Source organism: Onychostoma macrolepis, chromosome 08 (genome assembly GCF_012432095.1).
Source record: "Onychostoma macrolepis isolate SWU-2019 chromosome 08, ASM1243209v1, whole genome shotgun sequence".
Classification (NCBI taxonomy): domain Eukaryota; kingdom Metazoa; phylum Chordata; class Actinopteri; order Cypriniformes; family Cyprinidae; genus Onychostoma; species Onychostoma macrolepis.
In genome coordinates, this window is record NC_081162.1 from 1,291,985 (window position 1) to 1,413,292 (window position 121,308).

Consider the following 121,308-nt stretch of genomic DNA (forward strand, 5'->3'; position numbering starts at 1 on the left):
TGAACACTTTTTGAACATTTTTTGGCTCCAATTTGTTTATGTATTAAAATGGACCACATTTTCATCCAAACGAATTTATTAAAGGGACACTTTATTTGATTAACTTTCCAATATATTTAAATCAAAATATTGACAATGCTTGCATTAAATCATTTTTTCCATGTATCTGTCATAGTAGTGAAAAGGACAAGTTAGATACAGGTGTTTTTTAAAATCCTCTTTTATTTTTTCCTGATTGTATTGAAGAGTCATTATTACTTTCATCACACAACATGACGTTACATCAAGCCTACTACAGGTATACACTGAAACAAACACAAAGTTTACAATGGATATATGGATATGCTCTCACAACAGTGAATGTAACATTAATTGTGTTTTTCGAACACCTTCAAACTGTTGTCTTTTGTTTTCTTCTTCTTCTTTTTTTTCTTTTTTTTTCTTTTTTTCTAAAGTACATTTGTCAATTTAAATTTCCCCGCCCACAAATTATATGGAAGCCATATTCTCTTTTTAAAGAGTCTTTTATCTGCATTAACAATCACAACAAGTATAGACCATAGACCAAAAATGTGTCTCAATACATTTTTTTACATTTCAAACAGTCCACATGAGCCAACCACATACACAGTGTGATTTATTTGAATATTTATGTGTTTATTTGGTTTCTGTTTATGTCGTGATGCTCTTTTTTAGATGTCATTTACACAAAACAACAGGTCATTTTACACCTTGCTCTGAATGTTTCGTGTGCAGAAGTATAGTACAATTTACATGTTTTACAGATATATTCATGTCCTTTTAACTGTGAAAATGGTTGCCAGTGCAACTGAGCAGCAAAGGGGGGGCCCGTGCAATTATCAGTTTATTTTAAAACAAATTTAGCTGATTGTTTCCTTTTTGACAGAGTGACAGCAGTCATTTTTCCTCTGTCATTTCTTTCTTTGTGCCACATACTTACTCTTACAAGAGTAACTGTTTTCTAATCCAGTAAAAAGGATCACAATGCATGAATGAGTGAATAACTAAATAGCATAGATAATGGCAGGTGATCTGGTTTCCCTGACATACATCACAGTCAACAGCCCTAATGAATCACAAACTTAGGGTGTTAGAATGAATGGCTTTCTTAGTATTGTAATTAAGCCCTTATAGCGATGCATATATCTCCCCTTGGTGCGTTAACTCTATGCTTTCCTGAGGTGAATAGGATCAAACACACACACACGGAAAAAAAATAATAATAATCTCTGAGACGCAAGACAGAATGATAGCTAATATAGTTCATATTGCAGGCAGTACAAACAGACTCCTCGATTTGTTTTCCGTTGAGTGTTTTAGGTGGTCTATAGGTGCTATGCATTGCTACATTGCTATATAACTGATCGTTTACACTCTCTTATATGCCATCCCATATACATTCTAATCCATTTACATAATATAGTGCTATTTATTTTATTTGTTTAATAAAATATGATTTATTCAATTTTGGTATAGTTATTTAAAACTATTATTTGAAAAAATAAATATATCCGAATATATATAAACCAATATAATTTGTGACATAACTATAGGCCGTGTCGTTGGGTTTCCTCTCAATCACACAGATATTACAGTGTGTGGTAATGCAGTGAGGGGTTCAAAAGGGGTTCCCAAAGTCTTCAAACTGTACGATAACTCAAGATTTCCCACGGCCTGTGGAAGGGCAACCACAGAGGAGTCTAATTTAAGACCAGATAAATGGGCAACCCTTCAAACACTGCAACAAACAAAACTGTTTTGTTTAATATTTCTCAATATAACCTCCTTATATATATATTTTTCTTGACATATTTGTAGTATGCTTTAGATTTGTAATTTCCTTTAAGAATTGCACCAATAGGCAACTAAGCATCATGAAGGATGGTGACCCCATCATATGCCGTTCATCTAGCAGCAACCATCCATGGATAGTGAGAAATGATTGGCGTTTATGTTAATCGCTATGGCTAATTGGCTCCATTTCAAAACAGTGCCACAAAATGGGAAACATGCCACAAATATGGGAAACAAAATTTCCATTCAGATTTATATTATTTATATTACAGTTTCTCTTATACAAACAAATCAGCCCCCAAGTAACATTTTTGAAACTACTATCTAGTTATTCTTGGATTTAGTTTTTATTTTGTTTCAATACTCTGACAACCATTTTTCTCAGCTGAGAAAATCATTGCATAGAAGGTCTGAAAATAAAAGTCCTCTGACCAAACATTTCTTTTCCTGTTGTTGATCAGATTTTTTTTTTTTTTCTTTTTTGAATGATAACAAATGTAGATGCATACATACACACGTCCAAAATCATTCACACATACCATTAGAACATATAGCAATATCAAGATTTTTTTTTTTTTTTCTTCAGAACATGCAATCTCTACTTGCTTAAAAGTTCCAACATTCCACTAAGCAGCTCCATTATTTCTCAGACTAGCTTTGTGTTTTTCTTAATTATTATAGTAATTTAATAAAAAATCTTTTAAAACAAATCATGGCTTTGACACCTAATGTGTTATTATAAGAGACTGGGCATCACTTTTTAATGACTTAATAGACAGTGATCCTGAACCTTACAGATATATTACAGGTTTACAGACAGATATCACTCTTCTGACCACTACTGTAAAAACATCTAACAATTGTGCTCTTTACGGACTGACCACCATCCACTATTGCTTTTGATCTTTTTTTAAACTGTCAAACATAAAATTCAACCAAAATATATATATATATATATTAAAAAAGGCTGTAAACAAGTGACAGAGTAACAATGGATTTAAAACAGTAATAAACAAACAAAGGAACTCAATACAATAAATAAAAATTAAAAAACCCAATTGAATTAAAAAATATAAATAAACTTCAGTCTATTTTTTTCTATATACAAACAATGTGGAAAAAAAATAATATTGTGAATAGAAAAATATGTTAAACACTCTACAAACATAGCAAGGCGACAATAGAACAACAAAACAAAAAGATAATGCACAAGATTCCAACTGGCCAATACCGTACAATGGTTGTAAAAACACCCCATCTGCAGCCTGAGGACAATTTCTTAATACTTTGGAAAGGACAATGAATAAAAAAGACCTGATTGGTCAGAACCTGACATTGTTTTCCAAGCGATTTCTTATGTGATGATCTGAGTCTTATGTTTGGGCTTGTTCTAGAATTTCTTTCGTCCTCTTCTTCATATTCTCTCTGCTCGAGTATAAATGCACAAATCCTCTTTGTCAATCTCTCATTGATATCGTGAACAGTGTAAGGTCTTGGATTACATGCATTCCTAGTCCACTTTACACTTTTATAGCACATAGCAAGAGAAAGAAGAAAAAAGACAAAAACAAACAAACAGGATTTTTTTTTTTCATTCTGGAATGTTGAGTTAAAGGACTTAGCATAGAGATGTGTGTTATAGTTCCCATGTTCATGATTTTCTTTGTTTTTTTATCTCTTTTAGGAAAAACCTATGAAGTTTTTCTAAGTGTCCTAACATTGCTATTTCTTCCATTCCTGAGAGGGGAGTGAAAAGCATTTCCCAAGTAGAGAAACACGGAATCACACTTCTCCGTAAGTCACTCGCTGTGCTGCTCTAATGAGAACATGTTAGCTTGTTTTCAGAATAATGCACACACAGATTTCAAGATTTCCTGTAGGCATTATCAAGTTACACTGATTGACCTGTTTAGTTTGTTGATATTGTGCGACTGGAGTCATCGCTCTCCGCTGCCTTCACTGTGTTCTGTTGGCCAGGAGGAGGAGGTTTTTTGGAGCTATCATGCTCAAAGTTGGCTGTTAATATCTTTGGCCATGCTGTTCGGTTAGAACACAGATACAGAATTCCCAAATAATCTGTGAAGAACAATATGGGATACAAAGAAGGCATTACAATCCAATGAAAGACATTTTTTCAAGGTGAAGTGTGTAATATCTGTTCCATAAACAAATGGAATGACAAAAAATAATGACTATTTTCAAACCTAACATTTTTTACCATCTGACCCACCCAGTGTACAGTGAACATACTTTTCAGGGGTCAACATAAGGATGACTTACTGTGTATTAGACTGGGATAATTGCTGGGAAAATTGCACACTTCACCCTTAAATGTTGCATTACAGACAGTTTATTGGTGGCTTCTATGTTCTGAACATGGACCCAAGGGTCAGTCTGCTGTTGATCTATAGTTTATGTGAAGCATAAAGAGCCATTTTTGAGACATTGAGTCATTTGTAACAATGCAAGAAGTGATGTAACAAAGTTAAGAAGAGTTCAATTTTATTGCAACCCATACTGAATGTTTTAGCTCACGAGTTGTATCCTGTCAGGTCCTGTAGTAGAATGCTAGCAAGATGTTAAGTTAATGTTTCTGTCAGTAGCTGCATTTCCATTACCTTTCAAATTGCGCAAATTGAAAATGCGAATTGAAAATACACCCAGTGGAAATACGTCAATTTATATCACAAAAAAGATTTTACGCTCGCATGAGGTGGTTTTTCAGGCAATTAGAAAAAGGGATGTTTCACAAAACTGCAATGGAAACAGGTTTTTTTTTTTTTTCAAATACAGGTTACCTGGCGTACGTAAAAGTCACAAAAGTCACTCCAAGAAACACCTCATATGTGGCCGCTCTCAAGTGTAAGGGGTATTCCTTGCCAATAATGCTTGGATGGATAATCCCTTATTTACACTGCGCAACGGCTCCGACACAGCCACACCGCGGCACATTTCAGAGGCGTCCCAGAAGCGGCTCTCCACTTTTTCGCTAAAGATACACGCCTACGTCTCCTTCGTTTAAAAATAATGGCTAGTGCGGTGGCTACAATATACAGTACGAAAACCTACCAACATCCGTCGCCATGACTTATTGTGAGAGGAAATGATTACATTTTAGTTGCATAACATCGGTTAATGGAAATGGCGTTATTTCGCAGTAGGTTTTTTAATTAACATTTATAAAATATCGCAAAAGTTTTGAGCAAATCTGTAATGGAAACACACTGCTTGATACGATTTGTCTATGTCAAATACATGGCAAAGGTGTTGAAAACAAAAGCAACAGTTCCCATTTAAATTTTTACAATATAATATATTTCTTACATGCAATTTTTTGCTGTTTTTTTCATGTACTTTCATACAATACTCTATAATTTCAGGCATTAAGCAACTTCAACATTGCCGCCACATTAATCTGTTAAATGATATTATTCATTAATGCTATACAATGCTACAAAGGAGCTACCATAATCGTTTAATAATAACAGGATAATTACTTTTTTGGCAGTTCAATAACGATTCAAATAAGGAAGACCAAGGTTTGTTGTAATAAGGGTAAGTTTTAACTTAATAGTAAGTTTAACCAATTAAAAATTGGCCAGAAGCAAGAAATCCCTATCATTAATGATCACCGCACTCCTGAGCTGACAGTAGAAGTTGTATTTCTCCGTAGGAAACTATAAAAGATTTACAGGTCAAAAAAAAAAAAAACCTTTCAAATTTTGGCATAGGAAAAAAAAATGTTGCGGATAGATATGAAGAAGAACACTCCTAGGTCTGCACTAATAGTTGTTTCTCATTGTAAATAAACACAACACATGTTCACAAATTTCAAAGCTTAGTATTCAAACATATTTTCTAGCAGGGATGGTTGACCAGTTTTTTCCATTGACTAGTGTAGGAAACAATAGCTTTCTCGTGCTCTCTCTGCTCAGATACAGTGAATTTTATGGATGCCCAAGAACCACCTCTGCTACGTTGGCCTACAAACACAGTTCAGGACATTCAGGCCTTATTAGCAATTCCCTTTTCCTCCGACCAATTGGAATGTGAATGAGGGAATGTGAGTGTGTGCCTGCCTGCCTCTCCCTTGACCAGGTGCGAACCGGCATTCAGTTGTTCCAGTGAAGAACTGGATGCTTAGTCTTTGGTTACAAATGAGCAGGACCATTGTGGCCTTGAATGACACATTATCATCACGTCCCCAGTCTCACCATTCTCAGCTCTCAACTCTGCGGCTAATCAGCATCAGCCCATTCATGGGAAGTCATACATAGCTATATCCATGTGAATAAAGCATGTATTTTAAAGTCGAAGGACAGTGTGAAAAAGTTTGAGTGTAAGTGCATAAGTTGCTTGATTCAGTCTCGCTGCCAACCCCTGGATTAAGACTCATTTTTATATTTCAGAATTTTAAATTATAAAGTTACTTACTGTCTGGCTTTCAGAGCGAACAGTGTTGTCGCCTTTGATTTATGACCCAGACCTAAAGTCCTGTGATTCCAGTCCTGGTTGGCTTTAAAACATAGACACACACACACACACACACACACACACACACACAAACAATACAAATTCAATTGTTGTAAATGTTATAAAAAACTGCAATATCGACAACAATAATGAATACTTTGTAGTAATAGGGGAGTTTGTTTTCATGATATAAAATTACTCATAATGTCATGTATGTTTTTGTTTATCTTTCATAGGTTCACTTCAAAGCTGTGTCAGTAGCTGGTGTGACGATTGGCTGAAGCCCGTATACAATCACACCAATTTATTGGCAGATATTGCTAGAAACTGTCTCTTCTCCATGTTGCTTGCTCTGCAGCTGCTGAGGCACAGGATGGGCTGGCATTTCAACCTGAAGCTATGGAGCGCAAGCCTTCGGTTTTCTCTCTCTTGCTTTCTCCTGACTGCATGCTTAATATGTCTCAGTGGAGTTTGCATATGAGGATTTGTGTCCGAGTTCATAAACTCGTAAAGTGATCTCAATTAGAATGTGCTATCTACCACCACATCTGACTTTGAGGAGTTTAGGCCGCCCTTTGCCCTTCTTTAGCTTATACAGAGCTTTTGCATGTAATTTCTCATGCTGTAGACAGGCTTAAACTGGATTGGGATGAGTCTGTCCAGCCAGGGGCTCACTCCAAGTTGGATGAGCAGTTGTTAGCAGGCACGCATTTGCTCAGCAAGCCGCTGCCGCAATTATAGGATCCATTGTGAGATCTCAGGGTCCTGGAACCAGGCCTTCCCTGCACGGATTACTAATTCGATTGCCTCTGTTTTCACAGCCATTTTTAAGATGGCTGAACAGGGGTATTCAGAGATGCTGGCAATGGAAGAGACATTAGTGGCTCATGTCTCAGCATTGTCAGCCCTCTAAAGGAAATTGAGGCCTAATATACTATTCAAACCCTGTAGGACTACGTCTCCTTTGATCGGCAAGTCCTGTATAGCTGCTGGCCGAACAAGTGTGCCGCTGCACACCATGACATTCTTGAAGGGGTCTCAGCTGAAGGTCCTTAAGGAGATGGAAGATGGTGACTGCTTGTCCCCTGAGGCAATCAAATCAATCAAGGCAATCTGAGAAATCACTTTGTGATACTAAGCACACGGCTCATGCTATTGGTCTTTCGATGGTGGGTTTGGACTGAATGCTATCTCTGGCTAAGGATAAAAACATCCTGCAAGATGCTTTGATTTTGGAGATGCTTCCTGCTAGATGCTTTGATATTTTACTTGGGACATCTCTACGGCACTGGAGCCTTTGACTGGACCTCCTTTTGAGACTCTAGAATGAGTCTTGGATCAGCTTTTGACTCTCAAGACAGTTCTCGTGCTGATCCTTACTTCTCTTAAGAGAACTAGTGAAATGCAAGCTTTAACAGTGAGCCCTTTATGTTAGGATTTAGCTCCTGGTCTAGTTAACGCCTAACTGAGGCCAAAACTTGCCAACCTTATTAAGGTGTTTTCTTCTTCGCTTTGCTGGCAGGCTGTTGTTTTACAGTCTTTCACTCCTCCTACTTTTGAGTTGCAGGAGAAGGTGAGGTCGCACAGACTTTGTCTTTGAGGGTTTGAGCTTTGAGGATTTGTGTTGACCGTACAAGCCCGTGGCATAAATCTGGATAGTTGTTCGCCTGCTTCAGTAGCCGTAGCAAAGGTTTTGCTCCATGAAGTGTTCATGCACACTCTACTAAGAGTATTGCTTCTTTACAAGCTTTGGCTTGTAACTATCTTTGGAAGATATCTGTGTGTGGCAGGCTGGGCACATTTTATCACACTTTTATTAGCATTCCCATAGCATTAACTACTGATGCAGCATCAAAGGGAATCTATGAAAGTCAATATCTTATATGTATGTGTTACAGTACTTATGTAACATTGATTCCCTGAGTAGAGAACATGATGCTACACAGCCAGCCATGCTCATCTCAGCGATGCTTCAGTGCTATGTGCCAATAAACTGGTGCGATTTAAAGGCACAATATGTAAGTTTTCGCCGCTAGAGGGCGCATATTCAAAACAAACAGAGAAACGAAGGCGTAGATTGATGACGCCGTGATTGCGTGTGGAATCATGGGAGTTGTTGTCTTCATCCCCACAGCCGATGCAATCATGTCCATGGATGAGCTAATGTATTAAAGACTTAAGGTCACTGTAGTATGAAGCAGGGTGGGGCTGAAAGTCATGGATGCGAAACGAGGACACTGGAGCGATTGCTAATGAAGGACAAGCGCGATTCACGGCTCGAAAGCAGCGGAGCTTTTATTATGCCACAGTCAACCGCTTCCGCTTCGTCCAGTCATGCATATGTGAGGTAAAACAGCGCTGTTTTATCATACTGGATACATTTGAGTGTGTTGAAAGTTCTGTTATAATGCTATAATGCTAGTGCGTTCGTCACCTGTCTAATAAAATGCATAACATATAAAAGTGTCTTTGGGGCAGGGCCGACGCCAGGGCACCTCAGTCGGGGGGGCATTTAAATTTCTAGGGGGGGCACAAATCACGTTGACGGGGGCGATTGGTTTAATGCAATCTGTAATCGCGTGCAGTTTTTTCCGATTTCACTTTCACTTTCGAGCACGTTCAGCAAGGAGGGTAAAGGATGAAAAGGCACAGTGAGTCGGGAGGGCACGGCCCACGAATGCCCCCCCTTGACGCCGGCCCTGGAACAATGTAGAACAATCAAATTTGTGTGTAAATTCACTTTATTATCGTTTTAATTTTATAAACATGACACAATACGCTATAGCATTAATATAACATGAAAAGAGTTTGTAACCCTATTAAAGCAAGGGATGAAATACAGTGAATGAGTCTGGTAAATGTGAATTAGCCAACCTGGTCTCATAAAAATACGTACCTCTGCGCACTTTTTGTTTTACGTACCTTGCTGCACGTTTCGCCACAGTTTCAAATAGAAATGTCCACTGAGTGGCGCTAAAACACAGGTTCAATATGTGAACCCTGGCACATTTTTATTACATAGATATTGGTACGTATTTCTGTTTTTTTATTACGTTACTTCAGATACGTATTGCGGCGGTTCAGAATTCAAATATCCGGGGACTAAAGGTTAATGCTCTATCGTGTTGGAAATATGCCCTACACCAAATCCAACCCTAAACCTACCCCGATAGTGTTAACAAATGCAAAACTGATATAAAATCGTATTAGCTGATGCAACTGTGCCATTTGAACTTCCTTTTACGCAGATTTTAACTGTTTTGTCGAATCGTAGTTACACGGGATTCGAACCGGTGCTTCTTACTTCTGAAGTCCGTCTCCGTACTCTGTGAGCTACCGAATAAACTTATCATCTATGAAAACCCATAGATATGAAGCTGGATGTGTGCGATGCTAACGTTCAAAAGCATCATTTTTCAAATCTCCCAGCATATATTAATATTGTTTTGAAGTCATAGCATGATATTCTTCAAGTAACTGTGCGAAAATTATACTTTATTAATCGCAACTCTGTAAATTTGTGTGAAAGTGTGCATTTATTTTGGAAACTGCAGTGATATGTACTGCTATTGGTACTCGATAATACGTGATATTGGTACGCCATGAGACCAGGTAGGAATTAGCTGTCATTATCAGAACTCGTGCAACCAGCCACACTGGAGAAACTGCGATATGACCGTAACCCGCGTCTGCTCACGAATCACTCTTGTGGTGTAGGCTACCACAAGAGCGATTCGCGAGCCTATGTATAGCCTATGATATGCTATACTGCTTCAAGTCAGACGCTGATTGATCTGCTCAAATTGAACACATTATGCGCTCTGCAGATGGTGCACCCATGCTCCTCCAATTAATTATCCATCAACGGTTTAAATTAGTAAGTTTCGTTAAGAAAACTGAGGGGGCACAATTTCTTTCTTTTGAATATAAAGCAAAATATATAACACTGTTCTGGTGGTTTTTGGATATTTTAATCCAAAAATCTTCCAGATTGTGTCTTTAATACAGGTCTCAGTCAATCATCACACCAGAGGATGTGCACCTAATGTCAGCTGCTGACACAGGGAAGTAAAGTTACATATGTAACCAAGAGGTTACCAATTTAACCAAACCATCCAACTCTAATATGCTATATGAAATTTTGTCATATACTTACTAGAAAAACCAGACAGCTTCTCTCCCTCTCACTTTCTTTCTTGAGTTGTCTTCTCTTTAAATTAAAACATAATAGGGAAACTTCATAGGTTTTTCCAGTGCAAAAACATCCTCTGTCATTTTAGACACCCTAAAATAACATGGAAACAATAAGAATAATCACTGTGAAGCTAAAAATATGCCACCTTGATACAATGCACTCTACTCAGTCAGCTGCTCTCTTGCTCTTTCTTTCACTCTCTCTCTATTTCTCTCTCTGACACACACACATATGCACACAGGAGTTAATTTTTTGGTAAATTGTTTTAAAGCATGTTTATTTATTACAGTTACAACATGACCAATGGTAAGTGTCCAATAACTGAAAAGCAACTGCACCTACCTTTAATTGTACTACCTCACCACAAGGAGGTGAACTTTTTGCCAAATCCAGAGATGGCTGTGCAAATCACAAAGTAAAAGAGAAAATAGTGAGAATAACATTGGTTATAAAAAGCATTTGTTTTTGTAAGAAAAAAATAATAATTAAGAAAAGAACAATAGTTAATATTGATCCATGTCATAAGCACACTCAAATAAAATCAATAGCACCCTCAGTTAAAGCTGAAATGACATTTCATTGCAGATTTGGCAAAAGATCCAGTGTGTTATGGTTTGTGCTCTGGAGATTTGTTTCTATTTCAACGTGTTTGTGCAGCATTGAGCAGTGTAGCCAAGTTTTTATTCAGGTGTTGTGTTCAGTACGAATCATGTCATTATAACAAAGTTTAAGCATGGTGTAAATAAGAGATTCGTTGTGCAGCATAGACAATGTCATTGATTATAAAGTAACTTTGTGAGATCTAAGATGAACTAAGATGAATGACAGCCTTTTAGTGATTATGAAGGGAGCGCTCTTTGCGCCACAGCTATAGACAGCATATATATATATATATATATATATATATATATATATATATACACACACACAAGTATGTATATGTATACTGTGTATATATATATATATATATATATATATATATATATATATATATATATATATGTCTTATTTTTGTATTTGTATTTGCAATCAAGTCATGGGCAATGCAGCCTGTGTGTAGCACTTGATTTCTTTGTTCAAATATATATATATTAGCACCCTTACTAATTTAAGAAGCACCCTCAGTGATTTGACTATGGAGCCGGGCCTGACCCATGTACTATTTAAACTAGTCTGTTAATAATAACTGACCAAAATGCTAGTTATACCTTGAAAACTCTATGCTCACCTTCTCCTAATTTGCCAGCTTGCTCTGCAGCTCCTCCAGGCAAAATTTTAGACAGCACACTCTCTCCATCTACACCCGGCTGACCTGCAGCTGCACTGCCAATTCCACCAGGCCTTGCAGCTGCTTTTGAGCCTAGAGAATTATGGAGAAGAGATTTAGGTTTACAAATGGAAGCACTGTCAACAGATACATTTATCCCTCTTCAATTAGGTATATAGATAGCATGGCAAATTTGGATATTAATACAAGAAAATACCGATCAGGCAGTGGCCACTTATTAATGCTAAAGGCAGCGTACAGAGCACATTTGTGACCCTGGATGACAAAACCAGTCTTAAGTAAATAAGCTTTCTATTGATGTATGGTTTGTTGGACAATATTTGGCCGAGATACAACTATTTGAAAATCTGGAATCTGAGGGTGCAAAAAAATCTAAATATTGAGAAAATCACCTTTAAAGTTGTCCAAATGAAGTTCTTAGCAATGCATATTACTAATCAAAAATTAAGTTTTGATGCATGTACGGTAAGAAATTTACAAAATATCTTCATGGAACATGATCTTTACTTAATATCCTAATGATTTTTGGCATAAAAGAAAAATCGATAATTTTGACCATACAATGTATTTTTGACTAGCGCTACAAATATACCCCAGCGACTTAAGACTGGTTTTGTGGTCCAGGGTCACATTTTACACGGCAAAATTCCACAGCCAAAAAAAGGTGGGACTGGATGTGAGTCGTGAGGCCTTTTTCTGCAACACTTTATATTCTTGAACAGTGCCAGTGCTGTAATAAAGAAGTGACTGAGTAGACACCACGTGAAGGATTGCCTCATTCATTGTGAATGTTTAGTGCAACTGTAATGAAGCACCGCCTAACTGCCAATTTAAGAAACTTCTATTGGTCAGCACTGCAAGGTCAAAGTTCACCAAACCTGAACCCAAATATGTAAAGAGGAATTTCTCCGCCACCAGAAGTCAATTAGGTGAGCTTCATCATCATGAGGATTTTTACTGACATGACTTTATTGATGACATTTTGCCATTCAAAGAATTTAATTTATGCACAACCATTTTTGCAAATGTTTCCTTTCATGCATATATGCTTTTTATTGCTCTTACTAAATATCAAAACTTTCAAGTATAATTAGACTTGGACTTAGCTTTCTAAAGCATATTATTTTCTTCTAAGTTTATAATGTCATTATATGTCATTGTCATTATGTCATGATCTTGCTGGTACTTACATTCTGTGCCAAAACTCTGTTCACTAGTTTTTTAATAATTAATTTGGTGTTCAATTTGTAGGAGCTTTTCATTGTGAATGTCTATATTATCTATCAGTGGCATAAGCACAATATTATTTTTGGCCGGACCTGAGCAAAAGTGAATGGGCACTTTCACTCCAATAGCCAACATATTCTTATAGTGAAAAACAAACTGACTTAATATTCCAGCCATTTCAATCTTCTGTTCTCTTTGTTTAAAAACAGAATTCATAGTAAAACACATACAGCAAAATCTACCACTGTATATGCTTTTTTATGCTGTAGTTACTTACAAAATGTGTGAGTGACAGTACAGACGCCCTAAAAAGCCATGCATTGCTATTTTTTCCCCTTGTTTTCTTGTGATCTCAACATAAAGTAGATGTTTTCTTGGCATAAAGTCACCCAACAGCAATGTGAAAGACCAGTGGAGAGCATGCCAAGATGCATGAAAGCTGTGATTGAAAATCTGGGTTATTCCACCAAATATTGATTTCAGAACTCTTCTTAAGTTAAAACATTAGTATTGTGTTGTTTAATAAATATGAACATGAACTTGCTTTCTTTGCAATATTTGAGGTCTAAAAATACAGCATATTTTTTAATTATTTTGAACAGTTGTCATTTTCTGCAAATAAATGCTCTAAATGACAATATGTTTATTTGTTAGTTTAGTTTCTAGAATTAAACAAAAATGTTCATTTTATTCAAACACATACCTATATATAGTAAAACTAGAGAAACTGATCATTTTGCAGTGGTCTCTTAATTTTTTTTCCATAGCTGTATATAAATCCTGTAGCAGATGTAGACAAGTTGAGCTGGGGAAGGTGGAAGGCTTAAGAGGAGCTCTGATAGCGTGCTGCATGACCATCTTATAACAAACATTAAACCAGACTATTTAAATGAGCAAGCAAGCTCATTCGCTGCCAGATCAACAGAGGCCAGCAGCTAGTAAATTATATGATTGCTAGTAGATTGCATGTAGCCATCTTGTTGCACGACTAAACTACATAAGTGGCATTTTTTCTTATAGGTCTCTTTGTCATTGAAGTTTTAGAAATGATCATACTTGTTTATTCCTGGTGTTTAGTGAGCGCCATTAATGAGCACCACGTCAAATATTTGGTACAATTACCACAATCTAAAGCCCTCTTTAACACATGTTTCTGACCCATTTGCAAAGGTTAGATATTTTTCCAATTCTAATCCCCAAAACCCCAGCACAATACAACCATGAAGTGTATACATAATGTGTTAGATTTCAGAAGCAAAAAAATCTTACTGTCCTTTGATTGTGCTTTGAGTACATCTAGGCCATGTTGAAGTCGTTTAAGCACAATTACCTATTCCGGTAAGTGGAGGTTGGGCTGTTTTGGCAGGTTGGCTGGGGACTGCTTTTGCTCCAATAGCAGTGGCAGGGGTGGGCTCTGGTTTAGTCTATTGGAGACAAGAGACACATGGTCATAAATCACACTTACTGTATTCATATCTTAAAACTGTTTCTTATATTTTGAGTTAGTTTATTTAAAGTGATAGTTCACCCAAAAATGAAAATTCTGTCATTAATTACTCACTCTCATGTCATCCCAAACCTGTAAAACCTTTTTTCATTTATCGGAACACAAATTAAGATATTTTTGATGAAATCTATGAAATCCGATTGCTTTCTGACCCTCCATAGACAGCAAGGGTCCTACCACATTTACAGTACGTGCAGATCAAAGCACACGGATACATCGTGGTACTCTCCAAAATTGTGCTAGGGTGATGCAGAGGAGAAAAATTCTTGAATAAACTTGTTAATTTAGTTTTTTGTGCGCACAAAAAGTATTCTTGTAGCCTCATAAAATTACGCTTGAATTTATACTTATGTTTCAGTGAGAAGTATGAGTGTGACTTATAAATGAGGAGCACCATAGGGTTAAATACATAAATACATGCAATAGTCAAGTCAAGTCACCTTTATTTATATAGCGCTTTTACAATACAGATTGTGTCAAAGCACTTAACAGTATCAGATTGGAAGATAGAGTGTCAGTAATGTATAATGATAAGATTAAACACGCAATTTTCAGTTAAAGGCATTTCATTATTGAATTCAGAGATGTCATTGTCTAGCTCAGTTTAGTTTAAATAGTATCTGTGCAATCAAATTGGCGATAATCGCTAGAAATTAAGTGTCCCCAACTGAGCAAGCCAGAGGCGACATATATATCAAGTCATATATCAATCAATAAAGTCAAGACCAATCACATTTCAATAAGATCACAAGAAATGAGACCAATCACAATTCAGTATGCAAAACATAATGTTGGCTTCATTGTGAATGCTGCACATTCTATCAATGCACATCATTGGGAGATTTCCTAACTTTAATGTTAAATTTCCCAGCTAAACCGGAAATAATCTACAAAGCAAGTTTTAATGGCATTAATTGCAGAAATGTTATACTTCATAAAAACAAAGCCAAACCAGAATATTTGAGGATCATCAATACAATGTTCCTTGCAAGACCTGTACTAAACCAGGTGCACAAATGGATGGAAAGAATAAGGTTTCTCTCATCTGGCCACAGTGATCTGAGTCTTCAAATGCTTTACACTGGCTCCTAATGAACCCTAAATCTCTGAAAAGCTATGTTACTTACCAAAATGGCTCAACCTGACTAACTATAAACTTACGAAATGCAGAGATAAGGTTTAAATATTTAAATTGAAGGGTATGTATGAAACAGATCAAATTTTTATATATTCTACAAGATTAAATATTAAATACTTTAAAAGTCTGTGACACTTTCCAGCAAGCTTTAATAAATCTCAACCACAATGTTCATGCTCAGGAACATCTAGAATAGGAGAATCCACTTTTAAGAAAAGATTTGGCTTTCAATTAAATCACTTTACATCTTTAAATATTTACTTACTACAGCTGGGGATGTCTGTGCTGCTGAGGTGGGTTGTCGAGATGTTGGACCAGTCTGGCCAGGTTTAGCTTGCAGTTGCTGGGCTTGTACTAATTGTGGTTGTGTTGTGCCTGTGGCAGATGTCTGAGAGCCTGGCCTGGCAGATGATGTCTGTGCCTGCTGCTGAAGCTGTGTTCGCTGACCTTGCTGCCCATCAACAGGTGGCTGAGAGACAGCTTGCCTGCTTGAGCTTGAAGTTCCACTTGGTCCCTTCTGTCCAGGCCCAAGAGATCCTGGCTGTCTGGATGATGAGGGGTGGTCCTGTTGCTTCCTGCTGGAGGACCCTTGATGGTGGGAGGATTGTTTTCCAGAACGGGAGCTATGGTGGTGGCCTGAGGTGTCACGGGAATAATCTGATGAGTGGTAGCCCTGAGAACGAGATTCTCCCCTCCTCCCTGAAGATGACAAGGAGCGGGAGTCATGTCGCATAGATGGATCCTTTGAGGAACGTGATGATCGAGAGGAACGAGGCTCATCCGAGTGGCGTGAGGATTGCCTACCGGAACTTCCACTGCTGTGATGGCGGTGCTCTCTAGAGGAAATGTGGCGGGTGTGACCATAATCATCTTGTGGCCAAAGATCTTCTGGTGGCTCATCATAATCATGATATGTATGCTTGACATGGCCTCGCCTCCCAGAATGACCACTACTGCCATAGTGACGGGATCCACGAACATCACGAGGTTTCTCAAACCAGTCTGTCTCCTCTTGACCAAGATGGTATGCTTTGGAAACCAAAAGCAGATCACAATCAATCTCCATGTCTGATGGCGAAAGAGGATTGCACACTGAGACCATGCAAAAGAAAAAGAAGAACAAAAATAGACAAACTTAAAGAAAAGGCATGCAATGCATTCAAACTCAGTATTCAGCATATAAAAATGACCTCAAATAAGATTTTTTTTCATTAAAGGTTTGGAAGTCAAAACTATTCAATATCATACACTCAGTACACACACAAATGAAGCACCTTGGGGGAAAAAAAGAGTGGGTAAAAAATAAAGAGACCACACAACAACTCATGCAGTTTTTGGAACTGATCACAACATTGAGAGTCAGATTTATTGAAAGTTGCATGTTGCCTGAAGACAAAACATGGGCATGCACTTGGTTTTCATTTCTTTACTTCAGCTATTCACTTTCTTTCTCTGGGTGGGTGGGGGATGTTTAAAGTGGGCAGTAACGCTGGCATTCAGCTCCCAATTACCTTCGCTGTCAGAAACAGCACAATGCATATCGTCAACTATATACATATCATCTGGTTTGTAGACATGGGTCCGGGGCAGGTCTCGAATATGGTCCTGCACATCAGGTAGAGAGTGACTTGAACCATATGAATTTGATGGATAGCCGAAAGCCCTCCCAACACCCATGAGCTTCGTCATGAGGTGGGAGTTCTCCTTTTCTGAATACTGAGAATGCAAAGCAGGGCGCACACTTTGGCCATAGTTGCTGCGGTATGACCGGTCTATACGGTCCTGTTCATATGACCTGCTTCTGTAGGCCCTCTCGCAGGGAGAGATTTTGTCCATGCCATAACCAGCTGAACGTGACCTGCCATAGCCATAGAGATGTTCATCATTATAGTAGCCCCGTTGTGGACTGGAAGTACTCCGTAGTCCATAGATGCCATCCTGAAGTTTATGGTAATGGGAACCTGAGCCATAACCACTGGTTGTAGAGGTGCTCATGGTGTAAGAGGCCATATCAGCCTCCACATCATGAGCCTCCTCAATTGGGGAAAACTTGGATATCTTCTGCTCAATGCCTTGTTTACGATGTTTGCTCCTCCTGGAGGACATGACGGCTGAAGGGCACAGGTTCTTTGAAGAGTGCCTCTGGGCTGCCCATGTAGGTGTTGAGTGACTGCAGTCATCATAGTAATATGATGATCCCCCACCCATGCTACTGCTTCCCACTACCCGGCCATGCGTATGTGCCCCTTGTGCTTGGTAGTTGCAGGTGCTCTTACCCCTGCCATGATGCTGGTCGTACAGATCTGCATCACGTTCATCCTCTGGTCTGCCAAAGGAGCTCCCCACTCGAGTGTGAAGTCCGTCACTCCCGTACCGTCCATGACCCTCATTGCGATGTGAGTCTAAACTAGTGCCCATGCCTTCCTTGGTGAGTTCACATATGTCATCAATCATGACATAGTTCCTTGGGACATTCTGCTCGAGGCTGGATGATCCATATAGGCCTTCACTGGTGTACATAGATGGGCTTTCCATTGAGTGTATATGGTCAGATAGTGTTGTCTGCCCATATGTATTTGTAACAGTGGTATTATATTGCCCATAGGAACTAGCTGTAGTTACTGTATATCCATAAGTATTTGCAATAGTTGTTGTGTACTGCCCATAATTACTGGATGAGATTGTTGTGTATGGCACATAACCAGAGCCTGCAGAGGTTGTTAAAGACCCACCATATGTATTTGATAAAGATGAGGAGTAGGGGCCATAAGTGCTTGCCATAGTTGTACTGTATTGGCCATAAGATGGACCCAAACCAGACTGGCTGTAAGTGATATCTTGGGCAGTGGTTGTTACTACAACTGTAGGATTGCTTATAACCTCATAATTTGTGGGCATCTTGTGTTCAAGGTCAGCAAGCGATGTCTGTCGTGGCTTTTGGTGAAAAGTGAGAGTGTCTGTCTGTGGCTGATAAGTGCTTGCTTGACTGATCGGATAGGGGGGTGCCTGGCTTGGGTATGGTGTACTGTGGGTTGGATAAGGGACTGGACCAGTAGGTGGTAGGGTAGGCTGAAACCCTGGTTGGCTTGGCTGTGCTGGAGGTAGCACTGAAGTGTCTGCTGGATACGGAGGCTGGTTCTGTGGGAAGACTTGGGAAGGAAATGTCCCTTGGACCTGATAAGATAGGGTTGGATAAGTCTGCAAGGGGGTGGGTTGGGGGAGAGCTTGAGCTTGGGTTACTGATGGATAGGGAGGTTGGTTGAAACCTGTGCTCTGCAGAGTAGAGGCCTGTGGGGTAGGTGCCGTTTGGAGACTTTGGGGGTACTGGTACGACATAAAAGATGATGTGGGGGGAAACTGGGCAGCAGTATTTAGCTCACAGGTAAACTGGCTGAGTGGTGCCGTGCTAGGTCTTGTCATTAGCCCATTGCTCTCAAAGGATGTGGCCGCAGCTGTCAGGCGAAGATTGTTGAGCTCAGAGTCTGACATATAGTCTCGTGAATCACCCATGCAGCGCAGGTATGCTAGCTCCCTCCTGTCTCTTTCCTTTGCCAATGTTTCTTTTCGCTGTGTGATACCCAACTCCAGGTATCTAAGCTTGGCATCAATTTCCTTTTCCTCCTCCTCCAACTCAGCCTGCTGCTTACGTAGCTTTGTAGATTCCTGTTCAACAGCCTTCAGCTCATGGGTCAAGTCCTTAAGTAGACTGGCCTTTGCAGCTAAACGAGAACCCCCTTTCAGAGATTGCAGAGAGGGCACAAACATGTGGGATAGGTTAGGGGTGACCATAGGCAGGTGAGTCTCCTCTGGTGGGGGGCTGGGCAAGGTCCTCTTCACCTTCCTTAGGAGGGAGCTCTGCTGCAGGGCTGCCAGCTGCGGAGACACAGGGTCCAGGACCATGAAATACAGAGGACAACACAATGTTATATATTAGAGTTCCACAAATAACTACTAGCATTGCTCAGACTATTGGTTTATTGTTATAGAAAACTGAAAGGGCATGCATTTATAAAGATTCTTATCTAAATCGATGTAATTCTGACCAAGCATATTATCTTGCCTTGATGCCCCTATATATGACAAGTCAATACAATTTCTCTCAAAACAAGAGGAAACCATCTGTGACACAAGCAGACAAAAAGTAAGTTTATTCCTCACAAGACATGTGAAAACATTTTGAATGTACTTTGTGAATACTGTACATCATCAAAACAATCAACAACACAAATTAATTTGAAACAAGGGAATAAAAGGATATACAAACTCGCCATTTCTTAGCATCTCAGGCTTGCAAACACAGACAGAATACTTCATATCACATTGCAACCGCATAGTCAAGAAATAATTCAACTGTCTGTATATGCAATACTGCAGGCATCTTCAAATCTGGCCCACTCCTGCAGAGTTTAGCTCTAACCCTAATCAAACACATCTGAGCATGCTAATCAGAGTCTTCAAGATCATTAGAAAATCACAGGTAGGTGAGTTTGATCAGGGTTGGAGCTAAACTTTGCAGGAGTGGGACAGATTTGAGGATGACAACACAACACCACCTGAGTCATACTGTTCTAATCCAAGTCATACTGTTCTAACAAGCTCATATTGTCCTTTGTAGCAAGCTAGCGCAAGTTTAAAATCAAAGATACTGAATTACACATACCTGACTCTGAAGGGCTTGCTGTTGATAAAGTGAAATCCGAGCCTTGGTATTTTCATCTGTAGTTGGGCTGAGAGGCTTAGGGTCTGACATAGATCTCTGAATATTCTTCATTGGGCGGGGAAGGGCCTGATGTCTCTGTGATGGCTCAGCAATACAGGACTTCTGCTGCGGGGTGACATGTGCTTTATTCAGCCTCTCACTAGAAGAGAATGATGTTTCTATGATGCGTTGTGGAGAAGAAAGAGGAGAAACAGGAGAATACAGCACCTGTGGAGATTTCGGTTGTTGCCGGATCAAGCTGGACAGAGACTCATTATGCAGGTGATGCTGCTGGTAGCCAAACTCCAAAGGATCAGGTCTCCGCCTCCCAAACTTCACAGCACTCTGTTGACCTGTAGAGAGTGGATCTGCAGAACCAACTAACTGGGCACTGGTGGGACTGACAGTGGTAGCAATGCTAATCTGTGGAATAACTATGCTTTGAGACTGTGTCTCAGGGTCAGTTTGGCAAGCTAAGCTTTGACCCTTCTGTGTTCTCTCAGGACCAGAAATATAGTGGACAATTTCAACCTTGTTTGGGTCTGGCATGGTGACATGTATGCTTGGAGATACTCTAACCAGCTGCTCTGTCTCAGTTTGGCAAGAACAGTCTCGAATTGTCTGGATGGCAATGCTGGAAGATGCTGTTTTAGCAGCTGAAGTGGTAAAAGGAGGTGCTTCAGATTTATGGTCTACACCAGATTCACTAGAATGTCTTGCATAACGGGAACGTCTACGTCTAACTGGCTGCTCCCACTCTGCCTTTTCTTCATCATCGTCTGTCTGAACACTGCAGTCCACACTGCGCCTAGTCCGCCGTCTTCTTGATACCAGGTACCTCTCCTCTCCATCTTCATCATCAGTTTGCACACTGCAGTCTACAAGCCTTTGGGGCAAGGAAAACATTGTCATTTCTCCATCATTTCCATCTTGCAGTCGAGGCATTGATCTTTGTTTACGCATGGACCTGATTTCTGTCTGATCTTCACTATTTCTCAAGCATATCTCTGATGTAGAATTTGGTAGTGATCTTAAGAAAACCTGAACATCACTATACAACATATCAGAGGCCAATTCCTGTGGCTGAATTATTCTGCCAGATTGATCACTGAGGATTTGAGTATTTGCACCGGCTGCAGCAATAGCTGTGGCAGTCTTTTGTCTCTTTTGTTCTTCAAGCTGCTGCTGTAACTGTTGTTGCAAAGATTGTATCTGGTCAAGCTGCTGTTTTTGTTGAACTAGTTGCTCTCTCTGTAGGACCAACTGGCTTTCTCTCTCAGCTTGTTGTTGCTGCAAAACTTGTTGCTTTATAGTCTGCAATTCCTGAATTTCTCGGTGCACTAGCATCTGCTCTTTTTCTCTATGCCTCTGCAGTTCTGCACGCTCCCGCTCAAGCTCATCCTGAAGCCTTAGCTGTCGCAATTTTTCCAGTTCTACTCTTTCTCTCTCAAGCTGCAAATGCTGTTCCTGATGTTGATGCAGTCTTTCCTCTGTTTCTTTTTCTTGGTTTGGAGCAATACTTCTGATAGCAGCAGCAGCGGTTCTACCTCCTTGAGATGATGGGGGTGGTTGTGATTTGGAAGCAATAGGATGACCCTGCACTGGTAGTTGGTGTTGTATAGAAGGCTGGGCAGTGGACTTGGTCTGAAGGTGGGGCTGAGATAGATTTATTGGTTGCAACTGGATATCAGGTTGGCTCATTGCCATGGCCATTGGTGTTGAAATAGGTGCTGATGTGATAGGACCAGCAGGTACAGAAGAAGGCTGAATTGGTTGTGTTACTGTTCCAGCTACTGTTAGGCTTACTGGAGACTTACCAAGGTACAATGGAGCATCTTGGACTGTTGTGAGAGCTGGAGACTCAGAAACTTTTGTAGATGTTGTAAGAGGGAGAGGATTAGGTGTAGAACATCGGAAAGGTGCCTGCCCAGTCCTTGGAGCTAGTGGCAGTCTAGTTAGGCTTGCCAAGGGTATTGGTGTCATATTTGGTGTAGGATAAGGTCTATATACCCCTCTTAATAAAGGTCGTAGCACAGGTGCAGGCTGGGTAGTAATTGGAACTGTTGATGCAATTGGTGTGTTTATAGTTGAATAGATCATGCCGTCAGCTGATCTAATAGCTGATGGATACATAGCTCGGAGACTGGCTTGTCTTGCATTGATTAGATCAGTTAGCGTTTGACTGTGGGAAAGAGGCTTTCCATCTGGGCTGTACTTGAAACCAGGTCTGTGACTTTGGGGCAGACTAATTCTACTAGGTGGAACACTACTTCTTCCAGTGCCCAGCTGTAGTATGTCAGGGTTACTACTATATCTATCTATGGAGTTAAGGGCTGCACACATGCGACTTATCTCCCTGGCAGTTGTAGCACTGTATTGGGCAAGATTAGATTCTGCAAAATCACCTGAGAAATATCCATAATCTGAGCTGATGTTGGTCAGGGAGCTGTACCTTCTAATTGGAAGATCTGCAACATCACCCTGACGAAGATCTGTGTAGGAGCCATACTGAAGCCCCATTCCAAGATACCCTCCATCATAGCCATCCCTTACTGTGTCTGTGAATAATTCCCCAGAGGCATGAAAATGGGGATCAAGATTTGCTGAATATGATGACAACCCTGCCTCTGAAAGGTTTGTTTCAGACATTGATGGTTGTAGTCGTCCAGGGAGAGGCAATGTGTATGATTTAATTGTGTAATCTTGGTATGTCTGGCCATCTTGCTGTAAACCATGTTGTTGATAGAGCTGTGGTAGTGAGGAAGGTGCTCTTGATGATGGCTTAGAAGTCTCATCTGTGACTGGTTTCTGGGAGAATGGACCACCCACACAGCTGCCACCAAAGGGCAAGTTATATACCATATCACAACAAGTTACTTGATTTTCAGATTTTATTTGCCCTGTTAAATTCATTGCATCCTGGCCTTCCTCTGATTTGATTAGTTGTGTTATAGTGGCTCCTTGTGCAGTGCCATCTATCTGGACCATCATCACTTGAGGCTTGACGTTTGTTAGATTCATGATACTTGTCTCTGCTTGCTTTCCCCTTAACTCAAGTGGGCCTCCAACACTATAAACCTCAGATGTCATACCCGGCGAGATGACATTAACCTCTGTGGCAGTGCTTTTCTGAGTGACAAGCATATCCTTTTTGAATAGAGGTAGTTGGCTAGACATGTTCAACTTTGCAAAAGAGGCAGCTTGTTGTTGTTGAAGCTCATGATGTTGTTGAAGCTGCTGCTCAAGAAGTTGTTGTTGCTCTTGAAGCTTCTGCTGCTGTTTAAGTAACTGCTGCTGCTGGATACTCAGGTCTTCCAGCTTAGCATCGATCTTTGGTATGGATGGATCAACTGGTGGTGGCTTATTTGGTGCCAGGCAAACTACTGTTCCCATGTCTTTGCCCAAATCAAATCTGTTTTCAAGAGGATCACAATACAGCACAGGGTGCTTAGGCTGGGACATGAACATAGATGCAGCTACAGTAACACTGACAGTTGTTGCTGTTGATGTCACAACATGCAGCTGCTCCTGTGTATTCAGGTTCATTATTAAGGGCTGAATAGTTGTAGATTGACGAATGGGGCTTCCTTCAACAGACCCAGAATATTTTCGAGATTCTGTGGCTAAGGAAGTCAAGTCCATTCCTTGGTCAGTCATAATAATTGGTGTTGGCTTTATTCCAGTTCGTAGATCTACTACACTTCCACTCTGAAACCGTTGTCCTTGCTCAATTCTTGAAGTACCAGGAACTGTCGAAATCCGACAAAGTGATATGTTTTCCATTGACAGTGATCCACGTGTATACATGCTAGCAGTGGTGACCATGCTAGTTCCGACACTAACTTTTTCAGCTCTATAGTTCTTGTAGAAACCATGTTGGGGTGATAATTGATGTGGTGGAGTATCAGGAGGGCTGACAGGAGGTGAGTAGGCATCAAATGTTGATTGGCGGCTAAATCTTGTTGGAGAAGACAAAGGAGATGTTGCTGTGTTAACTGTAACTGGCTTTGGTGGACTAGTGGGCTCAAGCTCCTCTGTTCTAACAATAAAATAGGTATCTTGAGAAGTCTGCTGTCTGAAAAGGCTGGGTGAAACAACCCCATGTGAAGTCTGAGTGCCCTGTGCCATAACCGAAGAGGCGTGAGAAGCATTCCCTGAAGAAGCTAACATTGAAGGGCTAACTGTTTGAGTTGAAAGCTCAGCTGTTCTCCTAGAAAAAGATCTTGTTGGACTATGAAGAGGAGATGAAGTGGGAGAATGAGGTGGACTCCTTTCATGGTAAGTATAACACCTAATTGAACTTGGGCCAGATTCAATTATAGTTTCTGATGATGTTGAAATATCCCTCATTTGGACTCCTTTGCTGATTGCCATTTTCCTTGCAGCATTTTCTCTTTGGTTATAAGCTTGAGTGATTGCAGCTATTTTATGAGACACATTTGAAACACCAGCGGTGGTTGTGGTAGTTTGTCGACCATATAAGTTAGGTTGTGTGGTGGATACTGTTTGACTGGCACTAGTTTGAGAGACAGTGACAGTATCCCTGGCATACACTCCATAAGCAGCAATAGTTGTGGCAGCAACTGTTGGTGTAATACCATTTTTACCAGTTTGATTTCTAAGTCTATCTTTGGGCCCATCTTTTGAAAAATGTTGGGTTACTCTGACATCAGGTATCCGTCCTCCTGTCCCAGTTTCAGAAAATGATACTGGTGCTGAGAGCTGGGTGGGACTTGTGCCAGGAGTCAGTAAAGCGTTGCTTTGTTCCAGCAACTTAGCAAAGGCTGAGCCTGTATCTAGTAACTGCTTTTCTGAATAGGACACATCCATCTCCATTTGGTCATCAAGCTGTTTTGAAATGTTTTGTGAGGTCTGGCGGATCTCTTCATAGATGTCAACTGTCTCCTCATTCTCATAGTGGAGATCATCTTGATCAGGATAATCATATTCATCCTCAATATCTTGTCTATTTCTAATGTCTGACTCTTGATAGGTGGTTGTGCTGTACTGTTGTAAAATCAGACCTGAGCCTGATTGCTGCTGTGTCTGCTGCTTTTGTTGTTTCTGCAACATCTCTGCTTTCCTCATCATTTCTTCATATACTTCTTCTGCACTTTTTAATTGTTTGCCACTAGAGGACGTTGTTATAGCAGCTGTAGATGATGTAGTTTGTGGTTTTTCAGTAGGAGAATAAAGTGACATAAAGGTTGGTAGGTTGTACTCACTACCAGATTTGTACAGCTTTGATGAAATTTCATAGCCCTCAGCATCTGAGTCAGCTGAAGGAGAGTATTCTGAGCAAGAGGACCGGTGGAGTTCCTCCATCTCGGCTGCCTGTCTTAGCTCCTCTGTTGGAGAAGCATCCTCTATGGGGGATAGATTGCTTGGGGGAGTCTTGGATCGTTCTCTGCGCCTTTGTGCTCTTAGCTCTTCTTTGTCACGTTTCGTTTTCCGGACAGTGCTTCGGATTCTCTGCTGCTCCACTTCTCTCATCTTTTCCTGCTCCCTTAGAAGTTCTTCTTCTTCCCTCAATTCGTCTTCTTCTGAGGAATCCTCAATAGTGGGAAGGAGAGGGCCATGGGAGCGATGTCTGGCCTTCCTCTGCTGCTTTGCCTCCTCCAGCCGCTGCCTCCGACTAGGACTACTGTCACTGTCATCTTCCATAGATGATATGGAAGTAGGGGATATCCCTGAAGTATAGCTAGAGGTGGTTGGTGGGAGGGTGGAGGAATATTCTCCTCTTGACCGTTCTTCTGGAGAACCAGTGAGGCTTTCCATCTCCAACTCAGGCTCTCGGTCGAGACTCAGGTCGTTGTCATTGTTTAACTCCATGTCTCGACTATAACTGTTAGTGTTGTTCAATTCTATGGTCTTAAATCTGCGTAAGCCTCCTTGCGAGGCCATGAGGTCCTCTTCAGCTGATCCTTTGTATACATCACTAGTTGTTTTACTATCCTCCTCAAAGCTACTAGAGTGATAAGTGAGACGGCGCTTTTCTTTTCCTGAATCACTGCTGTGCTTTTGAGCCTTTTTAGCTTTTTGTAGCCATAGCCTTCATCATCATCATCATCCTCTTCTTCCATTTCCTCTTCTTCATCCTCATTCTCCTCATCAGCACTCATCTCCATAATTTGCCTTCTCATATATTCCTCATCAGTAATCTCTTCAGGTTCTAAATTTCTTTTTTTATGGCCACTGTTGTCCCCTAAAGCAGCAATTGCTCTAAGCTCTTCCTCAGTTGGATCTTCCTCCTCTTCTATGATGCCTTCAAAGTCCTCATCTGAGTCATATTCCTCTGGACTTATTGATATTGAGCGAGACTGATGTTTCCTGATATCACCGTGTTGCTGTTTTCCATGCTTCTTGTCCTGTGCTCTTTCCCCTTCAGATGAAAATTTTGACTCTAGAAGGGGTCGCATGGAGCTCTCCAGCTTAATCAGCTCAGATGGACTTGGTGGTGTATGGTGCCCAATCAGACCTCTCTCGCTCATTTTTAGCTCTTCCTCCTGGATAAGGCCAGTAATTTCACTATGTGAACTGGAGATTCCATCAGAGGAATAGCCAGTATCACTCAAACTCTGTGGACTTCGTGATAGATCATGATTGCTGTTTGTCTTGCTGTTTTCCTAGGAGACCAAAAAACACATAATACAAAAGATACACTTAGACAGTTCACACCATAAAATCAAGCACAAACAGCTGACTAAATTTTTAAAACTACATCTTCTTCCTTGGGATGGGTGATAATCAGTTAGTGCATTGAGCCCTCTCTTTATTAATGAAAAAAAAAAAACTGGTTTATTGAAAACCTGATAATACTATGCAACAAGCATTGAAAATAGATGCATGTTCACTTTGGCCTCTTTGTGAAAGCTATTTTAATTTTTAAAATGTAAAGTTTAAGATTAACAATTTATCAAAAACATTTTTGAACCCCTTATATAAATTTATAATTTGCAAAATGATGGGTAAATTACTATGACCCGATGGCTTACCTCATAGTATTTGGTAATACTCTGTAATTCTTTCCTTTCATCTTTAGAAGGTGTCTGTATTGACTCTGTTGTTCCTCTCTTTTGAGTTGGTTTATTGTCTCTATCGCCAGGGTCAAGCAATTTATCTAGTCTGGGTGCAGTTTCCTTCCTCTCCTGTTCACCAGCAAATGCAGTAGTGGTAGACACAGGAGGTGTTGTAGCTGTAGCAGGCTGTGTAAAAGATTTTATATCACTTGCTGGTCTGGCTATGGGGGAAGAGAAACCACTCTGTTGAGAAACAGGAGGTTTCTGCTGTGATGACATTGTCTGAAGCCCTTGCTGCTGTTTGCTGGAAAGTTGTTGATGCCGAGGTGAACCCGTTGGTTGACGGCTGGGTGATGAAGGTAGAACTGGAAGAGGGTCAAGTCCACCAGACATCAGTCTCTGAGTCTGACAGTTTAGACAGAGCCATTCTTTCTTCTGCAAGACAACAGAGAAGTTCAAATTCAATACTTAAGTGCTTTGAGTGCCTAGAAAAGCACTATATAAATGTAATGAATAATTATTATAATTATTATTAATACTTAGAAATCATTGTGTGTGTGTGTGTGCGCACATTTTTGTGAAAAGTCAGGACATAGATTTGTATAATGACAAAGGTATGGCAGGTATTACAAGGTGAAGGTGACATCTCAGGACATTGACCCATGTCCCCACTTTTCAAAACGCTTATAAATCATACAGAGTGAGGTTTTTTGGGGGAAAGTTGAAATGCACAGTCTCCTGTAAGGGGTAGGTTTAGGTGTAGGATTGGTGTAGGACAATAGGACATACAGTAAGTACAGTATAAAAACCATTACGCCTATGGGATGTCCCCACTTTTCACAAAAACGAACATGTGTGTGTGTGTGTGTGTGTGTGTGTGTACACACACAAAGTAACAAATATAAAAAAAATAAAAAAAACATTAATCGGGGCCCCAACACAAAGGTAAGCTTATTGCTAACTCCCATTAAAATAGTAGGTAGTACAATTTGACAACGAAAAATGCTTCCTATCAAATTATGGTTTATTAACATCTACACCTACCACAAACAAATTTAATATTGCAATGCATTTTAACTTTGGTTATAGTTATTTATAAAAAAAAATTTAATAAAAAAATATATATAGTGCATTACAGCACACATTATGTATACCTTTATAATGCATTATACGTAAGTAAAGTGTTACTAAAAATTACTACAAAGAGATTCAGCAAATACAACCAGTTTAACAATTACTTGTTACAGAGTGTTACAAATGCAGTGTTGCTAAAATATATCCAGACATTACATTTAGGAACTACATTTATTTATTATTATTAGGTACTTACAAAAGTAGGGAATAACAACCAATGAAGAGAAACAAATATGAATGCACACAAGATCATAATTTGAAAATCCATTCATTTGACAACTACCATTTCTATCCCTGATTTTCTCCATCCATCCATCCCTCCACTGTTCTCTCATCTGCAGTTTTAGAATGACAAGTTAGTTACTCGTCTTTTTTCCCTTTGTATTTATCCAGATAAATTAGTGTCATTGTTCTTAAAAAATATGCAATGTTTGTTGCTGTCATTTTCAGCACAATCTTTGCACATACACTGAACATTAATGAAAAAAATCACTGTACCAAAATCAGAAGGAATTTCACTGGGACAGAGGCAGTGAAATCAGCTTGGATGTGACCTATCGCACCCCCAATCATACACGCGCACAAACACACACACACGCACAGGTGTAGCTTAAATGGGTGAATGCCCCCTTCAATACAAGTCTGATTTAGTCAGAATCTATTGTATGTAATAAATGTAAAAAAATAAATAAAAAAGCTGCTTATTAATAATAATAAGTTAATAATAAAATAAGTGTATATGAACTGATTGTACAAATTAGCATTCTGAATGTCACCCTGGGTAGCTGCCTAGATGTCTAAATCCAGCATTGCACACACATGCACATACTGTTAGGTCTGATATCCACATCCTTTCACTTGCTCATATGGACACATGATAGGTCATCTAGACAAACTGATTATGGCCGGGCTCTCTCACATCATAACACAAGAGCATGACACATGCATTATCAATAGCAGCTTGTAAAGCTGCAGTGCTTTGGAAAGTGCTTCAAAATCAGAGAACAACAGCCATGCATAAGTCTGGGCCTCTCTTTGTGAACACAGAACACATCACCTATGATTCCCACCACACACATTACTGCCAGCAGAAAAGGAAAAGCTGCTTTCTGCCAAAAAAAGAGGTGGAATGAAATGCATTTATGATTTTTTTTAATTTCTTTTTTTTCTGAAATGAATTTGGTTGGCACTTAGAATTACAAAAAAAAAAAACATCAAAATGAAAAAACAAGCATTTAAGTGAGAGAAACAAGGATTTAAGTTAGATTTAAGACAGGAAATTGGTTCTTCTCAGAGAGAAGAAAAAAAGGAATAGGAATAGTCCATTACATTCAGTATAGTAAGAACTGTGCAGCTCCTTACCTCCACCAGATGTGGTGTGGGATTGAAACCACAAAGATTGCACACCTCTGTATGACACTGGGTGCAAGACCTGTAGTTTGGTGGTTCTGTTGTTCCAACATTGAACGCAGTCTTACATAGTGGGCAGGTAACGTCTGGTTTCTGATTAACTGGCTGAGGTGGAGGCTGCTTTAGTGGGGACTGCTGCTGCTGCGGTGTTGTTTGATGGTGTGCCGGCGACTGCTGTTGTTTCAGCCCTTTTTGATGGTGCACTGGTGACTGCTGCTGCAGAGGCTGTTTTTGGAGAGGGGCTCCAGGACCTTTGGGTAATGTCACTCCGCCTGGGCCTGTTTTGGCACTGCTGGGTGGCCCTGCTGTAGTTTTAGCATTAGCTCCAGCATTAGCATCACTAAAGATCACCTTTGTCCCCTGGGCACTCTGGTTACGGGCAGGCGAGGGGTGCGGTGAGGATCCAGGAAGAGGATCAACAGAAATAAGGGTGGTTGCCTGATTTAGAAGAGATGCCCCAAAACCAAACAGCTTAGTTAAACCATCTTGAGGAGCCTCGTGGGATGTTGGGTGATGAGCCGGGGAGCTTCCAGCACTTCGGGTCTTATCGGGTTGACCTCCAAACCGTACTGGAGTGCTGCGCCCCAGATCAGACTGTGATTGTGCCTTTGCTAAGCCAGGTAAAGGCACTGCCCCTGGATGAGGAATCCGGCCTGTCTGGGCCACCCTTTCGGGACTTTTTGGTCCCAATACCTCGCCTCGCTGTCTCTGGGTATCCTTGAACCCTGACTGGGAACCTGATTGTGTATGTACTGCTTGTGGTTGTTCTTTCTGTGTCTGGAGACCAGTTTGTGGCCCACTGTGAAGTCCACTCTGGTTAGGTCCAGTAGGACCCATCTGTCTCTGGAAAGCTTGGGTTTGAGGCTGAGGCTGAGGCTGAGGCTGAATTTTCGTCTGTGTCTGTATTTGGGTTTGCATCTGTGGCGTGGTTTGAGCTGAGGGTTGTGTCTTGGGTATGGGGTCAGCCTTAGGTTGATGAGAAGGAGAATGTATCTGCTGCTGACTCTTGGAACGTGGTGTAGTCATGTCCATTCCCAAAGCCCGCTGCATCTGGCAGTTTAAACAGAGCCACTCATTGACCTGTTGAAGACACACATATTAGTGCATTACTCAGCAACAGATATACACTCAATTTAAACGCTTGGAATCACTTTTTATTTCCAAATGGTTTTTGAAAAATAAAATTGACCAAGGACACATTAAATGTCTAAGAATTACAGTGAATACACAATGTTAAAATTTACTTCTACTACTTCGATTTCAAATAAATACTGCATTTTTTACTACCTTCTCACTGTGCAGACCTTTTGCATTATAGCAGTGAATTTAGTTGGATATTCAGGTGAAGTTTCATCTAATGCTTCCTGCGGCATCTCCCACAGGTATGATTGACTTGCAGGGCTTTGACTTATGATGATCAAACATCTCATCACCTCAAACTCTGATTTATCCATTTATATCATTCACCATCTAATATTTAAGTTCTTTTGCATATTGTATATATTTTAGTGTCAATGACAATGATTTGAATGAAAAACATAATAAAGGAGGATGCCACAGAAAACACACATGCTAAACTAAAAGATTATTAGAAGATAATCTTGATAAACTAAAACATATTCAATAAGAATAAACAAGTATATAGTAGGAATCGCAAATTATTTAAAATTCTTACCCCTGCAAGGTGTGGGTTGGGGTTGAAGCCGCACTGGTTGCACACTGTAGTGTGGCACTGTGTACACTTGTTGAAGTTTGGTGACCCATCAACATTAGTCAGCTCTGTAGTATTGCAAACTGGACAGAGTTTACTGCTAGGCATCGGTGCAATCTGGGGTACCGAGTATGGTGAAGTTGGAGCACTGGCTCTATCGGGAGACACTGATGGTGAGCGGCCTGTTCGACCACTGCTGCTGCTAAAGTCCACCTGGAGGTTGCGTCTGGAGGCATGTTGTCCAGGGCTTTGGGTGGGTCCCATGCCCCCTGATGAACTTTGAATTTGAGATTGATGTGTAGAAGAAGTCTGGGAATGTCTAGGTCCATCATGGACTAGCTTTTTGTAAGGGTTTCCACTTGCTTGAATGCCGCCCATGCCAAAGTCACCACCTGGCCCTCGATCACTACCGGTTCCATAGCCTAGTTTTGGGCTTGATGGTGGGCCTCCCCCTCCAGCCAGCCTGAATAAAGCAAAAAGAGCAGGATAGAATGAGAACGTCTGATTATTCTTTTGCAGAACCTTTACGTTTTTAACTAGCCTGCTCTTAACATGTCACTCATTTAAGTATCGTTTGGGGTGGGGCATGGCATTAAAAACCTCAGTTCAGTTATCAATATACATTACACTTACACTGAATCATTTAACAGACACTTTTATCTAATCCAGTGTACAAATAAAGGACACCACAAGTAATTTATCATACAGTTTATCATAGAGGTACCAACAATATTCACAGTACCACAATACCAAGTTTCAGGAACAAGGCAGTATTTCAAAAGCTAGAGCAGAGCATAACTTCAGGATGATTTTAAACTGGATGAGTATTTTTGAACATTTTGAACATTTTTGGCCAGCGTACTTGATCATTTAATTTGCTATTAAAGGGGTCATATAACGATGCTAAAATAGCATTATTTTGTGTATCTGGTGTAATGCAATGTATTTACGCGGTTTAAGGTTCAAAAAACACATTTTCTGCATACCGTACATTATTGTTACTCCTCTCTGCCCCTCCTTTCTGAAACGCGTTGACTTTTACAAAGCTCATCATTCTGAAAAGCATGGTGTGCTCTGATTGGCCAGCTATCCAGTGAGTTGTGATTGGCCAAATACCTCGAGTGTATGATGGAAATGTTATGCCCCTTACCATATTTGGAAACACACAGCGTCTCCATGACATAGCGGTGGCAGCAACAATACTACAGCGAGAATAAAAGTTACCCCTTCTTTCTCTGTGTAAACATTTGGGTGGTGTTATTCAAATCTTCCCATACAGTGACGTAGATATGTGGGGGCATGTTTAAATGAGGCATTTTAGGAAGGTTTTATACAGAATATCTCTTTGGGTTTGAGACTTCAGTCTTTACAAATTACGGATCTTATATATACACTCCAAAGACAAAGGAAAACTTGAAATCGCGTCATATGACCCCTTTAAGACCAGAGATCCCAAGAGAAAAAATAACAGTCATGAATATCAAAAAGAAGAAACTAAATCAAATAGACAAATATAAAGAAACTGTAATATATACACAAAAATACAGTCCAATTATTACATTATAACCTTATTGCTAACAAAACACAAACTCACACACTCACTCTTGCATATGTGGTTTACGGGGACTCTCCATAGGCAAAATGGTTTTTATACTAAACAAACTGTATTTTCTGTTCCCTTTACAGTAACCCTACACCTAAACCTACCCCTTACAGAAACCTACTGGCATTTTTTTTACAGAAACAGAAATATGCACACAAATATGCACAGTGTAAGGCACACAAGTGTTGAAAGTTTTGTTGTGGGAGCACGACGAAGAGTGTAACCAAGGTGGAGCCGATGGGTCAACAGGTCTAGATGGACTCATGAGTCCCCGGTAAAGCATGGGATCTATGCACCAAGAGCAAGAGCCAGCAGAAGGGGAAAAACCAAGGAGTTGGACAGAAAAAGTGAGGACAAAGGAGCCTGGAGGCTGGATGGAACTGGTGGAGAAGAAGCCAGGAAGCTGGGTGGAACCAGAGTGCTTGGAGCCCAAGAAGGCCAAGGAGGGAGCCAAGGCCCAAGTCACAAAAGATGTGACAGTCAGCCTGACAGCAGATATGTGGACCTCAGTTATAATAAATGCATATCTTAGGTTCACATGCCACTCTTTAAATGAGGGGTCACTTAATACTGTGGTTTTAGGATTGCAGAAACTTTCCCAAGTCCACACTGCTGAAAATTTGCCAGCAGTTAAGTTTGTTATCATGGAGGAATGGGGAAGTAGGCACAAAGTAACATGTCTAGTTACATATGGTGCAGCCAATATAGTGGCCTGTGCCAGGGAGTTCAATGTAAAAACTCCATCTGTATTGCATATGTGCTCAATTTGATGGTCAAAAAGGCACTAGACCAGACTCCTGGACTTACAGACCTGAGAACAAAGACAAAGTTTTCTCATTTCTCATTTCATTAATAAAAACTTGACATGAAAAGAAAAAGTCTAGAAATGCCCCAGAAAGTACTTCACTGAGTTGAATATCTCCGGACCGGAACCCTGGTTGTCATGACAGTCAGAATGACAGTTGGCAGATGAATTATAAAATGAAACATTTGCAGTAAAAGCTTAAATTTTTTTATGCATGATTTGGCCTGAGTGTTTGTTGCATTTACGCCATTCTGACCGGCAGGCATCATCAGTGTGTGGTGTTTCGAGCACTTCAAAACTGAATCATTTAGTGAAGCAATTGATTCAGTTGATTCAAAGCTTTAAAATGTTTGTTTCTCCCAACACTAGTCTAAAGAACTCTGTTTCCCTCTGTTCAATAAAAACATTAATGCACTCTCAGTGGTTTAAAAAAATGCCTTCACCTCAAAAATAATTTTTCGTCTTGCATAACATGATGAAATCGGAAGAGCTCAACAGCAAATAATTTTCAGCTAATTACTTTTTGCAAATTGGAATGTGTGCAAAGGATTGTGGGTGATTAAAGGATGTGAAGGATACATCTGATGCATTCTTCAAAACAAAGACTGCCTACAAAGAATCCTTGAAATTGAGACGAACTTCAATGGAGTTTGATGATGTCGAAGCCTAGTTATGCAGCCTTGCTAGGATGCATCCTTCTGTTTGAGAAGCACCCTATATGCTAATGTATCAAGCCTTTGTGAACCATGTAGCACAATTTTCATGAAACTTCATCTCGCCACCACTATTGATGAGTCAGGCAAGGAGACCGAAGTGAATCCAAGAATATCCAAGAAGATAATGCAACATGGAGGAATGCAAGAGAAAACACAACAGGTTCATATATTTGTAAAGACAACAGCCGACAAATAAAGATTAAAATGCAGGGGTGTATATACACCAGAGACGACATGCCCATTCAAACGTGCCCCCTCAGATTTTTGAGCCAAGTGGACTTTGAATGCAGCTGCACATTGTAACCAATCACACACAATTCTGTTGAGCTTTTAAATGCAATGACCAATCAGAGGCACTCAGATGAGTCGTTGCTGAAATGCCGGTGTTTTGTTCATTCGCTCGCTGAAGGAATTCGGCTCTCTGACAATTCTAGGTAGTAGGATATTCATTTCACAGTGTAAACAGCTTCAGTGATTGTAATTTTTGAGAGTGCTTAAAATGTTCTTTGATGATGTAAATGTTCTTTGCTTTCTTTCTGTACAATGAAAGTGTTATAATAAGTAAATAACAATGTTTAAATTTAAATTCACATTAAATACAAAGTCAGTCGTATTAAAAATATTTTATGGCATGACACCCATATCTGGCACTTAAGTAAAAAGTCCGGGTTTTATGCGTAGTTAATAGATTACACTATTAGGCTACTTTGTCCATCGCCCGTTATAAATCAACTATCTATAAAGGTGCAAAATGCATTTACTTACACATATTTGAGAATCAAGATATTTAATGATAACAAGTTTGGGAATATTACGAATAAAAAGGAAAAAATAAAGTTAGACTTAGAGTGTATTTGAGTATATTACAATATTTGCTGTGAAAGTACTGGTAAAAAACAAATAGTCATGATTACCTCTTACACACTATCATTCTTCTGTGTACGGACACAGGTTGACTCCCTTATCTTAAGCTGGGCATACACTGTGCGATATCCCACCACATTATTACACCACTACCACCAGTCTGAACAACTGATTGACATGAGGTTGTGCATTCTGAGATGCTCTTCTGAAAATCTTGGTTGTAACGAGTGGTTATTTGAGTAACTGATGCCTTTCTATCAGCTCGAACCAGTCTGGCCATTCTCCTCTGACCTCCAGCATTAACAAGGCATGTTCACCCACAGAACTGCTGCTCATTGGATATTTTCTCTTTTTGGACCATTTTTTGTAAATCCTAGAGATGTCATGTAATGTGCAAAAATGTGAAAATCCCATTACATCAGCAGTTTCTCAAATACCCAGAGCAGCCTGTCTGGCACCAACAACCATGTGACGTTCAAAGTCACTTAAATCACCTTTCTTCCCCATTCTGATGCTTGGTTTGAACCAAGCCTGGGCCCAACCCTCTAGTGTGTTTCATGTGAGAATACTTTCTCAACAGCCATTTATAAGCATTTCATTTATAGCACACAATTAAGCTAAACTTTTAAAAACTCACAGTGTACACTATAGTCTCCGGAGTCACAGTGTCCTGGACACCAAAATTTAAACAAGCCAGAAGAGCTGAATCGGGATGAACCTCATTGCTTATGTTGCAGGAGTTAAGTGGTATGGGTAGGTTTAAGGGTGGATTAAGATCTAAGGGATGGGTCAACAGTGTAATTATAAATGTAATTACAGAAATTAATTACAGATGTAATTACATAAAGGTATTATTAACAATATAAGTACAATGTAAGAACATGTATGTACACAATAAGTGCATTGTATCAAATGATTAATTTAAATGTATGTACATAGTAGTTAAGGCCACTTAATATAAAGTGGGACCATACAAAGTAATAAGATCCTGACGGATGAGTGCTGATCTTCCAGTTGTGTGCTTCTATTCTATGGTGAATTGTAAATGCAAGACCTGTCAATCTGAGTAATCAATTTAATAAAAGAGTGCTCCCCAGTTTGTCTTCACTCATCGTCCCTATGCATTATATCAACCCACCATATCTAATGGTGCTTTTCCATTGCATGGTACGGCGCGGTACGGTTCAGTACGGCTCACTTTTGGGGGGTTTTCCACTGGTACCACCTCGGCCGAGGTTCCTAGCGAACCGTGTATCGTTACCAAAACGTGATGTGTAAACTCTGCTGATCACTGATTGGCCGGAGAAAATCGTCACTGCCTGCATCATTGAACTTGCGGCACGAGACACAACAGACCCGCTAGATTTTTTCTCTGCTCAGCTGGTATGTGCTGTATTGCAGTAGAAACCCAGTAATCCTCAGTATTCATGGCCTGTATGTCTTATTTCAGAGTTTGCATGGTAAAATATATTCAGCATATACAGATATGTAGGCCAAAAAAATAGTTTCCTTTTTATTTTTGATTAATAACTGGACTTTTATTTTGCACTAATGTTCATTTAGTGTTGTTATGCTAACAAAGACAGCTGGGGAAATGTTTGAACCTTACCTTCATACCAGAATGTTCAGGAAAGTTCAAAAGCACTTGTTTTGTCCTGCTTTTTTCTTTCCAAGGCAGGTGTCTGTTAGGAGTTGGGACTTCAGTTTGGTCTTTTTCTGTTTCATCTATCTGTTCTTGTTTTCCCTTATTTGGTTTTGTTCCGGTTTTCTTCATTAGTTCTTTATTAGTTAATTAAGGTTAAGTCGGTTCACCTGTGTTTTGTCATTATCTCGTTTACTCCCTAGTTTAAGTTTGCTTCATAAGAATTCAGTTCGGTGACCATGTTCGTCGAGTCTTAAAGTTGTACTGATGTTGTTTACTTAGTTACTATTAAAGAACCTGATTGCACTGAATGCTTCGTTACCCTGTACTCCTTGGGGACAATTCGTAACAGTGTCCATGAGTGGATGTATTTGCCATAGCAAGATAAATGTTGTGCTTCCATTTTTTTTTTCTTCTTCTAAAGATTTCTGAAACAAAACCACCAGCATTTGCATCTACTAAAAGGGAGAGAAAAACACTAAAGGTCACAATGTGTATTTGTTTGCTTTTTCATTTTAATATTTGTTTTTGTTGTATGTTGTTTTTTTGGGGGGAGGTGGGTTACAGTTTATTTTTTCCCCTCTCTCTTTTTGTTCATATAGCCTTCTGTTACATAGAAATAACATGTTGCCTGTGACAAATATTTGGTTGAAAATAAAGATTGAATATTTAAAAAACAAAAAAGCGAGAGTGTGATGGAGCGACACGGAATTGAAAAGTTTTTCAGGAGTCACGGCAGTAGAGGCGGCGCAACTATAACGACACGTGAATAATCCCGCCCACTCTAAAGCAGTACTAAACTGCAGTGGAAACGCAAACCGAACTGAACTGAACTGAACTGAACTGAGCCGTGCCCAGACGAGTCGTACCACACAGTGGAAAGCGCCATAAGATCCCGTTTCTATTGGTTGAACTTCCCAACGTTTTCAAAAGACATTTGAAAACAATGCATCATTGTGACACGATCAGATCCCGGATGTCCTATAGCTTTAGCAAAGCAGCATGTAATGCCACTCTATGAGAATTATTTCAAGATTTATGGATTGTGTTATGCTGTGTTTGGGCTTGAATAAAGAATACTTGCTCTAAATAAATGTGATCTACTATGGTTTACTAATGTTTAGTAAACTTACAAACCAAAAGGTAGCCCAAAAACCGCGCGTGTATACTGTTCACATGTACTGAGTATTGTTTGGTCTCTATTTGAAACAATTATGCTTGTTGCACACAGAACTTCATTTTATTTCAGTTTTTTTTAACAACAGCGAAGAAGTTCACTGTTTTTGCTATTACTCCACCCCCTTTGCTTCTGTCGGCTGAGGTAGCACTCTCTTATCCTAATTTTACAGTTTTTCAAGTTACAAAACACATACACAGCACTTCCATGGTTCATCATCACAGCCCAGGTTTTTTTTTTTTTTTTTTTTAACAGACCCTTAACCCAAAATAATAGATTGGGACCTGTGACACAGCTGACCATTTAAAATATGGGTCCTTTGTTTTGGGTAGACTAGAGAAGACCTCTACCTGGAGGGCCACAGTCTGCAGAATTTACCTTGAATTTGGATTAAATGTACCTGATAATCAAGCCCTTCATGATTATTTGAAAACTACAGGTATGTTATTTTTTGGAGCAGGGTTGAAACCAAACTCTGCACAACCATGGTGCTACAGCAGCTGAGTTTGGCACCCCTACCCTATGGCCTTGATCAGATTTATTTACAACTTTTCTCCATATTAATTATTTAGAGTATGGTGAGGGGTTGGGGTAAGTTAAGTATGATCTGCTGTGATGTCACAATCGTGTTGCAGTGTTATGTGTGGAGCTGCTTGAAGTGTACAGTACATACGTGCTGTGTCTCGTTTCAAAGGTTGCGCCCTGCAGAGGTTGAAACTGTCAGCCGTTTGTGTCATTTAGAAAAGTAATCATTGCATTGTAAAGTAAGAATGAAATTACAGTATGAGGAATAACAGTCAATTTTATAATGGTTACTTTTCTCAAATGAGACAATCTCGATGTATGCGGCCAACAAATGCAACCTCTTAAAGGCCGCAACCTTTCAAAGTGGAGTGCACTTCAAAATGGCTGGGAAGAGCTTAGGAAACTTGGCAAGTGCACATTTAGAAGCAATGTGGAATGTACCTTGGTACTTCTTGAGTCACCCTTGAATATAAACAGTCTTTGCTGAGCAAACAGCTTCTACCCAGCTAACGTAAGATGGACCAGACACATAATGACAGACACATCATTGAAGGGGCATTTAGTAGTTCTTCAGCTTTAGTACTGATACAACAATGGCATTACAATAGTGCTGCACTGCCATGGATCAACATGGCTATCTCTGAGTTTTATGTAAATTACATTGATACAAGTGAGTTGAGACACTGATACATTATGGTATGCACAGTAATTAATTCCATTTCTTATCCAGCTAAAAAATATGTAAGTTCCTCTAAAAAGATAAATAAAATAAAATAAAATAAAATAAAATGAGGCATTTTCTCTGTCATTAATTTTTTTCCACCTTGTATGTTGTACTGATGTTCACTCTCATTTTTATGTATTTACCTTTCTGTCCTTTGATTCTTTTCTCAGTAGCATTGCTAGGTTTTCTGGGCCCCATGTACAGAACAGAAGTGAGTGTGTTTCATTGTCTAATTTTCAGTTTTCACATCACCAAACAACACTACAATATAGATGTCAATGAGAGTGAGAATTATTTCCAACGTTTATTAAAATAGCGAGACATGTCATCTTGTTCATCATGGTGAAATACAATGAGGAGCGAGCTGCACCAAACATAAACATAAACAGTTTTTATTCATGTGAATTTACACTATTAAGATGACTCTACACAAAAACTCTTATCTCTTATCTTATCTCAAGCTACTGAATACACCTTTAAGATTTTAACCACATTGTAGTTAAAAACACTTAATGAGTATATGACTCATATGTGACCCTGGAGCACAAAAGCAGTCATAAGTAGCAATAGCCAACAATGAGTTGGGTCAAAATTATAGATTTTTCTTTTATGCCAAAAATCATTAGGATATTAAGTAAAGATCATGTTCCATTAAGATATATATATTTTTTTTCCTACCGTAAATACATCAAAACTTAATTTTTGATTAGTAATATGCATTTCTAAGAACTTAATTTGGACAATTTTAAAGGTGATTTTCTCAATATTTAGATTTTTTTGCACCCTCAGATTCCAGATTTTCAAATAGTTGTATCTCGGCAAAATATTGTCCTATCCTAAAACAAACCATACATCAATGGATCAGTTGATGCCGAGTTCACACTGCATGATTTTCAAAGTCGTCGGATCACCGTTGTTTTCACACTGCACGACTATCTGGGGTAGCATTCAGCTGCTGCTGTGTTCACATTGCACGATGAATCGGCAACAGGAGGTTACACATTGCATGACTTTACAATAGGAAGAATCGCCAACAACTCTGTCTGGTCCGCAAACTACAGCCAAACACGCATGAGAAAAATGCAATAAATATTTTGTCCTATATTGAAGAATATTATTTTCAGGAAAAATCATTTTATGTTTAATTATATACAGTATATATATATATATATATATATATATATACACGTATATTTCTTCATGTATCTGTTCTGTATATTCTAATGCAAAACTGTACTGATATTGCCACATTGTTTGTACATGGCTAATTGCTTAATAAAAAATAAAAACCACAAAAAAGGTCCTCCCCGAACTTCCCACAGCCCTGTATCTTGTTCTCTCATTGGCTGTAGGTCATCGCCCATGTATTTTTCAGTTAGAACTCATTTCACACAGCAGGATTTTGATTTTCTCAGATCATGTCTTTGATCATTTACACTGCGTGACTCTCACTCATGCAAAATTTGCCTCTGATTTTGGGCATTTGTCGGCGATTTCGCAAAACCTGTCGGCGAGTGATAATCAGGGCTAAAATCATGCAGTGTGAACTTTGCATGAGTTGAGAAAATCTTAAATCTCCTAAGCATTAAAATGACGGCATAGATTTGGTCTCTGTGAATACAATTAGAGACAATGGTAACTTTAGCTACATTAGCCGTGCAACGTACTGATAAGCACATTCACACACTGAACTGCAAACATGCATAGTATTGACCCTTGTTTACAAAGCAGTCTGATGTCTGATTTTTTTTCCGGCATATTTTTTTTTCCCGGCATAAATGTAACTGCCACAAGTAAATGAACATTCTCATGCTCATTCTTACAGCCAAAAACAGAACATTTTGATCTGATGATATCTCAGATCATTATCTAGTCTTGTGTAAACTCCATATAGCTAAAACTGATGTTTGTACTGGATATTGTATACAGACCACCAGGACACCATACAGACTTTATTAAAGAATTTGCTGATTTTCTATCAGAGTTAGTGCTGGCTACAGATAAAGTCTTAATTGTTGGTGATTTTAATATCCATATCCATATTTAATATCTCAGATCATTATCTAGTCTTGTGTAACTCCATATAACTAAAACTGTAAATTCTACTCTTTGTTACAAGTATGGTAGAACCATCACTTCTACAACAAAAGACTGCTTTGTAAATAATCTTCCTGATTTATCTCAATTCCTCAGCATATCCAATAGCTCAGAACAACTTGATGATGTAACAGAAACTATGGACTCTCTCTTTTCTAGCACTTTAGATACGGTTGCTCCTTTATGCTTAAGGAAGATTAAGGAAAAGAGTCCAACACCGTGGTACAATGAGCACACTCGCGCCCTAAAGAGAGCAGTCCGGAAAATGGAGCGCAGCTGGAGGAAAACAAAACTAGAGGTATTTCGTATTGCTTGGCGGGAAAGTACCCTATCCTACAGAAAAGCATTAAAAACTGCTAGATCTGATTAATTTCGTCTCTTTTAGAAGAAAACAAACATAACCCCAAGTATTTATTCAATATAGTGGCTAAAGTAACAAAAAGTAAAGCATCAGCATCTGTTGACATTTCCCAAAAGCACAGCAGTAATAACTTTATGAACTATTTTACTTCCAAGATCGATACTATAAGAGATAAAATTGTAACCATGCAGCCGTTAGACCATTTCATAGTACTGAGACTGCTCTCATTAGAGTTACAAATAACCTGCTCTTATCATCTGATCGTGGTTGTATCTCTCTATTAGTGCTACTGGATCTTAGCGCTGCGTTCGACACTATCGACCACAACATTCTTTTGAATAGACTAGAAAACTTTGTTGGCATTAGTGGAAGTGCATTAGCATGGTTCAAATCGTACTTATCTGACCGCCATCAATTTGTAGCAGTGAATGAAGAGGTATCATATCGATCACAAGTGCAGTATGGAGTACCTCAAGGCTTAGTACTAGGGCCGTTACTTTTCACGCTTTACATGTTACCCTTGGGAGATATTATCAGGAAACACGGTGTTAGCTTTCACTCTTATGCTGATGATACTCTATATTTCTCTATATTATCCTCTATATATAGCTCTATATTTCTTCGCAGCCCAGCAAAACACACCAAATTGAGAAACTAACGGAATGCATAGTCAATATAAAAAACTGGATGACGAGTAATTTCTTACTGCTAAATTCTGAAAAAAACAGAGGTGTTAATTATCGGACCTAAAACCCCCACATGTAATAACTTAGAACACTGTCTAACACTTGATGGCTGTTCTGTAAATTCTTCGTCATCAGTTAACCTAAGTGTGCTATTTGATAGCAATCTTTCCTTTGCCAGCCACGTTTTTAGCATTTGTAAAACTGCATTTTTTCATCTTAAAAATATATCTAAATTGAGACCTATGCTATCAAAGTCAAATGCAGAAATGTTAATTCATGCATTTATGACCTCAAGGTTAGATTATTGTAATGCTTTATTGGGTGGTTGTTCTGCACAGAACAAGATATCGTCTTTTAAAATTCTGGCAGTTTAATGCCAACAAAAGCAGCTCGTAGGGACTACAACGAGTTACCTCCTGGGTTTGTGACGTCACAAACCCAGATAAACCCCGCCCCCCCGGGAACATGCAACGAAAGGGATGAGGCCATGTTGTGCTGCTTTACAGTAGAGAAGAGGAAGAGTTGTTGCCATGCCATCAAAACTAGGGGTGCACAAAAAAAATCTATTCATATATGAATTCCGATTCTGTCTTCTAACGATTCTAATGGATTCACAAGTTTCAATCAATGTTCTAAAGCAGCGGTTCTTAATCCTGTTCCTCGCATCACCTGCTCTGCACACTCTCTGCATCGCTCTCTCTCTCTCTCGCTCTCTCCTGATCATCATCTCGTCAGCTCCAATCAACTGTTCCAATTTTACACTTTATGTGTATAGACAGACAGATCATTTTCACATAGCTATGAGAAGCATTAAACATGGACCCACATGCGGTTGCCATGCTGTATTAAAGCTTTAATCAGGATAAAACTGTATACAAAAAGCTAACATAAGCAGTAGCATTTACAAATAACAGCCTTAACATACTCATAAGTATGAGACAACAGCCTTAACACAGTCAGCACTTGATCCTATGCAGTTTGCGTACAGATCAGGTAGAGGAGTGGAAGATGCCACTTGTACCTTACTAAATATGACTCTAAAACATTTGGAAGGTAAAAATAATTATGTACGTTTGCTTTTTATAGATTTTTTTTCTGCTTTTAATTGTGTTCAACCCCATATTCTGGTGAAGAAACTTGTTGAAAATTTTAATTTAGACTTAAATATTGTGTGTTGGTTGTTGGATTTTTTAACTAGCAGATCCCAAAGAGTACGTGTTAATGGGATGTCTTCTAATGTATTGTTGTCTTCTACTGGTACCCCACAGGGTTGTGTTTTGTCCCCTCTCTTGTTTTCTTTATATACTGATGACTGTCAGAGTGTTTTTGAGGGGAGACACATTATTAAATTTGCAGATGATTCTGTGATTGTGTCTCTCCTCACTGGGTCAGATGGGAGTCATGGTCCAGTGGTAGATCATTTTATTCAATGGTGTGATGCCTCATTTTTAAACATCAATGCTTCTAAAACAAAAGAGATGTTCATTGACTTCCATAAGAAGAATATTGTACCTGTGCTGCCTGCTGTCATTAAGGGGCATCAGGTAGAATTGGTCAAGGAGTACAAATACTTAGGCAATGTGTTTGATGATAAACTAAAATTTGAGGCAAACACTGATATGATTAGAGGGAAAGCTCTTCAACATATGTATTTTTTGAAGAAACTTAAAACTTTTCATGTGGATGTTTCTTTTATGAAGATGTTTTATACTTGTTTTATTGAATCTATTGTAAACTTTTCTGTTATTTGTTGGTATGGCAATCTGAATGTAAAGAGTAGGGGAAAGTCGAACAGTGTAGTTAAAATATGCAGTAAGATAGTGGGGACTGATTTAAGGACTATCGCACAAATTTATGAACATAAGGTGACTAAGAAGTGCCAGTTAGTCCTGTCTGATGTCACCCATCCATTGTGTTATGAATTCCAACTGCTTCCTTCTGGTCGAAGATTTAAACTCCCTTTGTGCAAATCAAACAGATACAGGAATTCTTTTGTACCTGCAGCAATTAGGTTTTTAAATTATTTATTATAAATGTGTGTTTTTATGTGTGTTGTGTGGCTGCTGTATGTGTATGTATACTGCTGTCTACATAAAGAATTGCCTTTTTAAGGACAATAAAGTTAACCTACCTACCTAACAACAGACAAAAAACATACCATTAAGAGCCATGCTTGAACAGGTTCTGCACAATCCTCTTCACTAATATCCTCTGCACCTCAATCGGGCTCAAATTGATGAGCAATATTGACGATGCCATTGTTCACAAAACAACCGGCGCTCATGCCGCTGAAGTGAGGGGCGGGATGTTTAGACGCGCACTAGAGGCGGTTTAGCGAATCACAACACACTGGACCAGCTAACCAATCTCATCAGCGCGTTTATAGGAGAAGGGACAGAGCGGTGTAGAATAAAGGTAAATTATGTGAAAAAATAATGTGGTTTTATTTTAACGAAGCATTAATACATTTTAGACTGCACCCCATAAACACAATCAAGCCTAGAAAAAAACAGTCAACCACCCCTTTAATTGACACACAAACACACACAGAGATCGTAGATTGTGCTGTGCAAACACAGAAACATTCAGGAGCTCAGAAACTTGTTGTCGACACTGCCCTACGACTTTTATTAATCGATACTAAATCGCTACATTCTCAGCAACGAGGGGGTAAAATTGCTGTTTCTGAAGTAAACTCACAGCTTTATGGTTTGTAAAAAGAGACACAGATGCAGGTTATTCACGTATGCAACTTTAATTTCTCTCTCTCAAAATATATTATTTATATATATTATACATATTTGAGAAAAAATTTGAGTAGTTTGCATCACTGGATATAGCTATTGGTCCACTGTTGGCACGTGTTCCATTGGTTGCCAACCCCTGGTGTGCATGATATGTTAGCCTTGTCTGTGCAAAATACCACTTTTTATGTGCTTTTATCGATTGGTATCAATGGTTGTGTCCACCTTGGTTTTCCAACTTGTGTGCTGGAACACGGTCAAGTCAGTTGTGACGTAATTTCCAGCACCAAAATCTGACTTACAAGGCAAATAGAACACAGCGTTAGCTAATAGGGCAAATTCTGTAGCCAGTCATGGCCGGAGCTTATCCCAATCTGATGTCACATTGGGTTACAGACATGAACGATTTTTTGTTTTTGTTGATTCAGTTTTGCATAATAGGTCATCTTTAATGTTACTGGTCTTATTGTGAACTGTTATGTAAAAGAACTTGATCTACTGATGATGTTTCTTAAACATCTAGTTGTTATGCTTTCAAATTATATCCCATGTGAATATATCTTTTTTTTTTTAAAAAACACACATTTAAAGGGGTCATGAAGTCGGCACTAATGGTCTCATGAGCAGCACCCCGACATGTAGTGCTGTTGCGCTTCAGGCGTCCCGAGTTCGAGTCCCAGCTCATGATCCCATCCCCCTCTCTCCCACTTCGCTTGTCTATATCTAAATAAAGGCATAAAACATAAAAAATAAATCTTTAAAGGGGTCATATGACGTTGCTAAAAAGAACATTATTTTGTGTATTTGGTGTAATGCAATGTGTTTATGTGGTTTAAAGTAAAAAAAGTGCGTTGTGATTGGCCGAATACCTCAAGCATGTAACGGAAATGTTATGCTCCCTTACCGTATTGTGATGCCATGTCCCGGCCCGACGAGACAAAAACAATAAAAACCAATATAAACAAAGCATTTGTTGCACCCAGTGGGGACATTACTTACTGGTTATAATGACTTATACTGTCTTTTTTACGCGGCGCGTTGCATCGTGCCGTGTAAACATTACCATGTCTGCATTTGTGATTGGAGAAACGACTAACAACAAGCGCTACTCTACACAGCTCAAAACTTGCGTTTGAATAGTCAGTGGCAAATTCTTTAAATATGAAAACGTACTTACAGGCTGTGAGTCAGAAGCGCCAAACTGTCCTTGCAACGTTGGAATTGCCCCACTTTATAGAAACAGTCTTTGTGCACAGCTGGCATTGTAGGCTACTCTCCCAGGTTCAGGAAATAGTCCTCCGTAAAATGCGCTGCACACACTCTAATATTTGGGTTGAACTGTTCTTGAACAGTGTTGTAAATACAACTTAACCACTGGTTTTTAGTTGTGTCCTCTTTTGGAAGCCAAAACAAAGTACTTTCGCTTTCACGACGAAACACAGCATCGCCAGGACATGGCGCCGGCGGCAGCAACAATACTACAGCGAGAATAAAAATCACGTCCTCTTTCTTTGCGTGAATTAAAATTTTCATTTTAATTCAACATTTGCATTAGCTTGCATCGGTAGCATGTCTCCACAAGCTTTCATGGTTGTGGTTGCCAGATTTCAAGAGTTTAAATCCCCCAATCAGAGCTAAAATTATAAGCTTTTGGTTTATCGCTGTCTGAATATTTCTGAAGATATTACAAGTCCACCCCATCCACATCAGAGATCCATTATACTGAAACAGATGCAGATGCTTTTTGTGACCAATAAGAATTCATGGGTTAATTGTGTTTTTATGTAATGGTGACTTTGGTGTGAAAAATGACTTCTGCATGATAATGATCACTTACTGGGAATAGTTGTGACTTTTAAGCATGTAAAGAAGCTTGTTTGACATCATTAACATCATCATCAGCTTTGTCCACAGATGCCATCCAGGCCAAAGGCTTACCTCCATTCAACTTGATGGACATTTCTTCAGATTAGTGTCACTGAATTCAGTTACAACCCAAAATCTCAGGGGTTGTTAGGTGGGAAGCCAGCTGACAGCTTCAGAGGGATGTAAACAGAATTTACTTGGTAGGGAGTGAGATAAAATGTCATTGATGAATATTCAATAACCTTTGTTAACAGACCCTTTGGCTGATATACTGTAATCAATTTCTGTCTCTGCCAAAAGTAGCCAGTCTGTCTAGCTGAGCTCCTGAGTAAGGATGTTATTGTCCAGCCACAATTCATTTAGAATTAAAATGCAGCAGAGCTTTAGAAAGCTGTGCCTTCAGTTGTATTGTTCAAGAAACATAGAGTACATTAGATGGGTAGTTTACTTATTCTCTAGCTTGTCTACTACTAGCCTACTGTTAAATCTTGGAATCGTGTACTGTTAAATTGCTTGTGATGTTCCTGATTCCTAAGATGCTGTGGATAAAAGCGTCTGCTAAATGACTAAATGTAAATGTCTGCTGGGTCCAGCCATAAGCCTTGCCCAAACACCAGCCTGCTTATTACGCTTCGCTTTTCTTTCACGCAGCTTGAGCTGCCACCTCTGTCGCATGCACTCAGTGAGACTACAGTATCTTGTGAACACCATTATTTTGTAGTTTCTCAACCAGCAACTCTAAGGTAAGTCTGTTCTCATCGAGTGTTGCAAAGCTGTAACTTAGGTGTTGAAACCTAACTTAACTGAGTTTATAAAAAATGGAGTATGCTGTCTATGTGCTAAATCCTTAATGTAGGCTACACACAATAACACAGCTCCAAGTTTCCTTAAAGAAGTCCTGCTCTGATCACGACACTTTTCGCAATAAATTTTAACCTAAATCTTGGCATGCCGTGTTTGAATGCATGTGAAAGATGCTGAGGGGTTGTTGGGACACAGTGATGTCCTGCTATCAGTAGTGATGAATATTACACATCATACACAATATACAGCCTTCCAGCCTAATTATTTGATAGAATAACAAGTTATTTTATCCAACACTCATAGTACAGTAAGCTATACATAAAGCAATGTTGAGAGTGAACTGAGAGCCCGGTCTCTGAAAATGCGTATAACTAGCACGAGTTTTTGTATTCTGCGTGCTATTTGCATATAATACACAGTTTTTGCGTGCATATGATACGCATTTTGGCATACATATAAATATGCATCTACCCCACACCCCTAATCCTACCCATTGCATATCATATGCACGCCAAAGTCAGTTTCTGCATATAAATAGTACGCCGAATAGAAACAGAAAATCATGCCATTAAAATGTACTTTCATGATATCAGGTTATATCTATATATAAGGTTTCAAAGGCACAATATGTAAGTTTTTGTCACATTTTCAAAACAATAACAAAGGCGATGCTTCATGACGCTATAAAGGAGGATGTTCACGAATGAGGTAATGAATACATTTTTTATTACCTGTACCTTTCACAGTTATTCAAACAGCGAATAAATTATACAGAGAAAGCGAGCAAAGAACATTTACATTGTCAAAGAACATTATGACTGACTTCGGTCTAGCGCAAGTTTAAGCACTCTCAAAAAAAAACTCCCTTTATAATCAGTAAAGCTGTCTATACATAGCTTTTATGAATGCATGATTTATGAATGAATCTCTTACATCATACGTACATCTGCACTTTTTTGTTTATGATGAGAGAATTCGCAAGCGTGTGCACTGAACAAAAACTCATCTGAACGCCTCTGATTGGCCATTGCATTCATAAGCTCAACAGACTTGTGTGTGATTGGTTATAATGCGCAACACTGTAAAAACGAGTAAAAAATCATGGCTCAACATTGAGCAGATCTAATATATGAGATATGAGAGGCGTACAAAATGTGCAGAGCGTTCGGCCCTCAGGATTGGAAATCACTGTTTTACACTGTATGTGCAATTGTGCTGCTTGCCAAGCTCGTTCATCAGAATCATGCTGATTTATCATGCATGACTGCTAGAGGCGCCTGCCGCGAAAGACAAAAAGAGTCTATGAGGTCTATGAGGCTGCAAAAATATACAAGGGCTGTCCGGAAAGTATCCAGCCATGTAATATGAAAAATACGAGTTGAGAGATGCAGTACCACGAAAACGGCTGCAGCTATGGGCAGCTTCATCACAACAATACATCACGTCTCGTGCAGAGTTTTTTTTTTTGGCTTTTCCCAAAAGTAAAATCACCTTTGAAAGGGAAGAGATTTCAGACCGGATCCGATTCCAACAAAGTGTTTTGAACAGTGGACGAGACTCTGGCAGAACTGTGTGAGGTCCCGAGATGCCTACTTTGAAGGGGGCCGAGGCATCCTTATCTTATGTACAATGCTTTTGTATCTTGTATCTTCTTCAATAAATATCTCTTTTTTCATTTTACATGGCTGGATACTTTCCGGACAGCCCTTGTATATTTTTGCAGCCTCACAATGTCATTTACCAATCAGAGATGCCTTTATTCACTACTGATCAAACAATATTTCTAATTTATGTGGTTATAATACAACAGGGACTGTGCTCTGTCCTGTGACGTTAATTTAGTTTAGCTATGCTACGATTAACAGAATAACAGAGTGTAAAATCACAATAAAAACCAACTGCTTAAATACATGTCATTTAACACAGCATACAATTTGGCAGAAGCTATTATAGCATCAGCAACAGATTCTCAAAGGTGCAGAAAGGGAGCTATAGTTTTGATGATATGAGCTTCATATGTTGCGGTCGATATGCCAGTCCATCTGACCAATGAGATTTTAATTATACGTCTGTAAAAAAACTGTTAGACTCTTTAGTTCCAATTTTCTTCATTTACATTAAAAAAGCTGACATGCAGTGAGAATAAGTAGAAGAATGGGATCCAGAAAAGGCAGATTTGAACTTGTGTCGGTTGCGTCAAAAACTAAATCCCCAATGAGTTTTTACTCCCCATACCACCAGGCAATGGTGGCCAGAGTTAGTGTAATTAGCCTCTGCCAACAAGGTGGGCTATTTGCACTTAGTGTGAATAGACACGCTGATACAATATTTATACAGTAAATGCCTCAGATGCAGGATGTTTTCACTCACTAGCACAAGCAGACCACAATGTTTGTTACCATGGCAACTACTTGCATTTCCGCACTCCAAACCGATTCTCATGTGTCTCGAAAAGCAACTATACACAGCATGTACCATGCAAAAGCCTTTTAAACACAGGCTCATACACACTCTTAAATATTATAGGTTGCACTGAAAGGATCACACACATATGCATTACAGTGTTATTGCATGACATTCTGATGAGCCTGTCTGTAGCTAACCTACTGCTACTCTATGACAATTCATTAAAAATGTAATTTCTTCCCATTTAATCAGGAAAAATTACAGATCAGTTTTACAGATCAAAAATTTGAATTAAATGAAGTTGAGTAGTGTTCAAGTTGCACTAGCACCACACTTCTCAGTCTTATTTGTGTAAGAAAAGTTAGTTTTGTTTTGTTTTATTCCATTGCAAGCTTTGTCAGTATCTCATATTCAATTATTTTCAGGGCTGATGAGATATTCAAATGCCCTCCAAACCTTTGTGAATGCCTGTCCGCCATTGTGAATTTCATTGGCAGTTGCTGTATCAAAAATCATCCCAATATTTCGCACATTTGTCCACTTAAAAAAATTGTGAATTTGTATACTGAGTGTGCTGGAAAGGGTGCCGCTTTTGCATACTGCTTGCTGTTTATTAATGAAATAAAAAGACTGACAGTAGGTGCGTTTCCATTACAGATTTGCGCAAAACTTTTGCGATATTTTATAAATGTTGATAAAAAAACTATTGCAAAATGGCAGAGTTTCCATTAACAATGTTATGCAACTAAAACATCATTTTTTCCTCTCGCGATTAAGTCATGGTGACAGATGTTGGGAGGTTTATCACAGCCACCGCACTAGCCATTATTTTTAATCGAAGGAGACATATGCGTGTATCTTTAGCAAAGCAGCACGGAGAGCCGCTTCTGGGATGCTTGTGTGCCGCGGCGCAGCTGGTATAAACACAAGCATTGACTTCAGTGGCCGTGAGTAGCTCCGGTGGCCGTGTTGGAGCCGTAACACACCGCAGACATGTGCAATGTAAATAAGGGGTTATCCAAAGATTATTGGCAAGGAAAGTCCCTTTCAGTTCCTCATAGTACAAAGCGGCCACGTATGAGTTGTTTCTTGGAGGTTATAGTATAGTCTTAAAGAAGGATCATGTGATTTTTATGTATGCCAGGTAACCTATAAATGTTTCCATTGCAGTTTTGCAATATATTCCTTTTTCGAATTGCCTGAAAAACCACCTCATGTGAGCGTAAAAACGTTTTTTGCGATATATGCGAGTTTTTGCGAAATTTACGGTTTTTCATTAGACGTATTTTCAATTAGCAATTTCAGTTTGCACAATTTGAAGGGCAATGCAGCGTATGTGGATGCTTATCTGGAAAGCTCCAGGAGTAACAAAATTATCTGTATTGAATTCTGTCATGGAAACTAGCTTGTACAAACTGTAATTAATTAATTTATTAATAAATTATAGGGGAACTTACACCTGTGCGATTCAGCTGTGGATGCCATCTTCTGGTGAGACACAGGAATTAATTTGTCACAACCCACATACTGCATTCTTGGCCTTCTCTAGTGTACTATATGGGACCGAATAAGGGCACTCAGTAGAATTAGCAATGGTGCGGACACCACTACAAAATTTATGTCCCTTCAAATAGCTTAGTGCTCTATCAAATGTAATGTTCACTGGATCTCAACCAAATTTGGCTTGAATTTGAACATCTGAAATTTTATTTGCAAATTTGATGGCAAGACAACAGCAAGGATTTGAGCCTGTATCCCTGCAACCCACTGTTGTATTGACATGTAACTTCATATGTGCCAATGACAATACCAATTTGGTGACAGCATTGCTGCATTATTATTACATTATTTTTAAAAATGGCTTATTAAAATGGAATTAAAGAACCTAATGGAATGATTCATAATTACAATACAAATACAGTTCACAAAAGATTACATTACAGTTTCGCTTAAATGGAAGCGTTTGAACTAGTTTCATGGGCCATCTTTGAAGCCGAATGGCGACAAAACTGGAGCGACCAGAATGAATGAAGCAGTGCTTTATTTAAGGGATCGCTCGAGTGCAAAGGAAAATCAACACTTCTCCACGCCATCCTCGACGCAGTAAAAACACAGATGTGCTGTGGTAGTGAATCTGAAAACACAAATATCCCATCCTATTCTTAGCATCTTACGCCAGAGATCAGATATAGCCTCGGATGTAAATATGAGTCACTCCTCCGTCGAGCTGCTGATGAACGGATGAATGAGCTGCTGTGCGTGTATTGCAGTGCTATCAATTCTTCATGTAAAAGCACTTACAGTTGTAGCTACTCTTACCCTCCATCACATACCGACAGCCATTTGCAGAAAGAAGCGATACTCGCTGTCCGTAAAATCAGAATGAGAAACCGACTCGTGAACAGATCCACTATAGTAGTAGCCAACAGTAACGAAAAGAATCTTAAGAAATTAAACCGTGTGTTTGAAGACGATGATATATGGCTGCATGCATGCATGCCAAATCTCATAAGGAGCGATGACTGAAATTTTCACGAACATCCACCATCAAATGATGCTGTGTTTGTAATTCTTAGTGGAGAAAATATTCAAACGCGTGGCCGTAAATGCATGTGAGACCAATTCTCATTCACACGATCATATACAACTCTCTCTCTCTCTCTCTCTTTCTCAGCATCCTTTTGGTTCCTCAGTTTGTCATCTTGAGGCTCAGGTGTGTCGATCTCTCTGATCTGACGACGTCAGCACATCAGAAACCCCGTCTTTAATTCCCCTCCGCAGTGCACGGCACACTTGTGTTCGTGAACCGAGATCGTAGCCTAGAAACAAGCATCACAGCATCACACAGCGATCCGCTCCGCTCGCAATCAATCACACGGCTTCTCGCTGTCAAATCGTAGATCTTGTTCGGGGAGGAAAACGAATGCAATCGAGATGGCCCTATAGCGAATGCTGTAAAATAATCTGGCAGGAAAGCGAGTCTTGGTCTTACCTGTTTATCCCCGCCCTGGGTTCGAGGGATGCTCCAGCGCCGGCCGCTGCGCCATTTAAGGGCTTCTGGAGCTGTCCAGAGCTCGGTGCTGAAACCGACATCCCCACCATAGTGGCCCCTTCACCGCCCTCCAGGCTCGCCTCGTTACCCATGGCTGGATCTAGCGAGCAGGCCGATTATGTTTTATAATTGCAATAACCTCAGTGAACGCAATTATATAAAGATGCGCTCAGCGCCGATCTTCCTCCGCCATCATCACTCTCTCTCTCTCTCTCTCTCTCTCATGCGCATTCAGTGCGCTCGAGCTCGGGTGGGAGGGGACACGGAATCAGCAACTACATACACGCCTCTAATGTATCGAAGCCATATATTTATTCATATACACGAAACATTTAGGCTACTTCCAGCTCTCGCTTGTGGTGACATGAGATAAATACTATAAAGAGAGATTCGCGCTTGTATTGTGTTACAGAGTCACATTGGTCGTGTTCTGCTTGAAAACTAGAGCAGAAAATCTCGCTTCTCCTATTAAGCTATTACCGCTGGCAATCCACCCAGAAACCTTTTAGTCTTCCTTCTTCAGCACAGTCATTGTGGTTTACTGCGGTCTTATGAACTCTTGAGGAGATACAGTAATGGCTCACAAGAGGATTTCTCTCTCTCTCTCTCTCTCTGTGTATAAAGCATCAGCTTTCAGACCCTTCACGTCAGTTTCCATGTGAAGAGTGGGAACCGACTGAATCCCAGGATGCTTGCAGCACCATGATGGTGTTGCCTGGCACAGCACTTTAAGTCTAGCCGAGCGCAATAACTCATTTTGTTCACCATGCATATCACAAACCCACTTTAGAGTGTGCAGCACATAGAAAGATTGCAGATTAGAGTTCATTTAATATAATACAATATAGAGGTTGAGATTTGAAACAGTTGCTATGCAGTGGCCTCATAGATTGTCGGTGTTTATCCTTAACTGGCCAGGAGAGGACATCCCATTCAAACATGTAAATAAATAAATACAATTAAAACTTAAATTTAATTAAAAATGTTATACATCAGGTAAGCATTGAAATGGTTTGTTTTCCTTGTTGTGTGTGTAACTACGCACATCTAAGCATCATGCTACAGCGACAGTCTTGTTGGCACCATGCTTTGCCCAAGATCTCGTTCTTTGGTTTTGCTTTCTCCTCATTTAAGGTCTTTATCTTGATTCATTTCTTTTGATTTTGGGGTGAAATGTGACCTGGGCATTATTTTGTGAGTTCATTCCTATCAGTGGCAGCTCGTCAGCCACAGCCTATACAAGATTTTGAGGTGAAAAATAGAAGAAGGACAATTCAATATTAATTCATTTTATGTCTCTGAATGTGTATTGTTTGTAATTTCATTATTGTAAGACCGTGAAATATTATTCAAGTCAGAACCACTGCTGTACTTTCTTGTGAACATGTTGAATCTGCTGATGTAAAAAGACGAGTCTGAGGAGAAGGAGGCAAAATCCATAGCCACACACACAAAAATGGGTTCTTCAGCAGTTCTTTGGGGTTTATATAGATGTATACATTATCTGAAAGCTGAATAAATAAGCTATAAGTTATGATAGGACAATATTTGGCTGAGATACAACTATATGAAAATCTGGAATCTGAGGGTGCAATGCATATTAATAATCATAAATTAAGTTTTTATATATTTACGGTAGGAAATTTACAAAATATCTCAATGGAACATGATCTTTACTTAATATCCTAATGACTTTTAGCATGAAAGAAAAATCGATAATTTTGACCCATACAATGTATTGTTGGCTATTGCTACAATATTCCTGTGCTACCTATGACTGCTTTTGTGCTCCAGGGTCACAAATAGTCTTGCTGTACATGTGCAATCATTTGCTTTTTTATAATAATAAACAAAGCATTTAACAGAAGCAAACAATCAGAAGTCCATAGTAGGAGATCACAACAGACCACTACAATTTAGCGTGCCTCCTCTATTTAAAACCCACCAGCCGCCATTGCATCCTGTTACCTTTCAGCATCACACAGAGAGCGAGCGCATACTTGAAACCCAAAGATAATGAAAAGCCATACACACACAAGATTGTAAATAAAACATATGACAAAAATACAATTTGTAAATGTGCACTGGCTAAACAGAAGATGCCTATAATGGTAAGATATGAATCACTGACGTTTCTAGGTCAGCATTGCTCACAGAATTAGGTCACAGTTAAGGAAGAATGCTTTCCTCTTTAATACAGGAGTTCTTTTTAACACCACAGTCTACTCTAGCCTTCCAGCATATATTTCAGATACAAAAGGTGGTTACTTACAGATTTCCTTTAATTGTATGTTTCCATGTCAAACTCAACTTTAACATTCAAATACTCAATCTAAAAATTCAGTTACCACTTTCACAAGAACCCCAGTTTGGGAACCCCTGGTGTGATGTAATGTTTAATGCTTGTAACACATGGGTTTGTGAAAATTGACTTTGATTTGACAATAGCATCTTATCACCTTCACATTTCCCCAGTTAGTGATAGCACTATTGTATTCTCTTTAATTCTGTATTTGAATTATTAATGTTTGGGAATGATTTACTGTTTTACATGGTTTGTTAAGATTGGACAATATTTGGTTGAGATACATCTATTTGAAAATCTGGAATCTGAGGGTGCAAAAAATCAAAATATTGAGAAAATATTGTGCAAATTATGTCCTTAGCAATGCATATTACTAATCAAAAATAAATTTTTATATATTTACAGTAGACAATTTACAAAATATCTTCATGGAACATGATCTTAATATCCTAATTATTTTTGGCATAAAAGCAAAATGGATCATTTTGACCCATACAATGTATTGTTGGCTATTGCTACAAATATACCTGTGCTGCTTATGACTGCTTTTGTGCTCCAGGTTCACATATATATATACATATGCAAGGGATAATCAACGGCTTGCATTAAAGGTTTTTAAATGCACAACGTGGAGGCAAAGAACCACCCAACGTGAAGCGGAGCTGTATAAATAAGCTTTCCATTGATGTATGGTTTGTTATGATCGGACAATATTTGTCTGAAATACAACTATTTGAAAATCTGGAATCTGAGGGAGCAAAAAAATCTAAATACTGAGAAAATCACCTTTAAAGTTGTCCAAATGAAGTTCTTAGCAATGCATATTACTAATCAAAAATGAAGTTTTGATATATATATGGTAGGAAAATTTACAAAATATCTTCATGGAACATGATCTTTACTTAATGATTTTTGGCATAAAAGAAAAATCGATATCGGCAGACATATTTTAAATTAAACGGTATGTATATATTCTACCCAACCACTATCCCTAAACTCAAACGGTGGTAACCTGTCACAGCGAGGCTCTGTGACCAGAGACTGTTATAATGAAAAGGACTCTTACTTTGACATACTCTCTGTTTTGCGCAAATTAAACACCAGTTAACACAGATATGTTGGTCATGTTATGTAATGTTGTTCCTGTCCTTATGTAATTTCTTTCTAAGTTTGACATTTAATGATTCATAGCTTTTATGTTGATTTATGTATTGTGTTGTGTTGTGTTAAGAAGTAAAGCGAGACCGGTGATCATCTTAAATGTTTATTGTTTCAGTATAACAAATTACATATTATAAACAATAGTACTTACGTATTGGAACAGTTTCCCATGTCAAACAAGCAAATCCGGTCACAGTAAATGCTCACCATTTTGAAGATCCAATTCCCGCCAATAGATGGTATGTTTGCTTCCAGGAATTGTGTACAGATCCTTGCAACATGGTGCCGTGCATTATCATGCTGCAACATGAGGTGATGGTCCTGTGAATGCACCTGTGTTCGTTGTCCATAAGTCGGTTATGACGACGAACTGCAGATGAGCTTCCCTGAGACGGTTTCAGACAGTTTATGCAGAAATTCTTTGGTTATGCAAACCGATTGTTGCAGCAGCTGTCTGGGTGGCTGATCTCAGACGATCTTGGAGGTGAAGATGCTGGATGTGGAGGTCCTGGGCTGGTGTGGTTACACGTGGTCGGCGGTTGTGCGGCCAGTTGGATGTACTGCCACTAGAAGGAAACCTTCATTTTTGCACTCCTGGGAATAAACACCCTGAATCTTTTTTTGACTCCATTGTCACGTCACCTTATTTTTACACCTCCATCCGCCGGTGCATTTGGAACAGTGGTGTATGCTCTTTAGAACATCCTTGGACCCCTTTTTTCTGCAGTTGACACACCACTGGCTCCCTTACATAACCCTTTTATTTATTTATTTATTTATTTTTTTACATAATTTGTTTGATTATATGAGCTCCTGTATTCTGCTATTAAATTCAGTTTTCTTAGAAAGAAAGGCCTTATTTTCAATGCAAAAGATGGGATGGAATTTGTTGGCAAAATTAAAGAGCACCAATGTTTTTCGTTGTTTCAATATATTTTGTCAAACCTTTTAGTTATCTAGATTACTGTCAGATAGTCTATTAAAAACTCTATCTTTGTGGAGTAACCACCCAGTAAATCCGGGTTTGTTTTGGCTAAAACAAACCCCTTTGTAGAACACTAAATGCTGACAAAACACAGTTGAATATAAGACGCAAGACATTTAACTGATGACTAGTCAAGACAATATATAACCTATGATTTTACCACAAAATTCAACATGCATGACATGAAATGGCAAGTGCAAATCCACATTCCAGTTGTTTCTGCAAATTGCAGCAATCCATTTGCTTCTATTTTCTGTAGCTTCCAGCAATCTGTAAAAAAAAAGGTAGCTCTGATTTCTTGTTTTAATTATTTGTACAATCAATCACACAATAGCTCTAATCAATGTAAATGTCATTCTTACTCTTGAAAATGCATTTTGCTTGGGTAATCACAGGCTTGAGTAAAGCAGCACAGGATTGCAATGCACCTGATTGGACCAATCGTGTCCTGTGTGAATGGAGCAACATCAACCATGTACCTACTCCATATGCAAGTAGGGCATGTAACTCAATATGGGGCCTCATGACCGAATACAGGGCTCACAAAGCACTGGGTACAAATCTTACCTGTTTAGTGTGCTTCTGTTCCATGGAATAAGTGGAATAAAATACAAGATTCGAAATAGAAACTTCTCAGCAAAATACATGTTAAAATAAGCTGCTGTCAACAAACTGCTTTAACATGTTTTATGGTACACAGACAGAAAAGAATTAGAGCAGGGGACGGTGCAGAGGGCCGTCGTGAACCCACCTGAAGGGGCCCCGGCCTCAGCATGAGGTATTATGTAAGGCAGCTCTGCTTCTGTTTCCTGGTTTGTGAGTGCATCCTTCAGCGGAGCCAATGAGGGCGCACAAACGCAGATCACACACACCCACAGCTCAAGGGCACACACGCTGGATGCACGGAGCAAAGCAAACAGACAGTCTGTGAACGCGGTTCAGCTGGGAAGCTCAACAGAGAAGTCTATCCGGCTCGTGAACTCTGGTGTGGCTGTCCAGTGGACAAACTGCATAAAACACAAAAAGAAGAGGAGGAAAATAGAAAAATGGACATCTTTACCCAGCGGTCTGCCATGTTATTGCTAAATGAGTCCTTAACAGGTATGTGACACAAACAAATCCTCAACGCAACAAAGACCCTACAAATGCAATCAAACTGACCTTCTGGACAGAGAAAACTGCAACAGAAACAACCTACATATTAAACACACGACAGGAAATTCTAGTTAAATCATTCTAGTGTTGTGTGACTCAAGGAGGTCCAGACGGATCTGAAAGGGTCTTTGATTGTTCTCCTCATTTTGGTGAATGATCTCTGTGCTTTGATGAAGATGTTACTTGAGTCACTATCTACCATTGTAAAGTTGTAATTTCAACGATTAAGTGTTTCGAAGTGTTTTGGCTGTTGGAATTTTTTTGACTTTTTTCTGATGCAGATAGAGCTGGTTACACAATCGCATGGAAACGTTACAAGAGCATTTGGGCTGCTTTAATCTGATATTTGTGACCCAGTGGCCTAGTAAACGTTGTTTGTCCCACAGTAACTGAACCCGTGATACACAGATGTAGAGGGAATCCACACGGGCAGAGAAGAGGTAACCAAAACAAGACTGAAGATTCAAAAGTTAAGACACTTTGATCCACCTTTTCAAATAAAAAATAAAACAAATGAATAAATGTATAAAACGTTAAATTCAGCTTGATTTTCTCAGTTGTCATTTCTGTGTGGTACTGGTAGGTAAAATGCACATTATGAATAATCTATCTTCACAAAATACACTGAACAAAATTATAAACGCAACACTTTTGTTTTTGCCCCCATTTTTCATGAGCTGAACTCAAAGATCTAAGACTTTTTCTATGTACACAAAATGCCTATTTCTCTCAAATATTGTTCACAAATCTGTCTAAATCTGTGTCAGTGAGCACTTCTCCTTTGCCGAGATACTCCATCCACCTCACAGGTGTGGAATATCAAGATGCTGATTAGACAGCATGATTATTGCACAGGTGTGTCTTAGACTGGCCACAATAAAAGGCCACTCTAAAACCAGTCAGTATCTGGTGTGACCACCATTTGCCTCACGCAGTGCAACACATCTCCTTTGCATAGAGTTGATCAGGTTGTTGATTGTGGCCTGTGGAATGTCGGTCCACTCCTCTTCAATGGCTGTGCGAAGTTGCTGGATATTGGCAGGAACTGGATCACGCTGTCGTATACGCAGATCCAGAGCATCCCAAACATGCTCAATGGGTGACATGTCCGGTGAGTATGCTGGCATGCAAGAACTGGGATGTTTTCAGCTTCCAGGAATTGTGTACAGATCCTTGCAACATGGTGCCGTGCATTATCATGCTGCAACATGAGGTGATGGTCCTGTGAATGCACCTGTGTTCGTTGTCCATAAGTCGGTTATGACGACGAACTGCAGATGAGCTTCCCTGAGACGGTTTCAGACAGTTTATGCAGAAATTCTTTGGTTATGCAAACCGATTGTTGCAGCAGCTGTCTGGGTGGCTGATCTCAGACGATCTTGGAGGTGAAGATGCTGGATGTGGAGGTCCTGGGCTGGTGTGGTTACACGTGGTCGGCGGTTGTGCGGCCAGTTGGATGTACTGCCAAAATCTCAGAAACACTTTTGGAGACGGCTTATGGTAGAGAAATGAACATTCAATTCACGGGCAACAGCTCTGGTGGACATTCCTGCAGTCAGAATGCCAATTGCACGCTCCCTCAAAACTTGCGACATCTGTGGCATTGTGCTGTGTGATACCATTCCACATTTTAGAGTGGCCTTTTATTGTGGCCAGTCTAAGACACACCTGTGCAATAATCATGCTGTCTAATCAGCATCTTGATATGCCACACCTGTGAGGTGGATGGAGTATCTCGGCAAAAGAGAAGCGCTCACTAACACAGATTTAGACAGATTTGTGAACAATATTTGAGAGAAATAGGCCTTTTGTGTACACAGAAAAAGTCTTAGATCTTTGAGTTCAGCTCATGAAAAATGGGGGCAAAAACAAAAGTGTTGCGTTTATAATTTTGTTCAGTGTATATAGGGGTCCAGTAATTATTTTATTTTAGAGCCATAACAGCTAATCTGCAAGCTAGCCAGTCACGTAATTTATTTACACTGTGGGGTTGGCTTTCAGAATTTTGCACCTTGATATGCCACCGATTGATAAACCCCTCCGATTTTTTCTTCTTCAAGAAGCAATTTCTCCCGGGCATATGTGTTTCAAATTACAACAGTTGTCTGATTTTAGTGCAGCTCGAGGAGCTGGTATGTCAGCATCAAGACATTTTTTTCTTGATCATCTCATTTGCAAGGACTGGGACAGAAAATGAATTCCTGGAAGTTCTACTGCAGAGACAGCAGGCTGTGTTTTTAGTGGTACAGACTAATACTCTATGCAGGCACGGTTGTCTGTCTGTCACATGTCTGTTGGCAATCTTGCTTGCATTAAGCTGGATTCTTCCAGACATTCTCAACTGCTGCATTATTTTTAGGACAAACAGTATGACATATCACCCCGCAAAAATCGGTGCCGGTGGGGAGTGCATTTGTGACATATGTGGGCACAAAACAAGTTTCTGTTGCTGAGGGCAGTGCACTGCTGGAAACTGGATTTTCTTTCATGACACAGGCTGAGGCCCGGAGAATGGAGGTTGCACCCTCAGAGCACAAGTCTGATTCGCCTGCGAGTGAACAGCTCAGTGTCCTCTTTGATTCTCTCTGTTGTATCCACCGCCGCTTTGTATAGAGGATCTGGCACATGCATGGCTGAGGTCATGCTTTAATGCCTTTCCATTAATCAAATTGAAATTGAATTGAAAATTGAAATTGAAAGATCATCTTCTGCTAGGGGCACAATGGTGTTGCTATCTCAAGTTTGGTTCTCAATCTGGTTTTTCACCCGGAGGCACCTCTTTAGGTGATCCCCATCAGAAAAGACCTGTTGTTTCAGGTTTGTACAGTCTGGAATCCTCAAATGAGAATGTGGAAACATTGAGATTGACCCATAAACAGGGCTCTCGACTTGACTGGAGTCTTTCTTCTGCAATTAAGGGTGCTAGGGTTCTCTCCACTAGAAGGCTGTATGCACTGATGTGGAGAATATTGCTGTCCTGGTGAACAAATTGCCATGTGCACCGTTCACTGCCCGGTTAGTACTATTAGCTTATTAGCTGTGTGTTCGTGTCTTGTTTTGTTCAAGCACATGGCTTGTGATTGTTTTGCTGGCCATCTGGGGACTGTACCATGAAGCCGGTTTAGCAGGCTAGCCAGGTAAGTTTCAGTTTAGTTTGCACCAACTCTGGGTTTTAGGTACCATGAAAGTGGTTTGGCTTTTAGCAGTGTTCATTGCCATAGTAACTTACACTCCACAGGTAACCTGCTCCGTGGCCGGCTATGTTCTGGTTTAGAGATCTCAAACCGAAATTTGACCAATCAGCTTCAAGCAAAGTGACACATCTCTGATGCAATAAAGCCACTCCTCCAGTTTCTCTTACTCTACAGGACTCTAACGGATGCTACATAGTAAAACATTTTTAAAGATAAAAGTATCTGATTTTTAGAGATGATTATTTTTTATAATTATTTTATATTATTTATATAATTATTATACCCTTAATCCATTTACATTTACATTTAGTCATTTTGCAGACGCTTTTATCCAAAGCGACTTACAATTGGGGAATACATAAGCAATTCATCTTGAAGAGGCAATCAGACAGACAAAGTGCTTGTAACACAAAGTCTCAGGCATTGTTCAAATAAGTACAAGCTAGCAAGGGAAGGAATAAATAAAGAGAAAGAGATTTTTTTTTTTTTTTTTTTAAGTTTAGGATGAAGTCAAGTAGTGTCAAAAGAGATGAGTTTTCAGCTGTTGCTTGAAGATTGACAGGGATCCAGCACTCTGGATAGGGGTGGGAAGATCATTCCACCAGCCAGGAATGGTGAACGAGAATGTTCTGGAGAGTGATTTTGAGCCTCTCTGTGATGGTACCACGAGGCGTCGCTCACTAGCAGATCTCAGACTTCTGGAGGGGATGTAGATTCTTAATAGTGAGTACAAGTAGGCGGGTGCTGAGCCTGTGGTTGTTCTATATGCAAGCATCAGTGTCTTGAACTTGATGCGAGCTGCGACTGGTAGTCAATGCAATGAGATAAAGAGAGGTGTAACATGGGCTCTTTTGGGTTCGTTGAAGACCAGTCGTGCCGCCGCATTCTGAATCATTTGTAGAGGTTTGACTGTGTTTGATGGAAGTCCAGCCAGAAGAGCATTGCAGTAGTCCAGCCTAGAAATGACAAGGGCCTGGACAAGAAGTTGTGCAGCATGCTCTGTCAGAAAGGGCCTGATCTTTCTGATGTTGTGTAGTGCAAACCTGCAAGATCGAGCAGTCTTTGCAATGTGGTCTTTGAAGGTCAGCTGGTCATCAAAGATTACACCAAGATTTCTGACCGAAGTTGATGGGGTTATTGTCGATGAACCTAACTGGATCGTGAAGTCATGCTGTAGAGTCGGAGTGGCAGGAAAGACAAGAAGCTCAGTCTTTGCCAGGTTGAGCTGAAGGTGATGTTCTTTCATTCATGCCGAGATGTCCGCCAGGCAACCTGAGATCCTTGCAGCTACCGTTGGATCATCTGGTTGAAAAGAGAGATAGAGCTGTATGTCATCAGCGTAGCAATGGTAGGAGAATCCATGTGCCTGTATGATGGGACCCAGTGATGTAGTGTATGTGGAGAAGAGGAGGGGTCTAAACACCGATCCCTGAGGAACCCCAGTGACCAGTCGATGTGCTATGGATACCCCACCCCAGGCCACCCTGAAAGACTTACCAGTGAGATAGGATTCAAACCAGCGAAGTGGAATCCCAGTGATGCCCAGTGATGAGAGGGTGGACAGGAGTATCTGATGATTGACAGTAATCCATTACACAAGCCAGCTTAGTTTAATGTAATTACTAAGCCTTTATTTTAAATTAATATAAACATAGATAATATGCAATATAAATAAGTTTTACAATCAAAAGCTTTAAACATGGCTACATATGAGCTTAGATTTTTAAGTGTTTTTCTAACTATAAATATTATCAACTCTATAAACTAACTTTACAACTTTTACTTTGATAAATGATGTTTTCTTTAAGTTTTCCTCTTTCATGGATAGATCGTTTCATCTTGGTGTGTAAATGTTTAAATTCTTCATATTGTTCAATTTTTTAATCTTTGGTAGTGAATCGTACTGACTCTCTCACGAGAGGTAAATCACAGTTTAAGGCATGTGATTGGCTGCTCATTACTGATGTCACACATTCATGTGCATACACTCCATTAACTCAGGATCAAGCCTAAGTTGACAGAGAAAGCTGATGATAAGCTTCATGGTACCAACAAAGCCGGATTGGACTGGTTTGGTTTTGTCAACTCAAAACTAATCTTGTAACCCTGAGTTTGTTCAGCCACTATCATGGTACAGACCCCTGCTTTTGTTTTTGATTGAGCACATGGCTGTTTTTATGTTTGTTTCTTTGTTCCATGTGCTCTCACGTCTATTGTCTTGACCCCGCCCTTCTTGTTATCTGATTATTGGTTTATTTGCCTCACCTGTCCTCCCTCATTACCTGCCTTGTTTGCTCCCTATTTATTCTCCTTGTGTTTGCAGTCCTGTGCCAGTTTGTTGACGTCTGTACACCTTGTGTCCTGCCCTGCCAGTCATGTTGCCAGCCTGTTTTCCCTTATGGGCTAGTTTTTGTTTTATTTCCCCATCGACTCTGCACAATTGAGTCCTCGCTTCATCCCTTCACCCCCAACCCTGACACAGTGAGCCTTCATGAAACCTATCGGCTCTGAAGACTTTAACAGAGCCTCTGTTTGATCAAAGTGAGTCAGCCCTTGAGAGGCTTCTGACTCAAAAGCTGTTTCTTTTAATGGCCTTTACATCTCTTAAACACAATGGTGACCAACAGGCTTTAACAGTGAGTTTGCACAAGGATTTTGTTCCTGGTTTGGTTAAAGTCTTATTCTGACCTAAATTAGACTATGTACCTAAGGTACATTGTTTCCATTACATTCCGCTCTCAAGTTATGTTGTTGCAGTCATTTTCTTCTCCACCTATTGCACCACAGGAAAATAAAGAGACTGCACAGTCTTTGTCCTGTGAGAGCTTTGAGGATTTGCAATGACCGCATGAGCCAGTGGCATCAATGTGGCAGCGAATGAATTGTAGGCCTTACAATAATGTCTTTGCCCTCAAATTTCATTACCGTAATGAGAAAAATCTAATTTTCATTATAGTAATACAACAATATTTCAGTTGTACACTGCAATATGACTTTGTAATAGGTTTTCAAGTTTTCTAGTTAACTGCCTAAAAATCATTTTAACTAATTTACTAATCTATTGAGTCTATTTCTAATTCTTCGTCATCAGTTAGGAACCTAGTTGTGCTATTTGATAGCAATCTTTCTTTCGAAAGCCAAGAGTTAATTTACTTTTCCCATGCACGATGAATGATTACTAAAGCTATACCAAATCTATACATAAAAATGCAAAATTTATTTTCAGAGTAGTTCATGATTATTATTCACATTGTCTACTTTTGTAAAAATTCTAGTGGTGTCAAACGATTAATTGCGATTAATCGCATCCAAAATAAAAGTTTCTGTTCACATAATATGTGTGTGCGCTGTGTGTATTTATTATGTATAAATACAAACACATGCACATATATATTTAAGAAAAATGTAATGTTTATATATTCAATATATTTATATATAATATAAATATGAATATAAATATATACATGTAAATATTTTTAAAATATATACAGTGTATGTGTGCGTTTATATACACATAAATATACACAGTACACAAACATATGTATAAAAAAAAAAAAAAAAAACTTATTTTGGATGCGATCAATTGTTGACAGCACTAAAAAATGTATAATGCTGCTAGTAAAATGCACAAGCCACTGGCCAAAGGCTTCCACTTGGTTTTGGTTCAGGTGAAACACTTAACTTGAAAATGTACTCCTTTTAGACAAATTTTCAGCTGATAAAAAAATTAAAAGGCATAATATTTCTAGGCTTTGCGACAGGTATACATTGTATGAGCTAGCAGACAGCGCTTTTGTTCTTTCCCCTGATTGTACTGGTGAAAGAATCAGTTTCAGTGGGAGAAAAAAACCCCCCAAAAAACAACCATCTTTCTCTTTATTTATTCCTTTCCTTGCTAGCTTGTACTTATTTAAACAATGCCTGAGACTTGGTGTTGCGAGCACTCCCATCTGCTGATTACCTCTTCAAGATGAATCGCTTTATGTATTCCCCAATTGTAAGTCCCTTTGGATAAAAGCGTCTGCAAAATGACTAAATGTAAATGTCATGGGTCTTCATTTCTCCATACTTAGGTACTCAGTTCCCCTGAAATTCACACAGGTGTCCCAGTAGAATGTGACATTCTGAACAATATATGCATTGTTTCATATTATGTAACCTGAATTGATTTGGGTGAAATGTTTGCTTGCTATATAGCCTATATGTGACCCTGGACCACAAAACCAGTCTTAAGTCGCTGTGGTATATTTGTAGCAATAGCCAAAAATACATTGTATGCGTCAAAATTATTGATTTTTCTTTTATGCCAAAAATCATTAGGATATTAAGTAAAGATCATGTTCCATGATATTTTGTAAATTTCCTACCGTAAATATATCAAAACTTAATTTTTGATTAGTAATATGCATTGCTAAGAATTCATTTGGACAACTTTAAAGGTGATTTTCTCAATATTTAGATTTTTTTTTTTTGTACCTTCAGATTCCAGATTTTCAAATAGTTGTATCTCAGCCAAATATTGTCCAAACCATACATCAATGGTAAGCTTATTTATTCAGCTTTCAGATGTATAAATCTCAGAAAAATTTACCCTTATAACTGGTTTTGTGCTCCAGGGTCACATATTTTTAAAATGAATGTGACTTCATATTTGAATTATGAAAAAAATAAAAATAAAAATCAAGGCAATTTTAAGTGTCAAATAATTGAATACATAGTCAGCATCGCCTGTTTGGGGTTGTGTCTAGTTTTGTTAGTACAAAAGTCCAAAGGACCTTAAAACAAGTTGAGTGAATTAAATGCAAGAGATACAGGCAGATAAAACTACAACAGGCAAAGGTTTTAGCCAAATTGAGAGTGAAAGTAACTAAAGTAGTATTTTCAGATGTATGGTGAACAGAGATTGATGACAATGACATCCCTTAGATTAACAAATCTGTCACTCAAAAAATGAATAAGACAAAGCAACAATTTACTCTGGTTTATTGTAATAACATTTATAGTAAAAATATTTTTAATACATTTTGTACACAATGTTGCCTTAGATCTTTACTTTTGGAAAGGCATGAACAAAAAAGTTAAACCAAAAAGTAAATGGAGGCTGTACACAGATGCTAAAAAATGTTTAACTTCATTTGAAATGCAGTTTAAGAAGCAAACAGGTGCATCTGCAAGTGCAACGGTTAACTTCCTCCCAAAGACAAGCCAACGCTGCTGCAGATCTGAGCACAGGTCAGCGGTACCACAGGCCTTCAGTCCTTTACGTGAATTTAGAAGTCAACAGAAATTATTGCTCATTAAACGTGGTGCAACATCTCAATCCAATCAGTCAGCCGACAAAAGGGGCCTTAAAAGCGCTTTCTTGTAAAATGAAACCGATGCAATGGCTAACAAAACTACCATTCAAAAAGCAAAAATGGATGAACTAAACGTCTAAGCAACTAGATTTTCAGATGTTTAGATGAAATCAAACTCGGGATCACCTGAGGAGTGCTGGGCAGGTCAAAGGTCGACAGCATACATACATCCAGACGTACATATCTGCGCATGCAAAGAGTGTATCGGAGCTACCCAGAACTCCTCTAGACAGCGGTCAAACAACACAAAACACGCTAATGTATGAATGCAACACGGGTGCACATGTGCCAAGTGTTGTTCCATCAATCCATCAGTACAGTTCTTTAAAAATGATCCGATATTCAAAGAGGGCAACGCTGTAGAAAGAACTTTACCAAAAACAAACATCAGACAAATTACATTCGTTTCATATGAGATGTCCTTATATAAAACTATGTTTGTTTACAATTTTCCTGCAGGTCCATAGATGTCATTTTTGGAGCAGCGTGCACATGGACCATCCACACCACGACCTGACACTCATCAGCTGCTGCCATCCTGTGACTTTCTCTCAGATCTTCTCACTGAGCTTCAAGACGGGCTGAGCGCTTGAGGATCACTCGTTCAGGGAAAGGATTATATCATCTTCCAGGTCTGAGTTATCAGAGCTGTCTGCTACAGGAAGAACAGAACAACGTCAGAAAAAAAAACAACTGCAAGAAAACAAATGACGGCAACGAAAGAAAAGCAGCAAAAAGAGCATGCAAGAAATGAAACAAACATGAAGGGGAAGGACGTCAGAAACTGTCACCGCCGACAGCAAACAGCTGCTGATGCTGTATAAGCCGTCAACGTCAGAGTCCGCTCTTATAATTGATTAGAATCTGTGTCTGTTATCACCTGCTACAGGCCAAAAGTGAAGGAGGAATACATATAATCTCAACCACAGTGCTTTGAAGGAAGTTGCGTCTCTAAATGTATTCACAGGATTTCCACATGCTGAGTGTTTAGTGTCACTCCAGCGCACTAACAGTAGCCGTCAACAATACTGGTTGATCAATATGTTACCAGCAACGAAGATACGTTTTTCTGTTTGGATGATATAAGTGCGGACACATCAGCGAGATTTGACATGCAAACAGGCCTGTTGCTCATTGTCACTAGCATCGCGATGTACAGCGGGTAAAATAAGTATTGAACACGTCACCATTTTTCTCAGTTAATATATTTGTAAAGGTGCTGTTATGACATTTTCACCAGATGTCGGCAACAACTCAAGTAATCCATACATACAAAGAGAACAAAACAATGAAGTTCTGTGTAATAAAATGGACTGACACAGGGGAAAGTATTGAGCTACTGAAATGTGTTTAATACTTAGTACAAAAGGCTCTGTTGGTAACGAGAGCTTCAAGACGCTCCTGCAGGAGAAACTAGCGGCATGCGTTGCTCATCTTGAAGGATCTGTGGGTCTCTTCTATGAACTCTGACCTTTAGTTCTTATTTTCTATTGGATTGAAGTCAGGTGATTGTCTGGCCGTTCTAGCAGCTTTACTTTCTTTCTCTGAAACCCGTCCAGAGTTTGCTTGGCTGCGTTTGGGATCATTGTCAGCCTCGTTTCATCTTCATCATCCTGGTTCTGTAGCTGTTGGGACTGAAGCAGCTAATATCCATCTCCACTGACGAGGGGCAGGATTGCTTTCTAATTACTGAGAGATTTCAGCTGGTGTCTTGGCTTTCCATGCCTTTTTGAACCTCCCTTTCTTCATGTGTTCAGTACTTTTTCTCTGTGACGCTTCACTTTATTACACATAACTTCATTTCTGAACTTATTAGTATGTATGGATTACTTGGGTTGTTACCGACATCTGGTGAAAATTTCAAGTCAACAGCTCCTTTAGAAATATATTTACTGAGAAAAATGGTGACGTGTTCAATACTTATTTTACCCGCTGTATAAAGAACAGCTCACACAGAAGTCATTCAAACCAGACAGTGTTTCTGCTGGTCAGCTCGGTGAACTCACATGACCACCTTGAACACCAGTGAAACCAGTGTGCTGCAAAATAACTCCTACTGGAATGACTTTGATGGTGCAGTCACAGAAATGTATGAACTAAACTGTGGAAAGCAGAGCTTTTATTTTGATGCCACTGAGAATCGTTGCAGAGAAGCCATGGAAGTTCATCTTTAACTTGTTTCTAGGTTTCAAGCTCCCTTTCTCCCTCTCCATTAGTTTACGGCCTTTTTAACACTTTCCCTGCCATTGATGGAATTTTTCTGGCTTTGTGTTTTCATTGGTATTTAATTTATTTTTTAAAGCACAAGCTCTGTTCATTCTTTTGATACATTGCACGTTCAGATATTCATAAAACAAAATATTCTGTGAGCCATGAAAGTTTTGTGAAAATGATCAAAAATGCTGATGACAATTTTTTTTTTTTTTTTAAATGCTGATGGTGCAAGAGTTAACGGTTCTGTTTAATAAGAAAAGGCAAGCATTATAATATATTGTTGGTATACAATAATGAATGGTGCCCCTGTTTCTGAATCCAAAAAAAGTGTATCCATCCATCATAAAACTACTCCACACGGCTCCGGGGTGTTAATAAAGGGCTTCTGAAGCCAAACGATGCGTTAGTTTAAGAAAAATGTAGATTTTTAAAACTTTATAAACTGAAATGTGCAGAGTCCGGTCGCTCAAGCAGGCACGTTCACGACGAGGCGATCGAGCGTATGACGCAGGTGTAATGTAAGCTCCGGGGAGAGAGTGACGAACGCAGACGCACAGAGGAGAAAGCAACTCATTTAAACATCCTGGGTATCGACACGAACGCACCATTTTAATAAAAACAGAAACAATTTACTTGTTCACTTGGTTTGCCTGAGCTGTATATAAAACTTGGTTCTCGTGAGATTACACGCTTCTCCCGAAGCTTACGTTACACCTTTCGTTACGCCTGCGTCATACGCTCGACCGCCTCGTCGTGAACGTGCCTGCTTGAGCGACCGGAAGCTGCACATTTCAGTTTATAAAGTTTTAAGAATCTACATTTTTCTTAAACTAACGCATCGTTTGGCTTCAGAAGCCCTTTATTAACACCCCGGAGCCGTGTGGAGTAGTTTTATGATGGATACACTTTTTTTGGATTCAGAAACAGGGGCACCATTCACTGCAATTATACAGATTGGAGCAGACAGGACAGTGTGGAATATAACTCTGAATGTGTTCGTCTGAAAGAGGAATGTCAGACACGTCTAGGATGCCCTGAGGGAGAGTAAATCTTTGAGTAATTTTCATTTTTGGGTGAACTATCCTTTAAATCATGTATATTCAAACTGGTTGTGTCATTTACGTCATAATTCACCATGTACTGTATATATTATTAGTAGGGGTGCGCGATATGACCAAAATCTTATATCACGATATGACTAACTTTATATCACAATAACGGTATACATCATAACGCAATTTTTTTTCTTTTAAAAAAAGTTATGATATTAAAATCTTTGATACCATAGAATTTTCATAATCCTTGTCACCAATGTCAATATCAAACTAATACATGCCTAAAAATAGACAAAACAAACAAACAAAACAAAAAAACTCAAGCTCACTGAAAATAAATAAACAGTGATGAAATAAGGATAAGAAACTAATTGCAAGCAATAGGACAAAAAACTACAATAAATAAGAAACGCTACATACAGTGTGTAAATTAAGTCTTCACTGTGTTAATTATATCCATCTATGATAGATATTAAAACGTGTATTATGTATAGATTCTATACATGTATATATAAATATAATTTTTTTATTATTATTTCTTCTTATTAAAGTTACAAAAGTGATTTAGTCAAGAGCAGTGAGAGATTTTCTAGCAATGTGCTATGATTAATATGAATGTTAATTTATGATTAATATGAACGAATATTGGACAGCTTCCCCTTGAAGTCCGGATCCAATACTGTTACATATGCGTTTTCTCTTTCAGCTGTTTTCTCTCTTTTAAGACCTAAATCTCTGTCTTTATGAGGATACTTGCCAAGACGGGGATTCTGACGCATATAAGTGTGTTTATCGAATTGTTCAAAGGCAATAAAGTGGAAAAAAGAAAAGAAAAGCGCGGTCCTCTCACACAGAAACAGAGACGGCGCACGCATATAGCTCTGTTGTTTGTGTTTCAACGGCTTAAAATCGGTTGTCTTAAAACTGCAGTGCTTAAAAACACGTGTCCATGCTACAGATGTAGTCCCTCGTTTAGGAACGAGCTCCTCGTTTTCTTCTGGTTCCGTCTCCCCTTCACGCCCCATGGTGTGTAAAGATCTCAGTCATCCAAATGATTAAAAAGTATTAGCGTAAACAATGTATTTTGCGACACCACGAAATAAACGATACACTTTTTATTTCGTCCATCCGATATACAGTGAGGAAAATAAGTATTTGAACACCCTGCTATTTTGCAAGTTCTCCCACTTAGAAATCATGGAGGGGTCTGAAATTGTCATCGTAGGTGCATGTCCACTGTGAGAGACATAATCTAAAAAAAAAAAATCCATAAATCACAATGTATGATTTTTTAACTATTTATTTGTATGATACAGCTGCAAATAAGTATTTGAACACCTGAGAAAATCAATGTTAATATTTGGTACAGTAGCCTTTGTTTGCAATTACAGAGGTCAAACGTTTCCTGTAGTTTTCACCAGGTTTGCACACACTGCAGGAGGGATTTTGGCCTCCTCCACACAGATCTTCTCTAGATCAGTCAGGTTTCTGGCCTGTCGCTGAGAAACACGGAGTTTGAGCTCCCTCAAAGATTCTCTATTGGGTTTAGGTCTGGAGACTGGCTCGGCCACGCCAGAACCTTGATATGCTTCTTACAGAGCCACTCCTTGGTTATCCTGGCTGTGTGCTTGGTCATTGTCATGTTGGAAGACCCAGCCTCGACCCATCTTCAATGCTCTAACTGAGGGAAGGAGGTTGTTCCCCAAAATCTCGCAATACATGGCCCCGGTCATCCTCTCCTTAATACAGTGCAGTCGCCCTGTCCCATGTGCAGAAAAACACCCCCAAAGCATGATGCTACCACCCCATGCTTCACAGTAGGGATGGTGTTCTTGGGATGGTACTCATCATTCTTCTTCCTCCAAACACGTTTAGTGGAATTATGACCAAAAGTTCTATTTTGGTCTCATCTGACCACATGACTTTCTCCCATGACTCCTCTGGATCATCCAAATGGTCATTGGCAAACTTAAGTCGGGCCTGGACATGTGCTGGTTTAAGCAGGGGAACCTTCCGTGCCATGCATGATTTCAAACCATGGCGTCTTAGTGTATTACCAACAGTAACCTTGGAAGCGGTGGTCCCAGCTCTTTTCAGGTCATTGACCAGCTCCTCCCGTGTAGTTCTGGGCTGATTTCTCACCTTTCTTAGGATCATTGAGACCCCACGGTGAGATCTTGCATGGAGCCCCAGTCCGAGGAGATTGACAGTCATGTTTAGCTTCTTCCATTTTCTAATGATTGCTCCAACAGTGGACCTTTTTCACCAAGCTGCTTGGCAATTTCCCGTAGCCCTTTCCAGCCTTGTGGAGGTGTACAATTTTGTCTCTAGTGTCTTTGGACAGCTCTTTGGTCTTGGCCATGTTAGTAGTTGGATTCTTACTGATTGTATGGGGTGGACAGGTGTCTTTATGCAGCTAACGACCTCAAACAGGTGCATCTAATTTAGGATAATAAATGGAGTGGAGGTGGACATTTTAAAGGCAGACTAACAGGTCTTTGAGGGTCAGAATTCTAGCTGATAGACAGGTGTTCAAATACTTATTTGCAGCTGTATCATACAAATAAATAGTTAAAAATCATACATTGTGATTTCTGGATTTTTTTTAGATTATGTCTCTGACAGTGGACATGCACCTACGATGACAATTTCAGACCCCTCCATGATTTCTAAGTGGGAGAACTTGCAAAATAGCAGGGTGTTCAAATACTTATTTTCCTCACTGTATATCGTCATATCTCACAGCCCTAATTATTAGTGATAGCTAGTCTTCATTTAAGAAAATGTGATTCCCAGTGACTTGCTTAATTAGTTAATTAAGGTCACACCAAGTAGTTTGTAAGTTACTGGTGCTAAATTCCATATTAATGCAGACATAACTGTAACACTTAAAATAATTTGTGTTTCAATAATTTCATGTTATTTTGAGCTCATGTGTGATATAAAAATCAAACGTTTTGCGTGGGGTTTCTGCAGTGAGCAGTGTGTGTGTGTGTGTGTGTCACTCACTGTTGTCTAGTACAAGCTCCACATCTCGCTCATTGTCATCAGAATCCTCATCATCGTCATCATCATCGTCTTCGTCGTCATCATCGTCATCATCATCATCATCGTCCGCCTCTTCATCCAGCAGGCGAGCCACTTCCTCATCATCAGACGGAGAGAAATCCTGCTCGCCATCCTCCTCCTCCTCTTCCTCTCCGTTATTCTCGTTCTCCAGCTCTGCCAGCAGCGGGTCGGTGTCAATGTCATCCATGTCATCATCGGAGTCATCATCGTCGTCTTCGTCCTGGTCATCCTCCTCCTGAATGAAACAAATGTTTTATGATTAAGTTTAAAGTGAGCAGCCTCGCTGATGTAAGAAGAGCAGACGGTCTTATTCCTGATTCCTTATTCCTAGAAAAACTAGACCTGTCCAACTGTTGCAGCTCTGTGTAGCACCTGCTGCTCTGCATAAGCTTCTGAACAATCACAGCATCAGAAGTAACAGCTGAAGCCAATTATGTTCAACAAGATCCTAGTTGGAATTTAATAGTTTGAGTGGTTCGATGCAGTGCATTTCACAAGCAGAAAAGGCTTCTTTTTGTAGACATTGCAAATTTTCATTTTAAATTCTTTCAAAAGAATGGTGAAGGTGGTCAAACTAAAATGAACATCAAGTCTTTCACTGCATACTTGGTTCTCAGTGCACACCTTGAGCTGAATAATGACACTTGCGTTCTGTAGAGATGCTTTACATATATTGGTTTCATAAATTTTTAAGCCTATATTATAGGGATGCACGATATTGGATTTTTGCTGATATGCCGATATTTTTCAACTCATTTTGGCCGATACCGATACATTTATTTTTGTTTGGAAACAAGTCTCTCCTGTGCAGAAATTACAAGCAAAATATTTTTAATTGACAAATTCTTAATTATTTTTAATGTTTTTAACTTATGTTAGAATTAAATAAACAATAATGAAGGTTTTTTGACAGTACATTGAAGCTTTAAAAATAACTATAAACAAACTAATATATATGCTGACATCAATTACTGCTTTATTTAATCAGAAACAGTCTAAATGTTATTTGTGTAGGCCATTTTACTTTTAATTTAATTAGAAGTAGGCCAACAGCGCCCACTACAGATTAAAACTGCTTACCGAACGGGCATTAGGACGCAGGGGAGGCTATTACTGTTTAATCTATTACACACCGAACGCGTCATTCTTTCACAGATTAAATGCAGCGATCCAAAAGAGTTTTATCATTCAGAGAAAACTTTGCTTCAAGAATGAGCCACACTGCTGATGTGATCTAATCAATAGCACACCCTGAGCGCATGCGAGTTAACCAATTCCTCTTATCGGCAAGACATATCGGCATAATTTTTCATATCAGGCTGATATTTACATTTAAAGCCATTATTGGCCGATTCTGATATCAGTCCGATAATATCGTGCATCCCTACTATATTATTTTTCATAAAGAACAACCACTGATAGCAAAGGTCATTACATTCTCTTATTACATGTTAATAATTTAGGCTACACTGCAACGACTGGTCAAAAGCTTTCACAGCTAACAGTTAAAATGGTTTTGATAAGCACACAATTAATGAGTGAAGAATTCAGTTTGCTACACAGAAACGGTTAAAACAAATGATGTGGTTTGCATCAGTCTCACCTGATCTTCCTCATCCTCTTCCTCCTCAGCAAGTCTCTGGCGACCGACTTCATACAGCCGACACACAGTGTCCATATTTATTGAATCTTGATTCTGTTACACACATTCATATATAAAACACAGAGTTTTGGTGTACAAGATAAATATATGACATGAATGTAGTGTTCAAATAAAAGTAGAATGGTAGCTTTGTAGAATTTAGTTCTGTAATGATATTTACATTTTTTTACACGATGTTGTTAAACTGAACAAGAAAAAGTTAAATTAAAATTAAAGTACAAAGTCCCAGAGTTGAGGTAATATTGGAATAACACAACTAGCTAACTAAATAGAATTAATAATAATAAAAAAAAAATAAATAAAATACACCATACCTCAATGACAGCAAGATAGCAGTCTTTAGTGTCTGTGCACAGGTCAAAAATGTTCCTCTTCACATCAATGGTGGCTGAGAAAGCAAACAGACCATCATCAAGATCTTCATCAGCTTTTTACATTTGAAACTGACGTAAAATGTTGATTTTTTTTTTCAAAGCATGTGCCATGCTACTAATCAGACCATTATAAATGTGTCTCTCCATTGCAAAGACAAATGTCTAATTCCTTTACAAGTGCATATAAACCTATATATATATATATATATATATATACACACACACACACACACACACACACACACACATATATATACACACATACATATATATACACACATACTGAGATGGAGAGAAGAGAGAATGAAGATAGTTATACCAATGGGTTTATAATCAGTGGCATCAAAGGTCCTGAAGGATGATCCGAATGGACTCTTCATCTGCTGCTCCATCATGTCATCCTCATCATCAGCCTGCAACATAGCTACAACACACTCCAGAACATCAGCAATATGCCACGACATCGAATACCTCAACATGCAGAAGACATTTCATCCGAAGCAAGAGAGTATGCAATTTACAGAATAAACACATTCAACTGTGAAGAGCAGGGCATTAAAAGTCAGATCAGCAGCATCATCACAACACCTGGCAGGATCTTGAGCAGCCTCTGGAGACACAGCTCGGTGCTGCTGTTGGAGTGTGAACACACTTAGAAAATGAATTTGAATTTAAGACATGGCACGCCTCTTCTCACCGAGTGTGACCACCACTCGGAGCAATCGGCAGAGAAGGACCTTAATAAGAGGTCTTATCTCAAGAGATCTTACGTGGAGCTGGGAGAAACGTGCAGAACAACAACAATCTCTGAATCACTCCACCAATCCGGGCTGTCACAAACTGGCCAGACGGAAGACTCTCCCTCAGCGCAAGAGAAGTGAAACGCTGCTTGGAATATGGAAACTGTGAGAAACAAGATTCTCTAGTCTGATGAAAGGGAGTCTGAACTGTTTAACCAACAAGCTTCATCTCTGGAGGAATCAAGGCACCACTGGCAGGAACCAGAGTACTGGTCATCATAGAGGGAAAGCCGAACACAGCAAATTACAAAGATGAATAATGAAAAGCTGGTCCAGAGTGCTCAGGACCTCAGACTGGGCTGAAGGTTTGCCTTTCAACAGGACAATCACCCTGAGAAAGCCAAGACAATACTGGAGTGGCTTGGGGATGATTCTGAATGTCCTTGAGCCAGAGCCCAGACTCGAACCAAACCAAAACAAACATCTCTAGAAAGATCTGGCAATATCCACTGAAGGTCACCATCCAACCTGACAAGGGTTTGAGACAATCTGCAGAGACCAATGGCAGAAAAATCCCCAAACCCAAGAGTATAAAAGCAGCTACAAAAAAACAAAAAGAGGCTGTAAACGCTGCCTCAAACAAGTACTTATTACCCCAAGAATTAAGGGTCTGAATACTTATGTCAATGTGACATCTCAGTTTGACTTTTCCAGTTTGCAAAGTTCACAAATCTGTGTTTTGCTTTGTCATTATGGTGCATGGAGTGCAGATTGATGTAATTTAAATTAAAGCATAAAAGCATAAACAAAATGAGAAAAAAGGAAGTGATTTGAATACTTTATCAATGCAGTGTGTGTGTGTGTGTGTGTGTGTGTGTGTGTGTGTGTGTGTGTGTGTGTGTGTGTGTGTGTGTGTGTGTGTGTGTCTCACCTCCATAAATGACAGTTCCATTGTTGTTGAAGACAATCCGACACTGATCTAGTGCTGGTACTGTGTGAAGAAGATGAAACGTCCTCAAATCCCACTGGAGCGTGAGGTTAAAGCAAACAGCTTCAGAAACAATGCAAGAGGAGGTTCACCATTTAAGCTTTAATCTCATGTATCCCAGTAACACTTCTCCAAATCGATAGCACCCTTTTCTACAATAAATAATTAACCATTGTTAATTAAGTAATTACCAAATTATCTAAAACCTCATTAACAACAGAAGAATCAGAAAACAAACAACATTAAAAACACACACAAAATAACAAGCCACAGCCAGTGCGGAGCAGAAAAGGATACAATCTCTGTGTTGATGATGACCTCTAAACCATTGGGATGGAAAACACCGCTGATGTTCATGTTGAACTTGTCAAACTTATGGATGGCCTGAGAGGTGCGGACATCCCACATGACACCGTCATTCAGGACCAGGTCATCCGTGGGGTTAAACGTGGCACAGTTGCGCTTGTAGTTGTTGGCTAGGTCAGGGTTATTGAGCGTCAGGAGTTTCTGTCCAGTCTGAATGTCATATATCTGCAGAAATACACAAAGATGAATGACAAAGCTGCTCACAGGCTGGAACATATTAAACACAGTTGAGGTCATAAAGTTACATACACCATGCAGAATCTGCAAAATGTTAACAATCATAAAAACTGCATTTATATGCGGTTATATTCTAAATCAGAGGGTCAGTGAAAAACAAACAAAACTGAGTCAAGTGTTCAAGCGAAAGTAATGGTAAAAGGGTGACTTGCATGTGCGATGTGTTCTTTTGTTCCTATGACTCTGTCCTGAGAGAGTTTGCTGAACTCCACATAATGATCATCCAGGAATGAATGCCTAGAAAAAAAAAAAAAGGGGGTGATCAATGATCAAAAAAAAAAAGAAGAAGAATTTCAAGTTTTTAACAATTGGTTAATCACTTATGGGCATGCTGACTCACTTCATGATGAATACGGACTTCATACCCCACAGTGCTGATAAAGGATAACTCCAGGAAGCTGAAGTCAAGAGCAGGGAACCGTCCTGACACACAGACAATATATCAGCATCTACCACAAAAACGCATTTACACAGCAATCACAACTGCAAACTTTGATACTAATGGCTGATGTGGGTGAGAGTGCATGAATCACTTGAACTGTCAAAGCGTATCAAGCTCTGCCTTACTGGACCATGCCAATCAAATACCATTATATTCTGCAATTACAGGCCAACTATAAAACCACAAAACTCATATGCAACATCAGGGAGAATCTATCATAGCCAGGGTACTTTTTGAAAGGTGTTAAAGCACAACTAAAAGCATACTCTAAAAAAAAAATGGAACTTTCAAATGTTCTACTAACTAATGTAAAAAAGTAGCCTGAACAAAGAATTTTTAGGAGGAGGAGAAGTCAGTTTAATTTGTGTGAACGGAACAAAAATACTCTAAACATGTCGATTGTTTTGTTTACCTTACTTAGATACTTGAATATTTGTTCACAACATACCTAAACGTTCTCCCAACTTTTCAAATTGTCATCTGAACAAATAATTTTACATTGAACAATACTGCACAGGTTCCCAGCATGCATTTCAGCTTGAAAACATTTAATGTTAATTATTAAAATATTATCAATGTTTTCAATTTTACTGGCTTAATTTATGTTGTTGTTGCTGCTGCTGCTGTCACTGTCAGTTAGCTGTCATGTGGATCAGAGTTAATATTTTTACTGTTTTACAATTTGATGATCCTCACCATGGTTGAGAATCGTGTGCTGAGGTACTGTATATATGTATATCTCATTGCACCTTCTTTAATGCATTTGTCTATTGGCATAAATGTTTGCCTTTAGTTTTAAGAGGCAAATACCGCCCATATTATGTAGAAGGCTTTGAAAATAAACAAAATCTAAAAGAAAGATTAGCATTGCTAAATGCTAAAAGTCTTTGGTTGCTCTGACACATCTTTTAACACCCAGTAGACTGACTTTTATTCATTAGATGAACTTAAGTTTTTAAGTTGTCGGTTGCTAGTTGAGTTAAGTGCGATAGGTTGCCTTATTTTTTCTGAGTTAGGTTAACTTTTTTTTTTGTTTGTTTGTTTTTTACACCATGCATGTTGTTGTATTAGAGCCCTGGGCCAAGAAAGTTCAAGAACTCAAGATGCATGAATGAGTGAGTGTGCGTTTACTCTGGAGGGCTCCAGATGTGTGATGGCTGAGCTGTGGCAGCTGTAGCTGGCTTCCTCCTGTCCACTGAACACATTGTAGAGTTTGAGCTGCCCGGTACACGTGCCCAACATCAGGAAACGCTCTCGTGCTGAGAACGCACAACACATGAAGCCACTCTCATCCTCCTCAGCCTCCCTGAACACAGAGATCGGCCGAAACCTGGACACATGGTCACAAACAGCATTAGATTAGCAAAAGAACTCAACTCATTAATAACAACATTAACAAACAATACAGCTAGGACAGTGCTGGACTTGGCTACTGACTAGAGATGCAATGGTATGAACATTTCTTATCACGATTACAGTGACCAAAATAATCACGGTATTGTTAAAATGTGCTGGAAATGTTAAAAAGGTATTGACACAATCATTTCACCAAGCTTCATATTTAAAAATCAACAAACAACAAATAAAGTTACTAAAACAAACAAAACATGATTGTTTGCCCGGATTTTAAAATGACAACATGACTGACAAAAGTTGATCTAACATGTAGGAAATGTTCAAATAAAACTTTGAAAAGGTTTCATAAAAGGGTAGACATCACATTTCAACCTTTAAATAAAGAAAAGGGTCGAGTCAAAATGATAATTGATTAATAAATGATTATATGTATTTTATCAATATTGTGTGCAAGCTTTTTTTTTTTTTTTTTTTTTTTTTAAAATCAACCAGTCAAAATTTACAGCAGGGCTTGCAAATCCGGTATTTTGTCCAGACAGAAGCCGCACACAGGCTGAATGTGAGTCTCTGTAGATCCACTCTCTGACAGCAGGTGGCGCTGATGGAGCAGCAGAATTACAGCTGTTTCCCAGTTAAGCAGCATTGCGATTAAGAATACGGATTTATTAGGTATTACATGGAGTGAAGATGAAAAATGCCATTGATACTTTTCTGAAGACAGTCAAAACCTTCAGAGGTTCATTCATATTAATTTGTTTAATTCCTTTAGCACTATTTTAACCCTTGTGCGTCAATTTAAAAAAAAAAAAAAAAAATGTTACACAGGACAAAAATGTCCATGTCCAAAAACTGTCATTAAAATGAGACGTACTCCTAAGCTTCAAATGTTTAAGAAGATCCTTGACAGATTGTTGAAGTTAAAAAAAAGTTGTAAAAAATTTAAAGTTAGAGGTTTAGGTTAATGAAAATTATTTATGAGCAATTAAAAAAATTGCAAGAAAAGCAAAGCCATAAATCTAAAGTTGCGTTCCAAATTTGAGATTGATCTAAAAAAACTAGCTGTTAGTAAGATTTAGTTTGGGTGCAGCACCAAACATTTCCAATTAGATTCCAGCAAAGCTCCGCTGGCAAACACACTTTTTTTTTAGGACACACTTACAAACCACACTCTGACATCCATACCAACACACCCACACAATTATAGCTGCATAATTTATCCAACTGGCTCTATAATACAGCAAAAGCAGAAAATAGGAAAAATGTGAGTATTTGCTTTACAGGCCAAACCTAAGAAAATGGCACCATCTGGTTAAATGGCCCTGGGATAAAAAAACATGTGTGTCCTTAATGTCCTGAGAGGAACTATTTTTTGTACCTAGTGTAAAATAGATTTATTAAAGGAAATGAGGGTGAAATATTTAAATTCCAATAAAGACACACACCTGTGCCAAAATTTATGCAGTTGGCATTAACAGGCAAAACGATAAACATAAAATATAAAAAATACATAAAAAATGAAAAAGGACAAAAATGTCCATAAGGTCGCACAAGAGTTAAAACGTCGCAGCTTTCCGCCATGTTTTCATGCAAAATGAAACTACTCTGCATGCTGTGCGCATGTGAGACGGTTACTGAAAACTCTGCTTTATATTTATTAATCCTGAGTTGTTCAAATCACGGTAATCGAATACGGTTTTAATGATACTTAATATATGAAACTGTAATACTAACCATGGGGAATTTTATCATGATTCATCGTCAAACCGGTAATCGTTACATCCCTACTACTGACCGACTCATATTTTCACATTTTATTTCATGACATATTTTCATATCTGAACAAAGCATCAGTGTAACTGTACCTGCTGAAGATAAGATGCCTGTCAAAACAGCCTCCATCAACCCCTCCGTATTTGGGGTAGACGACCCTGCGTGTGTGGCGAGGAGTGAAATTGGTGGGTGCCTGGCGTCTCTGCTTGGACTCTGGGCACTGATGCGGCGTGAAGAGGCTGAAGGGAGGACATGTCGTCACTGGGTTCTTGCATCGGGCGTGCTGCTCTCGCAAATACTCGGTTATGATACTGGAAATGAGAACACATGATACATTAACACCAAACTCAACTGACAAAATATGATTGTCCCCCCAAAACTTCATGTTTTAAATGTGGGATTTCTTCGAAAGGATATGGAAAGCATCAAGTGCTACAAAAGCAGATTTTACACATTGCTTTCAGTGTTCAGAAATAATAGTGCCTATCCCAAGTAAGAACTGTTTACCATATTTTATGTGCTGCATAACAACTTGGGTATGAAACGAATGAAGGGAAGCACACCTGTCTAGAGTTGGTGGAGAGGGCAGATGTCTGTCCAGCTGCTTTTTCATGGCCGGACTCTGGCTGAAAGCACCATGATCAGATTTCTGCCGCAACACTTTTGGCTTCTTCCCTCCCGCAGCTGCACACGGTGACTGCCGCTCCCGCGAGAACACAATGCGTCCGATGAGCGGAGAGCCATTACTGTGATGGGAAACTGCAGGCGGTGGAGGGGGCGGGGCCTGTGAGGTGGAGGGGCGGGGCTGGTGATGAGGAAGTGCGTGGGGGGTGTGGCCACCCAGACGGGCCGCGACTCCGTTAGTGAGCCGAGGAGTCCGTGGGATGCCGGCGGCAGGAGCGGGAGGCGTCGCGACAGAAACGGGAGTGAATGGCGGCACACTAGTGTGAGCCAGAGCATGCAGCCCCATGGGCAGCTCGGCTTCTTTCGTCAGTGCTGTCGCTGTGTCCGTGAGACCTTTAGACAAAAGATGATTCCGAATAAGCAACAGAAGCTCCTTCTCTGGAAACGAAATGCGCGACTGTGCCACCACACTAGCCCGCTGCAGCCGTGCCAGGGAAACATCTGTGCCGATCAGCAATGGCTTTCCAGACACTCGCTCTATGAGTTCTGCTGCATACTTGCAGAAGCGCACATGCTCGCTGCGCTTGTCCTGAAGCACAGGCTCTTTCATCAGCTGCTGGATCTGTCCGCTGCTGAACAGCGGGAGCTTGCTGATGATCTGTCGCACCGCGGCGCTACGTGCCAACCCAACTAAGGCTTTGCACGCCAGAGCGCGAATCTGATCGGCATCGGTGATGGGCATCTTGATGGTGAGCAGGGACAGCAGGACTTTAATGCCATTGTTCGACTGAACCACATTCCACATCTTGACCAGGACGCTCTCGCTGGCGCGGTGGGTCTGCGGCAGACGGCGACGCGGGGTGCCAGAGATGAACTTGCCGATGCTAGAGATGCGTTTGTCTGGAGCGCAGACGCAGTTTATGATCACCTGCAGGGCCGACTTCTGGATTTCTGCGTCATTTACAAATACTTCACCCTCTGCGACGACCAGCACTATACTCATACCTGCAGAGCACAAAAAGCAGTTATCGAGGGTAGTGTTTACAAACAACCTTAAAATAAATGCATGCATCTCACATTAAAAACCACTGCCATTTAATTAAACATACTGCTGTGCACACATTCAACTGCAAATCAGGGTAACCTCAAGTACTCATGCTTTATTCACTACATACTGTATCAGTTGTGGTCAATTTCACAGTATCTGCAAAATGTTAGTTATTTTACCAAAATAAGAGCGATCATACAAAACGCATATTTAGTACTGACCTGAATAAGGCATTTCACATAAAAGATATTTACATATAGTCCAGAAAAGAAAATAATAGTTCAAAAGTAAGCCATGCATTAAGAGCCTGGAGGTGAAGACTTTTTGAATTTAAAGAGCGGCGTAAACTGAACTTATTTGGTCTTCTAGGAGACACGCAAGTATCTTCTGTAGCTTCTGAAGGGCAGTACTAAATGAAAAATAATATGGTATTTAGGCAAAATAAGAAAAATATACACATCTTCATTCTGTTCAAAAGTTTTCACCCCTCGGCATCGTGTTTCCTTCTGGAGCGTATGTAAATTTTTGAACGGGGTGATTTTTATACATTCAACTATTATTATCTCTTGCGGACTACATGTAAACATTGTTTATGTGAAATATCTTATTCAAGATGTAGATACTGCAAAGTCTGTCAAGACATACAAATTAGAGGTCAACTGATATTGGATTTTGCCAATACGCTAATGTGTTGAAAGAAAGGCAATAAACTTATTGTGCAGACAATAAGTTCTATAATGAATGAGTTAAATTACTATCTTAGTCCTTCATGTTAATCAATCAATAGAGACGTGTAGTATTCACTGATTGTGAACTGCTTTGAAACAAGTCTGTAGAACAGCACTCACACATATCGAATTCAATCATAGGATTCAGTGTACAAGACTGAACTTTCTAAATGCCCTACTCTAGTGTGTAGCCTAGGGTTAAAAGTGGTGTGAACCCCTTTCAAACTGACATGAAACACTGCTTCAGTTATGAAAGATTTCAATAGAAAATGACCACAGTGTGAAAAGTTTCCTTCAAATGTCAGTGCCATTAAACTAGTCATGCTATTATTCAGGGAGACTGTTATAAACATGTTAACGGTTAAACTAACTTCTGCTATATATTTTATAACATAAGTGCATGAAGATGGGTTTAAGTAGAAGCAAAATTGTCCATGGGTTTTTCCATGTACATTATCAGCAGAAGAGCAAATTCTCACCAACAGTGGAGATGGTGGAGCCATTCTCATCCAGCACAGCAACGTTCTCAGACAACAGCAGCTGCGTTTTAGGAATGACTGTCAAAATGCTCAAGATATCCAAAGCGTACCTCACTGTGTCAGCCCTGAAACACATTCACCAGAAAAAAGGTGCATTTAGTAACGTTATAAAAAAAAAAAAAAAAAAAAAAAAGTTAAAATCGCGAACACAGGTATCACATGAAATGAATACTTCAGCACGGGGCAGATGATATACTGAAATTTCACATTATCAGCTCTATAATGATCAAGTGTTCCAACAGAGTGTTGTGCATGAAAACAAACACCACAAGCATTTGAGACATTTTAATTAGTGCGGTCAATCGAAATTAACTAATTAATTGCAAATTTTTTTCTTAAATGAATCGCGATTATTCCCACCTACCATTATAGTTTTAAATATACTTTTATATTGCAATAATTTCACATTCAATCTTCAAATTAATGTAGAAACAACAAATACAGTATATTTTTAATATTCATTTAATTGTATTTTTTTAAGACTAAAGGTGGGTATCACCGATAGCTATGGAAGCCCGTTTCCACCACTGAATAAAAAAAAGGTTATTGTGACTCTCACAATTCTGACTTTTTTTTTCTCAGAATTGCATTATATAAACTCGCAATTTCATGTTATAAAGTCAGAATTTCAAGATATAAACTCACAATTCTGAGAAAAAAAAAAAAAAAAAAAGTTTCTTAACTCGCAGTTTATATCACGCAACAATGAGAAAAAAAAAAGTAAGAATTGTGAGAAAGTCGCAATTACCTTTATTTTTTATTCAGTGGCGGAAAAGGGCTTCCATAGATACCAATACTACTGATGTCTCTAGGAAAAAAAAAAATTTTCCCCTAAAATGTAACCATTGACTACAGCAGGGGTAGCCGACGCCGGTCCTGGAGTGCCGATGTCCTGCAGAGTTCAGCTTGGAGTTTGGAGCTACTCTACAGGAGAGCGACATTCCAGGACCGACGTTGCCTACCCTGGACTATAGTCATTCAACATCACAGTATAAATGAGATGTCAATGTGAATATTTATAAGACTTAAAAATAAGTGAACTTCAAACAATCTTCACATAAATCCATTATAATAAATGTCATATTTGCTACCTGTGCCCTTCAGCAAGTAGGAAATATACAGTAATTGAATAAAGTTATCAAACACTAAATTAAATATAGATGAATCCTTAAAGCTACAAAAGTTATTGATTTCCTCTTTTTTCCTTTGTTCTATGATTGATAGACATCACAGTAGCTGGTTATGTTAATTGGCTGCTGTTACTTTAAGAGCAGCTGCTGCTGAACGCAACGCAGCTCTGACACGCTTTGTATTTTCTCACAGCGCGCACCGCCGCATTTGTACGTGCAATTGCACACTACGAGCACAGAACAGCTGACAGGACGATTGGTTTTTACTGATATATGGCCTGACAAAATCTCATCTGGCCACAGTTTACTGTTGTTCTGCTGAAGCTCCTCGTCACCTGTAGGGCTGTGACGATAACCGCATTACCGCAGTAATGAGATGCCGACCGCGGTGTCGAGGTCATCACCGCACTTTTTATTTTTCCGGTCCTAAAAAGAATCCGTGCAGACACAAGTCGCAAGGTAAGCTATTTGCAGGAGGAAGCCCTTGATCTGCACTCTGCTCCGCTTGCCTTGCCAGGCTCGATTCCCTCTTCTGTCGAAAGTTGCCAGACAATATATTGGTAACACTTTAACTAATGTTAACAAAATGACACCTTATTGTAATGTATTAACTAACATGAACAAACAATGAACAATGCATTTATTAATCTTTGTTAATGTTAGTTAATGAAAATACAGTTGTTCATCGTTTATTCATGTTAGTTCACAGTGCATTAACTAAAGTTAACAAACACAACTTGTGATTTTAATAATGCATTAGTAAATGCTGAAATGAATATCAACTAAGATTAATAAATGCTGTAGAAGTATTGTTCCTTAGTTCATGTTAACTAATGTTGTTAACTAATGTACCTTATTGTAAAGTATTACCAATATATGACTATATGTGCTACGAGCGCTCCCTCGGAGCATGTATTCAGTGCGGCTGGCAACATTGTCAGTGATCCTTGCTGAAACCAGACAAAGTGAACATGTTGGTTTTCCTGGCATGAAACATGAAGACCGAAAAATAAAGCAGCAGGACTTGCAGATTCACTCAAGTGGCTCAGTAGTTGCACAACAGCCGAACACTTGTACAGACTATAGGCTTAGCCTGATGTTCCCTTTTTGTTTCACTTTGAAAAACCCAAATCAGAAAAAAAAGCCTCTTTTATGTTGTAATTTAAAAAAGGTTGTTATTATAAATGTAGCTGTTACAAATGATTAATTATTCAAAGTTTCAAAAATGTAATAATTATAAAAAATATATAAAAATAAACAAATTATTCAAAAATGTTGGGGCATGTTGAGCTCGGCTTGTTCTTTCTGCAGCTTTCTCAGGTTGTTATTCTTTTAATAATTTATTGTACAAAGAATGGGTTACAAACGATGGCAAAAACTGTTCCATAATTCCTATTAAACTTAAAAAGTTATAGAAATATTATTTTGTCATTGTTGTTAATATAATTTGCTGTTTTAATAATAAAGAAGACTGCTTTATTATTATTATTAATTTCCATGTTCATTTACAAGCTGCATGCATTCTCGATCATAAGTCAGATTTACGCCACGGAGGCGGCGGCGGATGGTTGGGGGCTTCAATTCACTTTGTCTTGGAAACCCCTCTGATATTGGCACTTTTGATGATTAAAAAAATTAATATTTCATTACAGTTGTGTGAAGAGTGTATATTTCTACTGACAGCCAACCGAAGACCTTACGTGATGCTGCATCTACACCGATAGGGGTCAGTGTAAAAGAGCAGTCACAATGTTTACAGCAAAACAAACAAATTAACTTGTAGTCTCGCATAGTTACTTTGGTGCAACATTTACTCCCACACCACTCTTAGCAGTTCCTCACCTGCCGTAGTATGTTCTCCAGTCACAGGCGATAGAAATGAGCTGCAAAAGGAGCTGCACACAGGACAGTTTGTGGAAGACCTCGGCAGGCTCCCAGTACAAACGCGCCGGTCCAAACTCAATCAGGAACTCCACCATCTCTACCACCTGCTCATGGGTGTAGGAGCAAGCCTACAAACATTTACACAGGGGAAAAAACTAATTAAAACTTCAACACAATCTACAAGCATTCCCAGAGACCTAATTTTTAGCTTACAAAGCAGGACTTTGGCCTTGCACAAACTGACAAGATTTCCAAGTTTAACTTCTTTCCTAAATTCTTCTATTCACTGAAAAGTAACACGGGACATCACAGTAAGAACACAACCACCAGTGTTGGGGAAAGGTACTTTTAAAAGTAATGCATTACAATATTGCATAATTACCTCAGTAAGCCTCAGGCTGAAGGAAATGTAAATATGTCTGTACAGTAGAGGGTTTGCTTAAACCTTTCAGTTGTGCATTCTGGATTACACGAAGAAAAGGATGCAGGAGAAGAAAGTTCAACTATTTTCAGCAATAATAATCAATATTTAATTTTTTTTTTTTTTTATCTAATGTAAATTGTTCATTAGTATGGTTGCATTGGATCATCGAAGGTCAGCAGCAAAGACATTAATAAAATGGGATTTTTTATGTTATTTAACATTTAATTATTGCAGGCTTGCTTCATATTTTGAGTTTGCATTGCACCGTTTTTATTCTTTTTGAGATACACGGAATCTGTTTTTTTTTTTTTGCGAGTGAGAAGCAAATGCATGTAGACATTTAGTCTAGAACTACAGTAACATGTTTACACAGCGCACAACGCCTCTGCACTTATTCTCTTAACACGAGGACAGCTGTCAGTAAATAATGTGAAAGCAAAGTAACTGGTGCTACTTATTTGAAAAAGTCTTTCTTGTAAATTAAACATTAATGCGTTACTTTACATAATCAGATTACTTTTTTTCCAAGTAACTAGTAACTCGCGTTACTTGTAATGTGTCCCCCCCCCAACACTGACAACCACAAAGTACATTTCAGACAACAAACCATGCACAACATAATCAGGTAGCACAGTGACGTGACTGTTGAAGAAGGTCCTAGCTGTAGTAAGGATCTGGCCGTGTAATGCATTACAGCGGTAGTGTGTTAAACTGATGTACCTTGTAATAAGGCTGCGGGTGTACAAGCGCTCCTCCCTCTGTTCGCTGCAGCGACTGCTTGACCTGCTCGACTTTAATGGCCAGGTGAGCCTCAAAATACCTGCGCAGCGCCATGCAGGTGTGTTTCGCAGTCTGTCTGCTTGAGAAGATCTCATCGTCGCTCAACAGCGCACCCTGGTCCTCTGGGTTCAAAATCTCCAGAGTGCTAATCTACAAAACACAAACACCCTGTGAGGAGGAGGACAGAGTACTAAACACACAAACTCTGCATCCAATCAGTGTGTCCGTCTCAATACCAGCCTTGATCAGATTAGAATATCTATTGACATTTATCATCTATTACTCTTGTACGTGCAAATAAACCCAAACCTTTAACGACATTATTTTGGTAACATCATACAAAATAACTACAAGAGAGAGGGGAAAATATTCTGTCCTTCCAACACAACTAGCAAAATCTAAACACACCAAAACCATTTAGGAAGAAAAGCATAAGCCTTATACTACTAAATGTGTTCAAATATTCATTCAAAATAATAATAATAATAATAATAATAATAGAGGATGCTTTAAATTGATCAAAAGTGATTGAACATTTATAATGTTACAAAAGATTTCCATTTCAGAGAAATGCTGTTCTTCTGAACCTGAAAAAAATTAAAAAATAAAAGAATAATAATAATAATAATTCTACTCTGCTGTTTTCAACATAATAATAATAATAGTTTTTTGAGCAGCAAATCAGAATATTAGAATGATTTCTGAAGGATCATGTGATTGGAGTAATGATGCTAAAATTTCAGCTTTGAAATCACAAGAATAATTTACATTTTCAAATATACTCAAATAGAAAGCAGTGATTTGTTACACTTTATTTTAAGGTAGCCTTGTTACAGTGTAATTATACATTTAAGTACTGAACAATATTAATTAACTACATGTACGTACTATATGGTTAGGGTTAGGCTCAGGGTTGCTTGCAGGTAATTATGCATAATTGTTATTATAATAGCAAGTGCATGTAACTTGTGTAACAAGGACACCTTAAAATATAAAGTGTTACCCAGTTATTTTAAATAGTAAAAATATTTCACAATATTACTGCTTTTGCTGTATTTTGGATCAAATAAATGCAGGCTTGGCGAGCAGAAGAGACTTCTTTAAAAAAACATTACCGTTCAAACACTTTTGACTGGTCGTGTATGTAGTAGAAATATGAACTTGTTAGCAAAGGGCCCGCCTCCCCTCATATCATCACCATCCCCAGTTTATCAATGACCACCAGCTCTTTCCCAGGCTGACCTTCATCTTTGACTACACCCGTTTCTCTTTAAAGGGACACTCCACCCAAAAATGAAAGTCCTGTCATTTACTCACCCTCATGTGCTTACCCTGTATGATAAACACTGGAGCCCATTGACTTCCAATGCATGTAGAAAAACAAAAAAACGGAGGCATTTCGCAAAATAAGTTCCACTCAAGAAAGTAACAGTTTTTGGCGACAAGTAAACGGTGGCAACGTTTTTGAGTGGAGTATCTCTTTTTGTTGTTTTGTCTTTAATTCAAGAAAAGATCTTCATCATGTGCTGCAAATACAACACAAACAAATATAGAAACTCTCAAGTAGCACAGACCGCAACAAAACAAAAATTAACCACGTTTTCTTTTTTGGCATATTGATTACAATTTGTATAACCAAAGTTGCAGAAATACCATGGTTATAGTATGTTAGTGTAGCAAAACCATGGTTAATTTATGCATGGTTACCATGGTTTAACTATAGCAACCATTATTTTGTTTATATTTATTTTTATATAATAAATGTATTTATTAATTAATTGATAAATTTCAATAGCAAAACCATATGCTATGGTTAATTTTTGTACCGGAAGTTGTAAAAGTAAGTTAGCCAGCTTACATAACTTTTCACAGGTATAGTAATTGTGTATTTCGTCAGTATATTTAGGCTAACAATATCCAACAAAAAAGCAGCTATGAGGATTCATATTAGCAGGATGTTAAAATAAAAATCTAACCTTTCAGAGCAAACATTGATAAATATGTCCCAGCCATGTCCATCACTTTGTGGTTCCCTTAAACATTTCCGATGTGGTCTGTGCCTAATTTGCAGCGTGTTTTTGTTGCATGTATTTGCAGCATGCGTGTAGTCAAATTGACGAAGATGTTTTCTTAATTTGCATGCATTTTTTCATTTGCAGCCACTGTAATGATCCCTACGCAAACACTAAAAAGTGCATACCAGGTTGACGAGCCGCCGCAGCCCGTCCTGTTTGTCGAAGAGCTCGAGCACGGCTCTGAAGGAGAAACAGATGGAGAAGAACATGGTGGCATGGCAGCAGCCGGAGGCGTGAGAGCACTCCAGGAGCCACAGCGTGTAGCTCACCACCTCCGACAGCAGCGAATGAGGCAGCATACACACCTGACACAGCCGGAGGAATCAGATAAACACAACAGTAAGACACAGAAGAGGTCTGGCTGTGATCACCGTATCAGGACAGCATCTTACCCTCTCCATAGCGTCCTGGTTGTATGCGAGGTAATAGAGGCACAGAGAGACGCCGTAGCTGCCATGGAGGGCCGCGGGATCTCCAGTAACTTTGGCACTCCGCCATGCGCAACAAACTCGGCAGCAAACTTTTTATGGAGGAGGAGAGATGCAAGATACTGGAAGACAGAGAGAAAATGGAGAGGACGAGTAAATTGATACCCAAGATCAGAATTAAAAAAAAAAAATCAGTCAAATAATCACGGTGTCATCAAGATATTTAAATACAGCGGTGGCCAAAATGATGAGAACACTAGTGTCTTCAGCAGCTAAAAAGTGGTTTAAGTCAGTTATTTCTATCTTCTGCTGGAGTGTGTCAGGAGGAAATATCCGTTTACATTTACAAACATTCATTTTGCCATTAATTGTAATAATCCAGTGATATCTTTGAGATCTGATCATCTTCAGTCTGTCTGCAGTGACATGAAGAAACAGAACAAACTGAGACTAAATCCAGAAGAACTGTGTCTCAAGACGCTTCAAGAAACCTCCTGCAGAGCTACAGCGCTGTTAACAGTTTTAGGCACTTGTGTAAAAATGCGGATGCTGTCAAAAATAAATGTCATAAATAGGTAATAGAAGCTCATTGATCAAAAGAATCTAATTAAATCAACATTTGGCGTAAGCATCCTTTGTGTTTAAAGCAGCTTTTGCCCTCATTGTTTAGCATGAATCTATTCCACATTTGCATTTAGTCATTTAGCAGACGCTTTTATGCAAAGCAACTTACAAATGAGGACAATAGAAGCAATCAGAATCAACAAAAGAGCAATGATATACAAGTGCTATAACAAGTCTCAGTTAGCTTAATGCAGTACGCAAGGATTTTTTTATATAAAAAAAATAAAAATAAAACAAGTAGTTAGGATAGAAATAGAATAGAGAATGCAAAAGTGCTAAAGTTAGAGGGTCAAATGAAGATTTTATTATAGGTTTGCTGTCATGTCAGCACCAAAGGCTATTTTTATGGCAAAAGTGAGTTTAAGATATAATGCTTACAGCACCTTAACTAAAACTCTTCCTGGTGTTTTAACTTTACAAAGCAAATCACACGTAGGCACATTTTAGATTTGTCCTCAAATATATAATTTTTATGCATACATCTTGAGATCAAAAGGTTTTCGTGATCACGAGAAACATTCAGTCAGGCGAGTCCAAACTTTTGAGCTGCAGTGCATGTGATATCTTTCAGGTACCTTCAGGGCTTCAAACGTGAGCTGAACGTCGTTCGTTTGTTTGAGGTCCATGTAGTGCATCAGCAGCTCACGAGCTCCGAGCTGCATGAACACAGCCAGCAACTGCACACACAAACACAGAAATTAAACTCGTTAAGCTCATCAAGGTCAGTTCTGCTGTTGAATTGTTTTTCACACATCTTAATATAATAAAATAGGACATTCGCACAGGTGTAAAAAAGAAATTGGAATGACATGAAAAAAAAAAAACAGAAGGGAAAGCATGTTTTGCACAAATGCAAACACCACGATTTTATTCCTGCACTGAAAGAGAGGTGCAAAAAAGTTTAATTGAATATTTAAAGACCGCTTAAGAAGTGGAACTACTCAGAAAAAAACACCACAGAGTCCGAATAAAGTGTGTTTAACACAAACTCAGATTCTGTTCACAGCTTCGCTTATTTGTTTTTGGTGGAAAAACTAATATTTGGAAAATATGTTTGCGGATTCCAATATTCATTACTTCTAAGGCATATTCACTAGATATATTGAATCTTTAGACTCAAAGTTGACAAATGCGTCTATTCAGCCTATACATATTTTCAGAATTGTCCCCTAAAGCTGGGTGATGTGGACGGTAATAAAACAAGAATAAATTTTATATTATTAGTAATATTTCAAGATAAACACTTACTGGACTAATGAAGCAACTTAGTTTTATTTAAATCAAAAAAGAAAAAGTGTCCCTGGGGTGGTAGCCTTTCAAAAGGTACTAATATACACTCTTTAGGGTTAAATAAGGTATAACCTCAGTAACAGTTTTAGTATCTTAATTTTATGAGAGTGCTTTGCATTATATGCTTTGACAACAGATATTTATATGCTTTTTAATGCAAGTAGTCTATTACGATTAATATCTGATTGATTCACATTAGAAGCTATTAGTTTCATCCTATTTTGGCCACATAAATATCAGCATCTGCATCAAAAAGCATGTTTTTGCTTAGTTTGGGCCTCCTGGAGAAATGGGCTACTGATTCTCACTATATAAGCCATAAATGACTGATGCATCAAAAATGATAATTAAAAACATTCCTTTTTAGAATGTCAGCTTAGAACACTTTTTTCAGGCTTTATAGAGTTAAAACTACACATGCTCACTCATTTCTGTGAAGCACTCATGAAGAGAACATATGTGAAGTTTCTCGATCTTTCCACAGGCATCCTTTAAATTTATATAATTATATATTTTAAGCTTAAATTTTTGTTCAAATCTAATTTACAGTCAAACTGCCTTTTGATTGGAAAAATTCCAATGCTAATGGAATAGGATAACAATATTCATTGCCATATTTAAAAGGAAAAAAAAAAAAAAAAAAAAAAAGAATTGGGAAAATTTATTTTGTACATTTTAAAGTTAAATTATTCTATCTAATGTACTTTGAGAGTTCAAAATGAAGAGCTCCAACCCATGTTCTTAACTAAGAAAACTTAATTAAGAAAAAAAGTCATTGAATTGACTTGTACCTGAAACTTAACCCTCTTTTTATTTGTGATATACTGTCTCAGTCTAAATTACATTCACACTATTATAATTAAAATTTGTTAATTTGTTCCTAAAACAGCAATGACAGTAATAGCCATATATTGTAAAACAACTGCACTGTAAAATAAAAGAAAATTAATATTTCATAGGTATATTTACAGTACAGTAGAGAAATTACAATACGTCTTTCCTAATTTCTACACTTGAAAGAGATACTTTGAATTTGGACTGCATTTAAGCCGCTCGCTGTCAGCAATTCATACTGCACTTTTACGCTTTTATTTTGAAGGAAAACTCCACATCTAGTGAAATGCTGTGATCATCTGCCGCGAAAATAAAGCATAACTAGTGGCCTTTGTGTTCCTAAACTCACAGCACATGAAATAAACGAGTTCACTGCATTCATTCACTGAGAACAGAGCCGTTCTGAGACGCAGAAAACACCGCATCACAAGCTGATCGTCTGAACAAAGTGAGAGCTTCGCTTTGAAACACGCAGCAAAAACTTGACTTGATGAAGGGATTAAGCATACCGTGCTTTCGCTTTTAGTTTGTTTAACATGTAACGTGCCAAAGCAAATGTATTTTAAAACCTTTTATTTTGTCCGGAAGACCTTTCGTTTCATATCGCCATGTGACCACGATAATATCGAGACAGTTGTGATATCGCGATATTGATAATATCATTACATGTAAGGGATAATCAACGGCTAGCTGTGCATTAAACGACTTGAATGCAGGACGTGGAGGCGAAGAGCCACCCGGCGCGCAGCGGAGTGCATTCAGACCGTTTAATGCACAGCTAGCCATGATTGTCCCGTTTATGCCATGGTCATTTCCCAGCATTCACATTGCAATATTTGACCGGAACAATAAAAATGACGGTTATTTTCGTCTGTATTACTATTGAACTGTAACTGTATGTTACTATGCTTACCAATGTTTATAGGAAGCACATTAATATGGAACGTGATTAAATGACCTGGAACTACCTGCAGTTCAACGAATTTAATCAACACCTGCCAGCCAATCAGAATCCTGTATTCAGACAGACCATGGCATAACCCTAAATAGTCCTCCTATATATAAAGTGTTTGACATTACCTCCTGGTATTCTCCCAGCGGGGTGAGATACTGCAGGATCAGGCGCTGCTCTATTCCAGGTGTGAGCGGGTACAGATGGTAGTTATTTCCTATCACCCACGGGCTCATCTCAGTCCAGCTGCTGTTGGAGAGCTCACTGAAGCTGCGCTCCGGCTCTGCCAGCGAGAAGTTCAGCTTCTGCTTTACTTTGCCACCGTTCTCCTTCTTCCTCCAGTTCCTAAAGCCTTCTACTGGGCCGTCCGTTTCGTCCAGCTCTAAAGGGACTGCTGCAGCGGGCTTCATCAGGCCCTTCATGCCCGTGTTACCTCTCCCCACGCTCCGCGCAGCAGAGACGGGCTGCAGCTCAGCGTCAGAGTCGGTTTTTCTCGAGTCATGATTCTCGGTGTGAGCGTTAGGAGCGAACTCTCCGTCCACGGCCTCCTCGTCCAGGGGCAGAAGTGGAGCCAGACTCTTGCTTGGACGCTTACTGTCCTTCCTGTTCTCTGCCTCCTTTTCCTGAAGCTCCCTCAGTCTCTGCAGCATCAAAGGTACCTGTGACACAAACACTGATGTTTGAGCTTCAGTTCAATTATATGGACATTAAATAGCATTAAAAGTAGGGCTGCAACAAACGATTATTTTGATAATCGATTAATCTAACGATTATTAGAACTAATCGTCGATTATTTCACTGATTAATCTGTAGACTTCGATTGATTATTCAGCTTTTGCAATTAGTTAAAATATTAAGTTATACATATTCTAACATAAAGGTCAATTCAGCTTTAGAAAAGCATATTATGTAACTACAATTATTATACAATTAATTGGTAACACTTTACAATAAGGTTCATTGGTTAACATGAACTAAGAATGAACAATATTTCTACAGCATTTATTAATCTTGGTTAATGTTAATTTCAGCATTTACTAATGCATTTATAAAAATCACAAGTTGTGTTTTTTAACATTGGTAAATGCACTGTGAACTAACATGAACAAACAATGAATAACTGTATTTTTATTAACCAACATTAGCAAAGATTAATACGTGAATTTAATAAATGTTCATTCATGTTAATTAATACATTACAATAAGGTATCATTAGTTAAAGTGTTACCAATTCATTATACAAATAGATGTATTTGGCACACAAAATGAGACACTCTCTCACCATTTAATTAGCTACATGGAAGAGTTACTGAATAACACATCACTTACAAAAGGAGATGTTAGGCAGAATGATAAGAATCAAAATAAAGGTAAGTGATGAGATGCTTTGGATAAACTATTTTATTCAAAACATAATGTCTTAAAATAGCCTACCGTATAGGGTTATGATAATGATTTCTGTAAAACAAACTATCACTTTAATTCAATATTTTTTTTCCCCACTAATAAAAAAAAACCATTTTATCATTAGCTAGCTCCACACTGGAGAGCTGCTTTATTTCAGAAAATCAAGTTGTAATTCTAACTGAAAGCGACACTGACTCTGACTGGTTTTTCATGTTTAATACCGTAAAGCTGCTTGATTCAAGGCTATCTATTGCATAAAGTACTATATAAATAAACATGATGTGACCGGACTTTACTTGAGTACTGAACTGCAGAGCTCATGCAAACATCCACGTCGTTGTAATCACATGCATTTTTAACTGCTGCTTTCACACTGCTGTCAGTTTTTGTTGTGTTTATTTTGTTACTGAGAGGAAAGCGCGCAATATATATTTACACATTCATCAAACGCCGCTCAGGTTCGGGTGTGTCTTCTCTTGAATTGCATCCAGGAGGGATGAATTGCATTCTTGCGCTACAGCGCCACACTGGTCGAACCGCAGTATTGCAGGCTCTTGCATTAGGTCATGTGAGATCAAACGATTACTCGACAACAAAAATATTTGTCGACAATTTTTTATTGTCGATAATGTCGACTAATCGTTTCAGCCCTAATTAAAAGCATCAGTTAAAACATCGAAAAAATTACAAACAGCACGTTTATACTTGCACTTATCAAACCACCATTAACCGTAGCTTGGGCTATTCTATTCAATATCAATATCTAGGGCTATCATCTATTTATTGCACTCATCCCTGGAAAACTTGATGGTGACAGGTCAATGTCCTCATTCTGCGCTCAAATGATTTTAAATAATGACGTCTCATCAGCATAACTGAAGAGGCATCTAATTTTCTACATCGCTGTGCTAATTTTGCTTCTCTCATTTCACTGCATGCAGTCTTTCTCCTCATGTAATATGAAGTTGCATAACAAACCTAAACAAATGTATTACACTTCATATATTACAATGATCAAAAGCAAAAACTGTAGACATCCGTACCAAATCCAATTTCTTTCATTTTGCCTTACAAAACTTTTTCATCTTTATATTCACTCCATACTATTAATTTCTACATACAAAGCCATATAGCTGTAAATAAAAAAAGTAGTGTGTTAATTCCACTCATTTAGCTAAGACTAGGAGTGCGCGATATGGCAAAGATATCATATCATGATTTTCAGAAATATCACGATTTTATCACGTGGGTTTTACTATTACTATAAGGTTTTACTATAAAACAAAACCTAACAAGTTAGGTTTAATAAAAAATAAATTTAAAAAAAGGCAGACATTTAGGTCAAAGTGGGAGAAGATAATCTTTGTTATTATTTTACCTTTGTTATTGAAAAATATGACCATAGATACACATTACAAGTACACATAATACACAAATAAAAAAGTGTTTTATTTTTCTGGAACAGTAGGTGTATTTAGCAGGAGCATTCAAGATATCGAATGAACAAATAAAAAACTAAATACAGTGAAGTGTATTTAGTGTTTTATTTTTATTTGTTCATCATTGTTCATATTAAAGCAACTGTATTAAAAGTTATTCAGTCATGAGCAGCAGGTGGTTTTTCTTTTTGTGTTTTGCTGTTTTATTAAGATTAAGGGGATAGTTCACACAAAAATTTTAATTCTGTCATCTGTCTGTCAATTCTGTTTTTTTATACCATCATACTCGCTCTCAAGTTGATTTTAACCTGAATGAGTTTCTTTCTTCTGCTGAATATAAATGCTAATTTGAAGAATGTGGAAAACCGAACAGTTGCTGGTCCACAGTGACTTCCATAGTATTTTTCTTCCTTCTATCAAATTCAATGTGGACCGGCTATTGTTTGGTTACCCACATTCTTCAAAATATCTTTCATGTTCAGCACAAGAGAGAAATTAATACAGGTTTGGGACAACATGACAGTGAGTAAATAATGTTCAGACTATCTAAATATGATCGGATTTGCACAAAAATCAGATTTGGGCCGACAGTCTGAACGAGGCTTTAAGGACTTTTACCTTTTATGGGCATTTAAAGCAATTTTTGTGCGTCATCTTTTGAGTCAAATACTTACATTTAATCAGTTAATTAGAATAAGATATTTCGGCTGTTTCCCAAACAAATGAAATCAGTATCAACAAAATTCATCTTTGCACTGCAGGCGAAACACAGACGTTGCATCTGAAGAGGTGTTTAGATGTATTTACATACTGTTCAATGCAACTCAGAGGGACATGGGATGTTTTAACCTGCAGCTACAAATGCATAAATAATGTTTTGATATTTTAAACAAAACGTTGAATACTGATATTTGAAATTATTTAAAAAAAAAATGAAGAGATACTTTAAATGTGAAATTAAAACCGCCAGTAGGTGGCAAAAATTCACTTTTAATAAGTCAGTCATTGCGATTGAACCAAATCATTTAAACGGTCGATTCATTCAGAGACGAAACATTGTTATGTTGCTCAGAGACGCAAAACACAGCTGTGGCTGTGTTTGGAATTATTTTTGTTGGCGAAATGGAGCAAAAATAGGCAATATGGTGTCTAAAACACAAGTCTCTTAATATTAATTTCTTGTTTATTGAACTGTATAAAATCAATATCACGCTGATTTTTGGAGAAAAGAAACGGCACTCTTCGTGCGATATTGATTACCTATATGAAATAAATATATAAATTTTCTGTCCCCATATCTTGAATTTTGCAATCATTCTAAGTGTATTTTAATAGAAAACTCTAAACGCACTCTAATTGCAAACATGCACTAGTCTAACCTACTAGAGTACTAGTTAAAACAACCATTATGATATTAATCACACAATATATAATGTACACCCCTAAGCACAATACTACTAGTATTTCTTCAAAAGCAGATCGTGGAGACATTTTAATCGTCCACGATCAAAAACAGTCATATCGCACATCGTCACAGATCGAATGCACACGTGTCATGGGGTGATTTATTCCAGCGTTTAGAAGTGCATTGCTACTGGACTCACCAGCACAGAGTTTTCCTCGCGATAGTTAGCGGCGATGTCCTGGTTCTCCATGGCTCCTGCCAGCAGGCCTGTGGCGTAGATTCGGAGCGGCTGCTCTGCCTCCTGAGCCCATTTAAACAATCGCTCCACAATCCCTTCCTGTCATGGACACAAACACACATGCGGTGAGGCTACATAACCCATGATCTGATTCTGAAGAGAGAAATACAAGGCTCAAAGTACCTTCTCTTGAAAGACCACGGCCGTCTCAAGGCCAGGCATGATGTTCAACAGCAGTCTGCATGCAGCGGTGTTCAGCGCCACCTCACGGCTACTCATCACGTATGAGTTCACAAGCTATTAAAGCACAAAAATAAACCAAACACTCAAGATCAGAAACCAAAGAGGGCTGCTTTGCTTACAGCAGCATAAGTACATACACCGCATCAAAATATATTTGTAGGGCCAGGCAACAGGATGACGTATATCAGTGACAATAATAATGAATCAATCAAATACCATATTAAGGTAATTAAATATGTCTCCGCAGGATTCTGCTTGCAGGACTGTGTAGTTATTGGCATATAGAAGTGATGAAGAAATGCACAAATACTGAACTAAGTCCTCTTTCATGGCTTATCGCTCTTGTATCATTATCTCACTCACTATCTTATCATCTATCTTATCTCACATACGCACTAAAACATCCGTCTGAATGAGTATTCATGTAAACACGGTCAATTAGGTCTTCAGCGACTGTAAACAATCACTCACTCCACTTGACTGAATGACTTTTGTAGCTTTAAAAAGAACCAAAGCATATTTAATAAATGATTTGGCAAAGGCTATGTAGGATTGTACTTCTACATATATATATATATATATATATATATATATATATATATATATATATATATATATATAAAAATAATTATTTTTATTCTGTTTGATAGATCTACTTGGCTTAAAGCACAGCTTCCGTAATGAAGAGAGAGCACGTGCACATGCTTTTAAAGAATACAATTGGTGAATGCAGAGATACTGTAAGCAGCCCTTCACATAAACAACATACAAAAATCTCTACTTATAGACACTTTATATATAGCCACAGAAATATTATTTAAACAAAATATAACAAGATCATAACAGTTATTTTAGTTTAGTCTTTTATTTACTTATTAAGTCCTGCATGATTTAATGTTTGGTATCAATATTTTAATTTTCCAAACGGTCCGTGTTAACTGATTGCGTGATATGTATAATCATTTTCTATTCTTAACCGTTTAAAATTCTTTTAAAAATAAATTTTTATATCTTGTTTTTATTATTATTTTTTAATTCCTTATTTTTGTGACTTTTTTAAAATTACTTTTTCACTTCCTTTTCTGTAAAGCACTTTGACCTACCGCTGTGTATGAAACGTGCTATATAAATAAACTTGCCTTGCCTTAAGACATAACCAATTCTTTACATGTGCACTCATTTATGGACCAATTATAATATTAATTATTATAATAATATTCAGATCAAATGTGTACTGTGCATGGTTAACCACTGAGCTGGTACCCACTACTGAGACGTATTCAATTCAATCCATGATGGAAATGTGAATTCAGTCACAATTCAAAACATCACATGACTACGCATCCATCTTACCGCATTCATAAAATCATCATTCTTGAACAAGATTTTCAACAGGTGTCCCAACATGCACTCGGGGTCTGCCCGCCCTTCAGAGCAAAACAAGAAAGAGTCCTAGTTATTATTTTTTATATCCGGGAGACAACACCACAGTAAATGACGGTGTGTGGAGTGGACGGGCATTAATCACCTGGATGGCGGTCATCAAACGGGTCAGGATCAGCCTTATGATACTCCTCCGTCTCCCTTTCAACAAGCTCCGAAATCCTTCAGAGATTAAAACAACTATTAACACACCACTGATACGACCACATTAACACTTGAGAGGCATTTATAGCTAAATAAATTCATTTGTAGGGTGTTTTTCCTTCATGCCACTGTCCTGCACATCAGCCCCTTTTTAGACTTTCACTCTTTTCATTTACTAACTGCTTGTTTACTTAAAAAAATAAATAAATAACACTAGCTTCTCTAATCTTTTTATATTCCATCTATTTGTTTTCTTTTTATTTATTATACAATTAACAAAAGCAAAAAAGGCCTCTGACACTAGCTTGCGCTATTCTGTGCGTTTTCTTTTTATTTATTATATAATTTTTTACTGTGTACTGTGTTAAGCTAACTGAGACTTGTTATAGCACTTGCATATCATTGCTCTTTTGTTGATTTTGATTGCTTCCATTGTCCTCATTTGTAAGTCGCTTTGGATAAAAGCACCTGCTAAATGACTAAATGTAAAACATGTAGCGATTCATCACAATATCATGAACGGATTGCAAGTAAAATGCCAACAAATGACAGGTCTATTATTCTTAAACAGTTCTCACAGACACCTGGGCTGGTTTGTAAGTAATCAGAAAAAGACAGCTAGTGCTAGGGCTGAACGATTAACTAAAACCAAATCACAATTGTAATATGGCTTAGTGTGCTGTACTATTTATTCATTTTTTAAATTATGCTACTGACATAAATTGATTCAAACTAAAGTTTTGGAGGTGCAACAATATGAGATGAGTGCAAAAATGTCCCCGTATGGGTTTTTGTCTTGCATCTTTAATCATACATTGTATAGCAATACAAGCAATAGAGCGTTTTTTTTTTTACTCAAATATTTTAAATGTGACAAAAAGATACAATATTTTCAGTATTGTATGTTTTGCTCAATTTCGCAAACTCAAAAATGAATCCATGGCGATTATTTAATCAAACGGTAGGTCACACAATTAATTAAATAAAAAATTGAAATTGCTGGACAGCCCTAATTCTCATGCATAATAATGCAACAGCAGATGGTGTCCTTTAGCAAGATGCATTTAAAGGGATAGTTCACCCAAAAATGAAAATTCTGTCATCATTTACTCACCCTCCAGTAGTTCCAAACCTGTATGAACGTCTTTGTTCTGCTGAACACAAAGGAAGATATTCTGAAGAATGTGGGAAACAGAGCAGTTCTGGGGCACCATTGACTTCCATAGTATTTTTTTTTCCTACTATGGAAGTCAATGGTGCCCCAAAACAGCCTGCTTACAAACTTTCTTCAAAATATCTTCCTTTGTGTTCAGCCGAACAAAGAAACTCATACAGGTTTGGAACTACTGGAGGGTGAGTAAATGATGACAGAATTTTCATTTTTGGGTGAACTATCCCTTTAAGGTCTGTTGTCAGCTCTAACGCAGTGTTGTACAGTAACTGTTGATGTGAGGTCAGGTGACACTGCACAGGGTCATCTACAGTAAGTGATGCAGGGTCAGGTGATAACGTGCAGGAACAGTAAGTGTTAATGTGGGGTCAGTACAGCATTTCTCACTTGGTTAGTATGTTGAGCAGTTCGTTCGTGCCTCCCTGCTGTTCTCTCTCCCACTGCTCCAGCAGAGCGCTCAGCTCCGCTTTAGAGTCCACGCTGCCATCCCCGGCAGACGCCATCGGCCCTGCACACACACACACACACACACGATGAAGACCACCTCAGGGCTTCTTCACAGAACAACACCTGATGTACACTGTGGCTTGCTGTGCAGCTTTAGGGGCCATGATGTATGTCCTGACAGGAATATAACATCACTAATGAAGTGCAGAGTGGAGGAAGCTTAAGAAAGCAAGGGATTCCACTAATATTCCTGTGATGAACCTGAATAAATCTATGAATACATGAATAAGTTATTTATTAACGTTATTAGATGGTTTTGTGTCTGAAGTTGAACAAGAATGCTTGTACTTCAGGTTTACAAGAAGCAAAGACCCAGCAGAAACACCTGCTAACAGCATACACTGAATGAAAAGCGAGCGTCTGGACAATAAACCGGTCCAGAAACACTTCATAATCATACAGTACACTAGTATTTTGAATGTTTACAGAGCGATTACGCGTAGCAATTTTACAGCACATGTATGTACACATCACCACACGCTTCCTACACTCACATTTAATAAGACATACATTAAAATCACACATAAACTCAACAAGCCACGCATGTAAACATTGCTCCTAATGTCATGTGCCACAAAGTGTGATACTGAATGCGCGAGCACTCACCTTTAGCGCACACAAACACACCGCCGCGGAATCACTAACGGCTCTAACTGACAATACGAGCACCAGAGACGCGTCACGGGCCGTTATAACCGCATGAATAACGTCGCTTAAGAGCTCATGTCACTCGTGTCTGTCTTTAGCAATGTGCTGCAACTTTATGATGGCGATCTCTGAGCACGTCATAACCCGGCGACGACGGGAACTCGTCAATGACGTCAGGCGCAAATTTTGCGCCCTGTCCAATATGGAAGGCGGAAAGGGCCAAAAACCCACCGTGTGTCCGCGTTAAGGCGGCAATTTTGAACACGTTTTTTTAGTGTAGTGTTTCTCAACGGGGCGCTCGAAGCGATATTTTTGAAAGCTGATGTGTTCGTTGGGGGTCGTTTGGTTAAAGCGAGTTTACACCAAAGATGTATGAGCTGAAACTTGCGAAAGAACATAATCTGCACCGGAAGTGTCCAGTTAGCGGCGCGGCAACACAAGCGCGTGGAGCGCGTCAGAAATAGAACGCAGCACCCGTTCAATGACCGAATCACCGAGCTTTGATGTGCCGCGGCGTTCCGGTAGAGTAGTGTTACCTACTATTACACCAATGATGCTAGATTAGATGGTGTATCATTTCAATGCAACTACTCTTTACTTGAGTGTTCGCTCAGCGTTTTGTAGCACAGCTGCCGAAGCTCCCGTGAAAACAATAACGTTAATTAGCATTCAGAAACGATAAATCAATATATGCTTCTCCTTGTTTTTGTTAGGAAAAATTAACATGAATGCTTCTTGTTTGCTGACTTGCTGCGGTTGTTTTGAATGCCACATTTCTAAAGAGTTTTTTTTTAATCAGTCATAAAATATAACACTTTACAATAAGGTGTCATTTATTAACATTAGTTAATGCATTAACTAACATGAACAAACAATGAACAATGCATTTATTACACTATTTATTAATCTTTGTTGATGTTATTTAATGAAAATACAGTTCATTGTTCATTCATGTTAGTTCACAGTGCATTAACTAATGTTAACAAACACAACTTGTGATTTTAATAATGCATTAGTAAATGCTGAAATTAACATTAACTAAAATTAATAAATGCTGTAGAAGTATTGTTCATTCTTAGTTCATGTTTACTAATGTTGTTAACTAATGAACCTTATTGTAAAGTGTTACCAATATAATTTATATTGACTTGTTTTGCTCCTTGAGAAACTAATGATAATGATATTTCAAGTCCAGTCAAATCAAATGACATGTTTTTAAAATTATATATGGGCTAATGTGGCTGTTATATGGGCTAAATACATGCTTTGAAAATATGTATTATAAATAAAATATATAATACACACCACCATTCAAAAAGGAGGTCAGTAACATTTTAAAAGGGTTTGAAACATATCTTCTGCTCTGCAAGGCTGCATTTATTTGGATTTTTTTTTTTAAATCAGTAAAAATAGGAAATCTACCATTTGAAAATATATTTCTATTTTAATATGATTTAAAATGTATTTTTCTTTTAATGCTAAAGCTTCATTACTCCAGCTTTCAGTGTCACATGATCCTTCAGAAATCACGCTGATTGCTACTTAAGAAACAGTTCTTATTATATAGCTGTTATATATAGCTGAAAATGACTATGCCGCTCAATAATTGTGTGGAGGTGTTTTCATTTTTGAGAAACCGAAAGGCTGAAATATAAATATGAAATGGAAAACAAAAATGTGAATTACTTTTTAAAAAAAAAAAACATTTTAGTAGTAGTAGTATTAATGTCTTTACTGTCATTAAATTTTTTATTGCACATGTACAATGCAAGACAGAGAATATAACAATATAACATAACAATATAAGACACACCCCCACTGACATACTAAAAAAAAAAAATAAATCATGACTATAACAAATATGTGACCCTAGACCACAAAACCAGTCATAAGCGTTTTTTTTTTTTTTTTAATTGAGATGTATACATCATCTTGCATCTACAGTTGTCCAAATGAAGTTCTTAGCAATGCATATTACTAATCAAAAATTAAGTTTTGATATATTTATTTATTTTGTGATTTTTGGCATTGGCTATTGCTGCAAATATACCTGAGCTTTTGTGCTGCAGGGTCAAAAATATGAATCAGGACAGCGCTAAAATAGTATCTATTTTGACAAGGAGCATACGTTTCCCATCTTTCTAGTTTTCTTTGAAGTTTTTGAAAGCACATTTTGAAATATTCTCACAAAATCTTTACATTTCCATTTACATGTCATGTGTAAATTATATTTACCCACCAAAATTACCATGTTCAGTCAGAAAACAGGGAATTATTTTTTTTAAACAGGGTATTTTCTATTACTACAGCATGAATATTATAATTTTTCACTGAAAGCTAATTGAAAACATCCACCCAAAATGTAGAGGTAAAATCACAGCAGTACAAGGGTGTTCAAGAGTTCCAGGAGAGGAAGAACAAACTAACTGGCCCAAAAAAGGTTGAGAACCACTGCTTTAGTACGAGCAGATTCGCAGTTTCTCCGTGTTAAGACAACAGTGTCTCACGCACATTCTGACCGTGTTCGAACATGGAATACTTTTAAAAGCAGATTTACTTCTATATTATTAATAGTGTAGCCAACTACTTTTTCAAGAAGTTAGCACACGTGTGTGACAGCAACAGACTACAGTTCTGCAGTGTGCCACTTGGAGGCACTACAATGTTATACATACTAAAGCATTTATCCAGAGTTGTCCAGTGATGAAAGACAAACGTAAGACTAGCTGAATATGACAGTCCATGTGTGTATACGGGCCATTCTACAGAACTGATGCAAACTGCTGTCCCACAACCAAAAAACACAACTCTTGGACTTAAAGATGGAGCTTCTCCAGTTTCATCACAATCATTTATTAGGGTGCAAAATACAAGCCTAGCTCTGGACTGCAGAAAGGTTGGTCTAGTGCAGGGGTCACTAAGTTTGGTCCTTGCTTTCTCTGCCTTTTCTATTGAATTCATATTAAAATGTAAGGTTTAATCAGGTTTCCTCATGTTCGGCTGAGTGCACTATCCACTGACATGTGAGTCATGATCCACACAGATGTAGTGGCCGGGAATTCATTCAGTGCGTGACTCTCACAGTGTATTAAGGGTATTCTCTCGCCGTTGAGTGCACATTGGTTGTACACTTGTTTTTGCCGTGCATTGTGGGATTGAATGAGTGCACTCGAACATCCACTATGGTTTCGGACACCACTAAAAATGGCTTTAGGGCGATTTCGGATACAGCCTTAAGGCCGTTTCACAATGAGCGCAATGCAAAAAAGCCACCGAGCACGAAACGAATGATCGCCTTCTGCTAATTCACGCCTGCACGCTAGGTGGTGCTGACCATCAATGCATTTTTCCTCAGATATGTATCTCATATATGGATTTAACATTGTCTACTTCTCAATATACAGCATAAAATTAATATAGCTAAATAAAGTTTGGTTCTACACCAGAAACACAAACTATCTATAATGCTTTACAAGAAAACATCTTGAAATAAATTAAGTACAATTAGCATTAATCCACATTTGAAAATGTATGTGATTATTAATGTTTTTGCTTAAAACCCACCTTAAAGGGGTCATCGGATGCAAAATTCCCTTTTCAAGTTGTTTGAGCATAAATGTGTGTTGGAAGTGTGTGTACACATCCATCCTATAATGATAAAAATCCACCCAGTGTTTTTTTAAAATCCCCTTTCTCAAATCAGGCTGTTCTGAGATTCCTGTCAGAATGACGTAGTTCTGTACAGGCCCCTCCCACGATAGTTGATTGACAAGGCCGTCTTACCTTAGCCCCGCCCTGAGTGAGCTGAGAGCTGTCCGTCATTGTGTCGACTTCAGTGCAGGGTAAGACAAGAATGTCTCCGATTAAGCGATCGAGGTGTTTTGTTGTTGGATGTAATAATGAATATGGCAGTCATCATTTACTCCCGTCATCTGAGCCGCTGAAGACGCAGTGGATTAACGTTACTTTAGTTTTGAAGGGAATGATCCCGATCTGCCTAAATGTGTTTATGTTAGCACAAATCATTCATGATCCAGCCTCACTTACAGAAGTGAGTATAAAGGTTTTTTATGAATCTTTGCAAATCGCCTTTCCTAATAACATGCTAGTTAGTAGGGTTGGGTACCGAACTCGGTGCTTTTAAGGGTACGGACCGAATTGCGTATATTCCATTTACTGACAAATTTAAATAAAACAATTAAATTATAAAAATAATTATTACAACCACATTAACGACTTAATTGTAGAAAAACACATAATTATTATTATAACTTTTTTAAAAGTATATTCACATAATTTTTCTACCATGTATTAATTTTAACAGTAAACCTCTGTTTGTTTGCCAAAAAAATAAAAGGGTTTCATTTTGATTTGATTAAAAATAAATAAATGTTTCATGCCTTCATTTGATTATCAGAAAAAAAATAAAACACAAGAATTTCTGGAAGAAAAAAAAAGAAAAACAGTTGTAGGGTCCTATTGTTCAAAATGTTGAAACTGAGAGTTTTGGACTTATTTTTTCACTGAAATAAATGTTTTTGCTATTACACAGAGAGTAAAGTACGTGGAGGAGACGAATTGTTGAATAAAGTCGTTATTTTTGTTTTCTTTGCATGCAAAAAGTATTCTCATAGCTTCATAACATTACGGTTGAACCACTGATGGCAGATGGACTATTTTGGCGATGTCTTTCATACTTTTCTGGGCCTTGACAGTGCAATTTACTATGCAGTCAATGGGACAGTCACAAGCCTCCCGGCTTTCATCCAAAATATCTTAAATTGTGTTCCGAAGACGAACAAAGCTTTTACGGGTTTGAAACGACATGGGGGTAAGTGATTAATGACACAATGTTCATTTTGGGGTGGAGAAACCCTTTAAAAATGCAGATTGATAAATGAAGAATGTCTGAAAAACAAAAGATAAGGAAAAGAAGCCAGCATAGCAGTCATACCAGACTGTCATTGCTCACCATAAATATGCTGTGTACGCATACCTATCCTTACAAGTACAATTTTGGCTGTATTATTTGTGTCCCCTTCAAAAATTGCTCTTGAGAAATTATACGTTTATTGTCCCCCCCTACTGTCAGATGAAATTTACGCCCCTGGCTGATGGCAGACTTTCCTGCAGTTACCTTAAGTATTGCATGCGCAATTGTCTAAATGTTAAATTAGGGCATAAATATGACTTTTTAATTTAAAATCAGTTGTACAGTTTCTGTTCTCTATATGTAAATAAATAATGTCACACACTTCCTGGGGTCCGTTTCAATAAGGAGGTTCAACCAACTCTGAGCTTAAACTTGAACTTTGAGTTGACTTACCATGAGATGGGAAACTCAGAGTTTTCGATTTCAGAACAGCTGAATTGTGTTTATTCAACTCTGAGTAGGTTGACTCTGAGTTTAGCGCGTGCACCATGACTATGAAAAGTCATGATCAGTGGCGCTCCGTAATTAAGATTCACCATGGCAACAGCTCGGAGGAGAACCTGCACCAGCACCACAGACAGATGAAGAGGAGATGGTCAAGTATTGGAAGAATTTTAAAATCCAAAAATATAAAGAATAACTTTTGTGTTTGTAGGAAATAAAGATGACCAAAAATTGTGAATAATTTGTGTTGATTTAACAGCTGTGGTTACGACATCTCGTAGCTACTCCTCCATCTGGCATCCTTCCATTCCATACAGTAATTCGTTTAATTTTCAGAAGGTGCGATGTGGAGATATGCTTGTCATTAATGCATCCAACCACACTGGAAATCCTGAAGGAAATTCTGAGTATTGGGTTACTTCCAGAGGTCACAGAAAGATGTTATCAAGTGAAGGTTATTTATCAGATTAGCCTCATTTAAACCAATTTTTACACCCCTGACCTACAGTCCTGTGAAACCCCTTGGATTTGTGCCGAGGAAAAAATTATCAGAATGAGTGTGAGAGGGATGCACACTTTCCTTAAAACCTGCATACAGCGGACTTAAACACTGAAAAAAATTATACTACATTTTTTTTTTAAGGTAAGTGGTCACAAACAATTTATTTTAGCTACATTTAATAAAAAAATATATATATGTTGAAAGTCAGTCAACTACATTTGTTTATTTAAATGTAGCTAAAATAAATGGATTGGAACCACTTACCTTAAAAAAATGTAATAAACTAAATGAATAATTTTTTTCAGTGTAATGTGCTCTGCATCTCCGATGTTTTAAAGTGCATTTTTCTTATTTTTCAGGTTTCTGGTTATCATGCCGAAGGGTTTGGCATTTCAAACGTTCCCTGACATGGTGTTTCACATCAGTCCACATCCCTGGCCAAAACGCTACTTCCTGGAGCCGCTTATAGGTCTTATAAATTCCTCTATGGCCACTCAGGGGATGTGAATGATAGTGCTGAAGGAGAGTTGGCCGGAGACTGCTGGGAACATACACTCTATAGCAGGAGTGGGCAATTAATTTTCCCAAGGGGCCACATGAGAAACATGGGCGGTTGCAGAGGGCCGGACCTCTGCTCTTAACTGCACTTAACTCAGTTCTACCCAATATATTTTATATCGCTTTATAAAAAACAGTATATGAAACATAGAAACTCAATCATACAATGAAAATGGTGAGCACACAATTACATCACTATTTAATTAACTATTAGAAATCACCATTTGAAAATGTGTTTTTTTTGCAGTGTTTCAAAAACTACCATCACAACTTTGTACAAAAAATAAAGTATTTCAAAGATGATGGACGTGACATTCACAGTCAAAACCTGAAACATAAATTCTCATAGAATGTATTCATTACCAATATATTGAACCATCTCTTTATATTTTTCTAAACCCCTGAAAGTAGAGTCCAGACATCAGTAAAGTATCAGTCTATAAACGTATTTTATTAGATGAGGAAAATACACATGCGTTACGGACGTGACAGTTCTGAAAGCTTCTATGGAAACGCATAGCTAAAAAATGCTTTAAAAACTTTAACAGAGACGTCTAGTGGGGATTTAATAGGGCTGCCCCCTAAAGCTGATAGGCCTAATCCAATGAGCTTCAATATATTCTGCGCTCAAGCACACGCATAAAGTTTGCCACCAAGCACAGGCAAAAGTCACCTAATGATTATGAATGTGTCCGGAAAAAAGGAGATATTTTAATTATTTATTAATAAACTAGTGTTTATGAGTCCTTGTCGGCTGCAAAGATGAAATATACAATAATGACTCTCATCTACTGGACGCGCCTTTAGAGAATAATGCAACCTACATACAGATTGCAATAATCAGGGAATATTTGTTTTTGAATTGGTTCGTTTAAAAGTTTTTAAAACGTTCTATAGATATATTTCACATGTCTGTGAGGCAGCCATACGCTTCGGGGAGTTTGTTTTTTTGGGGGTTTTTTTGTAACGCGCTCCAGATTCAGAGATGGCAGAAAGCGCGTCCTGTTTGTTTTCATTATTTTACAAAAGCAATGTTTTGTTGTTATTATGAGTTTACAGAAATATAATCAGTTCCAACTGATTTTAAGATGTTTCATTGTCAGGAAAAAATGCAACTCATTGCGCGGGCGCCTCCCTGCATGCAGGTGCATTCCATACTCCACACAAACAGGTTTATTAAAATAAATCTTCACCAGTCTACATCCGAGACAGATGCAGTTATAATCTATAAATCGAAGGCTATTTGACGTTTTAAAATGATCTAACGGACCTGCTCCAATTCGTTGATCATTATTGTTGATCAAAATTAAACGAATGTCACTCTTATAAAAAACCTGTTTTAATGACTAATTTATGGATTAAATAATAAAGATACAAAACAGGTTAAGTAAAATATGCAGAATATGTAAGATCTTACAAATATTTATAAAAATGCTAGCTTAGACTGCAGTTTCACATTTTGCGTCTGCATAGTAAATTAGGTTATTTTCAACATACAATAATATGAAATGAGACCAAACAAGATGTGTAATGAAGAAAAATATTTAGACAAAAATAAGAAATTCTTTACATTAGCTAACATATTTAAGGGCTAACGGCAAAGTCACATTTTTTGAAAGCTGTCCTACATGGACGCGAACATATTTGAGATACGGTCACACGAACGGACATATAGGCTATGTAAATTAAATAACAACAACAACAATAATAATATTAATAATAATAATAATAGGGCCTAATAATAATAGCTGTTGCCTTGAAAATAAAAGCAGCGCGATTGTATTGCGTGCACTTAATTAAACCTATTTGAGATTGACGTTTAATTCACGAATTACCTCATGCGGGCCGGTCAAGGATAGCCAGAGGGCCGGATGTGGCCTGGGGCGTACAATGCCCAGGTCTGCTCTATAGCGTATTTGACCATTCTTCAGGTGAGTTTTATCATACAACTTGTCCTCTTCTAGTTCGTATTGGTCCATCTGAGGGCTTTGTTCTTCTGCTACTGCTTGTAATAACTTTGTTATTTCACAGTCTTTATGCTGTTCCTCCCACAGGGCAATATCTGTCACTGGAAGCTCTGGATGTTGGTCCATCTTTTGCTTGGCATAAATTGCTGTGATGGGAAAATTTGCTGTGATTGATGACCTGGACAAAGCATCAGGGCGACGTTTAATTTCCCTTTTCGGTATTCAATGACGAAATTGAATTTTTGCAGTCTCAGGACCCATCGGATGAGGCGACTGTTGGTTTTAGTGGATCCCATGACCCATTGCAGAGCGACCGTGAAAAGTTTGTATTCAAGGTAAGGCCCATATAACTGCCAGACACTCTTTTTCGGTTGCCGTGTAGTTGATCTCTGCTCCAGTTAATGTTCGACTGGCATATGCAATAACTTCCTCCCTGCCTGGATCTTTCCTCTGCGTGAGAATGGCACCCAGTCCAGTGTCACTGGCATCTGTGTATACGATGAAAGGAACTTGAAGATCAGGGTGGCCGAGAATGGGGGGCGAGGTAAGGCATGCTTTTAACTGGTCGAATGCTTGTTGACACTGCGTCGTCCATTTAAACAACTGTCCCTTATTTTTCAGGGAACTGAGGGGCTCAGCAATTTTAGAACAATTTGGCACAAACCGGTGGTACCAAGAAAAAAAATTCACTTTTTCAAGTTAATAGTCAAACCGGCAGCTTCCAGCCTGTGGAGAACAGTTTTCAGGTCACAGAAGTGCTGAGCCACTGAGGGAGAATAAATTATAATGTCGTCAATATAGACAAAGCATATTTTCTTTCTTAGCTCCCCCAGGACGGTCTCCATCAACCTTTGGAGGTAGCAGGTGCGTTTTTTAAACCAAAAGGCATAACATTGAAGTGATATAGACCTGCAGACACAATAAAAGCAGTCTTGGCTTTACTATCAGGGTCCATTATCACTTGCCAATATCCACTGTTGAGGTCTATGGTAGAGAAAATGGATGCCCCAGAGAGTGATTCTAGGATCTCCGTAATGTTTGGGAGAGGGCAAGCGTCATTTTATGTAGTTGCATTGACTTTACGGTGGTCTACACAAAACCTTAACTTTCCATTTTCTTTGGAACCAGAACTACCGGTGAGGCCCAAGCAGAATGTGATGGCTCCACAATTTCTTTTCTCAACATTACCTCCAATTGTTCCTCCATTGCTGCTTGTTTGACAGGAGATAACCGATATGGCCGTTGCTTGATAGGAACCTGGCAGGTGGTATAGATGCGATGTTGCAGGACATCTTTTCACCCAGTTCGGTGAGTACATACTCGTGGGTTGCTTTCTAGGATCTGAAGTAGTTGTTGCTTTCCATCCATAGGGAGATGTGCTTTACTTACAGCATCTCTAATTAATGTTGCATTATCCACACTGTCAATTTGTAACATGGTCAAGAAGGGTTGGGGAGGAGGAACAGCACTTAACAAGGTCAAGTTTAGTTTGCTTTTGCAGGTTCTTTTCCCTTCCTTCATTGTTGGCAAAGTAACCAGCGGTTCACTGGCATTTCCAGGTTGAAATGGATGTTCTACAGCAGGGTCAGACTTGAAAGAACATTTTTGTTCACTGATAATAATTTGCAGGCCATTAAAAAAGTCCAAACCCAGGATGCTGGCATAAGCAAGAGCTTGAGAAGGGAGGACAACATCAAGTACTGTAATGGCTTTATCGTGCAGATGAATATTTTATGTTAATCCATCCTAAAGGACTCTCAGCTTTTCCATTAACCAGATAGAGAGGACCACAGGACCAAGGTTGGAGATGAACAGGGGTTGCTATTTCCTTCATAAGACTCTCGTGAATTAATGTGTAGCTTGCTCCAGTATCCACAATCGCTTTCCCCCAACCAGGATCCAATGCGAATTGGAACTACTAATTGTTGTGGTATGGTCATGAATGCATTTGATCTTGAAGGGGTTGAAATCTTCTGAGTTTCTGCTTGTGTTTCAGAGGCTGCTACATTATTATTGGATGTTCATCCTCCTGAATTTGCAGAGTGGTGAGAATACTTTCCTTGTGTGAAATGTTGTTGACCAGAAGACAGCTGGGAAGGTGGATGTACATTAGGGGTGGCACGGTACACAGATGTCACGGTTCAGTACGTACCTTGGTTCGGGGGTCACGGTTCGATACGATTTCAGTACAACAGGGGGGAAAAAAAGAAATCTACTATGCTCAGTTTCTTTTCATTTATTTTGAACAGACAGTAGTGCAAATTACTATTTTTTCCATCTAGATGTGAAAATACTAAATATTATTACATGTTATATATCTAAAATCTGTTTTGTTTTCATTGTGAGTGTACACAAATAAAAGCAAACCTTTAAACAGTGATTATTAATAAGACAATAAGTGTTTAAAGTTGATTCTGCTGGTATAAGGAAACAGTTGAAGTGATCGCGCTGGAGCGCGCACACACACACACAAAAACACACATCAGTTCCAGCATTGCTAACTTGACAGCACAGTTGGTACTTTATCAAAATAAAATACAGTAAACCAAACATCAGCGCGCGCACCTCTGTGTCACCGTTGGAACGCGACTGAAGTACAAAGCCTATAATTTACATAATAAATAATATTTTTGCGTTCAGATATGTTACATCGCAAATATGGAAATATTATGGAATATTTGGATTTGTGCCGAATGACAGAGGTAGGATACACGAGTACAAAGCCCCATTTCACAAACAGTCACAATCATACTCCTTTGTCAAGTCTATGTGAGAGACGCGTTCAGGTTCAGAATCAGCACATACTGTCTAGGGGGCTTTGTTTTCAAGTGCGCAACTCGTGGCATTCGCTGTTCTTCTGCTGGCGGTTATCAAACAGTGTTGCATTGCTGCGGGCGCCCCCTTCTGGATTGGGGGTGAATTGCCTGTATTCGTCGTAAGACCTCATGCACCGAACCGAGACGCCCGTACCGTGACGGTTCGGTACGAATACATGTACCGTGCCACCCCTAATGTACATACATTGGGCAGTTGCCCGGAGGATGTGGTCCATTACATCTCCAACACTGAACAGACGGTTTCTTAGCAGATCAGTTGGATAAGTGTTTTTGTGAATTGGCTTGATGTTTAAAGCCCACACGACCTTCATGCCGAAGCTGTTCTTCATGGTCTTTTTCCAGTTGGTGTCCAAGCCTAACCAGATCTTCGACGGTGTTAACACAACTGCGCAGCTGGCTTGATATTTTTTAGAATCATTTTCACAATCTCATTTTCTGTTAACGTGGCTTTCCATCTTTTACACAGTGCTCGATAAGTAAATGCAAAGGAAGAGAGGAATGCAGTCTCAAACTCCTTCCAAGTGGTTATAGTGGAGCGACTTACTTCCTACCAGTCGCGTGCAGTCCCATGCAACACTGTGCAGAGAGAGCCAGGAGATCTGCATCTGTCAAAAGATGTAGAGCCAGAAAATCTTGACACTTAGTCAAGTACAACAGGGGGTCAGCATCATCGGTAGGCTGCCCAAACGTGGGAAATTTTAATTTAATGTGGTCACTTTTGACCAGAGGCATTGGTAGAGCAGGTGAAACAGTCTCTGTTGGGTGTGTACCAGAAACTTGAGTTGTTTTTTTCGACATTTGTGAATTTGTGATTCACATTGCTGAAGATTTGTGATTATTACATGATCAAGGCAAGCCTGAAGTGTGCATTGGATAGCTTTGATATCCTGTTGTACCTCCACCCTTAGCTGTTCCACCTTATCCCGGACTACAGAGGTGAAGGATAGTTCCGTTTTTTGAATTTCCTTTGAGATCATCAGTTGCACAGCCTTAATCAATTGGTCGGCCTCGGCTGCCTCTTGTTGTTTAGCTGCAGTCATTAGGGTGACAACCTGTTGATTGTTGGTCTCTACCTTTGCTGCAAGATCGGTGATCTGGTTCTCATGGTGGGAAGATGAGGCCTTCAATACCTGGGTAAGCAGTTTTCTCCTGTCTTTTCATGAATTGGGAAGTGGCCGTGTCTTGTAATGTGTGGGAGTATTTGAAATGTTGGGAATAAAAAGAAAATGAAAGAAAGTCATAAAGACCTGTGTATGTGTTTGGGGCAACATGGGCAAAATAAAAAACAAAAAAACAGTTCTTCCCTACAGTCAATTACAGCCTTTTCCAAACATCAAAAAAGGAGAAAACCCAACAAATACATTTCCCAAATTAAAGTTCTCACACTTTCTTAGTAAGATCCAAGTCAAAAAGATTTCAATTGACAAAGGTTATTCAAGAACACCACAGTATTTAAATTTTCACTCCAAAATCACATAGATAATCACATGGATTTTTTTTCACATAGGTTCAGTTACTCATCAATTCCCTCAAAAGTTTCACAATCCCAAAACGACTTCAAGCATAAAAGTTCATGGATTCAAATATTCACATTCCACACATTTTCCAAAATTCACAGTCACAGAATTTCAAATGGTCATATCAAGTTTATGTTTAGTTCATGTCCCTATTCGGGTGCCATTTCTGTAACGGAGGTTGTCTTGCCCCAAAATATAACAAAAGTTAAACACCAAAAAAAACTAAAATCTATCTGAAGCAGGAACCAAACCCAGATCACCCATGTGATGACGCAAAGTCCTAACCAGAAGACCACATCTTGTTGTTAACAAAGACTGCACTCAGACTTTACTCGACTCTCAGACCGAAAGCCAAGCTGGCAGCACGGATGGCTAAGAGTGACTCGGGAACATCAGCAGCAGCAGCCTGTCTTGGCTCTTTCCTTTTTGACAGCTCCAAATCACTGATTTTAGGAGTATGGTGCGAAACTCCAGTTCAATCCCAGAATTTACAAAGAGGCATTCACCGGCCAAGAGAAATGCCCGTTAGCAACAGGCTAAACAGGTAGCACCACCTCCTCTCCACAATCCCCGGAAACGCACACTCCGAAACCAAAAGATCCACCTGCAAGGACTGCCTCCAAAGGGTACGTAACTGGTCAGTCGAACTTCCCTCCTGTCTCTGAACCTCGCTCTATATACACATTGACACCTCTTAATTAGTGCTCGCCTCCAACCCAAATGCACTTTAGTTGGAAGGCGGTGATAGAGAAAATGTAATGCCACAATTTAGTTTAATTAATTAGTTTTCTCACAATCCAAGTCCCGTGCAGTTTGTTTGTTTGTTTATTTATTTAGTTAGTTAAATATTTATGATGTTAAATGTCATTGACAACAGGACTGCTGCAACACTAGACAACACAAAAAAAAATTCAAATTGAACATACTGATGGGCAGTATTAGACTATTTTCATGTTATCAGTAGGCCTACGTTAACTAACTAAAAACATAGGCTAGTTCACCTAAAAATCAAACATTGATGAATTGTCTCAGTTGTAAGGTAATGATGACCAGATTTTTCATGCTCCAGAAAGGACATATAAACACATTGTAAAAGTAGTCCGTGAAACACAAATGGTAAGTCTTTTGATGAAATACAATCTTTCTGTATGATTATTCAATTTAAATTTAAATTAAAACAATGATCAACTTGATCAAATGATCAACATACACAGCCCAGACCAAAAATGGCAGCAGAAGCAGTTTGATGTCTGATGTAATATAGAGTGCCATAATTTTTATTCAAGCTGTATAAGAGTAAGAGTAAATAACTAAAACTTTCGTCAGTTCATCATTCCAAGCAATTGTATGGCTTCAGAAGAATACCAGTCGAGACTTGAAAGTTCTGGTCATCATTAAATTTCCTTATAAGGACAAAAAAGCTGAACATTCTTCAAAATATCCTCCAAATAGGAGCAAAAGTAACAGGTTTAGAATGACTGGTTTAAATGATTTATAGATCATCTGTTGCACTCTTTTAAATTTAGAAGTCAATGGCTACCAACTGTTTGGTTACTTTCTTCAAAATAGCTTTTGTGTTGTAGCCTACATTTTTGTTCTATACATGTGTACACGGAACGTCATTCTTCATAGCTGTTTTTTTCATCATGGAAATGTACATATGGTGTCTGCCCTGACTAGGGTCTGATTGTTTTGTAGATACATAAAGACATACACTAACAAAGATTATTTCAATGCATTTAGAGATAGGATCTTGACCAGGCATAAAAAGCTGCAGCTGCCATCATTGCTGTGGTGAACGAAGGAAGAAGAAATTTTGCCTTTCAAACAACTAGATGCATTGAAAAATGTGGGCTACTTTATGCTCTTCACATTAGGCAATCACATTTATATTTTACATTTTTAGTGCTATCGATTGCATTAATGTGCAGTTGTATGTGTAATAAGATGCCTCCTTCGAGTTGTTGCTTTGAGTGTTGTTCAATCACATTTATCCCCTCCTCTTCCCATCACTTTTCTTCGATACCCATAAATTAAATTAGGTTCAAACTAAAATAAAATTAAAACTGTATTTTAGTTTATAGAATAACAGCTTCAAAATACTTTATTTTTGTTAGTAACTCATAGTGTAGCCAACTACTTTTTCAAGAAGTTTATTAAGATCCTTCTATTATCTATTGAAACACAATAATATTTAAATTATTAATAAACTTCAGTCTACAATCATCATTTATTGGGTGCTTTCAACTGGGTGGTGGCTGTCCCAAACCCTAACCCCTAAATTTCAACTTGTGAAAATAATATATATATATTTTAAGTATCTTTTTGATTCTTTTAAAAAGTAAAGTTCAAAACATATTTTATATTTTCTTTGTAAATTATGAAACTTTATGTAAAAAAAAGTACCCCGCATTTTTCATGTCACTACTGAAACGGTGTGTTTTAGTCTATTGGCCGAGACCCTAAATTAATGATCAAGAAATATTACTGTGTTCCCCTCTCTTATAGTACAAGGTGTGAGGAGACAGGTCTCATCATTTTGAGGTAAAAGTGTTCAAAAGTCTGAAAAATCTGTGTGTAACTTTAAGGAGCGTCACTACCGAACACCTTTTTTTTCAGCAATTTTTATATGTATACCACTGTTTAGAACTGTGTTAGCTAATCATGTGCTGAATAGTATCTTTGAACTATGTTCAAAATGATCTAAAAATTGTCACTACCAAAACATTTTGTGGAGTTTCGGTAGTGACATCTTTGTGTGTTTTTGTTTTTGTGTGTTATCCCATAGAATTGTCACAACTGAAACAGTCAAAAGCGAACACATAATCCTCATATTTGGGGGAAATCAACAAAATTTTAGTACAGTTATGCAATTTTTATTTTTATTAGTATTTTAGTATGCAAGTTAAAATTCTGTGATGTGGTTGCTAGCATTACTGTCACTACTGAAACGGGACGTTTGAATCATCAACTAAGGTGTTATGATGTTTTTTGGTTCAATGTACATTCAAACTAATGAACCCTTAACTTTGAAATCAGTATGATCAACTTTTTGCCTTTACAAAGAAAAATTGGATCTAAAATACAATAAATCTAATAAATTACACTTCAAATATTGTTTAAAAATTGTCATGGATTTACCTCTGAATTTTTTTTATAAAATAGCAACAAATAAATAAATATATATATTCATTCAATTTAGATGTAAGCAAAATCGTAATAGGTCAATATAACCCTTCTAATTAAATAATTATTACTGTGTTTCGGAAGTGACAAATTTGGGGAGAGGACAAATATTCCAAAACTTTCTGAAAATACAATATGAGAATTAACTGCACAATTACTAGAAATGTGTACCTTGCGTATTATACAAATTGCATACATACAAATTTTACAAAAAATTTTTTTTTTTTTCAAGACGTTTCCAACTCTGACTTTGGACCAGTTCTGTAGAATGGAACAGGTGTGATGGACAGAAGAATGTTCTTGCCCACCCTGTGAAGCTAGCGGAGCAAACTCTGGGTTTCAGAGGAGGTTTAGAGTTGACACACAATGCTCAATAAAAACATTCTCTATCAACCCAGTGTTTGATCCAGATCTGCAAGAAACAGCCAATCACATGGAGAGCACCAGCTAGATTCATTTCTCGTTCTGGTCGTCATGAAAAATATATTTTATTCAAATGCATTTACAAGTAGGGAGTAGGGAAACAGAGGTTCTAAAGCTTGTGTGTGTGTGTGTGTGTGTGTGTGTGTGTGTGTGTGTGTGTGTGTGTGTGTGTGCGTTTTTGTGACAAATCAGGACATAGATGTGTATAATGACAAAGGTATGACAGGTATTACAAGGAGAAGGTGACTTTTCAGGACATTGACCCATGTCCCCACTTTTAAAAACGCTTATAAATCACACAGAATGGAGTGTATTGAAAATCTGAAATAGCAGAAAGTCTCCTGTAAGGGGTAGGTTTAGGTGTAGGGTTGGTGTAGGACAATAGCACATACAGTAAGTACAGTATAAAAACCATTACGCCTATGAATGTCCCCACAAGGATAACGAAACGGTGTGTGTGTGTGTGTGTGTGTGGGGGTCACTTTGCTCACTGCTGACTGGTCCAGTTTGGGGATGTGATCCTGCACCCAGAATAAAACCAATATAGATAGAAAATAAATAAGTAATAAATAGAAAACTGAAGAGATTAGCCTTGTACTGTAAGTTACCAAAAGTGATGAACATCTGAAAAAGAGATGAAATTACACAGTAGTCACTGAAACCTTGGTGAAGTAGGCCACTGGACTGTAACTGTATGTATTTTCCTTATTCTTTCAGGGAATGTGTTTTGATGCATTGAGGCACCTGCCAGGAATCATTAGCCAGGCAAAACGGAAGCAAAAAAGAGGAAATCTGAATTATATATGTATACTGCACA

The 121,308-nt window shown here is 38.6% G+C and overlaps 2 protein-coding genes across 2 annotated transcripts; both read right to left on the reverse strand.

Annotated features, from left to right (window-relative positions):
- Positions 1–609: 609 nt before the first annotated feature.
- On the reverse strand, positions 610–53,874 carry bsna (bassoon presynaptic cytomatrix protein a). The gene is given in 14 exon segments (XM_058785125.1): positions 610–3,891; positions 6,250–6,331; positions 10,445–10,573; positions 10,826–10,882; positions 11,712–11,843; positions 14,329–14,422; positions 15,909–16,735; positions 17,155–19,516; positions 20,304–26,377; positions 26,380–26,968; positions 27,338–27,796; positions 29,858–30,985; positions 31,581–32,079; positions 53,629–53,874. Coding segments are annotated over 11 exon segments (12,357 nt in total). The 5' UTR covers positions 53,781–53,874; the 3' UTR covers positions 610–3,891; positions 6,250–6,331; positions 10,445–10,573; positions 10,826–10,841.
- Positions 53,875–67,454: 13,580 nt separating this feature from the next.
- Positions 67,455–104,286, reverse strand: LOC131545654 (DDB1- and CUL4-associated factor 1). The gene is given in 26 exon segments (XM_058784681.1): positions 67,455–68,500; positions 74,124–74,418; positions 75,787–75,879; positions 76,161–76,234; positions 76,540–76,644; positions 77,892–77,985; positions 78,246–78,479; positions 78,704–78,788; positions 78,892–78,974; positions 80,125–80,323; positions 82,212–82,430; positions 82,683–83,748; positions 84,999–85,123; positions 88,031–88,200; positions 89,217–89,426; positions 91,477–91,656; positions 91,744–91,799; positions 91,802–91,901; positions 92,979–93,080; positions 95,608–96,138; positions 99,930–100,067; positions 100,152–100,265; positions 101,565–101,638; positions 101,740–101,816; positions 103,357–103,477; positions 104,083–104,286. Coding segments are annotated over 25 exon segments (4,599 nt in total). The 5' UTR covers positions 103,473–103,477; positions 104,083–104,286; the 3' UTR covers positions 67,455–68,441.
- Between the last annotated feature and the right edge of the window lie 17,022 nt (positions 104,287–121,308).